This window comes from Pinus tabuliformis, chromosome 2_1, assembly GCF_031772625.1.
Source record: "Pinus tabuliformis cultivar Carrire ecotype Pingquan chromosome 2_1, CPIR1, whole genome shotgun sequence".
NCBI classification, from domain to species: Eukaryota; Viridiplantae; Streptophyta; class Pinopsida; order Pinales; family Pinaceae; genus Pinus; species Pinus tabuliformis.
The window spans coordinates 729,917,260-730,061,438 of record NC_142299.1 but is presented as its reverse complement, the minus strand read 5'-3'; the positions used below and the strand labels follow the sequence as shown (position 1 = coordinate 730,061,438).

Genomic DNA, 144,179 nt, shown 5'->3' with positions numbered 1-144,179 from the left:
CCCTGCCAATGTGCAAGACACTTTTGTAAGGAATATGATAATATCCAAAGAAGTCCTATCCTGCCTGCAATTCCTCCGCAGAAAGCGATATACAAAGTTAATCACAATTCTGAAGCAACCACGAACCAGCTTTGGCATTCACCTGGCTCTCTCCCACCGAATATACCACACCTAACTTTCTTGCTTCTTGCAAGAATTCAATGTCGTGTTGCGATTCCAACTCGGCAGCTTTGATGAATCGTTGACTCTCGAAAGAGGCTATAACATCAACTTCACCCTCTCCAGAACCAACTGATTTAGTTGTCAAATCAAGTCTTCAGCTCTCTCTTATTTCAATTTCATTAAGCATGGATCCATATAACTAGCCATTCATATAACCCATCATTTCTTTTGAAGGTACTCTTCTATTCATCACCTTCTCTCATCTTAATTCGGTGATATTCACTTTTCAAATTTATTTTAGATAAGAAATTTACACCACTCAAATAATCCATTAGATAATCTATACCGAGTAGAGGAAATCTATAACTTACCGTTATCTTATATATTTCTCTGGATTTTCTACGCATTCTCCAACCTCCATCCATCTTTGGACTTAATATTGCTCGTACAACACAAGGACTTAATATTTCTCGATCTTGTTGAGATTTTCTGTTTGAGCAAAATAGGAAAAATCTCAGCTGATGACAACAATAGGGATTCAGTTCCTAGATTAGCTCCAGGTTGTTGAGAGGGAGTTAATGCCTCCTATATTTGATGTGAGGGAGTTATGAGGCTGTTAGATTCTCTAGGCTATATAACAGGCAACCATTCGGATGTTTGCTAAGAGAGTGTGAGGATTTCATGATGTAATCTCCTAATTTGATTAATAAATTCCTGATGCCTATGTTTGGTGGACGTAGCCCAGATTGGTTGGGTGAACCACGTTAAAAATTGTCTCCTATGTGCTTGATTGTTCTGCTGTGTTAATTCTGTGTTTATTTAATTTTGCTGTGCACCTGAACCAACAATTGGTATCAGAGCATGTTGGAGGTGCTGGTGCAGAGACGATAGCCTGGATTGTTTGCTGGATCGTTTGCTGGCAGCACGTGTGGAGCTGTATATTGCTGGAGCGCGGACTTGTGTTGACCAGGGCGCTGCCTGGAGGTGATCTAATACCTGGTGCGCCGTGGAGCTGTTCAAACAAGCGTGGAGACACGCTGATACATATACACCTGCGTTAATATACTTCAACATGGCGAATTGTGTGGGTATGTATTCATAACAAATGTGTATATATATATTTTAAAAACAGCACGGATTTATTTGAAAAACAGCGTGGTCTTGTTTTTTTGGTGCTGCGTGGGTATATATATTTGAAAAGCAGCTTGTGAATATCCCTTGAAAAAACACGGCGTGGATTTTCAGTTTGTAGCAGCGTGGATATATCTGTTTTACCAGCCGGCATTGTTATATGTTAAAACTTTAATATATGCGCTGTATATATCAGTGTGGGTCATGGAACGTTTGTGGACGGTGCTGATACATATGTTTTTTTTTTTGAAACTGGTGCGTCTCTCCATTCAAAGACCTGCGTGGGTATGTGTTTAAACCAGCATGAATATATAACATAACACGGCGTAGTTTTCCATATATGCGTTGTGGTTTACATATATATGTTTAAAAAGTTAAAGTGGAAACGCATGTGATATATACCATGTTAAGGTAATGGAAAGTGTAAATGGTGGAGTAAGTTAAAGTGGGTGAACGCATGTTAAATGGTGGTTTAAATATTAATGGTGGGGTGTTAAAATATATTGGGGTATATATTTTGGGAACCAGGGTTTTTTCAATACCGTACTCCCACGACATTTCCAGGACATCTATCAAAATACTTGAAACAAAAGTTAATAAAACAAATATTTTTTTGTTTTTGCCGGAGGTCTTTATATACTGTAATAAGGCAGTTTTTTTGTTGTGTCAAAACAAAGGCATAGGCAGAAATTTTTTGTGTGAAGTGCAAACAGAAGATATTTTTTGAGGCATAGGCAGTTTGGTTTTTTAAATTGCTGGTTGGATATTTGGAGATTACTGTATTTTTTGCTGATATCAAATGGCGAAAACTCAAAGTGCCCGTTTTGAAATTGAGAAGTTTAATGGCAAGAATAATTTTGAGATCTCGAAGGTGAAGATGCACGATCTGCTGGTTCAACAAGGTGTGGCGAAAGCACTGTTGGGGAAAAACAAAAGACCTCCTTCCATGACGGAGGATGATTGGGATGAGATGGACGATAGAGCTCTGAGCTCAATTCGGTTATGTTTGGCGGACGATGTTCTGTTCAACATTGTGTCAGAGAAAACCGCCATAGGCCTGTGGACGAAGCTTGAGAAGCTCTATATGACGAAATCTTTGACAAATCGGATTCTCCTGAAACGACAGCTTTACGGTTTGCGGATGAAAGAAGGTACCTCAATTGCTGATCACTTGAATGTTTTTAATACCTTGTTGGTGCAATTAGACAGTCTAGATGTGAAATTTGATTCAGAGGATAAGGCGATAACTTTATTATGTTCATTGCCTGAATCCTGGGATCACTTTGTTACTTCCATAAGCTTTAGTACATCAGATATCCTTGAGTTTGACGATGTTGTTGGAGCCTTGTTGGCTGAGGAGACAAGGAAGAGGTCGAATGCAGACACCTCTACATCAGAGGTAATGATGGCTAGAGGTCGCTCACGAGAGAGACACTCCGGGGGAAAGCATAGCGACTCTCGCTCAAAGTCCAAAGGAAAGAAGCCAAAGGTGAAGTGCTGGCATTGTGGCAAGGCTGGACATCTGAAAAAGGATTGCTGGAAGCGAAAGCAGGCTGGTAAAGAAGGCTCTTCGACAGAAAAGAAGGAAGCCAACACCATAGATACAGGTTCAGTATCTGGTTCAGGTATGAGTGATGAAGTATTGTCAGTTAATATTTCAAAACATGATCAACATTGGTTGTTAGATTCCGGGGCATCTAACCACATGTGTATACATAAAGATTGGTTTAAAACATATAGATCAATTGATGATGGTGTTGTGTACATGGGTAATGATGTAACATGTAATATTGTGGGAATTGGGAGCATACAACTGCAAATGTTTGATGGGACAACAAAAATATTAACTGATGTGAGGCATGTACCAGATTTAAGGAAAAATTTGATTTCATTAGGAGCACTTGATTCAAATGGATATAAAACTGTAATTCAAGGTGGAGTTATGAAAATCTATAAAGGTATCTTACTAGTGATGAAAGCTAAGAAAGTAGGAAATCTATTTCAGTTAGAAGGTAGAACTGGGTCAGATCATGTGTCTGTGTCTGAACATGACAGTAGTTCCATTCACTTATGGCATCAAAGATTGGGGCATATGAGTGAAAGAGGATTGAAAATTTTGGCTGACCGAAAGTTACTTCCTAATCTAAGATCTGGAAAATTGGATTTCTGTAAACATTGTCTGTTTGGTAAACAAAGTAAACAAAAGTTTAAAACAAGCAAACATACTAGTAAAGGCATACTTGATTATATCCATTCAGATGTTTGGGGTCCAGCCCCTACAGCGTCATATGGTGGCTCGTCATATTTTGTGTTATTTATTGATGACTTTTCTCGGAAAGTGTGGGTCTACATGTTGAAACGGAAGTCTGATGTTTTTTCAGTTTTCAAGCAGTTTAGAGCATTGGTAGAAAACAACACTGGTAGAACTATAAAATGTTTAAGAACTGACAATGGTGGTGAGTTTTCCTCCAAGGAGTTTGACAGCTATTGCAAGGATGCAGGGATCGAAAGACATAAGACCACAGTTTATACTCCTCAGCAGAATGGAGTCGCTGAATGCATGAACAGGACTCTTCTAGAGAGAGCAAGGTGTATGCTGAGTAACGTCGGGTTGCAAAAGGAGTTGTGGACGGAAGCCGTGGCAACAGCTTGTTATGTGATAAACCGATCTCCATCAACGGCAATAGGCTGCAAGGTTCCGCAAGAGGTATGGACAGGACACCGTTGTGACTATTCTAAACTCAGAGTGTTTGGTTGTGATGCATATGCTCTAGTGCCTAAACATCAACGAACTAAATTAGATCCAAAGTCTAAAAGGTATATCTTTGTTGGGTATGGTGATGGAACAAAGGGATTTAGATTGTGGGATCCTACTACCCGCAAAATCATCATCAACAGAGATGTAAAGTTTAATGAATCCTCTCTTGTACAGTTAGATGTAGATAGAAGATTGAAACAGGATGATGTATCTGATTTCCAGCATATTCAGTTTGACAGCATTTCTAATGATAGTCATAATGACCATAGTTTAGATTCTAGTCATGAACAGGTTTCAGAATCAGATTATGAACAGGGTTCAGATGGAGGACATGAACAGGTCTCAGATGGCGATCATGAAGAAGTTCCTTCAGTTGAAAGACAGCCAATTGTGGAAGCACCAGAAACATTCTTAAGGAGGTCTACAAGGATCAAACGCCATCCGAGAAGGTATGATGATCATGTTACTTCAGTTGCTTTGATCGCTAATGATGATGAACCTTTGTGTTATCAGGAAGCTGTAGAAGGTTCAAATAGTGACAAATGGAAAGCAGCCATGAAGGAAGAAATGATGGCCTTAGGTAAGAATGGCACGTGGGATCTGGTTGAACTTCCCAAAGGCAGGAAAACTGTGGGATGCAAGTGAGTGTTCAAGCTGAAACGGGGTGTGAATGATACGGAAGACAGGTACAAAGCTCGGCTGGTTGCAAAAGGGTTTTCTCAGAAAGCTGGCATAGACTTTCATGAGATATTTTCACCAGTGGTTAAAATTGTTTCAATTAGAATTGTGTTAGCATTAGTGGCTTTGTTTGATTTAGAGTTGCAGCAGTTAGATGTTAAGACTGCATTTCTACATGGTGATTTAGATGAGGAAATATATATGGAACAACCGGAAGGGTTTGTTCAGCATCGCAATGAGAAATTTGTCTGCAGGCTCAAGAAGTCATTATATGGCCTGAAGCAGTCGCCTCGGCAGTGGTATAAGAAGTTTGATTCTTTCATGTTGAGTCAGAAATATGTAAGAAGTGAATATGATCATTGTGTTTATTTTAAGCAGTTAAATAATGGCATGTTCATTATCTTAGTATTGTATGTTGATGATATGCTTTTAGCAAGCAAAAGCATTGAAGAAATCAACAGGTTGAAGACTCAGATGGCAAGGACGTTTGATATGAAAGATCTAGGAGCGGCAAGACAGATTTTGGGCATGGAGATTTTCAGAGACAGGGGCAATGGTAAGCTGTGGCTATCACAACAGAAGTATGTTGAGAAAATACTTTTGAGGTTTGGTATGAACAATGTGAAGCCTGTGTCGATCCCTTTAGCTTCCCATTTTAAGCTTTCTTCGAGTTTATGTCCTAATACAGATGAAGAAAAGGATTATATGTCTCGAATTCCTTATGCCAATGTAGTAGGATGTTTGATGTATGCGATGGTGTGTACGCGACCAGATATTTCACATGCAGTTGGGGTTGTCAGCAGGTACATGGCAAATCCGGGTAAAGAACACTGGTCAGCAGTGAAATGGGTGCTTTGGTACTTGAGAGGCACAAGTAGTTATTGTATTTCTTACAATAAGAGTAGTGAATTTGTTTGCGGCTATGTTGATTCCGATTTTGCAGGAGATTTGGATAAGAGAAGATCAACTTCAGGGTACGTTTTTACTCTTGCAGGTGGAGCTATTAGCTGGATGTCAAAGCTACAGAACATTGTTGCTTTGTCTACTACTGAAGCAGAATACATTGCTGCTTCTCATGCTTGCAAAGAGGCGGTTTGGTTGAAAGGTTTGCTTGGTGAGTTTGGTAGGTTACAGGATAACATCAGGTTACTTTGTGACAGTCAAAGTGCAATACATTTGGCTAAGAATCCGGCCTATCATAGTAAATCAAAGCATATTCCAATCAAATATCATTTTGTAAGACAGGTTATCACTGAAAGGGGAGTTTCTCTTGAAAAGGTGCATACAAAGGAGAACTGTGCAGACATGTTCACGAAACCAGTTTTGTTGGAGAAGCTACGCTGGTGTTTGGCTTCTCTTGGCTTGCAGAAAAGATAAAATAATAATAACAGGGCATCAGGCGAATTGTTGTCAAGGTGGAGATTGTTGAGATTTTCTGTTTGAGCAAAATAGGAAAAATCTCAGCTGATGACAACAATAGGGATTCAGTTCCTAGATTAGCTCCAGGTTGTTGGGAGGGAGTTAATGCCTCCTATATTTGATGTGAGGGAGTTATGAGGCTGTTAGATTCTCTAGGCTATATAACAGGCAACCATTCGGATGTTTGCTAAGAGAGTGTGAGGATTTCATGATGTAATCTCCTAATTTGATTAATAAATTCCTGATGCCTATGTTTGGTGGACGTAGCCCAGATTGGTTGGGTGAACCACGTTAAAAATTGTCTCCTATGTGCTTGATTGTTCTGCTGTGTTAATTCTGTGTTTATTTAATTTTGCTGTGCACCTGAACCAACAGATCTAATCCTTTGTCCAATATCTTTTGGATTTGTTTCCTAATTTCCTTATTCTCTTTACATGCCATCTTGTATTGTACTTTATTTGGTAAACTTACGCTTGGGATCAAGTTTATGTGGTCACTGATGCTTCTTATTAGTGATGAGGAATTGGGTAGTGAATGACATCAACAAACTCATCTAAAAATGTAGCTAATTAATTCAAATTCGTATTTGTAAGAAAAACTCTAAGCTTACCAATCAAAGTGAATTTTATCTCTTCTTTATTCTTAACTTGTTGCGGTAGTTATTTCCCACTCATCATCAACACACTTCGGCCTACTCCATCCTCGAATCCCTTCTCTTCTAGGGGCAACAACACATTCCTATAGTTGTCTTTTTCAAAAGTATAAGTATTTTTCCTTCCATCATAAACAACTCCCATGTCATATTTCCATGGTATCCTCAACAAGACGTGATAGACATCCATAGGAATGATGTCACATAATACTTCATCTTTATAGATAGCAATCTGGAATTCGGATTCACTCTGTTCACTTTCCAAAATCCAATATCTTTTACGCAATTCAAATTTATTTTTATCGCTTACCAAATCTAATGTCCTTTCTACAAACGCTCGGTATGGAATATGATGCATCATCTTTTGCAATCCTAGCTTCTCCACCATCTTTGTAGAGACTAGATTGTCAGTGCTACCACTATCAATGACCATTTTACAACACTTTCCTTTTGTTTAGAATAGATTTCTCCTCTAAGTTGGTTTATGGGGTTTCTTCTTAGCTTTAACCAAGATTATATTTAGCATTAGTGACTAACCCATATCAAGAGTATCTAGTGTATGCATAATATTTTAAAAAATTCCTTTGCTAATGATCCGGATCTCCTTTCTCCGGATATACAACTCTATTTAGGAGTCCATATCAATTGGTGATGCATGTTATTTCCAAAAGCCAGATTGGTCCAAACGGGATCTCTTCAAGCTGGATCCCACACTAGACATTTAAGACTTTTTCATTTTGTTGAATCTAAGTGTGTTTGGCCCGAGGTGACAGTTCATTGCAACTTGATTACTTGATTTAACTGAGCCTACAATTAGGCATACGCACAAAAATCACAACCATGCTTAGGTATATTTAAACAACATTTGGCTCTAAAAGTAACGAACGCACCATATTTTTAAAGGGACAACCAATGTAAAAATTAATGAGAAAATACAAGGTAGGGATGAACAACGAATTCAATTCTCTTCGTGATGAAATTTACAGAACTCAATGGCATTCTCCAAGTTATCACCCTTTTCTCCTATCTCTTGCTCGCACCCACTCACGTGAGGGCTACAATTTACATATTCTATATACAATGGAGAAAAGAAATGTTTTGTAACACGGAGGGAGCTTTCTTTCCAGCAACACTTCCCATGTAACTACACATGGCCATCTATCTAGATGCCCCTAATTGATTAATTACAATTGTCCCGCAATGGAACACATAATCAAAACGACCCAAATATTCATAGAGGGTATTTACAATGACTTATTATTATTATTATAACATATTTTCTCGTGCATGACAGGGAAATTTGTCATCATACTCCTGCATTAAATTTTCTAAGCTTCATGCAACAATCATAATTTATATGAAACTATCTATTGGACAAAAACTCGAGAAGAACTATTCATAGAGGGTATTTACAATGACTTATTATTATTATTATAACATATTTTCTCGTGCATGACAGGGAAATTTGTCATGATACTCCTGCATTAAATTTTCTAAGCTTCATGCAACAATCATAATTTATATGAAACTATCTATTGGACAAAAACTCGAGAAGAACAATTTTGATAAGCTCAAGGAATTACACCATAAACCATTAATTTCATGTTCACCTTACTATTGAAGAAACTATACAGATACCTACATTAAATTTTATTTTTATTTTATGAACTTCATAATACTTATTAATTTTCTAAATATTTACTTTCATAAAGATTATTCGAAAAAATAGTATGTGATAATCCCTCATTGGTACTATAATGAGGATTTATAGCTCAATTGCAAAATAATTTGAAAGTAATGATGATTTATGCTTTACTTGGAATACCATAGGACAACTTAGTATGCCATTGTTCCTGTTTTTTCAACTGTAGTTAGAATGTTGTAGGATTTAAGTTTGTTTCTCTACACCCCTTACTTTATTCACTATTGGTGTTGATGAACTTGCACTTTTTTTTGGAAAAACAATATATATTAATAATTTCACTCTATACCATGTTTATATTATTTGCTTTTTTCTTTTCGTTTTATTTGTTGTTTTATAATTTCTTCTTAGGTTAGAGGTAACCTTATTTGTTGTTCTATAATTTCCTCTAAGATGGTCTACAGTAATAAGTCACTAAACTATTTTTTTACACTTTTTTATTAGTTATTAATTTTAGTAAGCTAGTTCTAACTTTATAGTAAAACAATATTGCATAGAATCATCTTGACAATGTTAACCTTACTCACAATCACAATATAGTCCATCTTAATAACAAAAAGGTTATTCTCTTAACTATTTTTTGGTACACCTTTTTATTAGTTATTAATTTTAGTAAGATAGTTCTAACTTTATATTAAAACAATATTGCATAGAATCATCTTGACAATGTTAACCTTACCACAATCACAACATAATTCCATCTTAATCACAAAAAAGTTATTTAATGCACTCTATATACTTTCCCAAGCGATGAAGAAAAGTAGATATCACAATGATGAACACACACACACACACACACACACACACATATATATATATATCAAATTGTAGTTCTAAATTACATTATTACTTAAAAAATATAGACCATATAACATATTAATAAATAATTCATATTCTCTTTCCCATTAAAAAGTATATTTTAAGGATTCAAACCATACACCTTTCACCTTTTATAGATATTTATTTTACAATACTTCTAGAAAAACCGCACATTACACACCACTCTACTTTTATCATAAAAGACCTAAAATTCACTTTTCTTTCGCACGACATATATATAATGAAGCCCTGTATCTCTATACAAAGACACTATAACATAATGTATTGTTGTCGCTGTGAAAAACACCCTCCAAAATTTTACTTACACTTGAATTTTGGAACCTACTATGGATCTTGTGATCGGTCGTTCCATGGTAATTTCTTGATCAGTCGAAGTCACTCACTCACAGATGCTTAATTCACAATGATTTCATGAGCGCATTCTTTTACGTAATATTGAGAAAACATAGTACAGTCTATCAAGATAGTGTTGGTGCAATTTTCAACCCATGTTGACAGTCATTGAGCATTGTCATTGCCAGTCCCCCACTTTGGCTGCGTTTGTACTTCTATTTTGGTGAGTTTTTCAAACTGTCACTTTTGTGCACTTTTTCTTTCATAAGAGTCATTTTCTTTCTTTTCACTATCACTTTCACTTTCTTTCACTTTTATTAGTGCCATTTTCATGTTATCTTTGCTCTGACATGTGCCACTTTCACAGTCATTTTCGTATAGCAATTTTCGTTTGAACTTTTCTCTTCATATAGTAAATGTCATCTTGTAACATGAGGAGTGTCGCATAACACACAAAAGCTAATTTATTTTGGTGGTTTCAAGTCATAATCTTTGCGTTAATGATTTTTACTTACCATGTAAACATGCATCGAACTCACTCCCAAAATTTCAAACATTGTCTCACAAGTGTCGTCACAATCATCACAAAGGGCATTGTTAGTGTCGCACTTGTCGTGAGTCATCGCAAATTTGTCACACTGAGGAAAGTATTTTGTTCATATTTCCTAGATGATCTATGCTTTTTGTGTCATCAAGTGTTCTAAGTGTGTGATCACATTTGAGTCTTATCGTCTTTCACATAAGCTTCATCGATCCCACACTTAGTAAAATTTAGAAAGCTCTCCAACCAAGCGATTTAACATCATCTACCCCTCCTGATCTATGCATTACGTAGTCTCATCCCTGTAGCTACAACCCTACCTCTTGACACTACTCAATAGTCAGTTCCTGCCTCCCAGGATTGCACACTACACAGTTTAAGTGCTCAAGCCTGGACCTTGGCCTCCAACAATATACAATTCATCCCTCCAGCCTGGCCTCAAGCATAGTTTCTGACCTCAGGACCAGCCCTTGAGCTCTTAAGATGCACAATTGCGCAATTACCCAACCTGGTATGCCTTCCAGAACTGCGTAGTAGGTAGAATCTATGTTCAACCCCTCATCCTGGTTCATTGAGCTACAAACTGCGCAATCTCCTTGATCAACCTAGCTTGAACTGCGCATTGTGTGGTCTCAAGGCTCAATCCTGATCCCTAACTTCCCGAGTTGTGAAATTGTATAGTAATTGAACCTCTTCCTCAGCCTGCCGCTCGGTTTCAACTCAGTCAGTGGCTTATCATGCATAATCTTAGACTAAGGGATTATCGAACTAATGTCATCTTGTCGTGAGTGGATTGTAGATAGAAGTAATCTATCATGATATCGAAATATGATGAATAAGTAGATGGAGAATGAGGACATGCTAGAAGACACCTAAGGAGTTGAGGAGATAAGATGATCATCAGGAAAGAAGAAGAAGAAACACTAGATTAGAATAGAAGATCAAATATCAAGACCGCATGAAGACTCCATTTGATTCACAACCCTTTAGAGGCTGGATATGAATAACAAAGCATATCTCTCATGAATATGAAGCATTAGAAATCTCTTATTGAAGACAAGGCAATAACAGAGAGTGGCTTAATAGTGCCATGTCATCATGAAATTCATGTAACCAATGTCATGTCATGTCATGTCATGATCCATCATGTGCCACATCATTTGTGAATTATGTACATTCTATATTGGAAAATGTAATGTGAAGTGGAAGTCCAAGAGTCATCTACGTAATGTGAAGAGTCATGTAGGAAGTCGAAATTCATGAGAAGTCAAACAATCATGAGGGTAGTCCAAGAGTCATAAGGGAGGTCAAGGATCACCCCATTTATTATATATACACCCCCATTGTTCATGCAAAGGAATTTTCATCCTGGATTCTCCCATAAGGCATCAAAGAGGAAAAGTTAGTACTTTTGGGGAGTAAGTCGTGGCTCGAATGCTCCACTATTGGAGCTAGTGATTCTCATTGTATTCATGTATCTTGAGACTTTTAATTGATACTTGAAGCCTGATAGATGACACGTTTTCATGCATGGATTATGAATATTTATAAGATTGTTATGTAAATATTTATGATTCATGTTTTCTTTCGCTTGTACTAAAGTAGTTGAACTATTTCAGTTATTTTAGTGCTTATCTAATTGAAAATGTGTTGTAATGATTGTAAAAATTTCCACATCTATGTGGACTATTATGCATGATTTTAGGTGATTATCTTTTCGCTTGTGTATGCCCCTACTAGGGTGGTCCTATTACCTTTCTCTTATAGGTTCACCTTTCCTCCGTCCCCAGTAGAAGAACCTTGATACACCTACAACCGAAAATTCACCAGGAAAACTTACTTCCTTTTCACAAAGGCATGTAAACACTTCTCTCTTGTTGATAGCTAAAGTGAAGGAAAATCTATAAGAATACATGGAAATTAGGCTGATACTTTGTATGGGGATCCTATTCCAAAAGGTGTGAGGTTTAATTAGGGCTTCACATCAGGGAGACCCCCTTGGCTGATGGATTTTTAGCACTGTCAACAAATGACACTAGGGGAGGGGAAGATTACAAGTTTTGTCTATTGAGTCTGTTTCAAACCTCTTATCTGAAATGGCACATCCTCAAAACACACTCCTAGGGTTTTTTTCGAACTTGCCCCTCTTAAAATTTTAATCCCTAATGAGCCTCTTTATCACTTGTCTCAATTGATATTTGATGGTAAGAATGGAATATCCATAATTGAGCACATTTCTAATTTTGTTAAATTTTGTGAATACTATGAAATCAATGATGAATATTTTTCTTGTGTGGATTTCTTCCTCACCCTTGAATTTCATTTCAATCAATGGTTTCATACCTTGCCATCGGCTTCCATCCATCCTTTTCATCATTTCCTCAAGGAGATTTAGCAAGCCTTCGATAAGTATGATTACCAAGATGTTCTTAAGAGAATCAATCAACTAAGAATGAAGCCTAATGAATCAGTTGCGGATTTCTCTAACAGATTCCTTCACCTTTTCTATGAATTTCTTGAAGAAGACATAGATTGGGATTTCTTTAAGAAAAAGTTTGAGCGTTTGGTTCACATCTCTTTGCACGTTGAATATGAACCTCTTGATGTTTCTACTTCCCCAACTCATATAAATCATGAAACACCTCTAATTTTAGAGGAGGAATCTACAATTCCTTTTTTTCCTTGTCCTCCTCCCTTTTCGTTTTCGATTTGGGTGCCTCCTTGTGATGATGCTAAAGTTGGGAAGTCTGAAAATCAAATTCCTAATCCATATATTCATCCTTCTCCTGCTTTTCATGATTAAGAACTAACAGAGGAAATCAAAGAATGGCTCATGGCGCTTAGGGTGAAGGACAATCCTTTCATTCCTCAAGATGACATTGGCACTCTTAACAACAATCTTGAATTTGGTTCCATTGAAAGTGTTACTTCTTCAAGGGACATATTGAATCCTCTATCATCTACATGTCATGACTCTGCGTATCATGATCTGTTCCACCAACTAGCTCTTCATGCTCTCCTCATCTTCGAGTTGCTAGTTCAAATTGCGATCATATATAAGACAGTCACATTACATTGGTGGAGGAGGAGGAAAATGAAGAGAATTTTGATCTCTCTTCCCTTTTTGAAAGTCCCCCATGTCAAGATGATGCACTTCCATTCTTGGAAGATTTTCAATATGCTAATCTTAGTAGATAATCAAATGCAATCAATTCCTCTAATCAATATGTAGCCATGGGAAATAATCATTCCGATGATGATGACTATGTTGATGTATAAAATCATGAATGCCGAGGTGCATCAGCTGATCTTTCGATTTCCCATGGATATTTCAATGGAAATCTACAATCCGATTCAGTTAAAGAAGATCTTCTTATTGAAACCTCCTCTTCATATTAGTCAATGGATTTTCATGCAACATATTAGACAATGGGGTTATCAGGCTAATGTCGTCTTGTCATGAGTGGATTGCAGATGCAAGTACTCTATCATACTATGGAAAGATGATGAAAAAGGAGATAGAGAAGGAGGACATTATAGAAGAAACGTAAGGAGATGAGGAGATAAGATGATCATCGGGCAAGAAGACGAATGAACACTAGATTACAATAGAAGATCAAATATCATGACTGCATGAAGACTCCATCTGATTCACAACCCTTTGGAGGGTGGATATGAAGAACAAAGCATATCTCTCATGAAGATGAAGCATTGGAAATCTCTTATTGAAGACAAAGTAGCAGTAGAGAGTGGCTTCACAGTGTCGTGTCATCATCCAATTCATGTCATCAATGTCATGTCACGACATGAGTCATCATGTGTCACATCATTTGTGAATGACATAAATTCTATAATGAAAAATGTAATGTAAAGTGGAAGTTGAAGAGTCATATATGTAATGTGAAGATTCATGTAGGAAGCCAAAAATTCATGAGAAGTCAAACAATCATGAATCTAGTTGAAGATTCATAAGGGAGGTGAAGGATCACCACGTTTGTTATATATACACCCTCACTATTCATGAAAAGGAATTTTCACCTTGGCTTCTCCCATAAGGCATGAGAGACACAACATTAGTACTTTTGTGGGGCAAGTCGTGGCTCCAATGCTCCACTGTTGGAGCTAGTGATACTCATTGTAATCACGTACCTTGGGACTTTTACTTAATACTTGAAGTCTGATAGCCAACACGTTTTCATACATTGTTAGGAAACCAGCTCACAAAAAGATAGAAAACATAGATCAATGCCTTAGAATTCAGCCTCTTGGAGGGGGCAACCTCCTTTACATTACACAAATGAACAATTCTTGGATGATACAAATGACAAAACTTCCTTTCTATATATAGGAGTCTAAGGGGTCATAATATAACCAAGCCGACCTAACAATAATAATAGAAAGGCACAAAAATAACAATAGTGGGATTCTATGGGGCACAATAATAACAATAAGGGATACAATGACAATAGTAATGGGGGAATCACTAGTATTATAGGGACCTAACATGCCCCTCTCCTTAAAAAAAGTGTTTTCCTCAATGCTTGAGTAATTCTGGATGCTTTTGTATAAAATTCTCATCCTCCCATGTGGAATCTTCAACGGGTAAGTTCTTCCACTTGATGAGATACTCTGAAATTGATCAATTTCGTAGCTATCGAGTTCTTGTTTCTTTGACTGCTTCAAGTTCCAGTATGATTTTTCCTTCCTCGTCAAGTTCTAGCAATATTGTTTGAACTGGAATCTTGTCACCTATAACCTTCTTTAAGCATGAAACATGGAAAACTAGGTGCACTCGGCAAGCTGTAGGAAGCTCCAATTTGTATGCCATAGTACCTATCTTTTGCAACACCTTGTACAGACCATAATACTTTGGTGATAATTTATTATCCTTCGTAGCTTACTTGAGGGATATTTGTTTATATGTTTGTAGCCATAGGAATACCCAATCACCTACATCAAAAATTATTTCGCTGCGATTTTGATCTACCTGCTGTTTCATTCTATTTTGCGCCAAGGTGAGGTTATCCTTTAAGAATTGGAGAACTTGTTGTTCATGCTCGATGTGATCTTCCACTGCCTGAACCTTAGAATTTTCTCTTAAATATGATGTGATGGATGGTGGATGATATCCATAAAGTGCCATAAATGGGGTCATTTTTGTTGCCGTATGGAAGGAAGTGTTATACCACCATTTAGCCAGAGGCAACCATTTGTCCCATTGTGTCTGTTTATCAGATACAAAGCAATGAAGATATCCTTCCAAACATTTGTTTACTATCTCAGTTTTCCCATCAGATTGAGGATGATAAGATGAGCTATGAGCTAACTGAGTACTAAGACAAGAAAATAATTTTGTCCAAAAATTTCCAGTGAAAATGGGATCTCTGTCGCCTACAATAATCTTTGGGTTTCCATGTAGCTTTTGAATTGTTTCCATAAATGTAGTAGAAACTGTACTCACTTTAAATGGATGAGATAATGCACAAAAATGTGCATACATGGTAAGTCTATCAACTACCACCATGATAACACTCTTTCCTTCAGACTTGGGTAAACCTATCATAAAATCCATTGAAACCTCCTCCCAACGTTGGCTTGGAATCGATAAAGGTTGTAATAGTCCTGGGGTCTTAATTGTTTCAACTTTATTTTGTTGGAAAACCAAACATTCTATAACAATCTTTTGAATATCCGATTTAAGGCCATCCCAAAACAAATCCTTCTTAACCCTGTGCTAGGTTTTTAGTAATCCTGAGTGCCCTCCTAAGGGAGAGGTGTGCAATTCCCTAAGAATATTTTGTTTGAGTTCGGAATTCTTACATAGGTATAACCAATCCTTGTACCATAACGAATCACTTTTCCAGCTAAATGTATTAGATGTATTGGGATCTTGTTGTATCTTTTGAATGAGTGTCCATACTTCCTCGTCACTTTTCCATTCATCCCTTGCTTCGTTTATCCAATCTGTTGGATAATAGAAACGGCACAAAGAAATGCTTCCACATCCTCATCCTTTCTTGAGAGTGCATCTACCACAACATTTTCCTTTCCTTTTTTGTAGATGATTTCAAAGTCATAGCCCAACATCTTTGTGACCCATTTTTGTTGCTCTTCTGAAGATAATCTTTGTTCTAAAAGGTATTTAAGACTATCATGATATGTTCTTACCTTGAAGTGTCTTACCATTAGGTAGGGTCGCCATTTCTTAAGTGCATGTAGTATTACAAGCATTTCCTTTTCATAAATAGCTTTGTGTAAATACTTTCCTTTGATTGGATGACTTTTGAAAGTAATGGGTCTTTCTTCTTGCATTAAAACATCACCCATTCCATTTCTTGAGGCATCACATTCCATGATAAAGGTTTTTGTGAAGTATGGTGTAGCTAAGACTAGTGCTTCGCACATTGCCTCTTTAATATGTTCAAAGGCCTTTGTTGCTTCTAGAATCCATGAGAATGCATCTTTCTTCAATAATGTTGTTATAGGTGCTGCTATTCGCCCATAATTCTTAACAAACTTGTGATGATACCCCGTCAACCTGAGAAATCCTCGTAGATGCTTTATGGATGTGGGGATTTTCCATTCCTTAATGGTTTTAATTTTGCTAGGGTCTACCTTAACACCTTCATGAGATACAATATGACCCATATATTCCACCTCTTATACTCCAAAGAAACATTTGGAGATTTTTGCATATAATTGTTTCTCCTCCAATAGTTTGAGCACCATGTCAACATGTTGGACATGATCCTTCCAAGACTTGTTGTAGATTAGTATATCATCAAAAAATACTAACACAAATTTTCTAAGGAAGGGTTTGAAAATGGAATTCACCAAACCTTGAAATGTAGAAGGTGCATTAGTAATGCCAAAAGGCATGACGAAAAATTCATAATGACCCTCATGAGTTCTAAATGTTGTTTTTGGAATGTCTTCAGTCTTCATTCTCATTTGATGATATCCTGAATGAAGATTCAAATTGGTGAAGTAAATTGATCCATGCAATTCATCCAATAATACATCAATGATAGGAATGGGAAATTTATCTTTAATAGTGAGCTTGTTGAGCTCCCTATAATCTGGACACATGCACCATGATCCATCCTTCTTGTGAACCAATACTATTAGACCAAGGAAAGAACTTTGACTAGGTTGAATTATACCAGCCTCTAGCATTTCTACAACCATACGTTGAATTTCACTCTTTTGGACATAGGGATATCTGTAGGGCCTAATGTTTGGAGCAACACTTCTTGGAATCAAATTGATAGTATGATCATGATCACGAATAGGTGGGAGGCCTTTGGGAGTCTCAAATACCTTGGAATGATTGTCCAAGACTTTTTGGAGATCTGGAGAAATGGATGATTTCGATGTGGGAACCTCTAGTGAACATAATTGTGCAATTATGCCTCGTTGTTCTTTCTTTAGAAGATTTGTCATTCCGTTAAAGCTGATTATCTTTCTCGGTTTCCCTATGATACCCCTTAATTCAACTTCCTTTCCTTCTGCAGATAATTTCATGAAAAGTTCTTGAAAATTAAAAGCTATTGTACCCACGGATTGTAGCCATTGGACTCCTAGTACAACATCAATACCACCCATTGGAATGGACAGCATTGGGCTATTCAATACATATTCTCCCATGGATAGCTTGATATTATGGCACTTTCCTAAGCAATTTATGGTTCCTCCACTTGCAGCCATCACTTGACACTTTGGTGCTGGATATAGGAAGCAATTCAATTATTTGGCTATCTTACAATGCATAAAATTATGGGTACTTCCCAAATCAATCAACACTATTATCTTTTTCTTCTTGATATGCCCTTCGATCTTGATAGTTTGAGGAGTGGTAATTCTAGCCAATGCATTACAAGATATGGTCATATTCACTTCTTCTTTTTCTAGGGTTTCTTCCTGGTGTATATCCTCTTATTTTGATGTTTCTTGTTCCTTTTCTTCCTCCTCTTCACAATCTATGTAAAATAATTTCTTCTCGACACACTTATAACCTTTAGTGTATTTTCTATCACAACTGTAACAAATCCCTTTTTCTCTTTTTTCTTCTAATTATTGTGGTGTAAACCTTGTAGGTTGTGGATGGCTAGGGGCAACAACATTTCCATCTTTATGATTATGAGTGGTAGGCTTCCTTGTTGCCATAATTTTGCTTTCCATTTTTCCTGCCAACCTGAATGCCTTCTCCAATGAATTTGGTTCCCAACGGCGAACCTCATGTTGGATGTTATCTTTTAAAGTCCCTATGAACACATCAATCCTATGCTCCTCTGGAATATCTTTTACCCTTATATTCATTTTTTGGAAGTCCTCAATGTGCTCCATCATTGAACCCTTTTGTTTGAGATTTATCAATAGGCTAAAAAAAGTGTTGCTTTTTGTATCCTCATAATGTGCCATCATTTCATCTGTAAAAATAGCCCAAGTGACATTTTGTTTACAAGAGAAAAGCCATCAATACCATACAAACTGATTTGGTTCCAAATATAAAGTTGCAATGCATACCTTTTGTGTGTTTTGCACATTATGGAGATCGAAAAATTGCTCCATCTGTAGTATCCATGTTCCGGGATCCTTGCCATCAAACTTTCTCATATCAATCTTTGGAACATAGTGGTTCTTCGATCCAACGTTAGAGTCTATGAAATCATGATTAACATTTATTTTGTTCTCATCATGAGTTTCCTTTACTACCCTTTCCCCATTAGTAACCATTTCTTGTAGAAACTTTGTCAAATATGTCTTCAAATCTGTCTTCAAATAGTCCATCTTAGCTTCCACGCCGTCCATCTTAGCTTCCATGCCATCCATCTTAGCTTCCACGTCATTCATATTAGCTTTTATGCCTTTCTTTAAACCATCCATATTAGCTTCCATGCATTTCTTTAAACCATCCATCTTAGATTTTATTCCTTTTTGTGCGAGTGACATTTGTTGCACTTGGTCTCGTAATTTTGATATATCATGTTGCATTTATTCCTCTCCTTCATGAGTCATGCTAGAGCTTTCAGGTTGCTTACTAGGTGTTTCCATTTTCTTTCTTTGGGGCATCAATTACCAATAATAATGCTTCACTATGCCCTTTGAATTTCTTCAAACTAATTTTTCAAACCAAGTTTATGCAAAACTTTAAAAAAAACTACACACCTTTTTTTTTTTTACTTTGTAGGAGCTTGATATTGAATCTGATGTATTTCTATAATTTTGGATCTCCAAGGTCTGAAATTTCTTCCTTCCGTAACCCTCTGAATAGTATTTCTAACTCCACAAGTCTAATGAAGATTGGATTCTCTAATGAAGAGTTATGCGAAATCTCCCACGATGACCTGAGTATAAACTTGTTCAGTAGAGCGAAATTGTACGATGTGCCGCAGGTCACTGTTTCAACCTTAGGTTCTTAAAATGGTACCCAAAAAACTACTGTCCGTCCTCTTTCTGCAACTTCTTAAGAAAATTCAATCCGATGATGAGAGAGAAAGCTATGACGATTTTCCCAAGGTGACCTGTTTGGAATGTAATTTGGGGGTCTACAAAAACCCTAACTTCCTCAGATTATATCTCCAAAAATATAGAGAGACAAGATCAGAAATTTGGATTTGAGGTTCAAACCGATTTCTTCTCAAATGGATTTTCTTTTTAGCTTCTGAAACTTCGTAGAGAAAGAGTTATAGTGAATAGTCCATGATGGCCTGTTTTAGATGAAATTATGGAGCTTGCAAAAACCCTAACTTCCTCAGATCATATTGCTGAAAATATAGCGAGACAAGATATGAAATTCAGACTCGAGCTTCCGAAAGGTGTCTTCTCAAATGGGTTTTCTTTTTCGCTTCTGAAACGTCGCCGAATAAAAGTTATAGTGAAAATTCCACGATGACATGTTTGGAGCAGCGAAACCCTAGAATCCAAAGCTCTGATACCAAATGTTAGGAAACTAGCTCACAAAAACATAGAAAAGATAGATCAATGCCTTAGAATTCAGCCTCTTCGAGGGGGCAACCTCCTTTACATTACACAAATGAACAATTCTTGGATGATACAAATGGAAAAACCTCCTTTCTATATATAGGAGTCTAAGGGGTCACAATATAACCAAGCCGACCTAACAATAATAATATAAAGGCACAAAAATAACAATAGTGGGATTCTATGGGGCACAATAATAACAACATGGGATATAATGACAATAGTAATGGGGGAATCGCTAGTACTATAGGGACCTAACATACATGGATTGTCAATATTTGTAATATTGTTCTATGCATATTTATGATTCATGTTTTCTTTCACCTGTACTAAAGTAGTTGAACTATTTTGGTTATTTTAGTGCTTATCTAATTAAAAATGTGTTGTAATTATTGTAACAATCACTGCATCTATGTGGACTATTCTGATTGATGTTAGGCAGTTATATTTTTGCTTATGTGCACCTCTACTAGGGTGGTAGTATTACCTTTCTCTTACAAGCTCACATTTCATCCCTCCATAGTAGAAGAACCTTGATACACCTGCAATTGAACATTCACCAAGCACACTTACTTTCTTTTAAAAAAGGCACATAAACACATCTCTCTCTTGCCAACAGCTAAAGCCAAGACACATCTATAAGAATACATGAAAATTGGGCTGATACTCTGAATGTGGATCCTATTCCAAACGATGTGAGGTCCAATTGGGGCTTCACATCGGGGAGACCCGCTTGGTTGATGGATTTCTAGCATCGTCAACATGCACATAAGAAAACCTGAAATGAAATCTCGTAATCCATGCCAATGTGAAAGACACTTTTATGAGGAATATCCAAAGAAGTCCTTTCTTGTTTGCAATTCCTCCATAGAAACTAATATACATAGTTCACCACAATTCTCTTAAGCAACCACGAATTAGTATTGGCATTCACCTGGATATCTACCACCAAATATACCACACCTAATTTTTAATGTCGTATTGTGAATCAACTCTGCGACCTCAATGAACCATTGGCTCTATGAACAAACCATAGCATCAACTTCACCCTCTCTAGACCCAACTAATTTAACTTTTAACTCACGTCTCAAGCCCTCTCTTATTTTAGTTTCATCAAGCCTAGACATGTACTCAGCTTGTAGAAATTCTCTCAAGGATTCTAGCAACTCACATTTGAACTCCACATTCCCAATTTGTACATCCATGTAACCATACATCACAACACATCAATAATTTTTTTATTATTTTGAATCAACCCATTGAAACCTAAAGCATTATTTAGCTAGGACTGTGTTCATGAGAAAATACTTTACACAAAAACTGCAACAATGAAATGGACAATATGGAGAATAGTTATAAAATTTGAAAATATGGATGGAATTCCATGTGTTGGTTATGAGAATAGAAGCCCAATCCCTGGAACTCTGGCCATGCCTAAGCATGAGAATAGGTTATCAATGTTTCTTTGGACACCTTATGCTCCATCTCATAATAATATCTCCTTACGTACACATAATTCCAAACGTACATTGTGAATAACAAAACTAGTATAAAAGTTAAGGCTAGGTATCCTAATTTAGTTGACTTATAAAGAGTTGTTGAGTAGTATATCCACTATGTTGATCCAATCGAAAGCACATACAATGCAACCAAATGTATTTGTTTTCTCTACCATAAGCATTTTAAGGTTTAGAAACGTTGAGGTGACTATCATATCACCAACCATAGTTATACCTACACGTAATTATTTACCATCAATATATAAATTAATGCAATCATATAAATTAAATCGTGCTTAAATCCATGAATCTCAAAACACTTATTTCATCATATATGTCGGTATAAAAATTATATGTTCATATCAAAATTAATTAATTATAAAATCTAGTTTTATTTGAAATTATTAATATTAATTTTAAAAAAATCAATTAATGAGTTTATATAAAAAAATATCTAACACAAAATTTCATCCTCATATTAATATGACTTACTAATATTATGGTTTATTATATCACATGTCCAAAAAATAACAATTTTTGTTAATATCACATATATTCATATGACGATAGAAGGAGAGAAAGCTCGAGAGCGATGGAAAATGTTTGCAATGTTAGGTTTATGAAGCCTGTGGGGTTCATTTTGATGATGTTGAGGACAAAGATCAAGGAGAGTTACACAGGGAGTGTTGGGGGCATTTATACCCGTCGATTAGTCATATTAAGTTTGATGACACTCCAATCTAGATAGCTATGGTTTGTGAATGGGGAACTTTGAATGTACTAGAGCCAAACTTTCTTTGAAGTTTCTTGTGCTAGATTCAGGCTTTCATGCTTCCTCTACAACAGATAGTCAAGTATGTAGGATTTATGACTTATATATCTTTCTAGATCCACATGTTAGACGTTGATCAAAGGAAGAATGATCTTATCGTTGTTTGGTCACTAGTGGTAGAGGGGTATCTTCAGTTGCGAAACTTCAATAGTCATTGTCGTCGCTCAAAGGAACCCTACCTCCTTTCGACAACTAATATGGTCCTTTCTCTAGGGTTGGAGGTATTAAAGATAGGTAATCCAATGCTATATTTTTATGTTGACAAATTTCGTAAGCCAAATATAGAAAACTATGTTCTGATTCAAATATTCAAGAAAATCCTATATCTTCATCCATATCTAGATTGGAAAGATCCTTATTCAGATATGATCATGAAGTTAATGTTTCAAAATTTTGTGGCAACCCTAGAAGGGAAATCAGTTATTATCTAGGTTTGATTGGGGGATCTGGATCGAGATATGAAGCAACCTGTCTAGGATATATTGGGAATCCCATCATAGCCACAAAGATTTATTTTTGCGGGGAGAGCCCTGCATGATGCCACACAATTGTGAGATTATGGAATCAAACAAGATTCAACCATTTCCATAAAACTAAGGTTGCAATGTGGTTGTCCTAGAACCAACAGCTCTGATGGACTAGCTTCATTTAAGGATGCAGTAAAAATTATGTTGAGACAAAAAATAAATCTAACTAAATTTGTCTGTGACATTTAACCTTCCTGAGATTAATGCTCTTTACGCAGATTTTCACTCTCGAGTAGTTATATGTAGATTTAACGGCTTTAGGCCCAATTCAAATGATCTACACCAGTGGATTTTCTCCACCCGGACTGCAAATTGTGACATTCACTTACGTTCCACGATTGTTTTTGTTGTAAAATTTGATAAGGATATGTAATTTTCCTTAAAAGAGGGTCCATGGTTTTCAGGTAGTGCGGGCCTTTTTATGACCCCATGGTTCTCGGGTTTTGATGCTAATACCACGGTGGTTTCTAAAGTGCCAATTTGGGTCAGATTACATAATCCCCCCCTCTATTTTTGGCATCACAAAGTATTAGAAGGAATCAAAAATACTTTGGAGAAGTTTATAAAACTAGATCTAGATAGAGCCACTAAAGGGATTTGTACTTTTGTCGAGATATGTGTAGAGGTATACTTTAGCAAAGGTTTACTCTACTGCATTATTTATCTTCATAACAACGTTTAGTGGATCCAACCTTTAGATCTTGAAAATACGACATTTACATGTTGTATTTGTCTTCAAACATGACATTTACAAAATATGTGTCCTCAGACAAAGAAAGACCTAAAAAGAAAAAATAAATAGGTCTAGTGGCCAAAGGGATGGTAGGTCTCAGAATAACGTCTCTCAGAAGTAGAGGAGGAAGAAAATACAAAAAGAGATACAAGTATTGTTGATTAGAATCCTCATGAAATATTAGTGGAAGGAGGAGTTGAGAAGACAGGAACTATGGTTCAAAGCTCGCACATTATTGACGCAATAGAAACAAAATTTTAAATGGAGTTGAATGAGAAGACTCCCTCTGAAAAGGAGATAGTTGGAATTAAAATAATTCATGCATCAATGAGTTTAGACTCAGATAAAGAATTCCATGTGAAAGTGGGAGAGAATCAACTAGCTATTGTATCTGCCACTCCCAAGCATGGTGGTTGGTGAAAAGTGGAGAAAAAGAAGGGAAGAAAAGGGTAGATAAGTGTTTTCACACTTAACTCCCAAATATATTTTTTTTATCTCTTGTTTCTGTTATTGTTTCTTAGTTTTTTAACTCTTGGGCACTAGTCATTGGGCTAGTATGATTGAATACTTTTTAGCATAACCAAAATGTAATTGTGTTATTTTGAATAAAATTGTGATTTTTCCTTGGCAAAAAAAACATATACTCACTTGACATTTTTTAATAAAATAATTTAATTAAAAGGAAAAAAAAAATGTTTTTAAAATAAATCACAACCTTTAATAAAATATTCTACAAGCCACCTAATAATTATTCATAAATAAATTAAAATTCTAAAACCTTATATATATATATATATATATATATATATATATATATATATATATATATATATATATATATATATATATATATATATATATATATATATATATATATATATATATATATATATATATATATATATATATATATATATATATATATATATATATATATATATATATATAGATGACAAATTAAATTATGATATTATTATATTATTTAATAACTTTCCCCAAGACGGCAATCCATAAGCATTACCCAACATAGTTGTGTCTTCGAAACCAATTGTAACAAGCACTCATGCCACCATTAGAAAGTAGTTGATATCTAAAATGTATACTTGGCCTACATATTTAGTTGAAGTGTGAACAATTCTAATACTTGGAAAACATCCTAGATTCATTGCTTGCTTCAAAATGGAGAAAGTGGTAGAGATCATGGATGTACTTGCAATAATAGATGTGACAACAAAAACAAAAAACATTGGCGAGTATGCAAGACCTAAAAAATATAAAAGAATATGTTTTTAAACATACATTAATAAAGGATATAGTAAAAACTGAATACAAAAATACTTGTATAAATAAAATTTCCTCAAATTGATTTGTGAAAAACCCTAGACACATATTTTGGAAACTTTCTAAAGTATGCAACTTTGCCTCCATATGCTTATAAGAGACTAGAATCGATAAGTTCTGTAAAGGAAATCTAAATCACAAACAAAGAACAAGCCTCGGTGGTGATCAAATTTGAATTCTTATCTTAATCTTTGTGGAATTCATCCAAATTGCATGTTCAGATGGAATACACTTCCATTTGACCAAGTACTCAGAATATTATTTCTTCTTGATCCTCTTGGAAACTATCCGATGAAAAATATTTTCCAATTGTAACTTCTAGGTTGTAGGCATTTTGTACTTCCACTAATTCTTCTCATGATTTTCTCCATCCTCTACTTCAGCTTATCTATAGGGATACAAGTTTGCAACATTAAATATATGTGAAATTCCAATATAAGGTGGAAATTCAATTTCATAAGCATTTGCTAAGATTTTTCTCAAAAATTTACAAGGTCCTATCTTCTTCATCTTCAATTTATTATACTCATTTTTCGAGAATCTTTCCTTTCTCAGCTAGCACCATATCCCAACCTTCAAAATGTAATTTACTTTTCTTAAGGTCTATTCTTTTCTCATACTTCTAGTTGTTGTCATAAAGTTGTCCTTTGACCTATTCATGTAATTCTTGCATTGTTGTAGCAAATTCCTCTACATCAACACTTCTCAACTCCTCCTTTCCAACATTCCTTAGTTTAATAATTCCTTTGGGGTGCATGCCATATATAATTTGAAATGGACTTTTTCATGTACTCCTATTACAAGAGCCATTGTAGGCAAATTCAGCCCGAGGAAGAACTTGGTCCTACTAATTCTTGTGTTCATTTACCAAACTCCTCAACATATTTCCTAAAAGTATGTTAACTACTTCAATCTAACCATTTGTTTGAAGGTGATAGGTTGAGATATATAAATTAAGTCCCAAGATTCCTCCATAAATTCCTCCAAAGGTTCCTAGTGAATTTGGTGTCATGGTCCGAGACTATACTCCTCAGTAACCCATGCAGTCTCAAAATTTATCTAAAAATTAAATTTTCAATGTGGGTGGCATCAATTGTTTTTTAACATGGTAAAATGTGTTCCATCTTTGATAACCCATCCACCATAATGAAAATTGACTCATTCTTTCTCTAATTTATGGATAAACCCAAAACAAAATACATACTAATGGCTTCCCAATATTTTTTTTGGTATGAGACGTGGCTAATATAGCCCATCATTTTGTTGTTTTCCCTTAGCGCATTGTAAAATTCTACAATTTTCCACAAATTAATTAATATCAGATTTCATTCCTAGCCACTAAAATAATTATTTTGGTTGGGCATATGTCTTATCATTACCAAAGTGATCAACAAATCCCCAACAATGTTTTTCTTCTAGCGAATTGTCCTTAATTGAACATTTAGGAATGCATAATTTGTTTCCCTTAAATAGAAATCCCTCATTAATCATATATTCGACCCAAGGAGTTTAGTCTCTCGGGATTGGGTTCTTACATGCTTCATAGGGTTCTTTAAACTCTAGGTCCTACTTGCACATTTATTGATATTTTCAAATCTCAAAATTCCCACTTAGAATTCCTATAGAACAAAACACCTCCTACTTAAAGCATCCACAACCTTGTGAGCATTTCCACTTATATGTTTAAGAACAAAGGTGAAACCTTTCATGTACTCAACCCATTTGGCATGCCTCTGCTTTAATTTCTCATCCCTAGTTATAAAATGCAAGGCATGATTGTCGATCTTTAACATAAATTCCCTAGGCATGAGATAATGCCTCCATTTTTTTAAGGCTTGCATCACTACATAAAATTATTTGTTATCTATATAATATTTTTTTTTTGTTTCATTCATCTTCTTGTTGAAATAGGAAACATTTTTATTCTCTTGATTGAGAGCAACAACAATGGCTATTCCACTTGCATCACATTGGATTTGGAAAGGTTTTTCAAAAGTAGGCAAAGCTAAAACTAGTTTCTTTACTATCTTCTTTTTCCATGGTTCAAATGCATTATCAGTTGTAGTAGTCCATTTAAATGGTTGCTATTATTTTTTAATGTTTTCAACTATAGGTGCACAAATTTGGCTGAAATTTTTAATAAACTTTCTATAAAAGCTAGACCACCCATGAAAACTTATTACCTCTTGAATATTTCTTGGGGTAGGCCATTATTTGATAGCTTTCACCTTTTCTAGGTCCATCTTCATTCCTTCTAAATATATTATAAAACCCAGGTAGGTTAGCTATGTTTTCATGCAGGAACATTTTTTTTAAATTTATCAAGAGCTTCTCTTGATGCAACCTCTTCAGCACCAACTTCAAAAACCTCAAACGTTCTTCCATGGATTGGATAAACATAATAATTTCATCCATATTACCATTACATAGTTTCCAATAAAATCTTTAAGGACTTAATTCATGAGCCTCATGAATGTAATGGGTGCATTGGTCAAGCCAAAAGGCATAACCATCCACTCATATAACCCATCATTTGTTTTGAAGGAAATATTCCATTCATCACCCTCTCTCCTCCTAATTTTGTGATATCCACTTTTCTAATCTATTTTAGAAAATAAATTGCACCACTCTAACAATCCATTAGATCATCCATACGAGGAAAAGGGAATTCATACCTTACCATTATATTATTCATTACTCTTGATTCTATACACACTCTCCAACCTCCATCCTTTTTTGGACTCAATATTGTTGGTACAACATAATGACTTAATCTTTCTCAAACTAATCCCTTGTCCCATAGCTCTTGGTATTTTTTACTAATTTCCTCATTTTCCTTGCATTTCATCCTATATGTCACTTTGTTTGGTAAAATTGAACTTGAGATCAGGTTTATGTGGCGATTGATGCTCCTTACAAGTGGTAAGGAATTGGGCAACTCATCCAAAATTACATCAACAAAATAATCTAATAATGCTCAAATTTTAGTAGGAAATTCACTCAGATTTGTATTTGCAGGAACAACTCTAAGGTTACCAATCAAAGGAAAAAAATTCCCTTCTTTCTTCATGACTTCTTGCAACATTTATTTCCCACTCATCATCAGCACACTTGGGCCTATTCCATCTTCTACTCCCTCCTCTTCTATGGGTAGCAACACATGTCTACGATTATCCTTTCTAAAAGTATAAGTATTTCTCCTTCCATCATGAACAACTCCCCCATCATATTTACACAATATCCCCAACAAGATGTGATAGAAATCCATGGGAATGATGTCACATAGTACTTCATCTTGTTGAATTTCCATGATCTTGGGTCTAGGTTAGAATCTTAGAATCTCTAGTGCTACCAAACCAACAATCTCAACAAGAACTGCTTTGCACATTGGAAAATATAAAGCAGTAAATCACATATGCACAAGTATACACAATTTTTAACAAAATTGTACTATAATGTACAACCCAATATTCATTATATTAACCAATCTGAATAATACAATAGTCTATGGAATACAAGATACAATGAAAATATTGTCAACAGTTGCACATGGAAGACATGAATTGGAAAACAACATAGGAGGAGCTCACAGGTGCGGATCACCAGGAGCTCCTACAAGCAAATGCACCCACTTAGGCTTCACATTAAACTCCAATAATAAATAGATACATTTTGTTAGGGATAGTAAAACAGATCCCTAAATAATAGGAACTGAATGTCTAAGAAAAAACTTAATCATAACTAAGTAACAATATTCACCTAATCTCCATTAATTCTAACACTCCCCCTTAATGGAGAAAGGGGTTATTGTTGGGTAGCGCAAGCCCCGCGGAACGAGTATGGGGTGCGAAGCCTAGAGTTTTGGGTAATATTAGGATAAAAGACTTCGCAGAAAGCGCGGAGCGCGAACTATAGGAGGTTGATTCAAAGGGTAGTCCGCCCGAAAATAATGTAAAGAAATAGTAATAGAGTTGGCCTGCAAAGGGATCGTGGGCCAAGGGAAAGTATAAATAGAGCGTGGCTCTATGAGGGAAAAGTAGTTCTTTTGGAAGATGGAATGTAATGGGTTCTTAAAGGAAATAGCCTAAAAGCGTCTGTAAGTTCGAGTCGAGGGAGGAGTCTCTGCAGTTGTGTGCGCAGAGGCCTGGAAAGTCCACAGCTGTGTGCGCGAACCCCTGTAGCTGAGTGCGCAGGATGGATCTGGATGTATTGTTGAGGATTGGTAATAAAGATAAGTTTCTTCTGAATTCTGTGTTAATTGCGACTTTACTCTTTTATGATAAATGAACTGTTATGATTTCTACATTTGCTATGGTTGAATACATGTGAACTGGGTTAATCTTGATGCGTGAAGTAACCAAAGTATTAAATGTTTGCTTAAAGACCGCTTTAACTAGATCAAACTAGTAATAAGTGATTCAATCTGTAATAAGCACGATAAGGGTATTCCGATCTGCACGTATCTGGCATAGTGCGAGGCTGCAGAACAGCATGCGAGCCCCAAACCATATCTAAGACATCCCTAGGGTGCGGAAACCTAGTTCCAGCACCCTCCCCTGCTACCTCGGGTGAGACCTCAGTCCATGCTTCGTGGGCTGTTGCTGAAAGGGCCGGTAGCTATGGGATTTGTTTGGCTAAATAATTCTTCTGAACCTGGGTCAAGCCCAAATAAGCCAACAAATGGTTCTGTTGCCGGGACCAGGATCTACCTAAGGGGTGTCTGGTGTGAAAGGTGGGGACGCTAGAGAAAAGAGCGATGAAAGATCATGACGATAGTAATGGCGAGTGCCATCCAGTTACCAGTATTCAAAGGAGCAGGCAGTGAAGATCCGAAAAAGTTTTGGTTTTTATTGAATTCAGTATGGAACACGCAGCAGATCATGGATGATAATATCAAGAAAGCCATCTTAGTCAGCACACTGCAGGACTGAGTGCTAACATGGTATATGAAGTATTTAGGCATCAACCCAACGGCGAGGATAGCGGACATCCACACGGAATTAAAAAAGGAGTTCAACCAGCCAAAATCAGAATCGCAGTCGGTAGTGGGATTCAAAGAGATCACAATGATGCCTGGTGAGACCCCATGGGATCTGGATCAAAGGTTAAAAATCACTATTTGTGAGGCCAACATGACCCTGACGGATGCACAGCACCGCGCTTGGTTCATCGCATCACTAACGCCATATCTGAAATCGGCTTTGTCACAGCAGAAGATCTCAACCCAAGCAGAAGCATTGGAGGCAGCAATGTGGCTGCACAAAACCCCGGTACAGGACCCAGGGTTGGGAGTTCAGCAAATCCAAGTGCAGGTCCAAAATTTGTGTTTGGAAATACATAAGTTAAAACAAGACCAGGCGCTGGAAGTTCGGGAAGAAGTTTGGTGCATCAAGTGTAGGGGCCAGGGACATGATAAAGACCATTGTCCAGTCGTGGTGAATCTTGTGGTCACGGGGGGACCAGCACCGTTGCGACCAGAGGCACAGGTAGGGCCGAGCGTGATCGCCCCGCTCTGGTGCGCAATCTGTCAAGTAGGAGGAAAACACAACACGGATAATTGCCACTTGTTGCCGAAATATAATCAGACCCCCCAGCAGCTCTTTTGCAACTTTTGTAGATCGGTGGGTCACGAGGAAAGGGATTGCCGGATGTTGGTAGATCAGGCATCTGCCTACCGAATGCAGACTGAGGGGCGAGGTCAAAACCCAAGTGCAATGTTTGCGTGCGGTGGATTCCAAGGATGAGGTCGAGGATGGGGCGGAATGGGACCAGGAAGGGGTCGAGGACAGCTAATTTGTTACAATTGTGGAGGACCAAGACATTACACATGGGATTGCACAAATCCAACTCGAATATCACGTCCCTATTGCGAGCAATTCAACCATGAACTGCTAGATTTCCCTATGCTGCTAGCACAGATTCATGAAAAAAGGACAACACCTCCTACGATGACACAGAATGTGTAGATGATAAGGGCCGAACCACGTGATGAAGAATCTAAAGTAAATATGGTACTAAGGGGCGATGCAACCTTAGAAGGGGATTAGTCTGAGCCATATAAAGGTCCCTCGATGTTGACAACTTTTCTAGAAACCTGCATGAAGTTACTTCACGATAATAGGGCAGTGAAAGGACTACAGGAGGTAATTAACAGATACGCAGGATGGGGAGAACCTCACATAGTCCGACGAATGGGGAGCCATACGTCGTGGACCGGACAAGAAATGCGATTAACAGTGCGGATTGGCAACTATGAGATGGATCAGGTCATTTTGGACCTCGGTTCGGATGCAAATGTCTTGCCTAAGCAGACGTGGGAGCGTATCAGCAAGCCCCCACTCCAATGGTCTCCAATCCAATTACGGATGGCAAATCAGTAGAAGATCTTGCCCATGGGTAGGCTGCAAGGAATCACCGTAGACCTGGATGGTGCGAGCACTAGAACGGACTTTGAAGTTATTGAGATAGTGGACAAAAAAATCCCATACCCCATGTTGTTGGGAATAGACTGGGCCATTGACATGAATGGGATTATTAATCTCAAGTAGAGGAAGATGATATTTGAGAAAAAGTCGCGCCGCGTAGTTGTTCCACTAGATCCAACCGAGGGACCCCGCTACACAGAACCTGTGCGTGACGATGAGCAGGACGAAGCATTGGATTGCATCTACCAAATTGCTGCACAAAGGCCAATAAAGGGTAAGGTAATGGAGGAACAAAGAATTTCATAGGGTTACGCGAAACCATACACTGATGATTCGGAGGAAGAAGACAAGCAATGGCGGAACAGAATGAACAGGGCAACTACTTTAAACTACAATATGCTGACAAAATCTGTGTACTACGTTAAAACTCAGGACTGTGAGCTGCCAGTGTATGACGGGCTCACAATAGCAAATGAATTCCTAGAAATGTTTGAGAGCACAGTACCAGAGTACCAGTGATTTGATGCGCTCAAATGGGCATTGCACATGACACCGGCGCGATGGTGGGGTACCCATGAAGGAACCTTCATAGATTGGCGAAACTGTATGCGCATGATGCAAATACAATTTGGGAAGCCAGCACTCCAACTAATGGAGAAATATGATGGACGAGAGAATCCACACATACACTTGAGCAAATGGACCAAAGCCTATGGCGAGGAGCCGCAACCAGAATGGGTGCACCTATTTTATCATACCTTGGATGTCATCCCAAGGAATTGGTATACTGAAATAGAGCTATGACATGGCACAGGGGAGTGGGATATCTTGCGCAAAAGGTTTCTGTCAACATTTCTTTTGAGGATCAATGGATGGATACAGTGGACGACGTATTAAATCTAGTAAAGACAGCAATTTTCAAGATGCCGCTAGAATTGGAAGAAGTCGTGAAACCAGATTGGTTGTAACAGCTGAGCCAGGCCTTGGAATGTTACAATGTAAAAGCAGAAGGTGACATGGATGATCTGTGCGACATCAATATACGAGAATCCGAAGGAAGTCGAGAAGTGCGCGGCCCCGAAATAGAAGATCCTGACGTCGCAGTGGAAAAGGTTGTCGAGCTGCTCCGAGAGTATCGAGACCTCTTCCCTACCAAGATTACGGAGCTAAAAGGGATTCGAGGTGAACTAGGAATGATGAAGATAACTTTGAAGCCTGACGCAAAGCCAGTAAAGCAGCGACCTTACCGATTGAATCCAAAATACAAAGAAAAAGTACGAGAAGAACTAGACAAGATGCTGGCAGCCAGGATCATTGAACCATTCGAGGAGTCCGATTAGGTAAGTCTGATGGTGGTATAGGAGAAGAAACAGAAGGGTGAGATCCGTGTGGACCTATGGAAAGTCAATGATGCTTGTGTTAATGATCCATTTCCCACACCTTTTACCGATGAAGTCTTAGAAAATGTGGGTGGGCAGGAAGCATATTCCTTTACAGATGGGTTCTCTGGATACCATCAGATCAAGATCGCACTGGAAGATCGAAGCAAGACAATGTTTGCTACGGAATGGGGTTGCTTTTAGTATACGGTGATGCCATTTGGGCTAAAGAATGCACCGGAAATATTTTCCCACATTGTGGTAGCTGCATTCAAGGAATTTATACATAAATTCTTGGAAGTCTATCTTGACGATTGGACCGTCTTTGGCCTGGTTAAGAAACATACTGAGAGCTTACAATTAATGCTGGATACCTACCGTCGACACCAAATTGCGCTCAATCTAAAGAAGTGTATGTTCCTTGTTCCTTTCGGGAACTTGCTGGGCCACGTAGTTTGTAGGCAAGGCCTGATGGTGGATCCGGCAAAGATTGTTGTCATACTAGGTCTGCAAGCACCGCGCAGTGTCAAACAGCTACGCGCTACACTGGGACACACGGGGTACTATCAGAAGTTCATAAAAGGTTACGCCCAGATCATGACTCCAATGGAACAATTGTTAAAAAAGGATGCCACATATTGTTGGAACGAGGAATGTAACAAAAGCCTAGAATTGCTGAAGGAAAAAATGGAATCTGCCCCTATCTTGATCTTTCAAAAATGGGACGTGGAGTTCCATGTGCATGTTGACACATCACGTATCGTGTTAGGAGCAGTACTTACTCAGGAAGGAGCGGAGGGAGTTGACCACCCGATTGCATTTGCAAGTCGAAGGTTGTCGAAAGCTGAGAAGAATTACTCTACTACTAAGCGAGAGGTATTGGCGATGGTGTACGCACTCCAAAAGTATTGTCACTATTTGCTTGGAGGACATTTTAAGATGTATACTGACCACTCTACGCTAAAATACCTAGTGAATAAGCCTGTGTTGGGGGGGCGCATCTGTTGATGGTTGTTGTTGTTTCAGGAATATGATTTTGAGGTTGTTGTAAAGCTGGGACGTCTGAATGCAGGTCCAGACCACTTATCCCAGATTGAGATGGGCGAGGAACCCACGAATCTAGAAGAAGGACTCCTGGACACCCAGTTGTATGCAGTGCGCATTGTGGATGGCCACTTTGAAGATATAATCTATTTTTTGACTACCAGCACTGTGCCACAGGGGTATTCTGTGCAACAAAAGAAGGAATTGGTGACACGAGCAACATATTTCACTGTGATTGCCAGCCATCTCTACAAGATGGGCCATGATGAGATATTACGCAGATATGTACCAGAGTTTGAACGAGAACAAATCCTTGTCGAAGCACATGGAGGGGTTGCTGGCAGACATTATGCGGGCCGCGCCACAGCCCAGAAGTTTCTTCGCACCGTATTATGGTGGCCCACCCTACATCAAGATTCAAAAGCATAATGTTGGGCCTGTGATGTATGCCAATGAATGAGCAAGCCATCACAAAGGGATGAAATGCCACTTCAGCCACAGGTAATGCTACAGCCATTTGAGAAATGGGCAATCGACTTCGTCAGGCCTATTGAACCACGAGGGAAGATGGGCGTGCGCTATATTATCACTGCGACCGAATACTTGACCCGATGGGCAGAAGAATAGCCAGTTAAGGATTGCACAGCCACAATAGCAGCAAAGTTCTTGTTCAAGAATGTGTTGACCAGGTTTGGGTGTCCTAAGATTCTCATGAGTGATCGAGGAACGCATTTTTTGAACAAAACCATCAGCACGCTCACTGAGGAATTCCAGATATATCACCAACAAAGCACGCCATACCATCCATAAGAAAATGGGACCATTAAGGCATTCAAAAAAAATTTGGAAACCGTGATGACTAAGATCTGCAATGCACGATGGAATGATTGGGACTTGCACATCCTTGCTATGCTATGGGCATACCGAACCACGTGTAAAAAGTTAACAGGCCAGACACCGTTTTGACTAGTCTATGGTAAAGACGCTATGATGCCTATGGAATACATCATGCCCAGTCTGCGGATTGCAGCAGCTATAGGAATGGCAGATCATGGGGCCTTGGAGGAAAGGCTCGCACAGCTCGACGAACTGGATGAAGAATGATTTCTGGCGGGATTTCATCAACAGGTACAAAAACAGCGCGAGAAAGCATGGCATGATCGCCATATCAAGGTGCGCACGTTCAAGAAGGATGATCTCGTATTGTTATATGACAGTAAGTTTGAGAAATTCCCAGGTAAACTCCGCATGCATTGGTTGGGACCTTATGTCGTTAAAGAAGTAACTGATGGGGGCGCAGTTCAGCTAGCTAAGCTCAACGGAGACCCCTTCCCGGGAAGAGTGAATGGCAGTCGCCTGAAGCTCTATATGGGCAGGCCGACCGCCTGACTAACCATTCCAAGGAGAGTCTCACCACTTTGACCAGTTGAAAGAGAGCGAGGGACGATAAAGCAGTCTGGGGGACAGATGCACGGGTATCAAGGTGCGTGTACAGTTGGCCAACAATCAGGGGCATGGTTCCGCAGACAAAGCCACGCGGGTGCGCCGCTCCAAGGAATGATGATCATTAATACCATTGTTCATGACAAGAGGGATGCATTATCGCAAAAGGGAGCGGGTGGTGAGCAATTAAGAGCAATAGTATGAGCCAAATATGAAATGATCAGCCACAGATTTCACACGGGAAGGTTACATGAGCTGGAACAAGTGGCAATCCAGGCATTTGAAGTTTGCATGGCTTATAAATCACCATGGGGAATCTGCTGGGCAGCCTACGCTTTGGAAATACAGAGGGAGCTGTTCATCATCTCTGCACCAGGCATGCACCTGAAGGTAGTAATCTGGCCGAGGGAGGAGCAGGACTCTCTAAGGAGTCTGGTATTGACAGCTGTGGGTATCCCGCAGGCTGCAACATCACTAGCCAGGGATGTAATGGAAACAAGGGAATAAGAAGCAGAATTGTTCTGGATGTCGTCGCCCCGCCTAGGGGCAGGATGGCGCACTACAATAGAACAACAGAAGGATGGATAGATGGTGACCATGGGTGGAGATGCAGTCAATAAGTCGCCTCTGATGGTTCTCGACGATTGGGATCCTGCGGACAGCAGCCAGGGTCTTGCAAAATTGCAACACAGGTTGCAGCGGACGGTGCGAAGAGAAGATACGATGGTCGGAAAGGGCTACAGTGGTACCAGGAGGTCTCGTATGCGGCTCCCCCGCTCGCACTAAAATCCTCGGAGGGGGTGTTCTGTGTTAACCGAGCAGAGCAGAATGAGCATCATCGGTTGCGAGATGTGGTAGAAACACTGAAGTAGGAGACGGATGAAGCATTGCAGGAGACAAAGCAGGAGCAACCAGATGACGAGCGCCACTCAACGGGAGGTGAACCGCGAAGCCAAGGCAGAGCGTCTAGCCACGCCAGCAAGTGACTCGGGACGAGTCACGATGATTGTGTTGGGGGACTGTTGGGTAGCACAAGCCCTACGGAACGAGTATCGGGTGCGAAGCCTAGAATTTTGGGTAATATTAGGATAAAAGACTCTGCGGAAAGCGTGGAGCGTGAACTATAGGAGGTTGAGTCAAAGGGTAGTCCGCCCGAAAATAATGTAAATAAATAGTAATAGAGTCGGCCCGCGGAGGGATCGCGGGCCAAGGGAAAGTATAAATAGAGCATGGCTCTATGAGGGAAAAGTAGTTCTTTTGGAAGATGGAATGTAATGGGTTCTTAAAGGAAATAGCCTGAAAGTGTCTGTAAGTCTGAGTCGAGGGAGTAGGATAGAAGGTAGAGGCTCTGCAGCTGTGTGCACAGAGGCCTAGAAAGTCCACAGTTGTGTGCGTGGACCCCTGTAGCTGAGTGTGTAGGGTGGATTTGGATGTATTGTTGAGGATTGGTAATAAAGATAAGTTTCTTCTAAATTCTGTGTTAATTGCGACTTTACTCTGTTATGATAAACGAACTTTTATGATTTCTGCATTTGCTATGGTTGAATACATGTGAACTGGGTTAATCTTGATGCAGGAAGTAACCAACTTAATAAATGTTTGCTTAAAGACCGCTTTAACTAGATAAAACTAGTAATAAGTGATTCAATCTGTAATAACCGCGATAAGGATATTCCAATCTACGCGGATCTGGCACAGCGCGAGGCTGCAGAACAGCGTGTGAGCCCCAATCCATATCCAAGACATCCCCAGGGTGCAGAAACCTAGTTCCAACATCCTCCCCTGATACCTCAGGTGAGACCTCAGTCCGCACTTCGCGGGCTGTTGTCGAAAGGGTAGGTAGCTGCAGGATTTGTTTGGCTAAATAATTCTTCCGAACCTGGGTTAGGCCCCAATAAGCCAATAGTTATTAAACACACCTAATTTATCCCTAAACAAATCAAACTTCAGTCTTCCCAGAGACTTAGTGAATATATCAACATATTATCACAAGAATTACAATACTCTACACAAATCTCTTTGGACTACACCTTCTCCCGGAGAAAATGAAATTGAGTGTCTATGTGCTTGGTGTTTTTATGAAACACAGGATTGTAAGCCAGTTTGATAGAACTCTGATTATCGCAATTGATAATCATAGCTTTTGTTTGTTCTTCTCCTGCATCTTGGAGAAGTCTACGCAACCAAACTACCTCACATGCTGCTACACACATAACGTGATATTCTACTTCTGTTGAGGATAAGGCAATAGTTTGCTACTTCTTACTCCACCAAGAGATGACCCCATAACCAATGCTGAAGGCGTAACCTATAATTGATCTTATATCATCTAAAGTTCCCGCCCATTCAGAGTCTGTATAACCTGTCAAACTAACATCAAATGAGTCAGAATACAAAATACCAAAGTCTGATGTTCCTTGCAGATACCTTAATACTCCTTTTGCTACAAGCCAATGGTTGTCATGAGGTTGAGTCATGAATTGACTCAAAACACTCACTGCATAAGCTAAATCTGGTCTTGTTGTAGTCAAATAAATAAGACTACCAACCAATTGTCTGTACAGTGTTGCATCTGCATATCTCGAACCATCATTCACCTGAAGTTTGCTATTCTGTTGTAAAGGCACAAATGCAGCCTTACACTCATCCATTTTGAACCTAGACAACAGACTCTTTGCATACTTACCCTGGGACAAGAAAGTTTGGCTTGAATCTCTCCAAACTTCTAGACCCAAACAATAATGCATTTCTCCAAGGTCCTTCATCTCAAATTTCTGTGATAATTGCTGCTTGATTTCTTCAATGAGATTGTCTGCACTTCCTGTCATGATCAGATCATCTACATATAAAGAAATCAACACTATCTGTCCCTCATCATTAAACACAATATACAAATTGGGATCATTTTTGCTCTATTTATAACCATGCATGAGGAAAAATGAGTCAATTTTTTCGTACCAGGATCTAGGAGCCTGCTTTAAACCATATAAATCTTTCTTTAATCTACATACTAAGTGCTCTTCTCCCTTCTTAACAAACCCCTTAGGCTGCACTAAATATACTTCTTCTTTTAAGTCACCATTTAAGAAAGCAGATTTAACATCTAATTGATGTATTTTCCAATGATGTTTAGTGGCTAAAGCAATAATCATTCTGATAGTATTTAATTTTGAAACAGGGGCAAATGTTTCCTCAAAATCAATAGCTTCTTTTTGGGAATACCCCTTTGCCACCAACCTTGCTTTATGCTTATCAATAGACCCATCTGCTTTAATTTTCAACTTAAATAACCATCTGCAACCTATGGTTGTTTATCATTAGGAAGTTTTACTAGATCCCAAGTATTGTCCGTAATGATTGATTCATATTCCTCCATTGCTTTCCTCCATTGAGAACTTTTACTAGCTTCATAAAAATTAGAAGGTTCTGCAATGTTTAACATACCAGTCATGAGCGCACAATCCCTATATCGAGCTGGTAACTGTTTTGGCCTGCTCGATCTCCTGAGCGGTGGGGGTTCAATTATTCTGCTGCTTTCTTCTCTTTGTGGACTGAACTCGATTCCTTCCACATTATCGTGTTTTTGTTGCTGTTCCCGCTACTATTCCTGCTTCTATTCCTGTTGCTAACTGATTCCTGTTTCACTATCCTCTTCTAGAAGTAAGGGTACATGCCATTCTTCATTGTTTTGAACAGGATTTCCATCATCAACCTGTTCATGGAATATCACATCTCTACTGACAAACACCTTGTGAGTAGAAGGGTCAAACAATTTATAAGCCTTATACTCACTGCAGTATCCAATGAAGGTACATTTAATGGCCTTAGAATCTAACTTCTTCCTATTCTCTTTGGGAACATGAGCAAAAGCTTTACAGCCAAATATTCTAAGGTGACTTACTACAGGCTTGAAGCCAAAAAATGCTTCAAAAGGAGTTTTATACTCAAGACTTTTAGTAGTACTCCTATTCTTTAAATACACTGCAGTATTAACAACTTCTGCCCAAAAACAATTGGTTATATTCTTACCTTTCAACATACTGCGAGCACACTCCAGCAGTGTTTTGTTTTTCCTCTCAGCTACTCCATTCTGCTGAGGAGTGTAAGGTGTTGTAAATTTCTTCTGTATCCCATGCTCGTTGCAGTATTTGATGAAAATCCCTTTCTTGAATTCATCACCTTGATCTGATTGAAGAATCCTGATGAATTTTCCTGTCTGCTTCTCAATCATGTTTTTGAATTGCTTGAGATATTCAAAAGCATGAATTTTCTATTTAAGAAAATATACCCATGTGAATCTTGTACAGTCATCAACAAAGATTAAAAAATAGTAGGCCCCACCTAACAATCTTGTCTGCATCGGGCCACATAAGTCAGTGTGTACAAGTTTGAGTATATCCCTCCGTTTTCTATCTTTAATGGTAGGAAATTCATCTCTATGCTACTTACCAAATGCACATGCCTCACAATTAATATGAAACCTTTTTAAAACAGGAAGACCATCTACCATACCTTTGTTTTGCAACAGAAGGAGGTCACTGAAATTGATATGCCCAAGTCGCTGATGCCAACAAGTTTTTAGTAGACTTATCTGATGACATCAAGGCTTGTTGTGGCGTACTCTTCACATCCAGTTTGTAGAGTCCTCCTATGCGAATACCTATAGAAATAGGCTTCATCTGGTCCAACAAGTCTTTAATAATACAATGAGATTTAAAGAATTATACCTTGAGATCCTGATCTATAATCATTGACACAGAAATCGGGTTCTTCTTAATACCAGGAATATACCACACATCATATATATTCCTGAACTTTCCATTGGGCAAAGTAACAAGGACATCTCCATGTCCCTTGATCTCGTACCCTCTATTATCTCCAAGGTATACTTTTACTCCAGTGTTGGATTCTCTAAAATTTCTGAACCGTTTCTTTTTACCTATCATATGTGAGGAAGCTCCAGAATCTATGAACCAAATATCTGATTCATCCTCCTCAGTGGCTAAAGCAGTCTCAGCCTCAGCCATAAACAATCTGACATCCTGATTCTGATCTGCATCTGCACTAGCCAAATGACCTGCATGTCTTCTCTGCTTGTACCTCTCCTCGTCTGCCTTTTTCTTATGGCAAAATTTAGCAATATAGCCTATCTTACCACAATAAAATCACTTAGAAGCACAGTCATGTTTATGCGAGGTCATACCTTGTGGTGTCCTTTTCCTTGATGCACTGCCTCTCCTGTGATCAACCACTACTTTCCATTTTGGCTTGAACTTTGTCATCAATGTAAGATCTGAATTTTGAGGTTTGAGAGACAACCTCCTTTCCTCTTCTTATAGAAAAATCGTAGTGAGCTCTTCAAAGCCTGGAGGCTATTCTCTTGCATTCAATCCGGTTATAAACATCTGATAATCATCCGTCATGCCGTTCATGGTAATTGTCACCAGCTCATCATTTGCCACAGTTTGACCGATATCAGATGGTTTATCATTAACTTCCTTTACCCGGGATATGAATGGAGAAACAGACTCATCCCCCTCCATCTTGATTGAGAGAATCTTCTTCCTGAGGTACAAGGTTCGACTAGTGTTCTTGATCTCGTACATATCTTTGAGAACTATCCAGATGTCATTCGCTGTCTTGCAATCCTGAATGTGAGGGATGATGCAATCTTTAACTGATAACTTAAGTAGCACCTTTGCCTTCATCTCCCTTTTCTCCGAGTCTTGAATTGTTGTATTCGTTCCACCAATTGCAGTAGTCGGCTTGACTTCATCACCGGTGGCAATGCTATAAGCATTTTGTCCCTCAAGCAGAGTCTGGAGCTTAAATTTCCAATTTGTGTAATTGGAACCATCAAGCTTATTACTCTCATTGAGATAAGCTTCGGCAATTTGATTATTCATTTTAGATGAATAAAATCTTCAACAACCCTCAAATGTTAAAAAAAAAATACCCTGATCACTGAGAATTTTCTTCGCAAAAAAAAAGTTGCCCTCAATAATACTAATTTCTCAAATTTCAATTCCAGATCTCCTTTTAGATCACATCGCAAGAAAAAAATGTTTGAGGGAATATTATTTCTTCACCACCATGGGGAGGAGGAAGAACAACAAACCTCTCACTCAACGTTGTCACAGTCACCGAGCTTCTCTCGGTCAATACACTTCCTCTGCGCAAACAGCAGAGCACCCACAGTCTCCACGTGCAACCACTGCTTTTCACGGCAACAGGCAATTCCATTCACCATGCTTACCAGATCCTTCACATAGCAGTGGTGAGATATTTAGTCTCCACGAAATTCTCTTCAGAGATCAACCAAAAGCCATCTCAGCTGGCTTCTTCACGTGGCAAAACTAGGGTGATCTCCCCCTTCTACAAGCAACCTCCTCAAAAGAAAAAACGCAGCAATTCACCATTTTCCACACACGCAGCCTTGAAAAAAATGCAGCAACTCAGATCGTCGCAGCTCTTACACCAGGCATCTGTGACTAGTCGCAGAGATACAGCTGATTCCTGCAACGATTATCGCAGAGGTACACCACAATCCCGCGACGAAGCGGAAAATAAAATCTGTGTGAAGGGATGAACAATGTCATTGCAATTACCCTTCAGCTTCTCCATGACTCATCACACTTACTCTTCAGTGACCCAACGATGATGTACTATCCCTCAACTCAGCTTATAGGCCTCTCTTTCCTGCAACTCTTATACCATGTCAACAGTTGCAGATGGAAGACATGAATTGGAAAACAACACAGGAGGAGCTCACAGGTGCGGATCACAAGAAGCTCCTACAAGCAAATGCACCCACTTAGGATTCACATTAAACTCCAATAATAAATTGATACATTTTGTTATGGATAGTAAAACAAATCCCTAAATAATAGGAACCGAATGTCTAAGGAAAAACTTAATCATAACTAAGTCACAATATTCACCTAATCTCCAGTAATTCTAACAAATATTCAATGCAGCTTCTATGTCGTATCTTTTATTATCATCCTTCGCTTCCATACTGCTCTCTAACTGCCCCTGAGTTCTTCAAAGGAAAATATATAGAGACTCCAAGAGGGTTGCCACCTAATGCTACTGCAAGTCACTTCTGCTGCATTTACACAAGTTGGTCCAATCTGCTCAAGTTGGTCCAATCTGCTCTCTAGGTTGGCCAATCATTGATTTCCAATATGCCAATCTATCAGCCACTTTTGTCCATCAAAGTGTTGAACTTTAGGCATCAAAATTCACCCAACCTTCAACTCTCTGCGTCACTTCAAGATTTCTTGTCTAGGGCTACTTTGGGTAGCCAACACGCTTCCCTCCACTAGACTAATGGCACACAACACTTCACTGTATAATATGCTCCTATGAAGGTTCTCGATAACCCAATGAAGCCTTCAACTTGGCTCCCACATGATGCAAATGAAACCGATCCAAAACTGGTCAAAGTTATGACCCAACACAAGGTAATGCTGCTCTAATTCTATTTTACTCTTATTGTTGTAACTATGTATAGTTAGGGAATCACAACATGTTGCACCAGCGTTTAACCAAGCACCTAAATAACACCCAATTACCATGACCTCTCCTTAGTTGAACCCTCTCCCTCCATGTAAGTGATTAAGGCATACATTGGCCCCAAATACTCCTACAAAATCCATTTTACTTGGTGTTAGCACCTTCGGCATAACACACAGTCTTCTTTTACCTTACAACCTACAAAAACCGAGTTCCCTTACCTTTTTATTGCCACAACAGATCTGTGTTTTGACCTCTCTTATCTCATTCCTTGAGCACAACTCCTTACCCCTCGTAACAACATCTTGGTCACCTTAAAATGGCCCTGAAACAGTCCTTTTTTTCCTCGTTCTTATTTCCTTCTTGTTGTGGCTACCACATAAATGTTTCTCTCCTCAACAAGATCCTTGTGTTGCAAAAATGGATGCTCTAAATGTCCTCCATCACCTTTTATATATACAAATTAGAAGGGCTCCTCAAATTTCCTCTATGGGCTTGTCCAACTATCAAGAGGCTTATCTAACTCAAGTCGACCTTAACTCATTTGGTGCGAACCCACTCCATAACTTCAAAAATTAGTAACTCCATTTCCACAAATTCGAATTGGGTGATCTTTATTTGTTTCAGATTCATCTTGATGAGAGATATCATCCTCATCCATCACATGTCAAAATGTGCTCATCGATTTGTCCCAAAACACGATGGGTGGAAAACCCCAATCTTGGGTACCAAACCCACAAGTGACTATTGTGGCTCTTTTCCCTTTAAACCCCAAACCCTAGGACTTGGATTACCTCCCAAGATACTAAAAAATCAACACTCCCTCTAGCGAGGGAGGTAGTTCCTAGACTAGGAAGTAACTCATCATCATCATCACTACTCGCAACACTTTCCCAACTCTTGGCGCTCACCACTACATCAATCCCTGTAACATGAACTACACCTCTCTCCGAAGTGTTGTTATCACTGGTTGCATCCTTCTTCTTCTTCTTCTCCTGAAATTTCATCCATTCCCTCCATTATTCATTCTTGAAAAATGTGGAAGCACCCTTGCTTCCCACTGATCACAGGCTCTTTTTGGGTTGCGAAGTCTCCCTCTAAATTTGCAAGCTCCCTCTATAAATCAACTTCGTTTGAGTCTATGGAACCTAAACTTCCTTCTTAGGAACATGTACCTTCTCCTCTAAATCCTTCACCTGCAACTACTTCTCTCGAACCAAGACCTTCTCCTTCCCCTGATCCATATGTTTTTCAATCAGCATGTATAGATCATGCTCTCTAAGTCAAGCACAATCCCATCGGCGCTAGATCATCTAGGTTTGAGTCTTGGCTTCCCATCTTCGAACAAGATCTCAAGCCCCTTCTTCTCGATCATCGAGACAGAAATCACCCTATACTTGAGTCCTGGTACAATTAGTACATCTCAGACCAGCATCACACATCTTTTCTCCATCCTGAATGACACAACTCGCGATCCTCAGATCTCTTTTTGACTCTTCTCGCCGACCACCATGTGCAACTTCGAGTCTCATTCAACTAGAGTCTAAAAATCCTGGTGTGACCCTGTCATATGTTTCATCGTACCATTGTCCACGTACCATCCATCCTCATCAATAGTACCCTACGAGAAATGAGAGATCATGGAAAATTCTTCTTCCTCCAATATCATGGTGAAAGAATCTATCTAAGCAGAAGTGGCAACACCGACGACCTTCTTTCCTGTCTTATTCTCATCATCTCCCTTCTTCTTCATCGAACATCTTGATGAAAAATGACCCATCTCACCACAATTGAAACACTTGACTTTACTCAAGTCCTTCTTCTGCTTACCCTTCATTCGTGCTGCAAGTGCAATGTCATCCTTTGAATACCTCTTCTTCGGTTGAAGATCCTCGTCTCGCAACGCTTCCTGAATGAAGTCATCCCATAGCCTATTCCAATCTGGAAACTTGTCTCTCGAAACAATCCCTTTAATGAAGGGTTTTCATTCTTCGGTGAATGCTTGCAAAGAAATCCTCACCATATCTGAATCTCAAATAGTCACACCGACAGCAACAAGCTCATGTTTGACCTGAGACAATCTTGTCATATATGAAGTCACTCCTTCACCCTGTATCATCTTGGTGGACTTCAACTTATTCTCCAATACCAGTACCTAGTTCTCATTCTTATTATGGAACAAATTTTGAAGTGCCATCCACTTCTCATGTGCATTGTTCTTCTTGGACAAACGAGGTATTAGGGAATCCTTCATACCATCAAGGATGATCAATCTCGCCCTTGTATCCAGATCCTTGTACACTTCCAACTCCTTCGAGTCATTTGACTTATTGATGGCTTTCTCGGTGAACTCCCAGATCTTTTTGACCTGCAATAACAACTTGATCCTTTCCTTCCATGGACTATAGTTGGACAATCCCTCCAACCTATCCTCATATCGGATACCAACCTATAACTTTGACATTTCCACCTACAATGTGACCAACTCCCTCTTAAGTTGTAGTTGTTGTGCACAACTCTGAGTCACTGAATTTCAAAGTAGCTCAGACATGCTCTGATACCATGTTGAATTTCCACGATCTTGGGTCTAGGTTAGAATCTTAGAATCTCTGACGCTACCAAACCAATAATATCACAAAGAACTACTTTTCACAGTGAAAAATATAAAGCAGTAAATCACATATGCACAAGTATACACATTTTTTAACAAAATTGTATAATAATGTACAACCCAATATTCGTTATATTAAACCAATTTGAATAATAAAACACTCTATGCAATACAAGATACAATGACAATCTTCACTGCAGCTTCTATGTCGTATCCTTTCATGTCAGTCCTTCACTTTCGTACTACTCTCTAGCTGCCCCTTAGTACTTCAAAGGACAACACATAGAGACTCCAAGAGGTATGGCACCTAACACTACTACAAGTCACTTATTCTACATGTACACAGGTTTATACATTCTACTCTCTGGGTTGGCCAATCCTTGAGCTCCAATCCGCTAGTCTAGTAGTCACTTTTGTCCATGAAAGTTTTGCACTTTAGGAACCAAACTTCACCCAACCTTAAACTCGCTTCGTCACTTCAAGATTTCTTTTCTAGTGCTTACTTTTGGTAACCAACACGCTGCCCTCCACTAGAGCAATGGTGCCCAAAACTTCAATATAGAATCTACTCCTATGAAGGCCCCCGATCACCAAATCAAGCCTTCAACATGGCTCCCATAAGATGCAAATGAAACTGATCCAAAGCTTGTCAAAGCTATGACCCAACATAAGGTAATGATGCTCCAAGTCTATTGTACTCTTGATGTTATAACTCTGACTGGTTAGGGCATCATAACATGTTGCACCAGCCTTTAACCAAGCACCTAAACAACACCCAATGATTGTGGCCTCTACTTAGGTGAACCCTCTGCCTCCATGCAAGTGATTAGGGCACAAATTAGCCCCAAACAGTCCTACACAATCCCTTTTCTATGGTGTTACAGCCTGCGGCCTAACACACAGTCTTCTCGTACCTTACGACCTACTTAAAATGAGTCCCCTTACCTTTTTATGGCCACAAAAGACCTTCATTTTTACCTCTCCTATCTCGGCCTCCAACACAAATCCTCCGCCCTCCTAACAGTAGCTCGGTCACCTTAAAATGGCCCTAAAACTATCCTTTGTTCCCTCGTTGTTCTTTCCTTATTACTGTGACTACCACAGAGATGTTTCTCTCCTCAATGTGCTCCTTGTGTTGCAAGAATGGATGCTCTAAATGTCCTCCATCACCTTATATATATATATATATATATATATATATATATATATATATATATATATATACACAATAGAAGGGCTCCTCAAAACATCCTCTATGGGCTTGTCTAGCTGTCATGAGGCTTATTCAACTCAAGCCAACCTTAACTCATTTGGTGCAAACCCACTCCACAACTTAAAAAATTCATTGCGTCGTATTCATCTTGACGAGATCTATCATCCTCATCCATCACGTGGTGAAATGTGCTCATATTTTTGGCCTAAAACACGATGGGTGCAAAACCCAAAGCTTCTGTTCTAAGCCTACAAGTGACTCTTGTGACGCTTTTCCCTCCAAACCTCGAACCCTAGGGCTTGGAGTACCTCCCAAGTTACTCAAAAATCAACACATATTTATAGCTACAAATCTGGAATTCGACTTTACTTTGTTCACTTACCAAAATCTGATGACCTTTTTGCATCCAGGACACTTAGTATGGAATAGCATACGACCACCTCTGTAATCCTATTTTCTCCACCATCTCTGTAAAAACCATAATGTTAGTGCTATGGATGACCATTTTATAATAGTTTCCTTTGGATTTGCACATTTTTCTAAGCATGCTTCTCCTATGAGCTACTTAATGGGGTTTCTTCTTAGATCTAACAAAGATTCTCTTTAGCATTATTGACTCACCGATCTTAGGAGTATCTTCTTCTACCTTTCTCTTTGGTATCTCATGTTTAGCTTGTACGATATGTCCTCCTCTTTGATTTTATTACTTGTTCTCAAGATAGTTCTATGACATATGTCATATTTTCCCACATATATAACATTTGATTTCTCTTTCTCTGCCTCTACCTCTTATGAAAAATATTATGCCCCTTAAATCTCCTCCTCTAGGAGATTGGCTACAAGAGATACCTGCTTCTTCCATTGGTGTCCAGACTGTTCCTATACTAGAATATCCTTTTCCTTTGGCTAAACGCCTTCCTCTACTCCTTTGGCTTTGTTTTTTGGCCAATTTTTCCTCCAGTATTAATGTTTCCTAATAGGAATCCTCCATTTTCTTTAGGGGAAAGAAGTAATTTTCGTATTGGATCTCATACGTCATATCATTTATGTATCTCACACTTTCTCAACATCTTCCTCTATGTTTCCTACTCTGATGTTCAATGTGTAAAATTATTCAGTGTACTCCTCCATTGTCATAGATTTATGCCTTAAGTTATACAACTTCTTGAATAATTTAAGTTGATAATCGTTAGGCATAAATTTGATCTTAAACTTGGCTACCATTTGATCCCAACTCTTGATCTTGGCCTTTCCCTTCTTTCTTTGACCTTTCTACAACTCATCCAACCATAATGTTGTCTGTCCACTTAGCCTGGTAACAACACATTTCACCTTTTGTTCATCCTCCACATATTGATAATTGAAATACTTATCTAATGAGTCGATACAATTGATCAACTCTTCCACATTTAGGTTTCCATCATACAGTGGCACCTCCATTTTTGTCTTGGACCCCACTTTGACCAGCTTTATCAGTTTCTCCTTCAGTTGTTCTCTTCTTGGAGATCCTTCCATCTCCTATTTTTAGTTCATATCCTTTCTCTTAATTACATTTCACACATCAAGATCTCTTCTTTGGTCTATTTCCATGGCTTCTATTCTCTCCTAGGTGTGTCTCAACTCTGGCCTCAAATTTGCATCTATTTTTTTTTCTTAGCTTCCTCTTTTGGGCAACATACTTGTAGAAACTACTTTATGAGTTTTTTTTCCCTCCAAAATTTTACCTTATGATTCTTAGGATTCTACAGAGCTTTCCCACCTTGATACCACTTTATCACAGTGAAATGCACTAAAGGGCCTTTGGTTGTTTTTTTTTTCATTTATTTATGTTTTTGTTTATTCTTATTTCACCCATCCAATCTAGGGTTGGAAGGATAGACAAAGTGGATTCAGATATTCTTTGAAGTACGGAAATTTATGTATATTCCTTACCTCATGCTAGGGGCCCCAATACAAAACTAGTTTGGCCATATCTGGAATGTCTCTCGATACAATCCTACCACAAATCTAGATTTTCCAAACCCATAGATATCTGAGTTAGTCCATGGTCCATATGATATTTTAACAAATTCCTCCACTAAAGGTCTAGATCTCCTTTCTCCATATATTTGGCTCTATCTAAGAGTCTAAATCATTTGGAGATGTGTTTTATTGTGATGAGCTGGATGGTTCAGGATCAAATCTCTTCAAGTTGGGTCCCATGTTGGACGTTTAAGACTTTTTCAATTTGTTGAATCCATGTGTGTTTGGCTAGAGGTGAGGGTTTGCTGCAACTAGATTACTTTATTTAATTGAGCCTTCAATTGGACTTGCAAAATTAAATAAACTTTCTCGACTACGAATAATAGGTTATAAGCACAAAAAATCACAACCCTGCTGAGTTGGATTTTAACAGCATTCGGCTTTAAATGAGGAACAAACATGCCTTCATTTTAAAGGGTCGACTAATGCAAACACTAATGAGAAAATGGCAACAATGAATTCAATTATATTTATGAAGAAATATATTGCTTGATTGTATTCCCAAAGTGATCACCCTTTTTTCAATCTCTTGCTCACGCCCACACACATGAGGGCTACAAGTCACATGGTTTTACATATAATGGAAAAAATAAATATCTGGTAACGACAGAGGGAGGTTACCTGCCAATAATGCCTCCCATGTAACTACACCTAGACTTCTTTCTAAAAGTCCCTAACTAATTAATTACAATTGTCCTTAAAAAAACACATAAATAAAAAAACCTAGATATTCATAAAAGATGTTACAATTAGTTTTATATTATTATTATTATGTTTCATATAAAAAAAAAATCCCTAAACTTTCTACACCAATCATATATTACATGCAAATATCTATCTATTACAAAAACTGAAAAGAAAATTTTCAGTAAACTTAAATAGTTAAAACATAAACCATTAATTACATATTCACCTTAATATTAAAGAAATCATACATATACCTACAATAACTTTTATTTTTATTTTATGGACTTCATAATACTTAGTAATTAATTTTGTAAACATTCACTTTTAAAAAGATTATTAGATTAGTAGTATAATGAGAATTTATAGCTCAATTGCACGCTAGTTTTGAAAGTAATTATGATTTATTTATAGCTCAGTTGCAAGCTAGTTTTGAAAGTAATTATGATATATGGTTTACTTGAAATAAGATAGGACAAATTGGCATGCCATGCTTTCCCTTTTCTTAATTGTACTTAGAATGTTTAGTAATTAAATTTGTTTTTCTACATTTTGTACTCTATTCACTCTGGGCATTGATGATTGGAAAGATAATATATATTAATGATTTTATTCTTCTATCATGTTTATATTATATATTGTTTTTTGTGTTATTACTATAGAATTTCTTCTTATGTGGGAGATGGTGTTAGCAGTTGTTTTATAATTTCTTCTTATTAGAGAGGGTTTAAATTAATAAATTAATTCTTTCTTGGTACGTTGTTTTATTAGTTATTTATTTTAGTAAGATAGTTTTAACTTTATGATAAAGTTATTTTGCATAAAATCATTTTAATAATGTTAACCTTACCAAGTGTCACAATATAAATCAAACATAATCACGTTAATGTACTCTCTAATAAAATATTCACAAAATAGTGATTACAATGAATAAAAGTCATATATATACCTATAAAATTGCAATTTTAAATTACATTACATTATTATATAGAGGAATAGCATATTAATGAATTATATATATATATATATATAAACTTGCAATTTTAAATTAAATTACATTATTATATAGAGGAATAACATACTAATGAATAACCAATAACGATTATTCTTTTTCCCATTAAAAAGTATATTTTACCGATTCAAACCATACACCTTTCACCTTTTATAAATATTTAGTATACAATACTTCTACTAAAAACTCACGAATCAAGACATCACTCCACTCGGATCAACAGAGACCTAAAATTCACTTCGCCTTCGCCCCACACATATATATAATGAAGACCTGTATCTCTATACAAAGCTACTATAACATAATGCACGTAAAAAAAATCGGAAATCAAATCTCGTAATCCATGCCAACGCGCAAAACACTTTTGTGAGGAATATGTTGAAATTATAATTCCAACTGCCGCGTTTATTTCAGAAAACAGCTTCTTTGTTTTTGTCTTTTTATTTTTTTGTTCTTTTTTTCCTTGCGATGCGATCTAATCGCAGATCACAAATCACATCCATGCCCACTGCCTCTGTCTGTGCACTTGAATTCTTCCGATGCGATGTTGTGATGCGATTCGATTGCCATATCACAGATCGCACCCATATGTGTCAAGTCTCTCCCTGTTTTGCGCCGAATGCGATTTTGCGATGCGATCAAATCGCAAATCGCAAATCGCATAATTCAATGGTTGAAGTACAGGCCTGCAACATGAAATTGACGTGGAGTAAAAGTTTCATTTTGGCCGTCAGTAAAACATTTAATGAAATTTACTATGGGTTGGTAAATGTAGGTAAGTTTTTAATTTTATTAGTTTTTTATCCACGGGAGTTGTTTTCTGGTTTTATGACACAAGTAGAACATATGTATTGTCATGTTTGTTGTTCATTTTTTTTATATTTAATGAAATGCAAGGGAAGCACATATAGCAGCGCGCAGGTGAAACACACACAGCAGTGTGAATGTAAGGGTTGTTCGTTGAGAAAACGAAAGGCAATGCGCAGCAGCGCTAATGTATTTTATTTTGGTTGAATATGAAATGTGAAACGCAGTAGCGTGTGAATGTAATGAAAATTTTACACACAGCAGTGTAACATTTTGCAAACAGAGACAGAGTATTTTTCTGGAGAGACAGAGTAATCTTTTTTTTGGAACTGGAACTGAAGTGTTCCTGGTGTAATCCCTCTGTTGAGAGGAAGATCTTTTATTTTGTAACAATAGTTTTTATTAATGAATACAAGTTCTCTTTTATGTGTGTGAAAAACTTTGTTCTTCTCCCAAACAATTTTAGCTTCCCTGTGTTAAGATCCTGTGTTTAAAAACAAAGTATTTTTCTCTGTTATTTTGTTTTGGAATTAAACAGAAAATTCCTAACATGGTATCAGAGCTTGTTCAGGGTCTTTGAAGGTGTCAAAGAAGCTAAAAGAAGGTTTTCTTGCTATAGCTGCTTCTCCAGCAGGGTGAAAACTCAGTCAAGAATTTTGAAGCATAGTTAAGAGTGCAAGAATAGCTGGAGCCAGCACTGGCATGGGTATCTTTAATACTCAGCTCCAACAATTTAATGGGAAAAACTATGACTATTGGGCAATAACCATAAAAGCTTTGTTTGCTTCTCAAGACTTATGGAAATTTGTTGAGGATGGCTTTGAAGAACTAGCAGATGAGAATGAGTTTAATAGATTAACTCAGGCAGAGAAAGATCTGTTGAAGAGCAATAAGAAGAAGGATACTAAAGCCCTCTACTTATTGTATCAAAACAGTTCATGAGAGTGTGTTTCTAAGGATAACAGCAGCCAAGACATCTAAAGAAGCATGGCAAACTCTAAAGATAGCCTATTAAGGCATGGAGAAAGTGAAGATAGCAAAACTACAGTTGCTGAGGAGAGATTTTGAGAATCTATGCATGGAGTCAGATAATATTGACTCATTCTTCACACATGTGATTGGTCTGGTCACACAGATAAGGTCTCATGGAGAGATTCTTGAAGAAAGGAGGATTGTGGAGAAACTATTGAGGATCCTACCCTCAAGGTTTGATGTGTTTGTCACCACCATAGAAGAGACAAAGGATCTCACAAACTTCTCAGTTGATGAACTACATGCATCACTGATAACACATGAGCAAAGATTGAGTAGAAATGAAAAGTCATCTCTAGAACATGCCTTTAAGACCTAGATGTCCTTTGGAAGAGGAAGAGGTCAAGGCAGATGAAACAAGAGAGGAAGAGGCAGAAGCCAAAACAGAGGTGGAAGAAACAGTCCAGCAACTGCTCAAGGAAGAGGCAGCAATCCAAATCAGAACCAAGGCCAAGGCAGCAGCCAACAAAGTGGACAACATCATGCTCAAGGACAAAGGTATGATAAATCCAATGTCCAATGTCACTTAGGAATAGAAGTAGAACAAAATGGAAATGGGATTTTTATCTCACAAGCAAAATATGTTAATGAAGTGTTGGAAAGATTTAATATGCAGGAGAGCAAGGCAGCAATGACTCCGACAGTGATGGAATTAAAACTTAGCAAAGAGGACAGCAGCAAGGATTTTGATCCTAGGTTGTACAAAAGCATAGTTGGCAGCCTCATGTATTTCACTGCAACTAGGCCAGATATAATGCATGCTGTTAGTTTAATTTCCAGATTCATGGAGAAGCCAAAAGAAGCACATTGGCAGGCAGCAAAAAGGATTCTGAGGTATGTTAATGGTATTAAAAGGTTTGGCATTTTATATACTACTTCAGAATGTTCAGATTTAATTGGATACACTGATAGTGATTGGGCTGGAAGTGTAGATAATTGGAAAAGTACATCCGGTTATGTTTTTCACATGGGTTCAGGAGCCATTTCATGGGCTTCTAAAGAACAACGTATTGTAGCATTGTCTACAGCAGAAGCAGAATATGTGGTAGCTATAGCAGCAGCATGTCAAACAGTTTGGATGAGAAGAATGTTAAGGAGTTTATGCCAAGAGTAAGCAAAAGGAACTGTGATTTTTTGTGACAATAGCTCAGCTATTGCATTATCCAAGAATGATATGTTTCATAAGAGAATGAAACACATTGACACAAAGTTTCACTACATCAGGGAATTGGTGAACAATGGAGAAATCGTTTTAAAACATTGCAGAACTCAGGAGCAGGTTGCTGATATTTTGACCAAACCATTGGGACAGAAAAGTTTTGAGTTTTTGAGGAAATGTCTGGGTATGACTGATAACCCAGCAGTTGAAATTAAAGGGGAGTGTTGAAATTATAATTCCAACTGTCGCGTTGTTTATTTCAGAAAACCGCCTGTTTTTTTTTTCCTTGTGATGCGATCTAATCGCAGATCGCAAATCGCATCCATGCCCACTGCCTCCGTCTGTTCACTTGAATTCTTCCGATGCGATGTTGCGATGCGATTCGATCGCCATATCGCAGATCACACCCATATGTGTCAAGCCTCCCCCTGTTTTGCGCCGAATGCGATTTCGCGATGCGATCAAATCGCAAATCGCATAATTCAATGGTTGAAGTACAGGCCTGCAACATGAAATTGACGTGGAGTAAAAGTTTCATTTTGACCGCCAGTAAAACATTTAATGAAATTTACTATGGGTTGGTAAATGTAGGTAAGTTTTTAATTTTATTAGTTTTTTATCCACGGGAGTAGTTTTTTGGTTTTATGACACAAGTAAAACATATGTATTGTTATGTTTGTTGTTCATTTTTTTATATGTAATGAAATGCAAGGGAAGCACATATAGCAGCGCGCAGGTGAAACACACACAGCAGTGTGAATGTAAGGGTTGTTCGTTGAGAAAACGAAAGGCAATGCGCAGTAGCGCTAATGTATTTTATTTTGGTTGAATATGAAATGTGAAACGCAACAACGTGTGAATGTAATGAAAATTTTACACACAGTAGTGTAACATTTTGCAAACAGAGACCGAATATTTTTCTGGAGAGACAGAGTAATCTTTTTTTGGAACTGGAACTGAAGTGTTCCTGGTGTAATCCTTCTGTTGAGAGGAAGATCTTTTATTTTGTAACAGTAGTTTTTATTAATGAATACAAGTTCTCTTTTATGTGTGTGAAAAACTCTGTTCTTCTGCCAAACAATTTTAGCTTCCCTCTGTTAAGATCTTGTGTTTAAAAACATAGTATTTTTCTCTGTTGTTTTGTTTTGGAATTAAACAGAAAATTCCCAACAGAATATCCAAATAAGTCCTTCCTTGTCAGCGATTCCTCCGCAGAAAGCAATATACAGTGTTAACCACAATTCTCTTAATCAGCCGAGAACCTGTCTTGGCATTCACCTAGCTATCTCCCACCAAATACACCACATCTGCCTTGCTTGCTTCTTGCAAGAATTCAATGGCCTGCTGTGACTCCAACTTGGCCGCTTCGACGAATCGTCGACTCTGGGAAGAGACCATAGCATCGACCTCACCCTCATCTTCATACCCAACTGATCTAGCTGTCAACTCAAATCTGTGGCTCTCTCTTATTTCAATTTCGTTAAGTCTGTACATGTACTTGGCTTGCACAAATTCTTTCAAGGATTCTAGCAACTCGCTTTCGAATTCCACATTCCCAATTCGCACATCCGTGTAACCATACATCGCAACACATCGATACATTTTGCATTCTTTTGAATCAACTCATCGGAATCGAAAGCGTTCTTCAGCCGGGACTGTGTTCACGGGAAAATACTTTACACAAACAAATACAACAATAGAATGTACAGCAGGGAGATTGGTTATAAAATGTGAAATTATGAGTGGAATTCCCTCTGCCAGTTCCGAGAGCAGAAGCCCAATCCTTGGAACTCTGGCCACGCTTAAGCTTGAGAATAGGCTGTCAATTTGTTCTTGGGACACCTTGTGTTCGGCCTCATAAGCTTATCTCCTTACGTGCACGTAATGCCAAACGTACATTGTGAATAACAAAACAGCTGCAAAAGTTAAGGATAGTTACCCTCCTTTAGGAAACTTATAAAGAGCTGCTGAGTAATAAATCCACTCTGTTGATCCAATCACAAGCACATACATTCAACCAAATATATAGGTGTTTGCCATACCATAAGCATTATAAGAGTTAGCAATGTTGAGGTGACGATCATATCACCCACCACAGCTATACGTGTATCAATCCATAAGAAGAATTAATTTATGAGTTATATATATATATATAATTAGGAATAGCATGGTATGATATATGTGATTTGTCTAACATTTCTGATAGGATCTCTAATAATTATCAGGATCATAGAACTGTGTAATATATGTGATCTGTCCAACATTTCGAATGGGATCTCCATCTATCATCAGGGGTCATTAAGGGTCTTAATGGTCCTTGATGATGGATGGAGATCCAATCTAAAAAATTAGACAAATCACATACATTACACAATGCTAATATAAAAAACTGTGAAAACCTCCAATCACTTATATATAAATAAATAATAATAATAATAATATTTTCAATTATAAAAATACTATTATAAAATATGAATTAATTATAAAAACACTATTCTAAAATAAACAGTTCCCCCACATATTTATACAATTTTATAACACAAAAAAATTAAAATATTATGCTTTAGACTAACTTTTCATAAGAAGGTTTAAGAATGCGTACCATAAGCATTAGCCAGTGTAGTTGTGTTTTTGAAACTAACTGTAACAAGCACGCATGCCACCATTAAAAAGTAGTTTATTTCGGGAATATATAGTTGGCCTGCATATTTAGTTGAAGTGTGAACAATTCTAATACTTGGAAAGCATCCCAGATGCATTGCTTGCTTCAAAATGGAGAAAGAGGCAGAGATCATGGCTTGACTTGCAATAATAGCGGCCACAACAGCAACAACAAACATTGGCCAGCATACAGGACCTAGATAATATAAAAGAATAAGTTTTTCAAACAGGGATATAATAAAAACCTATAAATAGCAATAATCTTATAAATAAAATTACCTGGAATTGATTTGTAAAATGCGTTGGACGCATCATTTGGAAACTTTCTAATGCATACAGCTTGCCCTCCATATGAACATAACAGACTCGGATAGACAAGTCCTGTAAAGGAAATCTAAATCACAAACAATGAAGAAGCATGAGTAGTGATCAAATTTGCAATCTATCGATCCTTCACATAACACGAACCTTATAAGTTATTGACTATTTGACATGGTATGAAAGATAAAAATGGAATATTTCCTATATATTGCTTGATTGAATAGCAAAGGTCAATTGACTATCAAATTCTGCTTGCTTTATATTATGATAATTGATTTTCTGAAACAAAAAGATAATTTATATGTGAAACTTTTAATTCTTGGATCAAAACTAATAATTAATTTTTTATTGAATAGCAATGGTCAATTGACTATCAAAGTCGACTTGCTTTATATTAAGAATAATTTAATTTTTGAAAAAAAAAACAATAATTAATTGTGAACCTTGATAATAATTAATTTGTGAGACTTTTTGAAAGAAAAGAGATCTTTTAGATCTTTTAGTTAAAGCAGTTCTCTAAATTCTCAATCCACTAAAAACTTGATTTACTCAAATCAAATTCCATTTAGCTTTCGGTCCGGTCTAGGTCTTCCTCCTCTAGTTATTCTCCAACATTCTATATACTCTGGATAAATGGCTTACGACTCTTCCTAAATACTCTTTTTTTCCTTCTATTCTATATACTCTGGATAAATGGCTTACGACTCTTCCTAAATACTCTTTTTTCTACCTTCTTTCCCCAAAGGTAGATGGTTTGAATATTGAGAAAAACTGAAGAAAGTTATGATAACATACGAAATGAAATGGTGAATCTTTAATATTTCAACAACCTTCATAATAAAAACTCTGCAATTATAGTTATATTATACGTAAAAGATTTGTTTGCACAAATAGATCGACCTACCTGGATGGAGCGAACAGAAAAGTGCCCTAGGTCTGCAAACATAGCTTCATTGCCTGCATCCCACATAGTTTATAAACAATAAGGCTGTGGTCTCTCGGTGATAAATGATAAGAGGATTTCAAACTGCAGGTTGCAATAGTTTAATTTAGCAGACAAGTAAAGAATTTGTACCCGTAATACGTAGAACGATTCCTCCCAGAGAAACCTATGCTCGTTTCTGATTTCTGTTGAAGTAGTCAATGATATATTTGGGATAGAAAGCTCGTAACACGCTTGTATCATGTATGGCTACGTTGTAGATGCCAATCACCAAAATGAACATAAACCAAATCAGAATAGCAGGGGCGAATACGCTGCCAACTCTGTCGGTTCAGAATCTCTGGACTGAGAAGAGAATAATTAAGATCGCGACAGATATCCCAATAACCATCGCTGGTAAAGTCAAATTCATATCAAAATAAGTACATATATATTATAGATATATATGTAAATAAGTACAAATATATTATATATATTATAGATTTTATCGTTAAGAGTATGTATTTATGTATGTTTTTTAGACTTAATAGTCAAATCTTTAATAGTCAAATCTTTAAGTAAAAATAGATTCTTTATTTCACAAATAAACCAATCTCATATACCAATTTGTTATCTGACTTACCTGACCTTAAAAATCAAAATAATAATAATATAATATATTTTGTATGATAAATTATTTTATGTAAATCTTAGGCAAACGGGTAGTATCTATTGAGTTAGGCCCTCAAATAGCATATTTGAACATAAATTCTTCTCACCTTGGCTTATCCACGGTTTGATAGATTGTATCCCTTCCACCGCTGATATAACTGTCGTATATACACAACAATAAGATTAATCTTAGAATATACTTAAAATATCATAGTATCTATTGAGTTAGGCCCTTTTGAACCTAAATTCTTCTCACCTTGGCTTATCCACGGTTTGATAGATTGTATCCCTTCCACTGCTGATATAACTGTCGTATATACACAACAAATAAGATTAATCTTAGAATATACTTAAAAGATCATAATTTAGCCATGTAGTGAACGTTATTATGTTATTAAATATATCATTTTAATTCGGTTTGTGAGATATGTATACACGCTTTTACCGATATATATTAGTTTTATATAAGTTTTATTATATAAGTTAAATAATATTTAATTGTTTATAATATTGATGTAAAGTAAGAACTAGAATTATAACAATAGAATTGGTATTAATTAAAAATTAGCACAATTATATTTATTAATGTGGTTGATATACATAGGCGTATATGAATATACAATCATATTTTCCAATGTGATTGATCTACAACCACATTTTCCGATATGATTTATCTATACGAATCAGTTATATCGACTACATTTTCCAATATGATTGATCTAGGCAGATCAGTTATATCAACCACATTAATAATTATTATGTGCAATTTTTAAAAACCAACTATATAAATAATAACAACCATATTCTTATATATTTATATATTTATGATTATTATATTAATATTATAATAATAATATTATATAATAATAATAATAATAATAATAATAATAATATATTATTATTATTATTATAATATAATAGAATTATTATTATATTAAACGAAGCCTTTCGGTAGAAATCACATGAGAGAATTTTTTGGCCTACGCATTTCGAACCAACAAGTGTGGTTCATCATCGTCGGCCAAAAAAATCTCTCATGTGATTTCTACCGAAAGACTTCGTTTAATTCATTATGGATCACAAAATCTTGAATATAGATATTATTATATTATTATTATAACAATATGATATTATTATTATAATAATAATATTAACTCATAATAATATTAGTAATATTAATTAACAATAACAATTTTTATAACAATAATTATTTTAGTGACACAGATAGAGATTCATCTTTGAATGATAATTGTTGGGGAGGACAGTCATGACTGTGGAACTTGAGCTAGGGTTGGAGTTGGCGCTAGGGTTTTGACTCAGGGTACCATGGTGGGACGCGTAGGGGGGAGTGCTGCTCCCTCTTACAGTCAGGTAGTTATAGAAGGAGGTAAGGAAGCAAGAAAGAAGCATGTCAAAAAACCTTTGGAGAAGGTATTAGAGGCAAGAAGCAAGGGAGCATTTGGAAGAAACGGACTTCAGGATCAGGAAGGGGATCAATAGGAAACAAGTAAAGAAAAGGAGAATGGAGGCAGCAGTGAAAAACCGACTTCCATAAGGACAATTGGGGTCTGCAAACCCAAGTCGAGCATTATTCCCCGGGTCATATTGAGTGATCCGGCGATACAAGTGCATAGGGATCATATGACAAAACATGCGATCATATGCAAGTTCATGGGGTTATGGCCGACGAAGAGGGCGTTACACGTCTGGATAAGGAGCCATTGGAAGCCAAAGGGGGAAATACATCTACATCTAGGTTCTAAGGGCTTCTTCACAGTGGTGTTCACAAGCCTAGAGGACAAAGATAGAGTGTTCGAAGGGGGCCATATTTCTATGCTGTGGCAGGACTCTACATGTGGCCATGGATGATCAACTTTGTCCCGGAACATGAAACATTCACATCAGCATTGGTTTGGATCGGACTTTACTCCCTTCCTCTGGATTATTGGCTACCAGAATCCTTGAAAACAATAGGTAACAAGCTGGGGCATTTTCTAAAGATCTCAGAGGAAACTCTGAAAGGAAAATATACCTCCTTCACACGAATATGTGTGGAAATGAACTTATCTGGAGCCCTTCCAGAAGTGATAATTTTAGAAGTGTATGATGAAGAACGGGTGCAGACTGTGGACTATGAGCACATTCCATTTAGGTGCCGCAAATGCCATGAACATGGGCATCTATTCATAGACTTCCCAACAATCATTATGGAAGGTAGTGGGAAAACTACTGTGGATAGAGATCACGAGGGTTTCACCAAGGTTGGGGGTAAAGGGAAAGGGGGTAAGCATCCACACAAGAAGATAAATGAGGACAGACATACAAGACACAACAGTTTCAAGATCCCAGAGGAAGAAGAGGGGAACAAGGATACAGTCCAGGACATGGAAAATATAACCAAGGAGCAGGATGAGGAAGTTGAAATGGAGGATATCACAGTAAAAAACCAACAAAAGGATGATCTACCAAGCTACATGGAGATCAGTAGGGACCATGAGATGACTCCAAGTGAAGCGGGAATGGAGGACCATGAACTACAGGAGATTTTAGATAGGGAAAATCTAGATCTAGAGAAATTTCTGGAACAAGGAAAGAACATAGGAGTGGACTCCCTGCCAAAAGAGGATTATGACAAAGTACAACAACTCTTTCTATGGAGGTCACAATCGAAGGGAGCTAGAGTCAAAAGAAATCATGAAATCCAGGAACCAAGTGGGGTCAAAATGATGGAGAATTCACAGGCACAATCTCCAAAGAGCTTAGGAAGGAAAAGAGGAAGAAAAAGACAGAATGAGCTGCTGAACGAATGTGGGAAACTATTGATTAACTCAGGTAAGATGAAAGATCTCACCAGTTATTCCTTTACAAACCTTTCTTAATGAAGCTCACAACCTGGAATATTAGAGGCATAGGAAATAGAAGGAAACAAAGAAATCTCAGTAACAGAATGAAAGAAGAAAAACCAGATATGGTTTTTATTCAGGAGACAAAATGTTTGATGGATAAGATAAGAGAAATTCATAATAAGTGGTTAATCAAGTATGAGTATCTAGAGGTTAAGGCAAATAACTCGGCAGGGGGGATTCTCACACTGTGGGATCCACAGAAATTTGGAATCCTAGATGCTGAAGCATCCAGGAACTATCTTTCCTTGGTATGTCAACCTGTAGGTGATAAGGAGATATACATGATCACAAATGTTTATGGACCTCAAAAGCAAGCAGACAAACTCAAGCTTCTCACCTCACTGGAGGATCTAAGAGCAAGACATCCCACTATGCCCTGGATCATTGCAGGAGATTTCAATATGATAAGATCTCTTTTAGAGAAAAAAGGAGGTACTAGACAACTAGGCAGAGACTCCATGGCCTTCCAGAACTTCATTATGAACATGGGACTAGTGGACACTGAAACAATAAATGGAACCTTCACATGGAACAACAAGAGGGGAGGAGCTTCTCAAGTTGCATCCAAACTTGATAGATTTATTATTTCAGAGGACCTCCTTCTCATAGGCCCTGCCATGACAGCTTCCATTCTGCCCTTTGGAGGATCAGATCACTGGCCGGTACAGCTGGAAGCCACCTTTATGGGCACACCGAGAAACAGACCTTTCAGGTTTGAAAATGCCTAGCTCTCACACCCTGAATTCACTAGTAACATTGATAAATGGTGGAGAGAGGAGTTGAACATTCAAGGCACTAAAATGTTCATGCTCCAACAAAAACTTAAACATATCAAATCCAGACTTAAATCTTGGAACAAAAAGGAATTTGGCGATATCTTCAAAGCCAAAAGAGAAACTGAGCAAAAACTTCAGGAGATCAATCAAATCAACATCACAGATGGCTTCACCGAAGAGCAGCAAAAACTAACTGACTCTTTGCAGGAAGAATGGGAAGATCGATGCTTACAAGAGGAAATTTTCTGGAGGCAGAAATCAAGGATACAATGGATTAGAGAGGGAGAAAGAAATAAAAAGTTCTTTCACAAATCCACTATGGCTCACAGGGCTCGCAATAGAATCACAAATATCAATGATTCTCAAGGGATTGAGCTTGTCTCTCACAATGATATGGAATCGGTCCTTGTTCAACACTTCTTCAATATTGCAAAGGAGCCATTGGAGGATAGATCCAGGTTCATTCACCATTTCACTCAGTTTATCCCTCAGCTGGTTACTAGAGATGACAACCACAATCTTAACAGGCCAGTGTTGGAAGAGGAGGTCAGTGAAGTAATTAATGAAATGCAAAATGGAAATGCACCAGGCCTGGATGGATTCAATGTAGACTTCTTCAAAGCCTGCTGGAAAACAGTCAAATAGGATATCCTTGAGGTTGTGGAAGACTCAAGAAAGTCCAAAATGGTTCTAAAGGCTCTTAATGCTTCCTTCATAGCTCTGATCCCAAAACAGGAAAATGCCATGACTCCGGATGGTTTTCGACCCATAGCCTTATGTAATGTGGTGTATAAAATTATTTCCAAAGTAATAGCCAATAGACTCAAGCCCCTTCTACCTTCTCTCATCTCGGAGGAGTAGACAGGCTATGTGGAAGGAAGACAAATCCTCAACAATATCATCCAAGCTCATGAGGTGGTACACTCTCTCAAAAGCAACAAACAAGTAGGTATGATCATTCAGTTGGACCTAGCGAAAGCCTATGACAAGCTAAGCTGGTCTTACATAAGAGCAATTCTAAAAGCATATGGCTTTGACCAAAATTGGATAAGATGGGTTATAGCACTAGTCACTACGACCAATTTTTCCATATTGCTTAATGGAGCTCCATCAAGAACCTTCATACCCTCCAGAGGACTTAGACAAGGAGATACGCTCTCACCATTACTCTTTATCCTCATGATGGAAGGGCTGGGTAGAGCGATCAAAAGGGAAAACGTGGAAGGACGAATCCAGGGCATCAAATTCACCTCGGATGGAGCGGCAAATAGTCATCAACAATTTGTGGATGATACAATGTTGTAGGGTGTACCCACAATCAGTGAAGCCAGAGCAATCAAAAACATCTTAAATGACTTTGCTATGGCAGCAAGCACTGAGGTAAGCCTTAACAAGTCCAAAGTCTTTTTCTTTAACACTAATATTGCTATTCAAAGAAACATTACCAGAATTCTTGGATTTCAAAGGGAGCAGCTACATTCCAAATATCTTGGCATTCCTCTTACTGACAAACCTGTAAGCAAGAAAGTGTGGGAGCCAATATTAAATAAACTTTAGGACAAGGTCAGAAAATGGACATGCAGGTCACTAAATTTGGCAAGGTGCCTTGTGCTCACACAGGCGGTCTTGCAGGCCATTCCCATTTTCATGTTTTTAGCTCTTCCTGCTCCTCAAGGCATTAAGCAACAAATAAGAAGCATACAAAGGGACTTTCTATGGGGCAGAGAGGAAGAGAAAAAGAAGCGAGCTTTAGTACCCTGGGAAAAGCTCTGCAAGCCTAAAAGCCATGGTGGCTTGGGGCTTCATGACCCTGAGACCCTCAGCAGAGTTTCGGGAGCCAAGCATTGGTGGAGATGGATCAAGGAGTCGAATGCCCCCTGGACCAAGCTTTGGAAACAAAAGTATGCCAAGTATTGGTAGGAGAAGGATCACATTAGAATGTCAGGGAAAATCAGGGGTTCACATTTTTGGAACCTTGCCTGGGAAAATAAAAGTATTGCTCAGCAACACTGTTTCTGGGAAATCCAAGCAGGGGACCTTGATCGATTTTGGGAGGACAACTAGTAACAGGAACCAAACCCTTATAGGCATGAATTAGCAGATCTCAAAAGTGGCACAGATAGCAAAGGTCTGTTTTTGGTAAAAGACTTCTGGGACCAAGGAAGGAATAATGGAAAATGGAGGAATTGGAAGGTTCTAAGATACAGTGATGAGAGTCCACTGAAGGCCAAGGCAGATGCTCTCACCCAGGATCTAGAGCATAGAAGGATTCTGGTTTCCTCCTCACCTGACTAATTAAGATGGGGAAAGAACACCGAAGGTAACTTTAACCTCAAAGAGGCCAAACAGGAAGTTACAAGATTTAACTTTGTGAATCCTGATCAAGTCTGGAAGAAACTATGGCAAAGCCCCCACTGGATGAAAATAAAGTTATTCATCTGGCTAGTGCATCAAAGGAAGATCTTAACTTGGGAGAATCTCCTAAAGAAAGGCTTCATTGGTCCTTCCAAATGTTACCTCTGTGGCTCACATGAGGAGATGATTGAACACCTTCTCAACCTTTGTCCTTTCACTTCCAAGGTGTGGGACTGGGTGGCCTCAATCTTTAGACAAACTGATAGGGATAGTCTCAGCATATCCAACACTTTAAAGAACTGGAGGAAGAATTTCTCAGGGAATGAGATTATTAATAAAGCCTGGATTCTGGTTCCAGGCTTTGTAATCTGGAACAAGAGTTGGATCTTCAAAAAGAAAACAAGCCAGCCCCAACACATAATTGATCAAATTCTAAGGCAGATCAAAGACACAGTAAGAACCTTGTTGAGGACTCTTCCTAAGGATCCTCCTCTACCCCAAGAGGAGAGTATTATACTTCACTTGGGTCTCTAGTCCATCAATGCTCTAGGAATAATAAAGGAAGTGAATAAATACAGGTGTTAACATTTGGAAACCCCCTCCTTATGGTTTCTTAAAGGCTAATATTGATGGAGCATCTAAGGGAAACCCAGGATTAGCGAGCTTTGGGGGTGCCATAAGATATGATTAGGGGAAAATAAAGAAAATATTCCATGGCCACTTGGGGAAGGCCACTAATAACATGGCTAAGCTCATGGCATTAGAGCAATGCTTGGAAATCCTGGTGGATTCAAATTCACACAATGTTATAATTGAAGCAGATTCGGAACTGATTATTAGAGCAACCAAGAAAATATGAAATGGAACCTCTCCAAATATAGTGTCGAAGCATTGGAAGCTTTTGCAGGTTTTTATTTGTATCTACTCCCACCTGTAAACCCTTAAAAATGTCAGATTTGTTCATGTGAAAAGGAAAGCTAACATGTTAGCGGATCGGTTGGCGAACGAAGGAGTCACCAATAGGGACAGGGATTCTAGGTATGCTTAGGATTCGTTACCTACAGGAAAATTGTGGGAGGAATGTCTCTGTCAGGCGACCCAAGATAGGAAACTATGGACTAACAAGATGGATTGAAGGGATTCAAGAGACAGGCGAGAGGATGGAGAACCCTAAATTTTCTGACCCCTTTTGGTTTGGCTGTTTTCCAAAGCTTGGAGTACTTTTGTTTGAATGCTGAAAAGACTGACTCGGATAGTACCATAGGTTTGGTCGTCCATTTTCATACTGCTTAGTTGGTGTTTGACAGAGAATCTAGGTGGTCTGGAATGGCTCAAGAACTGCCAGCTGGACTAGACTAACGGACATCAAGTGGCGAAAGAGTGTGTTTGCTTTTCTGCGAAACAACCGATTCAAAACCACAAGTGGTATATCGGGCGGGGTCTGAATGGTTTCTGGTTTTTTGAGGTTGGCCCCCGATTCCACTCTTCGTGCGACACATTGCGGTGAGAGGTGAGAGAAAATCGCCCTCATCGAGCGGTTAACTCTCGCGCTTCTCGTCCTCCCGATATTCACGAAGGTCATTGGATCTAAGTCGGGTGATCAACGGTGGCGATTTGTTTGTGTTAGTTGGTTGGGAGTTTCGGACCCGAAAAAGTTTAGAGTGCTATGCTTATAATTTTCGTCGAGTCCGTTTGAAAGTTTTAAGTGTGGTTTGTGGTGGGACTTCTTGTGGACCCTCGGTGGGTCATTTGTGGCCTTTTTGTGGCCCCCGATTCGGTGGACTCATCTTCCAAGGAGTTCAAGGTTCATTTGCTGCACGTCAGCACTACCAGATGGTCTTTTGCCCTAATTGTTTGGCGGTTTCTCCCTGGTTTTTCCTGTTTAGGCTTCTCATGGTTTTGGGTGAGTGGCTTGGTTTCTGCTTGCCCTGCTGACTGTTGAACTCTCACAGAGCGGGTGCGGCTTCATGTAAATTATGTATAATTGGCTAGCTTAATAGAAGGTCCTACTCTTACTTGATAAAAAAAACAATAATTATTTTAATAAATATTGTTGATATACATATAAGGCTTCATTTTTATTTCACATAAATCATTAATAATAATAATAATAATAATAACAATAATAATTTATTATTCAGCTTTTATAAAATGTAAATAAATAAATACTTATTTTATTAAAACAAAATTAATATTAGATATCGTTTTTTAGGATTCAACTGCGTTAAGTAAGTCATTAACATATGACCATTTCCATGAGAGGTAGTCATAACTGACTAATTTCTCATGATTTTTGAATTGTTCACTTAGCACTCATTGCATCGAGTGATGCTCACAAGGGTGAAGAAAATTAATATTATTTTTAGGAAAAATATAAATATTTTTATTTTATAAGTTATCATTAAAAAAATATTGATAATAAAAAATTACTAATAAAAATTAATAAATAATAGTTAAATAGTTAATTATTGTTAAACAATAATATTTTTTTTAATTAAATATTATTAAATAATAATAATATGAATATTAATTAATTAAATAATAATAATAATAATAATAATAATTAATTCATCTTTAAATAATAATAATAATAATTAATAATGATAATGTCCACCTGGGGTACCTCAAGTGGCGATGGTCGTGGAATGAAGTCTCACGGAACCAGAGATCTTGGTTTCGAATCTTGTGCTACCCCTTGTAGTAGGGTGAATAATGAACATGTAAACTTGAAAATTGGAGAGTCCTACCATGCTTACAAAAAAAAAATTAATAATGATAGTAATTAATTCATTGTCACAATGTGATGTTGGACCATGGTTGACCATGGTTGATTTTCATATTGAGACAATCTTTGTCATAAAGCGACATTTGAACATGGTTGACTATGACTCACTATGGTTGACCCAAAGGAATAACAAACCATTGGCATTAATACTAAAAACCCAACATTAACCATGGTTGACCATTTTTGATTCTATAAAACATGCTTGACCATGATCAACCATGGATGACCATGGTTGATAGTGATTGTCCATGATTTTTTTATAGAGACAATTTTTTTCACAATGCGACATCCCACCATTGTTGCTTATGGTTGACCATGATTGATATTATAAACAAAAGTTAATAATAATCCCAAGGGATTGATATTATGAACCCAAGGGATTCTACTAAAACCCCATGATTGACCATGGTTGACAATGGTTGACCATGATTGATATTATAAACCTAAGGGAATAATAAAGCCAAGGGATTGATATTATAAACCCAAAGGAATAATAAACCCAAGGGATTAATACAAAAAGCCTAAGGAATTATTAACCCAAGGGAATAATATTAAACCCAAGGGACTAATATTATAAACCCAATGTATAAAAAGCCTAAGATAAATATTAAAAATACTAAAATAAATATGGTTGGGCACGGTTGATTTTCATATTGGGACAATCCTTTTCAAACTGCAACATTGGACCATGGTTGACCATGGTTCATTATGGTTAACTGTTGTTGAATAATATTAAACCCTAGGAATATGAACCATTAGATCAATAAACCCAAGGGAATAATAAACCTAGGGGATAACAATTATAAACCCTAACATCAATATTATAAACCCTAAAATAAACATGGTTGACTACTGTTGATTATGGTAGATTTCCATATAGAGACAATTCTTGTCACAATGCAACATTGGACCATGGTCAACCATGGTTGACCATGATTTATTTTCATATCGAGACAATCTTTGTGGGACACAACATTAGACCACGGTTGACCATGCTTGATTTCCATATCCACCCTTGTTTGACCATGGTTGAACATGGTTGGTTATGATTGACCATAGTTGACAATGATTAATATTATAAACCCAATGTATTGATATTATAAACCCAAGGGATTAATTCTAAAACCCCAAGGGATTATGAACCCAAGGGAATAATATTAAACCCAGGGGACTAATATTATAAACCCAACATATATATACCCTAAGATAAATATTATAGAAACTAAAATAAACATGATTGAGCATTGTTGATTTTCATATTGAGACAATTTTTATCACAATTCCATGTTGGACCATGGTTGACCGGGGAATAATAATCCCAATTGATTGATATTATAAACCCAAAGGAACAATAAAACTAAGGGATTAATACTAAAACCCCATGGGATTATGAACCTAAGGGCATAATATTAAACCCAAGGGACTAATATTATAAACCCAAGGTATAAAAACCCTAAGATAAATATTAAAAATACTAAAATAAACATGGTTGAGCATGATTGATTTTCATATTGAGACAATCCTTGTCACAATGTGACATTGGACCATGGTTGACCATTGTTGAATAATATTAAACCCTAGGAATATGAACGCTTGCATCAATAAACCCAAGGGATTGATATTATAAACCCAAGGGAATAATAAACTGAAGGTATAAAAATTATAAACCCAAGGTATATAAACCCTAACATGAATATTATAAACACTAAAATAAACATGGTTGACAATGGTTGACCATTGTTGATTTCCATATAGAGACAATCGTTGTCACAATGCAACACTGGACATGGTTAACCATGGTTGACCATGATTGATTTTCATATCAAGACAATATTTGTCAAAACATAATGTTGCACCATGGTTGACCATGGTTTCACATGGTTGGCTATGATTGACCATGATTTACCATTATTAATATTATAAACCTAATGGATTGATATTATAAACCCAAGGCAATAAAAACCCAAGGGATTAATATTAAAACCCCAAGGGATTACGAAACCAAGGGAATAAGATTAAACCCAAGGGACTAATATTATAAACCCAACGTATATAAACCCTAAGATAAATTTTATAAATACTAAAGTAAACATGATTGACCATGGTTGATTTTCATATTAAGAAAATCCTTATCACAATGCCATGTTGGACCATGGTTAATTTTCATATCCATACAATTTTTGTCACAATGTGACATTGTACCATGGTTGATCATGGTTGATTTTCATATCGAGACAATTTTTGTCACAACGTGATGTTCAAGCATGTTTGACCATGATTGACAATGGTTGACCATGTTTGTTTCTATAAAACATGGTTGACCATCATCAACCATGGCTGACCATGGTTGACCATGATTGTCCATGATTGTCAATGATTTTTATATGGAGACAAATTTTGTCATAATGAAAGATTGGACCATGATTGACTACAGTTGACCATGGTTGGTTATGGTTCACCATGGTTGATCATGATTGTTATTATAAACCCAAGTTAATAATAAACCCAAGGGATTGATATTATGAACCCAAGGAAAACATAAACCCAAGGGATTAATACTAAAACCCCAAGGGATTATGAACACAAGGGACTAATGTTATAAACCCAACATTGGTAAACCCTAATATAAATATTATAAACTCTAAAATAAACATGGTTTATTTTCATGGTGAGACAATCCTTGTCACAATGAGACATTCAACCATGGTTGACCATGGTTGGCTATGATTGACAATGGTTTACCATAATTGATATTATAAACCTAAGGGAATAAAAAACCCAAGGGATTGATATTATAAACCCAAAGGAATGATAAACCCAAGCGATTAATACTAAAACCCGAAGGGATTATGAACCCAAGGGACTAATATTATAAACCCAAAATATATAAACCCTAAGATAAATATTATAAACACTAAAATAAACATGATTTACCATCATTGATTGTCATATTGAGACAATCCTTATCACAATTTCATGTTGGACCATGGTTGACCATGGTCGACATCATAATAAACCATGGTTGAATGGGGAATAATAAACCCAAGCGATTGATATTATAAACGTAAAGGAACAATAAACGCAAGGGATTAATACTAAAAATTGGGATTATGAACCTAAGGGAATACTATTAAACCCAAGGGACTAATATTATATACCCAAGGTATATAAACCCTAAGTAGAGACAATTTTTGTCATAATGCGAGATGAGACCATTATTGACTAGCGTTGACCATGGTTGCTTTTAATTAAATATTATTAAATAATAATAATATGAATATATTAATTAATTACATAATAATAATAATAATGATGATAATTAATTCATATTTAAATAATAATAATTAATAATGATAATAATTAATAATAATAATTAATTCTTTGTCACAATGTGACGTTGGACCATGGTTGACCGTGGTTGGCCATGGTTGATTTTCATATTGAGACAATCTTTGTCACAAAATGAAATTTGAGCATGGTTGACCATGGTTGACTATGATTCACTATGGTTGACCCAAAGGAATAACAAACCATTGGGATTAATACTAAAAACCCAAGATTGACCATGGTTGACCATGTTTGATTCTATAAAACATGCTTGACCATGATCAACCATGGGTGACCATGGTTGACAATGATTGTCCATGATTTTCATATGGAGACAATTGCTTTCACAATGCGACATGCCACCATGGTTGGTTATGGTTTACCATGATTGATATTATAAACCCAAGTTAATAATAATCCCAAGGGATTGATATTATGAACCCAATGGAAAAGTAAACCCAGTGGATTCTACTAAAACCTCATGATTGACCATGGTTGACAATGGTTGATCATGATTGATATTATAAACCTAAGGGAATAATAAACCCAAGGGATTGATATTATAAACCCAAAGGAATAATAAACCCAAGGGATTAATACAAAAATCTGTTAGGTCCATATACTACTAGTGTGACCCCTTATTGTTATTAGTACAACCCCCTTATTATATTGTTGTGCCCATGTAGTCCCCATATTGTTATTATTATGCCCCATAGAAGCCCACTATTGTTATTATTGTGCCCTTACATTATTATTGCTATGTCGGCTCTCATTATATTATGACTCCTTACACTCTTATATATAGAAAGGAGGTCTTGACATTTGTATCATCTAAGAATTGTTCATTTGTGTAATGTAAAGGAGGTTTCCCCCTCGAAGAGGCTTATTTCTAAGGCGTTGATCTATCTTTTCTATCTTTTTGTGAGCTGGTTTCATAACATTTGGTATTAGAGCTTTGGATTCTAGGCTTTCGCTGCTCCAAACAGGGTTTAAGAAGCGAAACAAAAAACCCAATTGAGACGAAATCACGCTGAACCTCAGGTCCGAATTTCAGATCTTGTCTCGCTATATTTTTGGTGATATGAGCTGAGGAAGTTAGGGTTTTGGCAAGCTCCAGAATTTCATCTAAAACAGGTCATCGTAGAATTTTAGTTATGCTGTTTTCACTACAAAGTTTCAGAAGCTAAAACGAAAACTGATTTGAGAATAAATCGGTCTGAACCTTGGGTCCAAATTTCAGATCTTGGCTCGCTATATTTTTGGATATGAGGAAGTTAGGGTTTTTGTGAACTCTCGAATTACATCTTAAACAGGTGACCTTGGGAAAATCGTCATAACTTTCTCTCTCAGCATCAAATTGAAATTTTGTAAGAAGTTACAGAAAGAGGACGGACGATATTTTGTTTGGGTATAATTGTCAGAACCTATGGTTGGAACAGTGACACGTGGCACATCGTACAAGTTCACTCTACTCAACTAGTCTATAATTAGGTCATCATGGGATATTGGGAATAAATATTTCTTTTTGAATCCAATTACTATCAGACTTGTGGAGTTAGAGAGAGAACTCAGAGGGCTATTACAGGCCAAAATTTCAAAACTTAAAGATCCAAAATTACAGAGTGACAGTCGCTTCAAGATCGAGCTCCTAAAATCAAGAAAAAGTGAGATGAGGAAGTTTGATGGCAAGGCTCTGGTAAATTGGATACTACAGATGAAGAAATATTTTGATCTACATGGTGTACCATTGTTACAAAAGGTACGTATTGCATCTAATTATTTAGAACCAAATCAATTTTTATGGTATAAAGGGCTTTGTTCTCGTAAACCACTTGTCACGTGGTCAATTTTCACGGAGGAAACGATAGCACATTATGATGATACCAAGGGAAACACCTTCTTTAGCCAATTGATAAATCTCAAACAAAAGGGTTCAATGGAAGAGCACATTGAGGACTTTCAAAAATTGAATATAAGGGTAAATGATATTCTAGAGAAGCAAAAGATAAATAGTTTTATCTATGCCATGGAAGCTGATATGAATGGTATGAAAGCATATTGGAAGAAAGGCATGGAAGATTTGAATAAATACATGGAAGGTTTGAAGGAAAGTGGGACAAAGCCGCTACAAGAAAGGCCTCCTAATGACGAAAAGGATCAAGAAACATCAAAAGAAGAGGATATACACCGCGAATGAACCCTAGAGAAAGCACAAATGAATCTGACCATATCTTGTACTGCAATGGCAGGAATTACCACTCCTCAAAATCTCAAGATATAAGGACACATCAAGAAGAAGAAGGTTCAAGTAGTGAAATATCAGGAAGAAAATTATGAAGAAACATCAAAAGAAAAGGATACTCACCAGAAACAACCCCAGAGAAAGAAGAAATGAATCCGACCATATCTTGTAATGCATTGGCCGGAATTACCACTCCTCAAACTATAAAGATAGAAGGACATATCAAGAAGAAAAAGGTAATAGTGTTGATTGATTCGGGTAGTACCCATAATTTTATTAATTGTAAGATAGCCAAGGAATTGAATTGCTTCCTATATCCAGCACCAGAGTGTCAAGTGACGGTTGTAAGTGGAGGAACCATAAATTGTTGTGGAAAGTGCCATAATATCAAGCTATCCATGGGAGAATATGTATTGAATAGCCCAATGCTTTATGTTCCAATGGGTGGTACTGATGTTGTACTAGGAGTCCAATGGCTACAATCCTTGGGTACAATAGCTTTTAATTTTCAAGAACTTTCCATGAAAATTTCTTCGGAAGGAAAGGAAGTTGAATTAAGGGGTATCACAAGGAAACTAGGAAAGATAATAAGCTCTAACAGAATGACAAATCTTCTAAAAAAAGAACAACGAGGTGTAATTGCACAATTATGTTCGCTAATGGTTCCAATGTCGAAATCATGTATTTCTTCAAATCTCCAAAAAGTCTTGGACAATCATTCCAAGGTATTAGAGACTCCCAAAGGTGTCCTACGTATTTGAGATCATGATCATGCTATTCATTTTATTTCAGGAAGTGTACCTCCAAACATCAGGCCTTATAGATATCCATACGCCCAAAGGAGTGAAATTGAACATATGGTTGCAGAAATGGTAAACGTTGGTATAATTATCCAACGAAACTTGTTAAACAAAGCAAGGGATGAATGGAAGAATGGCGAAGTAGGGTGGGAACTCATTAAAAAGTTGTCGAAGATCCCAGTTCCAACAATAGTTCCAGAACTTGACAAGGAAGAAAAATCATATTGGAACCTGAAGCATTCATAGAACCGAGAAGTCGACAGCTACAAAATCGATCAATTTCAGAGCATCTCATCAAGGGAAAGAACTTACTTGCTAAATATTCCACATGGAAGGATGATAATTTTATACAGAAGCATCAAGAACTACTCAAGCATTGAGGACAACACTTTTTGAAGGAGAGGGGCATGTTAGGTCCCTATACTACTAGTGTAATCCCTTATTGTTATTAGTACAACCCCCTTATTATATTTTTGTGCCCATGTAGTCCCCATATTGTTATTATTGTGCCTCATAGAAGCCCACTATTGTTATTATTGTGCCCTTACATTATTATTGTTATGTCGGCTCTGATTATATTATGACTCCTTAGACTCTTATATATAGAAAGGAGGTCGTGTCATTTGTATCATCTAAGAATTGTTCATTTGTGTAATGTAAAGGAGGTTGCCCCTCGAAGAGGCTTATTTATAAAGTGTTGATCTATCTTTTCTATATTTTTGTAAGCTGGTTTCATAACAAAATCCCAAGGGAATAATATTAAACCCAAGGGACTAATATTATAAAACCAATGTATAAAAGCCCTAAGATAAATATTAAAAATACTAAAATAAATATGGTTGAGCATGGTTGATTTACATATTGAGACAATCCTTGTGACAATGCTACATTGGACCATGGTTGACCATGGTTGATTATGGTTAACCATTGTTGAATAATATTAAACCCTAGGAATATGAACCATTAGATCAATAAACCCAAGGCATTTATATTATAAACACAAGGGAATAATAAACCTAAAGGATAACAATTATAAACCCAAAGGATAACAATTATAAACCAAAGGTATATAAACCTTAACATCAATATTATCAACCCTAAAATAAACATGGTTGACCATGGTTGACTATGGTTGAGTTCCATATAGAGACGATCCTTGTCACAATGCAACATTGGACCATGGTCAACCATGGTTGACCATGATTGATTTTCATATCGAGAAAATCTTTGTGGGATGTAACGTTAGAGCATGGTTGGCCATGCTTGATTTCCATATCCAACCTTCTTTGACCATGGTTAAACATGGTTGGTTATGATTGACCATGTTTGAAAATGATTAATATTATAAACCCAATGGATTGATATTATAAACCCAAGGGAATAATATTAAACCCAAGGGACTAATATTATAAACACAACATACATAAACCTGAAGATAAATATTATAGACACTACAATAAACATGATTGAGCATCGTTGATTCTTATATTGAGACAATCCTTATCTCAGTTCCATGTTGGACCATGGTTGACCATGGTTGACATCATAATAAACCATGGTTGACCAGGGAAAAATAAGCCCAAGTGATTGATATTATAAACCCAAAGGATTAATAAACCTAAGGGATTAATACTAAAACCCCATGGGATTATGAACCTAAGGGCATAATATTAAACCCAAGGGACTAATATTATAAACCCAAGGTATAAAAACCCTAACAGAAATATGAACAATACTAAAATAAACATGGTTGAGCATGATTTATTTTCATGTTGAGACAATCCTTGTGACAATGCGACATTGGACCATGGTTGAACATTGTTGAATAATATTAAACCCTAGGAATATGAATGCTTGCATCAATAAACCCAAGGGATTGATATTATAAACCTAAGGGAATAATAAACCGAAGGTATACAAATTATAAACCCTAACATGATTATTACAAACCCTGAAATAAACATGGTTGACCATTGTTGATTTCCATGTAGAGAAAATCACTATCACAATGCAACGTTGGACCATGGTTGACCATGGTTGATCATGATTGATTTTCATATCGAGACAATATTTGTTAGAACAAAACGTTGGAGGATGGTTGACCATGGTCGATTTCCAAATCCATATGTTTTGACCATAGTTGAACATGGTTGGCTATGATTGACCATGGTTTACCATGATTAATATTATAAAACTAATGGATTTGTATTATAAACCCAAGGGATTAATACTAAAACCTCAAGGGATTATGAACCCAAGGGAATAAGATTAAACCTAAGGGACTAATATTATAAACCCAATGTATATAAACCATAAGATAAATTTTATAAAAACTAAAGTAAACATGATTGACCATGGTTAATTTTCATATTGAGACAATCATTATCACAATGACATGTTGGACCATGGTTGACCGTGGTTAATTTTCATATCGAGACAATTTTTGTCACAATGCAACATTGGACCATTGTTGATCATGGTTGATTTTCATATCGAGACAACTTTCGTCACAACATGATGTTCAAGCAGGTTTGACCATGATTGACAATGGTTGACCAATTTTGTCTCTATAAAACATGTTTGACCATGATTGACCATGATTGTCCATGATTGTTAATGATTCTTATATGGAGACAATCTTTTTCATAATGTGAGATCGGACCATGATTGACTACAGTTGACCATGGTTGGTTATAGTTCACCATTGTTGACCATGATTGATATTATAAGCCCAAGTTAACAATAAACCCAAGGGATTGATATTAGGAACCCAAGGCATTAATACTAAAACCCCAAGGGATTATGAACCCAAGGGACTAATATTATAAACCTAACATTGGTAAACCCTAATATAAATATTATAAACACTAAAATAAACATTGTATATTTTCATGGTGAGACAATCCTTGTCAAATCGCGACATTCAACCATGTTTAACCATGGTTGGCTATGATTGACAATGGTTGACCATCATTGATATTGTAAACCTAAGGTATTAAAAAACCCAAAGGAATAATAAACCCAAAGGATTAATACTAAAACCCCAAGGGATTATGAACCCAAGGGACTAATATTATAAACCCACTGTATATAAACCCTAAGATAAATATTATAAACACTAAAATAAACATGATTGACCATCATTGATTATCATATTGAGACAATCTTTATCACAATTCCATGCTAGACCATGGTTAACCATGGTTGATCAGGGAATAATAAACCCAAGCGATTGATATTATAAACCCAAGGGATTAATATTAAAAACCCAACAGATTATGAACCTAAGGGAATAATATTAAACCCAAAGGACTAATATTATAAACCCAAGGTATATAAAACCTAAGTGGAGACAATTTAATTTGTCATAATGTGAGATCAGACCATTATTGACCACAGTTGATGATGGTTGCTTATGGTTGACCATGGTTAACCATGATTGATATTATAAAACAAAGTTAACAATAAACCCAAGGAATTGATATTATGAACCCAAGGGAAACATAAACCCAAGGGATTAATACTAAAAACCAAATGGAGTATGAACCGAAGGGAATAATATTATAAACCCAACATTAGTAAAATGAAATATAAATATTACAAAAACTAAAATAAACATGGTTTAATTTCATGGTGAGACAATCCTTGTCACAATGTGACATTCAACCATGGTTGGCTATGATTAATAATTGGTGACCATGATTGATATTATTAACCTAAGGGAATAATAAACCCAAGGGATTGATATTATAAACCCAAAGGAATAATAACCCCAAAGGATTAATACTAAAACCCCAAGGGATTATGAACCCAAGGGAATAATATTAAACCCAAGGGACTAATATTATAAACCCAATGTATATAAATCCTAAGATAAATATTATAAACACTAAAATAAGCATCATTGGCCATCGTTTATTTTCATATTGAGACAATCCTTATCACAATTCCATGTTGGACCATGGCTAACCATGGTTGACATCATAATAAACCATGGTTGACCAGGAAATAATAAGCCCAAATGATTGATATTATAAACCCAAAGGAACAATAAACCCAAGAGATTAATACCTAAACCCCAAGGGATTATGAACCTAAGGGAATAATATTAAACACAAGGGACTAAAATTATAAACCCAAGGTATATTATCTCCAAGTGGAGACAATTTTTGTCATAATGTGAGATGAGACCATGTTTGATGACAGTTGACCATGGTTGCTTATGGTTGACCATGGTTGACCATGATTGATATTATAAACCTGAGTTAATAATAAAGCCAAGGGATTGATATTATGAACCCAAGGGATTAATACTAAAACCCCAAGGGATTATGAACCCAAGGGAATAATATTATAAACCCAACATATATAAACCCTAGGAGAAATATTACAAACACTAAAATAAATATGATTGACCATTGTTGACTTTCATATTGAGACAATCCTTATCACAATTCCATGTTAGACCATGGTTAACTATGGTTGACACCATAACAAACCATCGTTGACTACGGAATAATAAACCCAAGTGATTGATATTATAAACCCAAATGAACAATAAACCCAAGGGATTAGTACTAAAACCCCAAGGGATTATAAACCTAAGCGAATAATATTAAAGCCAAGGGACTAATATTTTAAACCCAAGGTATAAAAACCCTAACATAAATATTAAAAATATAAAATAAACATGGTTGAATGAATAAGCCCTGAGAAGTAATATTTTAAACTCAAGAGATTAATAAACCAAAGGGATTATTAATATTATAAACCCACGAAATAATAAACCAAATTGTTTAACATTATAAGATATTATAAATCCGAGGATTAATATTATAAACCGTATGATTACAAACCTTAAGATTAAAAACCCTAAATCCAACATTATAAACCCTAAATACCAAACTAAATATTAGAAATGAAAATATTAAATCATAACTTATTCAATGTAGCAATATGACATTGAATAAATTTCAATGTAATGTATCATTGTGACAATGATTGTCATGTTGCTTGATGCTTGTCACACGACAACCTTGCTTGTCACACTGCGATGTTGTTTGTCCCATGGTTGAAGATGGTTGATCATGTTGGAAATTGATTAACCATACTTGACCATGACAAACCATAGCAAACCATGGTTGACCATATTCAACCAAGGTAGAGCTCGGAATGTTCTAGGTTTGCTTTGGTTGACCAAGGATGACTATGGTTGACCAAAGATGACCCCAGGATCGTGACCATGGTTGTCACTATGGTTGACCAAAGATGACCATGAATAACCATGTTTGACCAAAGTTTTCCATGGTTGAACATGATTTGACGTGGCTTAATATATTTGGGCATGGTCGACCATAATTTTCTATGATAGAATATGGTTGTCCATTTTTACAATGGTTGACCACGTTCAACCATACAGAGCTTGGTTTACCATGTTTGACCATTAGGGATGGGTAAAACAATATGTTTCCTGGGTTGAAAGGGATCAACATGGTTGACCAAAATTAACCATGGTTGACTATAGCTAACAAAGTTTGTACATCATTGAGCATGAGTGACAATGAGTGATAATGATATTAAAAATGTTAATGTTAATATCATTAATAATTCTTTAAATATCATAATTAATATTAATAATATAATTATTAGTATATAATTTTTATAATAAAAATTTTATTAACTACTTTATTATTTATTTATTAATATTAAATCTATTTATATCAAAGATGTTAATGTGTTTAATAATATTGATATTGTTAATTAAATATTATTAATATCTATATTATAATTTAAATGTTATTAATAATATTAATGTTATTAGGTTCATAACATTAAATGCGAGACCATTCATAACAATGGATATACGCTTTGGTAATCTAGATTTTTTGCTGCGCTGATCGTGCCTGAGTCTGAGAGTGAGATCGTCAAGCTGCCTCGGCCCTCGCAAGCCGCCTCCCTGCTCGACCTGTTCTCCCAACGGACTGAGCAGATCCGGGACATCGGATTGTATTCGACTTCCACTGCTAAGCGAGAACGCCAATCCCTGCGAGATCTAATTTTCTCAGAGGATTGAACAGATCCGGATCATCGGACTTGGAGGCCTCATTCACTGCGCGCGCGCCCAGGCCCTGACGGTGGATCCGACTGAGTCTGAGGGTGAGCTGTTTTATGGAGTTCTGGACAGGATCCGGTCTGGCTTCTCTTTAATCTCGAGATCATGGAGACTCTGGGCTTCCCCCAGGGTTCCCCATCTGCTCCTCCACCCCTTTCGCCTTCGGAGGCCTTCATGCAGCTTCTGGCAGGGCTCCCTAAGAAGAAATCCCCTGAACCTTCGAAATTTGTGAAAAAGCTGGATGATATCCCAGCGATCTCCCTTCCGCCTGAAACCCCGATGCAAGTTGCTCTGTCGCTGTCCGAACGAGCCCTCATCGGTCAGTTTACGAGACTCTGGTCGTCCCCCAAATCCACAGAGAGCTAGGTTTCCAGAAACTGGGCATCGCTGATCAGAGAAAGCATCACCTCTTATTTCCTGGGGAGAGGCTACTTCCTCTTCGAATTTACAGCAAAGGATGACAAAGATCTGATCTTCCGAAACGGCCCCTACTTTATGGGTCCTCGGGGCCTGTACCTTAACAAATGGACCCCGGACTTTGATCCAGCAGTCGATGTTCCTAATGTAGTCCCTGTGTGGGTTAGAATCCCGAACCTCCCGGTCCATTGCTAGAATTGGGACTCTCTGCGTCACATTGGAAATGCTCTGGGGAAATTTATTGACCAAGCGAACAACAAGGACCAATACGACTGCGCCCGGATCTGCGTAGAAGTAGATCTGGAGGTAGGGCTCCCTGAGGCCATTACGATAAATGTTGGAAGCTGGACTATGAGCAGTTTCCCTTCAAATGCCGGAAATGCCACGTGTATGGTCACTTCGTGAGAGGCTGCCCATCCAACGCCGAGGCCATGCAGGGAAAGGAGGACAGATGGAATAAAACCAAGCGCCACAAATCCAGGAAGACGGGAGGACCTGGCAGCAAAGGTCAGCCACCTGTTCAACATACTTCACCACCCTCAGGAAATAGGTTTGATCCTCTCAGCTCTCATCAAGAGAAAACTCAGGAGGCAGGGATCCAAAAGGAGTCCGACCCCACAGAGGAGATTGGGATACAAAACCCTGATTCTTCAAGCAAAGGCACTCCTTCAGCCTCCAACAAAGACACAAATGATGAAAATCCCAAAGGCAAGAATGATGAAGACAATGAAGAAGAGCAGATCACAGATGACTCAGAAGAGGAAGGAGAAATAGGTGAGTCCCAAGCCTCGGTAAGAAGATCCACGAGAGGCCGAAAAACGGACAGAGAAAAAAGAGAGGAGGAGACGTATAAGGAAAAACTACAAGGCAGCCAGCCCACTCTGGAAAAATTGCTAGCCTCAAAGCCTAGGATGCCGAAAAGCCAGCCTCAAGGCTCCAAGGGAGCCCATCAGAAACATAAATAATGAAGATCATCTCCTGGAATTGCAGAGGTATGGGGAGCAAGGTCAAGGAAGAAGCCATGCGAAGTCTGATAAGAACAGAGACCCCAGACATACTTCTTATCCAGGAGACTAAGCTGGAAGACTAAGTCTTCCTGCAAACAAGCAAGAAACTATGGTTCAAAAGTGAAGCAAGAGCAGTCTCCGCTAGGGGAGCCTCGGGAGGTATTGGTACTCTTTGGAATAATAACAAATTTGCAGTCATCAATGATGCCAGCAACACTCACTGGTTGCTGCTGAAAATACAGAATCTTAACACTAAAGAAACTCATTGCATTTTTAGTGTCTACTCTCTAGTCAATGCTGGGGAAAAAAAAGCATGCTGGGATTCGATAAGACTTCAAGCAGACCTCATGAATCTGGAGAATACTATCATTGTCGGAGATCTCAATCTTACCCTCAGCTCGTCTGAAAAAAGAGGTGGCAGTGCTGTTCGTGATCCGGCAAGAGAATGGGCTGAGGATCTCATGCAAGACTGGGATTTGCTTGACATCAAACCCTCCTCCGGTAAGTACTCTTGGTCTAATAAAAGAATAGGCCCAGGTCATATAGCTGCTAGATTAGATATATTTTTCATGCAAAGCTCTTATTTGTTGCTGGGATTAGAACCAAGAATGCACATTCTCCCCAACAGTATCTCGGACCATAAACCCATAAAGCTAGAATTACTAGCTCACCTCGACTTGGGTCCTATTCCCTTCAGATTCAACCCAATCTAGATCAAGGAACTAGATTTCATGCAGCTTGTTAAGGAATGCTGGAACCAGTCTATTAAAGGATCCCCCTTCTATATATGGGAAGAAAAGATCAGAAGGGTAAAAAGAGCTCTAAAACATTGGGCCAAAAGTCTACCCAAACCTGATATAGAAAGAAAAAATATCAAAGTCGCCCTTGTGAATCATCAATCTCATATGGAAGATACTCCAGTCACCAAAGATCTGCTTGATCAAGAAGCCCATCTCCAACAACAATATAATAAAGCCTGTCTTGCTGAAGAGGAATACTGGAGACTAAAATCTAGAAATCTCTGGCTCAAATCAGGGGACAAAAACACTGCTTTTTTCCATAAACAAGCGCAGAGAAGAAAATGCCATAACACCATTTCCGAGATCAAGGTGGGCAGCGAAACATTCAAGGAGTTTGCAGACATAAAGAAGGCAGCCCACGCCCACTTCCTAAAGCTGTACAGCGAAGAAAAGGTACAGCATCATGCTTCAGATCTTTTAGACATGATCCCAGCTACAATTTCTCCAGGTATAAATGAAATCTTGGAGGCCAAAATAACCAAAGATGAAGTCAAAAAAGCCTTATATGACATGGATCCGGACAAGGCCCCTAGGCCGAATAGATTCTCTGCCAAATTTCTCCAAACATGCTGGCCCATTATTGAAAAAGATCTGATTAAAATGATCCGAAAATCTCAGAACTCCCAAAAAATAGGCGGAAGCACAAATTCTGCCTTCTTAGCCCTCATTCCCAAGGAAAAAGGGGCCAGCAACTTCAGCAGATTCCGGCCGATCTCTCTATGTAACATTGGGTATAAGCTAATCACAAAAGTCATAGCAAATCGACTGAAGCACATTCTTCCTAAAATAATCCCGGAGAATCAAGGCGGCTTCATCCAAAGGAGGCAGATAGTGGACAACTTCACCCTTGTTCAGGAGGCAATCCACTCAAGTATCCAATGAAAAGAGCAAGGTATGGTAATTAAACTTGACCTAGCAAATGCATTTGATCGTGTAAATCATAGTTTTCTGTTAAAAGTTATGAACAGGTTTGGGTTTGGATCAAACTTCATTAACTGGATCCGGGCTTGCGTTTCGGAGCCATGGATCGCCCCACTTGTGAATGGAAGAGCCACGGACTTCTTTAAAGCTTCAAGAGGGCTCAGGCAGGGGTGCCCTCTCTCCCCTATGCTATTTGTCATTCAAGCCTCAGCTTTCAGTTTCCTGCTGGAAAAAAAAATGCAAGATCAAGATCTTATGGGACTGCGTATAGCAAAAGGAGTCAAGAACATTAATCACGCTTTGTTCGCGGACAACACCCTACTTCTGGGCGCTGCCTCCCTCTCCTCCACCTCCAAATTCAAAGCTGCCCTGGAAGAATTCAGCGTGGCCTCCGGCAGCATTGTTAACAAGAACAAGTCTCACATTTACAGTTGGAATACCCCACCCAGACTTCTCTCTGCTATCTCCAGTTGCCTTGGGTACGCAGCCTCCACTTCATGGACCTCCTTCAAATATCTGGGCCTCCCGATTGTACACAAAAGAATCTCAAGCAAAGAATGGCTACCCCAGCTTGAAAAATTCCAAGAAAAAATTCAGGCCTGGGGCTTCACCTAGCTCAACTATGTAGGCAAATCTGTCCTCATCAAATCAGTGCTCACTAGTCTTCCTATTTTTCAATTTGCAGGGATGCTTGCTCCAACAATCATTCTAAAAAAAATGGACGAGCATATCTGGAGATTCTTCTAGAAAGGTGTAAAGCAGAACGAAAGAAAAATTCCCCTCATCAGTTGGGAAGTTATTTCTAAGCCTCTGCGGGAGGGAGGACTTAATTTCAAAAATTTAGGCCACCTGAATGTAGCAATGGCTACAAAGGTCATCTGGAGAGTTGTTGCGCCCAATCTTGGTTGGGCCCAAACAGCTCTCAGAAAAAAATATTTCCGAGGCCCTCGCTCGAGTTGCTTAGATCAAGTAATCTGCCTTCCTAATTCGCCTTTCCTCAAACTTTATGATAAGGCCGCCCCCCTGATCAAAAACCACTATTATTGGATCCCGGGTAACGGCAAGAAAACAAAATTATGGACTGATAGAATCCTGTCCACAGACCCGATCAGCGACAGAGTGCATTTGGGCGAGCTACGGGAGTGGATGGAAAGGAATAAGCTTCATACGCTTTGGGACATCTCCCTTTGGAAAGGCAGCGAATGGTCAGGCTGGAAGACAGTGGATCTGCCAGATCGCCTGGTCGCTGACTGGGCCACGATGACTGGTCTTCTCCACGGCCTGGCGCCCTTGAACAGGAACTCTCAGGACGCAATCGATTGGGGAAACAAATCTAAAGGGTATACAGTCACAGAGGGCTACGCTAAGCACCGAGAGAGACCGCACGTCCCCATAAACCCAGCGCCATGGAAAGCGATCTGGCGATTCCAGGCTTGGCCCAAAATAGACACGTTTGCGTGGATGCTGTGTCATGGTAGAATCCTCACCTTTGATCGTTTGCAGAAGCTGGGATACAACGAACCCTCCATCTGCCTCCTGTGCAGCAACAGTGAAGAATCAGCTGCGCATCTTTTCCTGCATTGCAGCTATGCCAAGCAGTTATGGAGCACCCTGTTGTATGTATTGGATCCCTCCTTCCAGCTTCCGCATACAATGGCTGATCTCTACGCTAGCTGGGCATCCAATTATCCTGGCCCTCCTCCTCAAAATCAGTTAATCAAATCAGCCTGGGCCATTCTTCCAAAGGTCATTTGCTGGCAGCTGTGGCTAGAACGCAATAGAAGAACCTTCAGGAATGACAGACAGCACCATAAAATCATTGAAGTCAAGATCAAGTGCCAAATAAAGGAATGTCTGTCCCAAATAAACGATGATGCAAATCTCACCCATCACGACAACGTTTGGGGCTCCTTCCTGGGATTACAATTTCTCCCAGCAATCAGAAAGGCACCTCCTCTCAAAGAATGGCAAATTAGGAAGACGGAAGCTGACTTCCAAGACTGGCTCAAAACACAATCAAGCTACTTCCTTTTTTTCGATGGAGCAGCTAAGGGTAATCCGGGTAGAGCAGGTGCTGGAGGTGTCGTTCTAAATTCAATAGGAAAAAAAATCCATTCATTTGCTTGGGGGCTTGGACACATGACCAGTACTCAAGCTGAGGCCTTGGCCCTCCTGCAAGGCCTCAAGACCCTAAAGGAGCTAGACATAAGGGAAGCAACTGTTATAGGAGACTCTCAAATCATCATAAGTGCAATGATCTCTAACTCCCCTGCTGCAGACCTTAAACTAGCCAAAATGATCTTCAAAATCAAGGCCCTTGAAAGTGATTTGCAGAAGCTGAACTACTATCATGTTTTGAGAGCCCACAATAAAGAAGCGGACAGCGAAGCAAATAAAGCAGCCCTCCTCTCTGCCGGGGTCAAGCTGAAAGAAGGAAAAGAATCATGGGAAGCCATCCCTTAAGACGCGGTCCGTCATGTTTTACTGCCTGATCCTAAAAAAATTTGTCTGCATATCTAAGTGGGGGAAAATAGAGGATATAGAATCTACAGATCTTCATGCTATGGGGAAAATCTCAAGCCACAATAACATCCTCACTTCCATAAGTGAGACTTTTCAGGATCCAGACATCCTCATTGTACTCAGAAATTTGGCAATCAAGCCAGGAGGAATATAAATACAATATAACCATTTCTGTTAAAAAAAAAAACATTAAATGCTAACCATTTTAAAAATTTATTATGATTAATAATATTATTTTTGTAGACAAATAATATTAATAATATTATTTTAAATATTATTAATAATAATAATAATAGTAATTGTTGTTGTTGTTGTTGATATATATCAATATTAACGTTATATAATAATTTATATTAATATTAATAATATTTAAAGATGATTATGATTAACTATAGTTGACCTAGGCTTCTTATGGTTGAACATTATTAGCTATGCTTTGGTTTGATATATTTCGGCATGTTGATCAAATTTTTTTATGATAGAATATGTTTGTCCAATTTTACAATGTTTAACAAGGTTAAACTATAGAGAGTTTGGTGACGGTGTTCAACCATAAAGTGCTTGGTGACCATATTAGGCCATTCTAACCTTGGCTGATCCTAGTTGGACAATATAATCACGACTAATAATATCATTATTAATACATAATTTTTAGATCTAATTTTTTATTAATAATTATTACACAGTACATATTATTAATATTATTTATCAAAACTAATATTAATTATGCTTATATAAACAATGTTAATGTGTTTAATAATATTGATATTATTAATTAAATCATATTAATATTATTATTATATTTAAAATATTATTAATAATTTTAATATCATTATTTTAATAATATTAAATACTAATATTTTTTTAATAATTTAAAAAAATAATTAAAATTAATAATATTAATAATGTTATTTTCTAAACATTATGAATATTATTATATTAATTATATTATCAATAATATTATTTTTTATTAATAATATTATATTAACAATATCGTTAATAATATTATTTTTATTATTAATAATTATGATGATATTTATTAATATTAATGTTTTAACTTATTAATATTAATAATATTTAATGTTAAAATATTATTAATATTTAAATATTATATTATGAATTCCAAGAATTTATAATATTACTATTAACATTATTAATAAATATAATATTACTATCAATATTATTATTAAATTTCAATATTAATTATTAAAATTATTGCTAATATTAATATTAATCTTAATAATATTATTATTATCATCTCAATATTAATATTAATCTTAACATTAAATAATGTTCAGTAATACTAAAAATTTAAAACATAATTAAACTAAATTGTAAACCTTAAACCTAAAGCGTTAACTTGAAACTAAAACATCCATGCTAAAAAGTAAAACAAAACCTAAAATAAAAATAAAACCTAAAACGAAAACCTCAAAACTTAAAACTAATACCAAAACATTAAATCTTAAAAAATACTTTAAACTAAAAGCTTAAAACATAAAACTTTAGATCTCTCAATTTTCACATTACTTCAATCACCAATTAAAATATACCTAAAACAATTTTCAATATATAATTAATTAACTTAATTAAATAATAATTTATTATAATTAAAAAAATAAACAGAGCATTGTAATAATTACTAATATAATTAATTAACAATGTTGTTGATGTTAATAATCCATTATGATTAAAGATAAAGATGAGCAATAAAACATAATTTGTGCGGTTGCCCTAGCATGGACGCAATATACGGCAAAATGGAGACTCCAACGAATAGAGCTTATGTGAAAGAAACTAATACGTTAGCACCCTACAAAACACTCAAACCCTAAATTATGTTCATTGACATAACATCAAAAATATAAAATTACACTATCACTTATAATTACACCACTCAAAATAATATGAATGCAAACATGTAAACAAACAGTATACAGAGACCATAACTACTTGTTTACAAGTGCCGTGAATGACAATGATGATCAAGTTAAAATTAAAGGTGAAAATTTTGGGTAGACTTGGCTGAAATTGGACAAGCGATCCCACCCAAAAAATGAACAGACATCCCCTCGACAGACAGCAAACGATCCCAGCCAACAAAATGCCGGCTTAAACCATCAAATGCTTCCCTATACACAGCAATCTTTCTTCGATGGGTTTGACCCGTCCTGCTCAATACTACTGTCTTTGTTCATTGTTCATGATGGCTTTACTTTCTGTGTAAAAGGTTGAAGACTCTGGCCTAGTATGATAAACTTTTTTGGCCAGTAACTCGTTCTTCCAAATTGTGGAGGCGCTATTTACATATTGCACCATTGTGAAACACTTTCCTCGTGCAGTTCATGCCTACAGCTGGTACACGTGTATTCACACAACGACTATATTCTGAGACACAAACCATGGACACACAAACACACTAGCAGCAATATATGATTAACAATCATTATTTTTCATTTTCGTACTCCCATGAGGGAGTTAACCTTAAACTTGCTCTCATATCAAAAATACATTACAAGGTATATTTATCGGTTAATGAAATATTAATATATATATAAATATAAATATAAACATATACATATATATGTATAAATATATGTATACCATTGTTTCTGTGTGATTAAATCACCATCACCGTTATAATGTATTTATGGACAATGAAATTTATAGAGTTTTGGGGATCCATAATAAGATAAACAGACAGATTTGTAAGGAAATGAATTAATTACTTAAATATTGAGTTGTTCAGACCAATTTTAATTTCGGATTTTTTTTACTCCACTTGTTTCTGCAACCAGTAAAAATAGTTGATGATTTACTCCAGCATGAGTGCAGCTAATGTGATGACTCTCACATGCCACAAAAATCTCTGACTTAATAGCCAATTTTATGTATACCACAAAATCCGCAAACAAAAAACTAATATCTAACTCAATCAATTACTCTTAGATAGTAGTGTGGTCTTGAAATTAATTATTTATTGGAAGAATAATGGTTTTAAACCATTAGTGAGCGAACCCACCAACCCACGAATTCAATTAATAATGGATTTTCAACTTCAAATTAAATGAAGCCAAGCAGTAAGACTTTATATACCTTATCGCAACCTGGAATAAGGTACTGTAAAATTTCCATGGGCTTACTGATTCTCTCTATTTCTGACTTTTTCTTTTATTGCCTTGACTGCTTGTGTGCAATCATTATTCCATGGAATTGGATCCTTTTGAAGCCTTTTGTTTAATAATTTCCTTTCTTGTGCACAATGCTTCAGAAACTTAGAAATGTAATTCAAACTTCCCAAAAACCTTTGCAGTTGAGTTTTATCCTTGATTTCATCAGGGAAGTGATCAACAAAATTTAAACTTCTTTGGATTACAATATAGGATCCGTACTGTATATTGTAACCCAAAAAGTCTATCATTGGCCGGAATAGTTTCATCTTGGATTTTGATAATACTATACCCATTTCTTTGACCCTGCGAAGAAAGATTTTCAAATGTTTAACATGGTCAGCAATATTATCAGAATGAATCAATAAATCATCAATATGTTTTTTCAGGAATTCTTCCATTCCTTCAAAAGTTTCATCCATTATTCTCTGAAAAGCTGAAGGAGCATTGATCAAACCGAACGTCATGATATTCCACTCATAATGCCCCTCAGGTACAGAGAATGCAGTCTTCCATTTGTCTTCTTCCTTGATCCCTACTTGCCAAAAACCAGATTTGAGATCAAATTTAGAGAATATCTTGGATCTTGATATCTGGGCGAGTATGGAGGATGGTTTTGGCAAACGATATGCATCATAATCCAGAATATTATTCAGAGGTTTATAATTTACAACCAACCTTGGTTTTCCTCTGGCTATTTCAGCATGTGTATTAACATAAAATGCAAAACATGCTATGGGGCTCTTACTCTTCCTGATAAGCCCTTTCCTCAAAAGATCTTTAATTTCTTCTCTGCAGAGTTTCATCTGCTCTTCATTCATTGCCACTACTTTAGACCTTCTTAATTTTCCACTGAAGTCTTTCTTGAGAGGAAGTTCTACCTCTTGTTTCTTAATATGCCAAAAGGCATTTGGATCATCTGAACAACATTCTTTGAACTGGGAAGTGAGCTTTGCTATCTCAGAATCATATTTTCCGTTATCCAGATATTCTTCTGTTTTCAATACTTTCCTTTTCACTTCCATCTTTGCCAAAAGATTTTCCATTCTTTCAACTCTCTTAATCCTCATTGGAGAATTAGAATTGATAAATGGGAAAAAGACTTCCTTATTATCAAAATTAATAAAATATCCATATCTCTGGGTTTTTGTATCAAATTTTGCTCCATGCATGCTAAAATTCTGAAAAAATGGTGTCCCGAGGTACATTGCACAATCCAATCCTGGAACAATAGGACAAACTAGATGAACTCCAATTTTTTCTGTAAGCAGAACATCAATTTCTGCTTCATGCTTTGTGGGGATGTCACCACTTGCAGTGATTACCCTTGGACATGTTGTTGGTCTTCTATGATGCATGCCAACCACTGTATCACTTACAATATTTAGCCTCGAATCAGTATCCATAAGAACTTTCCAAAACTCATACTGGTGTCCAATCTTTACCTTCATTTTGACACAATACATGACATCTCTATTCATGCTATTGCATCCAAAATCTGTTCTTGCTACCTCTTCTTCTTCTTCTTCTTCTTCTTTGTTATACTATTGTTGAACTGGCCCTGTATGATAGGTCCAGTTTTCTGTCTTTCCTGAAATAGGATCTTGTGATGAAGAAGCAAAAGGAGCTTGTGCATTTAACATCTTTAGGCTTAACTCATTTTGCCTTTCAACACATAATTTTCTATTCTCTTTGATTGTTTTTCTTAATTCTTTTATTGCCTGATGCACTGCAGGTAAAGTCTGTGGCAAGTCTTCTCCAAAATCTTCATTCTTAAATTGTCTGGTTAAAGCTTCAACAGAGAAAAGAATAGCAGGAGGCACATACCCTTTATTTGGAGAATTCTTTGAAGTAGAGGGTGCTTTCTTCAAATGTTCTGTCAGCAAAGATCTGTACATTTCTTTCATTTGCGGATCTGTAGCAGCCATCATTTGTGCAAAAATATTCTTACTGATTTCATCATAATCAGTCTTCATCATCCTGACTACATTGCATGTACAAATCTCAGGATCATCACAATCACAGTATTTACATTCTGTACAATGGGGATCATTACAGAATTCTTCATCAGATGATTCATCTGAATCAACAAAATTAAATTCATTTTCAGATTCTGAATCAGAAGATACCAATTCATCACAGCTACTAGGAAGATCGAATGAATTTATCTTTCCTTTCTTATTTCTATACTGGACTTTCTTTTTAGAAGAGTCTTTCTTTTTATTTGGACAATTTGGAGTTGTGTGACCTTTTTTGTTACAGTTGTAACAAATTATTTCTCTATCCTTAGAAAACATCTTTGTATGCTTGTAAGGTTTTGCTTTGTAATGTTTTCTTTTTGGCTTATCTTGGGAGATCTGGGAATTCTTCTTGAAATGTCTTTTTCTCCTCTTATGCCCCTCAGAATTTCCAGCTTTACCAAGATGCCATTGTTTGCAAAGCTGTTGATATCCATGTGGCTTTTTAGGATTTGTGGCAGCTCTTGCAATCTTCATTTGTGAACATAATTCAACAATGATTGCTTTTACTGCTTGTCTGATTATGCCAAATTTATAGTCCCCAATATTTCCTGGTAATTTATTCACAATGGCTGAAGAGACCCATTGGGGAAGAGATGCAACAAAAATTTCCTTCCATTTTGGCTCAAGAATGAGATCTGGAGTCAAAGTATGCAATCTGTGAAGGAATTCATTAAAGTATTCATCAAAATGTTGCATATTATGCAATTTCATGGCCAACAAGGTAATGGTTGTAATATCATTGGTTATCTGGGGGAAACCAATGAAATTAACAGTAATAGCATAAAGAAGTTTTCCGATCATATTATTTACAAGCAAACTAGTGACAGGATCTATGTGAGTAGATCCATCTCCATTTTCAACAACTGCTTGTTCCCAACCTGCAAGGAGCTGGGGATCTTTTACTGTCTCAGCTTTTAGCCAAGAATCCAATGTTCCTTCAAATCCTCCGATTATTCTTCTTGTAGCATTGATAGGTCCTATGTCATCTGCAAGATAAGTCCTATAGCATACAAGCATGGAATGTAAAACAGACATGATTTCAGCCTCTGTGCAATTATCAATATTCCATGAGTAAGTAGCATTTGCAGACCAATCCTTATGGTATTCAGATTTCATAAGATCTCTTCTATCAGGGGCAGGATTCCAAGTAGTTTCCCATCTTGACCTGGATGATGTAGCATTGACTTGATTTTCATTATCAGGTTGATCCTGTTCTTGATCTGTCAAAGATAAGTTATTGATACAGGTTTCAAGCTCTTCAATCTGTGGTTCTGCTTCTATCTTGTGAAGAGTCATATCACCAAAGGATGTTTCTGTTTTGTGAAAACTTGTATCAAAACTTTCTTCTTCTTCTCTAGTATAGGAATCTTCAGTCATCAGATTAGAAGATTCTGGTTTGCTGGATTCACTAGTTTCTTTGGAATGTTTTATGACAGGATGTGGACTAAAGAAACTGGGATTTGCAAACAGAGAATATGGATGAGAAGAAGTAGGTGGTGGAAAAGTTATAGAGTTGGGTGTTCTAATAAGGCTTTCCACAGAAGGAGTAATAGAATATGGGACAGAAGTCTTAGGTTCTGAAAATATAGTTGCAGATTTATAGGTTTCAACCTTAGGCTTCTTCTTCAAGGATTCTATCCCTTGAGTGACTTCCCAGACTTGTTTCTTTACAATATCTAAGGAATTACTGATCTTTACAATTTCCTTTCCATGAGCATTGGTAGCATCATGGGTTTTTTTATCTATCTGCCCTGTTTGTAAAGATAATCTATCAAGACTCTTAGCAAGAGCCTTATCATTTTCTGCCAAAGTATTAACACTGTTATTCAAGCAGACTGTATTATAATCTTGTTTTCTCAAGATACTTTCAAGCATGATCTTCATTTCAGAATTGGCAGTTTCAATATTTTCAAACTTAGAACTGACAAATTTCTCCAGACTGGATAGAGCTAAATTTGTCCAATTTGTAGCAGCAACAGCATCTCTTGCTACTAAACTAGGATCATCAACATGGGATGGAAGTAATTTATACAACTTCCCATCTTGGCTTCTAATCACAAAATTTTTCCAAGGGGGAAACTCTGTGTCTGTTTCTAAAAGATTTCCATCAAGGAGTTCCCACTTGTGCTTATTTGGGGTCCCAGTCCGCATCATGTTTACTTGGAATTGAGAACAAATTTTTCTTAGTAGTTTTTCTCCTTCAATTTGAACAACAATCAGAGATCTGGGAATGTTTGGCTTATTTAGCATGCTCTGAATTTTTGGCTGAAAAACATGTGCTTTCAAAGGAGGAGGAATTACTACTGGGTTCTCTTTCAACTTTTCTTCTACAAATTTTTCTGGATCCTTGATTTTTTTCTGTTTAGCCTGGTTCCTGAATTGTTTCATCAAGGATTGTTCTATTATATTTGCAGAAGGATAATACCATTCATAGAATGATATCCATTGATTTTCTGCCTTCATCCATTCTTTCCAATTTTTAACATTCTGTCTGTTGAAAGCAGGACGATCATTCTTTGGAAGAAGCATTACTTCTTCAAAATACAAATGTTCTTTTTCATGTGTAAACATATCCCAATTGAACATTTTCTTTTTCCATTGATCATCAGGATCATATGGACTAATTCCTTTAAAAATCTTTAGAAAGGAAATTATCTCTGAATCAGAAGGAATTTCTACATGTCTTGGAATCTTATCAATGGGATTTCTTCTGTATTCAGGAATAGGTGAAGAATCAACATAACCTAAACCATAGGTAGAAGAACTGGATACAGTATGTACAAGTAGTTCTTCTTGTGGATTAAAAAATACAACCTTTTTGTAATTTTCTTCAGATGAGTCAGATGAAGGAGTGAATCTGATCATGTTTATCCTATGACGATCTGATGACTCCCCATGTGGAGTTGGTGGTTCTGAAGAAAATTGACAGAAGGTCTTGGAGCAGTGCAGATGGTCACAGACTGAGCTAAAAGGCTGAGATGAGCTTGGCTGTGAAAACATTCTTCTGATAGAATCATACACTGCTTGGTCTATTACAAACTGTGGGGGTGCAGGAGACTGCCCAGGATGTAATTGACTGATTGTAGTAGGAATTGCAGAGACAGAAGTAGAGGTTCCTTCATTCTGAAATGTGTTAACTCTGGGAAATCTTGTGGTAACCTTTCCATCTATCTCTGTTATTATTGATTGTGCAGCAGCAACAGGTTTCTTCGTGGGTTTTCCCCAATTGGTTACCCAATCATCAGGCGGACATAAGTCATTTCTGGAGACATAGACTGGTGCCACTGGATTACAAGATGAATCATACTGGATAAGAGTGACTCGGCCTTCATCTCTATCAGGGGTATGCAAAACAGCAGGGATTGTTGTATTATAAAATCTAACACAGGTAATATAAAAAATGGCCAAATTTTTTGATTTTGCTTTGAAATTTTGGTACCCGGCAGTCTGGATACCTAAGGTTAGACATTGCAGGACATTTGGGTCGTCGAGTGCAACAGAGAAATCTGGAAAAACATCATACTAAACAGGGCCTTCAGCAAGGCTTGTTTCAATGCCACCTATCATGGCCTGGGTGAATGTGGTTCATCGATTATCAAATAGGGCTGAGAACACATAAGCTTTTTGTCCTTTTCTATGTAATGCATTCAGTCCTATCCTCACCATCCCCAGATGGACATACTGGTAACCAGCTTTGAGAGTGGATTTGATATGTTTGGCTTCCAGGAGAGATATAGTTAACATAGCATTCAAAGTTAAATCTGCTTTGATGGATTTTTCTTTGATTTTGATCTGACTAAGGGCACGGAAATTAAAAGAGGATAAATTTCTGTATACATCATGCGGAGACACCGGTGGAAGTTTCCAATTAACAAAGGGATCTGTTTCTTCTTGTTCTATAATAGCAGAATTACCAGAAGTAGATTCGGATCTACATAGCCCTTCTAATGCAGATTTTGATTTTTCTTCATCTTTCATAGTTCTAAAGTGCTTAGATCCAAAAATAGAGTCAGAAGATTCAGCTGAAGAATGTCTAGGAGCATCCATTTTAGAATAGATAAATACCCGATCAAAAGTCTCGCAGAAAATGATGAGAAGAATTGTGGTCTTCTTCTGAAGGAGAAATTGCGGCAAATTCTCGTCCAACGTCTTCAACGCTCTCCAACGCCAACACCGGCAACAACGAGCTCGAACGCTATTCAGGGCTCAAGCGAATTTTTTTTTACTCAAACAATATCTCACAGCAAAATATCAACTCAAACAATACTGCCTCTGATACCATCTCTTACAGGACCTTTAACAAGTAAATGAACACAACAAGATTGCGGAATTTTGAACTGGGATTTTTATTATATGGATGCAGATATTACATAGGAGAAATCTCCTTACAGAGATTGACTGTCTACGCGTTTACCAGACTTTATACCTATAGGACCTTTAACAAGTAAGTGAACACAACAAGATTGTGGAATTTTGAACTGGGATTTTTATTATATGGATGCAGATATTACATAGGAGAAATCTCCTTACAGAGATTGACTGTCTACGCGTTTACCGGACTTTATACCGTTCCCAAGGAACAAGTGTCACCGGAGGCTACCTGGCAATAGACAGACTCTGCCTCAGAGATTACAGACAAACTCTCAGACTTTCCTATTGGTTCAGCCACTTTAGGTTCTCACCAGTGCCGAGCACACTGATGCGCAGGCTTCCAAACCAGACTCTAAGACTTATCAAACTCTTCGTGATGCAAGCAGATCAGACACAAATGTCCGCAGATGCAGAGCAGGAAAAGTTTTTGACTCTAAACTCTCTCGACCCGAATGAGTCTTACTTCGCAGCTAGCTCTTATTTATAAGCTGGAAGGGAACAAACATTCATGAGTGCGCTATGTACAGACTGATGACTCAAAAACACAAGTACTCAGACAGATCTGAGTAGATCGCCGAAAGCAAGATTCGGGCATAGGACAATATCGTCCTATGTTATCTCGTCCCTACTCTTTATCAGAGAGCCCGAGGCATGTGGGGACCGAATCTTAGTACCAACAGACTATTTACACAGAGGAAATTCATAAGTGAACCCTCGAAAGACTAAAATGACATAAATATGAGATTTGCAAATCTTAAAGGTTTGTACAAAGTGGAGATTCCAGAGCGAGGGAATCCACGAAAGCTCGTCCGGCACCATAGTCGGCCAGAAAGACGACACTCAATCCATAGTATAGTATTCTATCTGAGGATGTGTATAATGCTGATATCTGAATCTTTCGATCAGAGAATTATTAAAGTATTGCACTCTTATTTCTTTCTCTGATTCCCACATTTGTGAAATATTTTGGTTGGGTGGTTCCAAAAAGTTGATGGGTTGGAAAGGATTTGATGTGATATCAACCTGATGGTGGAAATCTTCATAATTAGTACTATGGGATATCATCCTTGCCTTGTACTGGTTTGTGACAAACCATGTGATATGACCACAGCGTCGGATTGCTTGTAGAAAAGATAGATCACTGATGTTGGCAACATTTTCAACATCTTTGTATACAATTCCATTCATATGGGAAAATGGTTCACTGAAATCAGGGATTTTAAGCATATGGAGTGTATACGGCTTGATGATTAGAGCTGAAAGGCCATATATCTGCCACCACTCAATGAACCATTCTGGTGTTGGATCTTCTTGTTCCAAGGCTTCTGCTGACATACCTTCAAATAAAAATGAGGACTGTATAGAATAAAATAAATTGGCTGAGCAATTTTGGAGATTCATAGCTGTATAGAAACATTCTTTTTGCCTGTCAGGGTCATAATTCTCTCTGTGAAGAGGGTTATCAAACCTTCTCAGTGTGATGTGGCAGCTCGTCATCCGATCATCATCCTCATCATCTCTCTCAAGAGTATAGTGTATGCTGTCAATGTATTCCAAATATTCCAGAGCATCCACTGCTTCTTGATTCATTTCATCTTGCATTGTTTCTGTCCATAGATAAGGAATATCTTCTCGATGTCTAATTTCTTTGATTGGGTACCAATCTACATCATGGATAAGTACTGGAGTTTCAAGCATATAACTTACCCATCCATTTGGTGTTTCTATTTCAACAGTACTTTCCCTTCTCCTGATATAATTGCAATGTAGACTTAAAATTGAATGCTCTGACAGAAATTCTCTACTCAGCATATCTGCAAAATTGTTCTTATCACCTTTAACAAATTCAACATCAAAATTGTACTGGATTAACTGCATGATCCACCTGACCATAGCAGCATCCTCAAAATCACATTTATGAATTGCAAATTTCAATGCCTGGCAGTCTGTCTTAACAGTAAATTTGGTGTAGATAACAAAATCTCTGAATTTTTCTATTCCTAAACAAACTGCTCTGAGTTCTTTCTTCAAACTTGACCAATTCAATTGATTTTTTGCCCATAATCCAGATGCATATTGGCAGATTTCAATCTCACTTTTGCTGCTGGGATTCTTCTGACATAAAACTGCTCCCCATGCTTCATAACTGGCATCTGTCATAATGATTTTCTCCCATTCTTCTCTGATAGGGGAGAGTGGCTGAATATTTCTGACTTTTTCTTTTATTGCCTTGACTGCTTGTGTGCAATCATTATTCCATGGAATTGGATCCTTTTAAAGCCTTTTGTTTAATAATTTCCTTTCTTGTGCACAATGCTTCAGAAACTTAGAAATGTAATTCAAACTTCCCAAAAACCTTTGCAGTTGAGTTTTATCCTTGATTTCATCAGAGAAGTGATCAACAAAATTTAAACTTCTTTGGATTACAGTATAGGATCCATACTGTATATTGTAACCCAAAAAGTCTATCAAAAAGTCTATCATACTATACCCATTTCTTTGACCCTGCGAAGAAAGATTTTCAAATGTTTAACATGGTCAGCAATATTATCAGAATGAATCAATAAATCATCAATATATTTTTTCAGGAATTCTTCCATTCCTTCAAAAGTTTCATCCATTATTCTCTGAAAAGCTGAAGGAGCATTGATCAAACCGAATGGCATGATATTCCACTCATAATGCCCCTCAGGTACAGAGAATGCAGTCTTCCATTTGTCTTCTTCCTTGATCCCTACTTGCCAAAAACCAGATTTGAGATCAAATTTAGAGAATATCTTGGATCTTGATATCTGGGCGAGTATGGAGGATGGTTTTGGCAAAGGATATGCATCATAATCCAGAATATTATTCAGAGGTTTATAATTTACAACCAACCTTGGTTTTCCTCTGGCTATTTCAGCATGTTTATTAACATAAAATGCAAAACATGCTATGGGGCTCTTACTCTTCCTGATAAGCCCTTTCTTCAAAAGATCTTTAATTTCTTCTCTGTAGAGTTTCATCTGCTCTTCATTCATTGCCACTGCTTTAGACCTTCTTAATTTTCCACTGAAGTCTTTCTTGGGAGGAAGTTCTACCTCTTGTTTCTTAATATGCCAAAAGGCATTTGGATCTTCTGAACAACATTCTTTGAACTCGGAAGTGAGCTTTGCTATCTCAGAAGCATATTTTCCGTTATCCAGATGTTCTTCTGTTTTCAATAATTCCCTTTTCACTTCCATCTTTGCCAAAAGATTTTCCATTCTTTCAACTCTCTTAATCCTCATTGGAGAATTAGAATTGATAAATGGGAAAAAGACTTCCTTATTATCAAAATTAATAAAATATCCATATCTCTGGGTTTTTGCATCAAATTTTGCTCCATGCATGCTAAAATTCTGAAAAAATGGTGTCCCGAGGTACATTGCACAATCCAATCCTGGAACAACAGGACAAACTAGATGAACTCCAATTTTTTCTGTAAGCAGAACATCAATTTCTGCTTCATGCTTTGTGGGGATGTCACCACTTGCAGTGATTACCCTTGGACATGTTGTTGGTCTTCTATGATGCATGCCAACCACTGTATCACTTACAATATTTAGCCTAGAACCAGTATCCATAAGAACTTTGCAAAACTCATACTGGTGTCCAATCTTTACCTTCATTTTGACATAATACATGACATCTCTATTCATGCTATTGCATCCAAAATCTGTTCTTGCTACCTCTTCTTCTTCTTCTGCTTCTTCTTCTTTGTTATACTGCTGTTGAACTGGCCCTGTATGATAGGTCCAGTTTTCTGTCTTTCCTGAAATAGGATCTTGTGATGAAGAAGCAAAAGGAGCTTGTGCATTTAACATCTTTAGGCTTAACTCATTGTGCCTTTCAACACATAATTTTCTATTCTCTTTGATTGTTTTTCTTAATTCTTTTATTGCCTGATGCACTGCAGGTAAAGTCTGTGGCAAGTATTCTCCAAAATCTTCATTCTTAAATTGTCTGGTTAAAGCTTCAACAGAGAAAAGAGTAGCAGGAGGCACATACCCTTTATTTGGAGAATTCTTTGAAGTAGAGGGTGCTTTCTTCAAATGTTCTGTCAGCAAAGATCTGTACATTTCTTTCATTTGCGGATCTGTAGCAGCCATCATTTGTGCAAAAATATTCTTACTGATTTCATCATAATCAGTCTTCATCATCCTGACTGCATTGCATGTACAAATATCAGGATCATCACAATCACAGTATTTACATTCTGTACAATGGGGATCATTACAGAATTCTTCATCAGATGATTCATCTGAATCAACAAAATTAAATTCATTTTCAGATTCTGAATCAGAAGATACCAATTCATCACAGCTACTAGGAAGATCGAATGAATTTATCTTTCCTTTCTTATTTCTATACTGGACTTTCTTTTTAGAAGAGTCTTTCTTTTTATTTGGACAATTTGGAGCTGTGTGACCTTTTTTGTTACAGTTGTAACAAATTATTTCTCTATCCTTAAAAAACATCTTTGTATGCTTGTAAGGTTTGGCTTTGTAATGTTTTCTTTTTGGCTTATCTTGGGAGATCTGGGAATTCTTCTTGAAATGTCTTTTTCTCCTCTTATGCCCCTCAGAATTTCCAGCTTTACCAAGATGCCATTGTTTGCAAAGCTGTTGATATCCATGTGGCTTTTTAGGATTTGTGGCAGCTCTTGCAATCTTCATTTGTGAACATAATTCAACAACGATTGCTTTTACTGCTTGTCTGATTATGCCAAATTTATAGTCCCCAATCTTTCCTGGTAATTTATTCACAATGGCTGAAGAGACCCATTGGGGAAGAGATGCAACAAAAATTTCCTTCCATTTTGGCTCAAGAATGAGATCTGGAGTCAAAGTATGCAATCTGTGAAGAAATTCATTAAAGTATTCATCAAAATGTTGCATATTATGCAATTTCATGGCCAACAAGGTAATGCTTGTAATATCATTGGTTATCTGGGGGAAACCAATGAAATTAACAGTAATAGAATAAAGAAGTTTTCCGATCATATTGTTTACAGGCAAACTAGTGACAGGATCTATGTGAGTAGATCCATCTCCATTTTCAACAACTGCTTGTTCCCAACCTGCAAGGAGATGGGGATTTTTTACTGTCTCAGCTTTTAGCCAAGAATCCAATGTTCCTTCAAATCCTCCGATTATTCTTCTTGTAGCATTGATAGGTCCTATGTCATCTGCAAGATAAGTCCTATAGCATACAAGCATGGAATGTAAGACAGACATGATTTCAGCCTCTGTGCAATTATCAATATTCCATGAGTAAGTAGCATTTGCAAACCAATCCTTATGGTATTCAGATTTCATAAGATCTCTTCTATCAGGGGCAGGATTCCAAGTAGTTTCCCATCTTGACCTGGATGATGTAGCATTGACTTGATTTTCATTATCAGGTTGATCCTGTTCTTGATCTGTCAAAGATAAGTTATTGATATAGGTTTCAAGCTCTTCAATCTATGGTTCTGCTTCTATCTTGTGAAGAGTCATATCACCAAAGGATGTTTCTGTTTTGTGAAAACTTGTATCAAAACTTTCTTCTTCTTCTCTAGTATAGGAATTTTCAGTCATCAGATTAGAAGATTTTTGTTTGCTGGATTCACTTGTTTCTTTGGAATGTTTTATGACAGGATGTGGACTAAAGAAACTGGGATTTGCAAACAGAGAATATGGATGAGAAGAAGTAGGTGGTGGGAAAGTTATAGAGTTGGGTGTTCTAATAAGGCTTTCCACAGAAGGAGTAATAGAATATGGGACAGAAGTCTTAGGTTCTGAAAATATAGTTGCAGATTTATAGGTTTCAACCTTAGGCTTCTTTTTCAAGGATTCTATCCCTTGAGTGACTTCCCAGACTTGTTTCTTTACAATATCTAAGGAATTACTGATCTTTACAATTTCCTTTCCATAAGCATTGGTAGCATCATGGGTTTTTTTATCTATCTGCCCTGTTTGTAAAGATAATCTGTCAAGACTCTTAGCAAGAGCCTTATCATTTTCTGCCAAAGTATTAACACTGTTATTCAAGCAAACTGTATTATAATCTTGTTTTCTCAAGATACTTTCAAGCATGATCTTCATTTCAGAATTGGCAGTTTCAATATTTTCAAACTTAGAACTGACAAATTTCTCCAGACTGGATAGAGCTAAATTTGTCCAATTTGTAGCAGCAACAGCATCTCTTGCTACTAAACTAGGATCATCAACATGGGATGGAAGTAATTTATACAACTTCCCATCTTGGCTTCTAATCACAAAATTTTTCCAAGGGGGAAACTCTGTGTCTGTTTCTAAAAGATTTCCATCAAGGAGTTCCCACTTGTGCTTATTTGGGGTCCCAGTCCGCATCATGTTTACTTGGAATTGAGAACAAATTTTTCTTAGTAGTTTTTCTCCTTCAATTTGAACAGCAATCAGAGATCTGGGAATGTTTGGCTTATTTAGCATGCTCTGAATTTTTGGCTGAAAAAACATGTGCTTTCAAAGGAGGAGGAATTACTACTGGATTCTCTTTCAACTTTTCTTCTACAAATTTTTCTGGATCCTTGATTTTTTTCTGTTTAGCCTGGTTCCTGAATTGTTTCATCAAGGATTGTTCTATTATATTTGCAGAAGGATAATACCATTCATAGAATGATATCCATTGATTTTCTGCCTTCATCCATTCTTTCCAATTTTCAACATTCTGTCTGTTGAAAGCAGGACGATCATTCTTTGGAAGAAGCATTACTTCTTCAAAGTACAAATGTTCTTTTTCATGTGTAAACATATCCCAATTGAACATTTTCTTTTTCCATTGATCATCAGGATCATATGGACTAATTCCTTTAAAAATCTTTAGAAAGGCAATTATCTCTGAATCAGAAGGAATTTCTACATGTCTTGGAATCTTATCAATGGGATTTCTTCTGTATTCAGGAATAGGTGAAGAATCAACATAACCTAAACCATAGGTAGAAGAACTGGATACAGTATGTACAAGTAGTTCTTCTTGTGGATTAAAAAATACAACCTTTTTGTAATTTTCTTCAGATGAGTCAGATGAAGGAGTGAATCTGATCATGTTTATCCTATGACAGTCTGATGACTCCCCATGTGGAGTTGGTGGTTCTGAAGAAAATTGATAGAAGGTCTTGGAGCAGTGCGGATGGTCACAGACTGAGCTAACAAGTAAATGAACACAACAAGACCTTTAACAAGTAAATGAACACAACAAGATTGCGGAATTTTGAACTGGGATTTTTATTATATGGATGCAGATATTACATAGGAGAAATCTCCTTACAGAGATTGACTGTCTACGCGTTTACCGGACTTTATACCGTTCCCAAGGAACAAGTGTCACCGAAGGCTACCTGGCAATAGACAGACTCTGCCTCAGAGATTACAGACGAACTCTCAGACTTTCCTATTGGTTCAGCCACTTTAGGTTCTCACCAGTGCCGAGCACACTGATGCGCAGGCTTCCAAACCAGACTCTAAGACTTATCAAACTCTTCGTGATGCAAGCAGATCAAACACAAATGTCCACAGATGCAGAGCAGGAAAAGTTTTTGACTCTAAACTCTCTCGACCCGAATGAGTCTTACTTCGCAGCTAGCTCTTATTTATAAGCTGGAAGGGAACAAACATTCATGAGTGCGCTATGTACAGACTGATGACTCAAAAAAATAAGTACTCAGACAGATCTGAGTAGATCGCCGAAAGCAAGATTCGGGCATAGGACAATATCGTCCTATGTTATCTCATCCCTACTCTTTATCAGAGAGCCCGAGGCATGTGGGGACTGAATCTTAGTACCAACAGACTATTTACACAGAGGAAATTCATAAGTGAACCCTCGAAAGACTAAAATGACATAAATATGAGATTTGCAAATCTTAAAGGTTTGTACAAAGTGGAGATTCCAGAGCGAGGGAATCCACGAAAGCTCGTCCGGCACCATAGTCGGCCAGAAAGACGACACTCAATCCATAGTATAGTATTCTATCTGAGGATGTGTATAATGCTGATATCTGAATCTTTCGATCAGAGAATTATTAAAGTATTGCACTCTTATTTCTTTCTCTGATTCCCACATTTGTGAAATATTTTGGTTGGGTGGTTCCAAAAAGTTGATGGGTTGGAAAGGATTTGATGTGATATCAACCTGATGGTGGAAATCTTCATAATTAGTACTATGGGATATCATCCTTGCCTTGTACTGGTTTGTGACAAACCATCTGATATGACCACAGCGTCGGATTGCTTGTAGAAAAGATAGATCACTGATGTCGGCAACATTTTCAACATCTTTGTATACAATTCCATTCATATGGGAAAATGGTTCACTGAAACCAGGGATTTTAAGCATATGGAGTGTATACGGCTTGATGATTAGAGCTGAAAGGCCATATATCTGCCACCACTCAATGAACCATTCTGGTGTAGGATCTTCTTGTTCCAAGGCTTCTGCTGACATACCTTCAAATAAAAATGAGGACTGTATAGAATAAAATAAATTGGCTGAGCAATTTTGGAGATTCATAGCTGTATAGAAACATTCTTTTTGCCTGTCAGGGTCATAATTCTCTCTGTGAAGAGGGTTATCAAACCTTCTCAGTGTGATGTGGCAGCTCGTCATCCGATCATCATCCTCATCATCTCTCTCAAGAGTATAGTGTATGCTGTCAATGTATTCCAAATATTCCAGAGCATCCACTGCTTCTTGATTCATTTCATCTTGCATTGTTTCTGTCCATAGATAAGGAATATCTTCTCGATGTCTAATTTCTTTGATTGGGTACCAATCTACATCATGGATAAGTACTGGAGTTTCAAGCATATAACTTACCCATCCATTTGGTGTTTCTATTTCAACAGTACTTTCCCTTCTCCTGATATAATTGCAATGTAGACTTAAAATTGAATGCTCTGACAGAAATTCTCTACTCAGCATATCTGCAAAATTGTTCTTATCACCTTTAACAAATTCAACATCAAAATTGTAGTGGCTTAACTGCATGATCCACCTGACCATAGCAGCATCCTCAAAATCACATTTATGAATTGCAAATTTCAATGCCTGGCAGTCTGTCTTAACAGTAAATTTCGTGTAGATAACAAAATCTCTGAATTTTTCTATTCCTAAACAAACTGCTCTGAGTTCTTTCTTCAAACTTGACCAATTCAATTGATTTTTTGCCCATAATCCAGATGCATATTGGCAAATTTCAATCTCACTTTTGCTGCTGGGATTCTTCTGACATAAAACTGCTCCCCATCCTTCATAACTGGCATCTGTCATAATGATTTTCTCCCATTCTTCTCTGATAGGGGAGAGTGGCTGAATATTTCTGACTTTTTCTTTTATTGCCTTGACTGCTTGTGTGCAATCATTATTCCATGGAATTGGATCCTTTTGAAGCCTTTTGTTTAATAATTTCCTTTCTTGTGCACAATGCTTCAGAAACTTAGAAATGTAATTCAAACTTCCCAAAAACCTTTGCAGTTGAGTTTTATCCTTGATTTCATCAGGGAAGTGATCAACAAAATTTAAACTTCTTTGGATTACAGTATAGGATCCGTACTGTATATTGTAACCCAAAAAGTCTATCATTGGCCGGAATAGTTTCATCTTGGATTCTGATAATACTATACCCATTTCTTTGACCCTGCGAAGAAAGATTTTCAAATGTTTAACATGGTCAGCAATATTATCAGAATGAATCAATAAATCATCAATATATTTTTTCAGGAATTCTTCCATTCCTTCAAAAGTTTCATCCATTATTCTCTTAAAAGTTGAAGGAGCATTGATCAAACCGAATGGCATGATATTCCACTCATAATGCCCCTCAGATACAGAGAATGCAGTCTTCCATTTGTCTTCTTCCTTGATCCCTACTTGCTAAAAACCAGATTTGAGATCAAATTTAGAGAATATCTTGGATCTTGATATCTGGGCGAGTATGGAGGATGGTTTTGGCAAAGGATATGCATCATAATCCAGAATATTATTCAGAGGTTTATAATTTACAACCAACCTTGGTTTTCCTCTGGCTATTTCAGCATGTTTATTAACATAAAATGCAAAACATGCTATGGGGCTCTTACTCTTCCTGATAAGCCCTTTCTTCAAAAGATCTTTAATTTCTTCTCTGCAGAGTTTCATCTGCTCTTCATTCATTGCCACTGCTTTAGACCTTCTTAATTTTCCACTGAAGTCTTTCTTGAGAGGAAGTTCTACCTCTTGTTTCTTAATATGCCAAAAGGCATTTGGATCATCTGAACAACATTCTTTGAACTGGGAAGTGAGCTTTGCTATCTCAGAAGCATACTTTCCGTTATCCAGATGTTCTTCTGTTTTCAATACTTCCCTTTTCACTTCCATCTTTGCCAAAAGATTTTCCATTCTTTCAACTCTCTTAATCCTCATTGGAGAATTAGAATTGATAAATGGGAAAAAGACTTCCTTATTATCAAAATTAATAAAATATCCATATCTCTGGGTTTTTGCATCAAATTTTGCTCCATGCATGCTAAAATTCTGAAAAAATGGTGTCCCGAGGTACATTGCACAATCCAATCCTGGAACAACAGGACAAACTAGATGAACTCCAATTTTTTCTGTAAGCAGAACATCAATTTCTGCTTCATGCTTTGTGGGGATGTCACCACTTGCAGTGATTACCCTTGGACATGTTGTTGGTCTTCTATGATGCATGCCAACCACTGTATCACTTACAATATTTAGCCTGGAACCAGTATCCATAAGAACTTTCCAAAACTCATACTGGTGTCCAATCTTTACCTTCATTTTGACACAATACATGACATCTCTATTCATGCTATTGCATCCAAAATCTGTTCTTGCTACCTCTTCTTCTTCTTCTTCTTCTTCTTTGTTATACTGCTGTTGAACTGGCCCTGTATGATAGGTCCAGTTTTCTGTCTTTCCTGAAATAGGATCTTGTGATGAAGAAGCAAAAGGAGCTTGTGCATTTAACATCTTTAGGCTTAACTCATTGTGCCTTTCAACACATAATTTTCTATTCTCTTTGATTGTTTTTCTTAATTCTTTTATTGCCTGATGCACTGCAGGTAAAGTCTGTGGCAAGTCTTCTCCAAAATCTTCATTCTTAAATTGTCTGGTTAAAGCTTCAACAGAGAAAAGAGTAGCAGGAGGCACATACCCTTTATTTGGAGAATTCTTTGAAGTAGAGGGTGCTTTCTTCAAATGTTCTGTCAGCAAAGATCTATACATTTCTTTCATTTGCGGATCTGTAGCAGCCATCATTTGTGCAAAAATATTCTTACTGATTTCATCATAATCAGTCTTCATCATCCTGACTGCATTGCATGTACAAATATCAGGATCATCACAATCACAGTATTTACATTCTGTACAATGGGGATCATTACAGAATTCTTCATCAGATGATTCATCTGAATCAACAAAATTAAATTCATTTTCAGATTCTGAATCAGAAGATACCAATTCATCACAGCTACTAGGAAGATCGAATGAATTTATCTTTCCTTTCTTATTTCTATACTGGACTTTCTTTTTAGAAGAGTCTTTCTTTTTATTTGGACAATTTGGAGCTGTGTGACCTTTTTTGTTACAGTTGTAACAAATTATTTCTCTATCCTTAGAAAACATCTTTGTATGCTTGTAAGGTTTTGCTTTGTAATGTTTTCTTTTTGGCTTATCTTGGGAGATCTGGGAATTCTTCTTGAAATGTCTTTTTCTCCTCTTATGCCCCTCAGAATTTCCAGCTTTACCAAGATGCCATTGTTTGCAAAGCTGTTGATATCCATGTGGCTTTTTAGGATTTGTGGCAGCTCTTGCAATCTTCATTTGTGAACATAATTCAACAATGATTGCTTTTACTGCTTGTCTGATTATGCCAAATTTATAGTCCCCAATCTTTCCTGGTAATTTATTGACAATGGCTGAAGAGACCCATTGGGGAAGAGATGCAACAAAAATTTCCTTCCATTTTGGCTCAAGAATGAGATCTGGAGTCAAAGTATGCAATCTGTGAAGGAATTCATTAAAGTATTCATCAAAGTGTTGCATATTATGCAATTTCATGGCCAACAAAGTAATGGTTGTAATATCATTGGTTATCTGGGGGAAACCAATGAAATTAACAGTAATAGCATAAAGAAGTTTTCCGATCATATTGTTTACAGGCAAACTAGTGACAGGATCTATGTGAGTAGATCCATCTCCATTTTCAACAACTGCTTGTTCCCAACCTGCAAGGAGATGGGGATCTTTTACTGTCTCAGCTTTTAGCCAAGAATCCAATGTTCCTTCAAATCCTCCGATTATTCTTCTTGTAGCATTGATAGGTCCTATGTCATCTGCAAGATAAGTCCTATAGCATACAAGCATGGAATGTAAAATAGACAAGATTTCAGCCTCTGTGCAATTATCAATATTCCATGAGTAAGTAGCATTTGCAGACCAATCCTTATGGTATTCAGATTTCATAAGATCTCTTCTATCAGGAGCAGGATTCCAAGTAGTTTCCCATCTTGACCTGGATGATGTAGCATTGACTTGATTTTCATTATCAGGTTGATCCTGTTCTTGATCTGTCAAAGATAAGTTATTGATACAGGTTTCAAGCTCTTCAATCTGTGGTTCTGCTTCTATCTTGTGAAGAGTCATATCACCAAAGGATGTTTCTGTTTTGTGAAAACTTGTATCAAAACTTTCTTCTTCTTCTCTAGTATAGGAATCTTCAGTCATCAGATTAGAAGATTCTGGTTTGCTGGATTCACTAGTTTCTTTGGAATGTTTTATGACAGGATGTGGACTAAAGAAACTGGGATTTGCAAACAGAGAATATGGATGAGAAGAAGTAGGTGGTGGGAAAGTTATAGAGTTGGGTGTTCTAATAAGGCTTTCCACAGAAGGAGTAATAGAATATGGGACAAAAGTCTTAGGTTCTGAAAATATAGTTGCAGATTTATAGGTTTCAACCTTAGGCTTCTTCTTCAAGGATTCTATCCCTTGAGTGACTTCCCAGACTTGTTTCTTTACAATATCTAAGGAATTACTGATCTTTACAATTTCCTTTCCATGAGCATTGGTAGCATCATGGGTTTTTTTATCTATCTGCCCTATTTGTAAAGATAATCTGTCAAGACTCTTAGCAAGAGCCTTATCATTTTCTGCCAAAGTATTAACACTGTTATTCAAGCAGACTGTATTATAATCTTGTTTTCTCAAGATACTTTCAAGCATGATCTTCATTTCAGAATTGGCAGTTTCAATATTTTCAAACTTAGAACTGACAAATTTCTCCAGACTGGATAGAGCTAAATTTGTCGAATTTGTAGCAGCAACAGCATCTCTTGCTACTAAACTAGGATCATCAACATGGGATGGAAGTAATTTATACAACTTCCCATCTTGGCTTCTAATCACAAAATTTTTCCAAGGGGGAAACTCTGTGTCTGTTTCTAAAAGATTTCCATCAAGGAGTTCCCACTTGTGCTTATTTGGGGTCCCAGTCCGCATCATGTTTACTTGGAATTGAGAACAAATTTTTCTTAGTAGTTTTTCTCCTTCAATTTGAACAGCAATCAGAGATCTGGGAATGTTTGGCTTATTTAGCATGCTCTGAATTTTTGGCTGAAAAACATGTGCTTTCAAAGGAGGAGGAATTACTACTGGATTCTCTTTCAACTTTTCTTCTACAAATTTTTCTGGATCCTTGATTTTTTTCTGTTTAGCCTGGTTCCTGAATTGTTTCATCAAGGATTGTTCTATTATATTTGCAGAAGGATAATACCATTCATAGAATGATATCCATTGATTTTCTGCCTTCATCCATTCTTTCCAATTTTCAACATTCTGTCTGTTGAAGGCAGGACGATCATTCTTTGGAAGAAGCATTACTTCTTCAAAATACAAATGTTCTTTTTCATGTGTAAACATATCCCAATTGAACATTTTCTTTTTCCATTGATCATCAGGATCATATGGACTAATTCCTTTAAAAATCTTTAGAAAGGCAATTATCTCTGAATCAGAAGGAATTTCTACATGCCTTGGAATTTTATCAATGGGATTTCTTCTGTATTCAGGAATAGGTGAAGAATCAACATATCCTAAACCATAGGTAGAAGAACTAGAAACAGTATGTACAAGTAGTTCTTCTTGTGGATTAAAAAATACAACCTTTTTGTAATTTTCTTCAGAAGAGTCAGATGGAGGAGTAAATCTGATCATGTTTATCCTATGACGGTCTGATGACTCCCCATGTGGAGTTGGTGGTTCTGAAGAAAATTGACAGAAAGTCTTGGAGCAGTGCGGATGGTCACAGACTGAACTAAAAGGCTGAGATGAGCTTGGCTGTGAAAACATTCTTCTGATAGAATCATACACTGCTTGGTCTATTACAAACTGTGGAGGTGCAGGAGACTGACCAGGATGTAACTGACTGATTGTAGTAGGAATTGCAGAGACAGAAGTAGAGGGTCCTTCATTCTGAAATGTGTTAACTCTGGGAAATCTTGTGGTAACCTTTCCATCTATCTCTGTTATTATTGATTGTGCAGCAGCAACAGGTTTCTTCGTGGGTTTTCCCCAATTGGTTACCCAATCATCAGGCGGACATAAGTCATTTCTGGAGACATAGACTGGTGCCACTGGATTACAAGATGAATCATACTGGATAAGAGTGACTCGGCCTTCATCTTTATCAGGGGTATGCAAAACAGCAGGGATTGTTGTATTATAAAATCTAACACAGGTAATATAAAAAATGGCCAAATTTTTTGATTTTGCTTTGAAATTTTGGTACCCGGCAGTCTGGATACCTAAGGTTAGGCATTGCAGGACATTTGGGTCGTCGAGTGCAACAGAGAAATCTGGAAAAACATCATACTGAACAGGGCCTTCAGCAAGGCTTGTTTCAATGCCACCTATCATGGCCTGGGTGAATGTGGTCCATCGATTATCAAATAGGGCTGAGAACACATAAGCTTTTTGTCCTTTTCTATGTAATGCATTCAGTCCTATCCTCACCATCCCCAGATGGACATACTGGTAACCAGCTTTGAGAGCGGATTTGATATGTTTGGCTTCCAGGAGAGATATAGTTAACATAGCATTCAAAGTTAAATCTGCTTTGATGGATTTTTCTTTGATTTTGATCTGACTAAGGGCACGGAAATTAAAAGAGGATAAATTTCTGTATACATCATGCGGAGACACTGGTGGAAGTTTCCAATTAACAGAGGGATCTGTTTCTTCTTGTTCTAGAATAGCAGAATTACCAGAAGTAGATTCAGATCTACATAGCCCTTCTAATGCAGATTTTGATTTTTCTTCATCTTTCATAGTTCTAAAGTGCTTAGATCCAAAAATAGAGTCAGAAGATTCAGCTGAAGAATGTCTAGGAGCATCCATTTTAGAATAGATAAATACCCGATCAAGAGTCTTGCAGAAAATGATGAGAAGAATTGCGGTCTTCTTCTGAAGGAGAAATTGCGGCAAATTCTCGTCCAACGTCTTCAACGCTCTCCAACGCCAACACCGGCAACAACGAGCTCGAACGCTATTCAGGACTCAAGCGAATTTTTTTTTACTCAAACAATATCTCACAACAAAATATCAACTCAAACAATACTGCCTCTGATACCATCTCTTACAGGACCTTTAACAAGTAAATGAACACAACAAGATTGCGGAATTTTGAACTGGGATTTTTATTATATGGATGCAGATATTACATAGGAGAAATCTCCTTACAGAGATTGACTGTCTACGCGTTTACCTCTTCTGGCCTGCATTTCATAATGTGTTAGTGGGGACAATATATTACATTCTCGATATTGAATTAAATAATTTGTGGCAATGTATTTACACTTTTAGTGAAGCTATGCTGGTATGAGTAACCTAACCTCTTCTTGCTCCGAGATGAAGGTAATCTTCCTGAGACACTCTGAGATGAATGTAACCTTCGTGAGACTCGCGTTAGGTGCCTCCACGAAAATATTGGGCACGAATTCTGTAGGGTTGCCCCTTGACAAATGGAACATAGGGTTTTAGTTTTCTTTATGATCTTTGCAACCGTTAGCACATAATAGAGATTTGTTGACCCTCCTGGATTTCTATCAAACCACATATCAAGTAAAGTTAGGATTAAATCATAAAAAATGATAACCAATGGGATTAGGTAAAATAAACCATATGTATTTTTATTGAATAAAATGCTTCAACCTTCATAAAATATATTAAGAAGTCTAAGTTACCATTAATTCAAATCATCTTGAAATATCCTTTTTGAGTTGAATCTTGCACATATGTCTCTATGAAACTCTCACTGACATGTTGATTGATTTGTCTCTTTTTATCTTGAGGAATTGAAACAGACTTTTGATCTCTGGAAAGAGACCCTGCCACACAAAGAGAATATGAACCTGAGACCATTACACAACCACATTTATGACAAAGGTGCACAAGTAGAATATTAACACGTAGTCGCATAACCTGGTAACATTTATGAAAAAGATGGGGCACGAAAACGTGTCTTCCAAGTTTCAACATTCATACGTTTTAGAATGTAAACATATATCAGTTTCAAGGCTTGTTTGGCACTAATTTTTTAATGTCATTTTTTCTAATCCCACATATTTTGAGATAAATAAAAGGCACAATCATTTTTTAATGATGATTTGGTAAAAAATTAATTTAAGTAAGATTTAGACACTTGATTTAGATATACAAAGAGGTTATTACTTTCAATTTCATTCCTTTGATAGAATAAATAAATTTAATTATAATTTTTTTTTTAATTAAACTATAATCTCTTTTCAAGATACTTTTATTTAACTCAACCTCAAACTCTCAAATCTTACAGCCTCTTTACAATATAAAAAAGTTTTTCCAAACTCTAAAATGTGACGGCCTATCCAATTCTAAAATATGACGTTTTCCATATAAATTTATAATACTTAAATATTATCATAAAAATATATGTACACTTAAATATTATCAAAATAAATAGACACTCTTATTAATATTATAAATTTATGTACACTTAAATATTACCAAAATAAATAAAGACACTCTTATTAAGATAATCATTATCACTTCAGTACGTCTATCAAACTCTAAATTCTCATAGCCTTTTGCAACATAAAGAAAAATTTGATAATAAAGACACTCTTATTAAGATCAATTATAATCATTATCACTTCAATACATCTATCAAACTCTAAAATCTCATAGCCCTTTTGCAACCTAAAGAAGACATCAATTATTAAGTATAAGCAGATAAATATAAGCACACCTGTTAACATAATTATTATCACTTCAACACAAGGTATGCTCAGATATTTTTAACTTAACTGTGTGTATTTAGAAAATCAGGTAGCGAATTTAACCACCTTGAAATATTTTCAACTTCTCTACATTTTGCATTTAGATCTCGAAACATCAAATTCAATTGTTGACCTACTGCTAGTGCATCTTACCTACAGAACTCCGAATACATTGGGTAAATAAATCAAAATTAACATGATGAAAACTCAACATTTCTCAACTTCAAATTGTGGGCTAATCGTATATATCTTACTTAATGGGACACGATGAGGATCATGCCTGACATGAAAGGAGTCAATATAGCATCTCCAATGACCATGGAGGTTCCAGTAAGCGTAAGCGACAACCAAACAACCTTAGCCGTACTGCTTTGTTCCAGAGCTTCCTTTATCCTCAAAGCTCTTTTCAATTTTCTGTTTCCTGTGGCAAGCTTATATGTTGAGAGCTCCATGTCCTCTGCCTGATGATTGGGGATAAGGCTCACCTTGGCATGGCGGCATATCACGGAATACAGTGCAATTGTACCGCCTGCAATTGATATTTGCACAAGGTTATACAACATATTTGCACAATATATTTTTGATCAGATTTATTTTAAATCTAATCTTGGGATTTAATTTTTTTAATTGCTAATTTTTTTTAAGTAGATAGTATTTAAATGTTTTTTATAGTTATTTTTTTTTTTAATTTATTTTAATTAATATGATTAAAATTTCAATTTTGATAATAGACTCACTGACTTACACATCATACTCTGCTGTAAAATGAGCCTCTAGACTCAATTACATTGTCTTAATTAGATGTTTAACCCTAATATGTACATAACTATAGAATTAGACATTTTAAACACCAAAAATTCCAAAACTTATTTGGCATTTACATTTCAGGATTGGACAGTTTGATTTTTAATCACTTTTTATGAAGCCTTTTGTTTTTTTTTAACTTGGAAGGACTACATCTTCATCATGTCCAATATGTCACCCTGTGCGGGGAATTGAATTGGTGACTTCACATCAAGGAGTGTCTTAACAGAACATGAGATCACTGTCTATTCAAGGATCTTTGGACTTTCTAAAACCATTATAAAATAGATGACACAAAATAAAAAAATTTAAAATAGATGACACAAAATAAAAAAATTTACTACAAAATTTATGAAGAAAATTATAGCAAAATTTATCCCAAAAAAAAACAAAAAACCTAATTCATTTTTAAGATAAAAAATAATAATAAACCACACTAGATCCAAAAAAAAATAGTTTCTCATTAATAAAACTTGAATTCTAGAAAAATAATTTATCTTAAATTTTTAAACTAATCTATAATTTTTTTCCAATAAAAATAAAATATTAAATAACACGGATTAGTTTCTTCCCTATGAGTCTCAGTAAACATCAATCATCGTCTTCATCCCTACAAGTCTCAGTAAACATCAATCATCATCATTTAAAAACGCATACTGTCTCCATTGTCATTGGCCCAAAGTACAGTGAGAACATATTTGCAGAGTGGCAACAGCGTGAGAACATATATGATGAGGGAGAAAGCGCCAATGATATCATCCGGATGATGGATGACTCCATCTGAAAAGGTGCTGGAATATACATAAAGAGAAGTCCCCATAAGCTACACCGATACTTTGATATGCCAATTGTAGAGTGGCGGTTATCGTTAGTACCTGCAAAATAACAACATTACAAATAGTGAATAAAGGTAAACTCTTTGCATTTAAATTAGTTCCGGAAATCGGAGCTCTCACTGCTAACTGAAACTCATGCAAAGTGCTAAGTTTAAGAAGTGCAAAGCTCAATTCTTCTCAGGTTAGGTATAGCTAGCCATCTGTATTAATCGGACAAAAAATAATGAGATCCCAAGAAAAAATAATCTCACTTTCAAAATATTTCCAAAATGGATAATCCTAAGTCGTAAAAGCCTTAAAGTTGGGAAGATGAGATTTTATAATCTAGGTCGTCTCAGGATTTTATAAGATTTTATTTTATTTTTTTAAATGAGTAAGAAAATTTATTATAATTTAGTTGTGAAATTAGATAATTATTTTTAATTATTATTTGTTATTGCAAGCTGAGTCATCACTATTATTTAAGAAAAATTACATTATTCGAAATGACTTATTAATATTTTGTAAAAGGCAGATTTTCACTCCTGCTAAAATGTCTTTGGGTTTTGGGCTGCTCACATATTTCCTTACTTCCTAGAAAAATTAACTCTTAACTAAATAAACACAATTTTAAAATAAATAAACACAACTTTAAAATATATAAATTTAGGAAAAAAAAATTATCATTGCAAAAATAAGTTGTAAAAGTTAATAGATTAACTTACAACAAAAACAATTAAAGAAAAAAATCGAATTCTCTTCTAATGTATAATATTATAATATGATAACTTTATTCTACTGTTGTTGCAGATACAAAACATCACTCAGTGAACAAAAAACAGTCGCAGTGAAAACAATTTATTAACATGTTGCAGAAAAAAAAGCGTGAAGAGTATTTGTGCAAACCTGGCCGCCATGATTCATCTTGGAAACTCTGCTTGACTCCACATCGAATGAATCAACCCGCTCCTTTTTCAAAATGCTTGGACCTTCATTTTCTACTCCAACAGTCGTCATGCCCGCTTCCTCGGATACCATCTTTACTTGGAAATATCAAGCAGAATCAAGAAGTTAGAAACATTTAAACGACTAAATGGGAGAAGTAGCCGCACCTACTATATTTATAGCTTTAGATGATACTGTATTCAATTATTGGTGAAATATCAACGAATTCACCATACTGCTGTGAGTACAGAGAATTCCAGCGCCCTATTGGATTGCCTGAAAATATCCGATTCCTAGAGTGAAAAGAAATACAGACAGTTGCAGCACATTCAACTGTATAATGTAATATTTCATATTAGCTAATTGTTTTCAGTGAAATTTTATGGAAGTTTTTATGAGTAATTTGATAAAAGTTTATTGAAATCACAAGATTTTTTTTATAGGTATTCCGTGCACAATCAAAATGTTTTAAGTTTTTGAGGGTGTTAAATCTATATATACAGTAAAAAAAAAATTTAATAATACAAATTAAGATCTCACCTCATTTTCTGCCAACTAAAAAATCCAAAAAATCATACTACAAACAACTCCATATACTACACATACCTACATCAAATCAAACACTCATATTAGTTTCCACCTAACCACATCGAACGGCTGATATTAACAGTTCTTTTGTTTTCTTGCAATCAACCCGCCCACACCTCTTTTTGCTTTTCAGTTTTGGTACTCTGAAATATAACTCACGGCTGGAATTATCACCCCCATATGGAATCATGAAAATTTATGTCTTTTGAAGTTTATCCATTTTTACCCGTAAGGCGTTTCCATTTGAAATGGACTCCCCTGTGATCCGCGCTCTCTTGGTTATTCACCATTAGATTTAGTGTTAGATGATTAAAAACTTTACTACCGTTGATCTCATAACTGACTCCTGTGATCCGCGCTGTCTTGGTGGGGTATACGAAGGGGATGAGTTTCATAGCAGGCGTGCTTCTGCTGTACATGTCCGAGGAGAATGCATTTTGGGTGACGGTACATGTCCGAGGAGAATGCATTTTGGGTGATGGTTGTGTTGCTTAAAGGCGGAGCGAATACTCCATTGTTGTACATGTCTAAGGGTGGGGTATACGAAGGGGATGAGTTTCATAGCAGGCGTGCTTCTGCTATACATGTCCGAGGAGAATGCATTGCGCAGAGGTCTCTCCACAATGTGTTGAAGGCATATGCGGTGTATGACAGCGAGGTGGGGTATACGCAGGGGATGAGTTTCATAGCAGGCGTGCTTCTGCTGTACATGTCTGAGGAAAATGTGTTTTGGGTGATGGAGGAGAATCTGTTTTGGGTGATCATGAGCTTTGCGTTGGTGGGTAATGGTCAATTACAAGTACAGGAAAATTTGAAATAATCGGCTGGTTACATGCATACAACTATGTTTCAGAAGGCCATAGGAATCCTTACGTCAAAACATTGAACAGGTATATTTGGATGCATTCTTGATAAGCATAATTAAAAGGCTTCTTGAAAACGGTTAAAAGTGCTAATAGCATGATCTCAAGATTTTGCTGATCTGTAAAGTTTTGGAGAAAATACTTGTACTGGCTGAACAAATTTTCACTCACGAAACCTGCCATTTCTATTATTTTTCAATCAAGAAACCTGTCATTTCAATTATTTTGCAAAAGGGTTAAAACTGCTGGTGACATAATTTAAATTTTTTCAGAAATTACTTGTACACAATTTATTCAGGAAAGATCCTGTCACTTCATTAAGCATGGACGCCATTAGTAGGATTTCTGGAAGCTTATGAGAGTCCTATATGGAGATCCGTTTCTGTCTTGTCAACATCAAATTAATGATTGTAGAGTATTCGGAAAAAAATTGATTATACTATGAACCTTGTAAGTTGTTATTTCCTACAGTTTCACTAGAGATTGTTGGTATCACACTCCTTGTTCTGTACCTCGATCTGAGGTACGTACATATAGATGCAGCAATTTGCAGAGCAAGAATTCTCCTATCTTTTCAATTTCTTATATAATCGAAACGTACTTAACATTGCAGGCACCTCTCCACTTGCGGCAATTAAATATTGAAGCTCCATTTTCTGAGTTTCCAAAGTCATTAAGGTCGCTGAAGCACCTAGAAAAGATTGTACTGAATTGTCCGCGATTGTTGACATACGCAGATGTAGCAATGCTATCAGAAGAATTTTGTTATTTGAGCTCCTTGAGATGTCTAACCCTCATAGGGTGCCCGAAATTGCAGCTTCTTCCAATTTCATTTGGGAATCTAAGAAAGCTCGAATACTTCCATCTGTCCAAGTGCAGTAGTTTGGAAATGCTTCCAGATTCTTTTAGTAATCTAACAAATCTTCAACACATCAATCTGACACACTGTGGAAGTTTGAAAATGCTCCCAAATTCCTTTAGGAATCTGGTAAATCTCCAACACGCCAATATTTCTAAGTGCAGCAATTTGGAGATGATTCCACATTCCTTTGGGAATCTAACAACTCTCCAACATATCAATCTCACACTGTGCGGAAGTTTGAAGATGCTTCCAGATTTGTTTCAAAATTTGAGAAATCTCCAAACCATGAATTTGACACTGTGCAAAAGTTTGAAGATGCTTCCAAGTTCCTTCGAAAATTTAAAAAATATTCAATACATCAATCTTTCTAGGTGTAAATGTCTGGAAATGCTTCCAGGCTTTCAGGGAAATCTATTGCAACTTAGACATCTACATTTGGGTGATCGTTTGAATTTGACTCTTTCCACACTTGGAGATATCACCACTCTTGAATGTTTAGATCTATCAGGTTGCCTCCAAATGGAGTTATTGCCTTCCCAGGTTGGAAGTCAATCGTCTTTGAAAAAGTTAAATTTGTTCCGTACAAACATCAAAGATTTACCTTAGTACTATTGTGTGCATGAGCAATTTGGAACTTCTGATGTTAGGTAGCCCTTTTTGTTGGGAGCGTTGCCATCTTTGTTCGAACTGACTAAGTGTTTATTGCAAACATTGCAATTTTTCAACAAAATGTCAAGAATGTTACTGTAGTAAAGGTGTTTTCACATCCACTACTTTCGAAGCAGGAGGTGGGTGCTGATTTTCTTCTCCTTCTGCTGTGATGGCTCTATCTGCTTCTTCATCAGAAGATATTTTGATCTGGGTAGCATCGTCTTGGCTTTTGCGCCACAGAAAAGGGTAGAGACCAATGAATATAAGAATCACACCCATTAAACTGTTCTAGTGTAGGAAAATCAAGCATTTCAATTAATTAATTTTGTAAATTTGTAGGCAAAATGAGAGAAGAAATAATAAATTTAATGTAAATTGTTAGGGTAGTTCTGGTAAACTTGATTTAGTCGAGTTATAAGTAGTTTTCTGGCTCCAACCTGTGGTTTGGCCCATGATATTCCTGTGGAATATAACCTATTTAAAAGCCAAAAGCCTCCATGTTAATTTCTTTCACTTATGGAGTCTTTCTGTTTTTAAACAGGCTATATTCCACATGAATACCATAGACAAAATTATGGGTTCTCATGAACCCCAAAATAGTTGATGACTTTACCTAATCAAATTTACTTGAACCACTCTAATAGAAATTGAAGACTTAAGAATATACTATATTCCATATGAATACCATGGACAAAACCATAGATTCTCATTAGCCCAAAAACAACTAATAACTTTATCTAATCAAGTTTAATTTTACCTGAACCACTCTAACACAAATTGAATATTGGAGTATATAAAAAACCACCGAATTGAATATTTGAGAATATAACAAACCACCCACCTTCCCAAACGCAACGTGTCTCCCAGAACTATAGATGATAAAATTGCTGAGCACACGGTAGACACTGGGTTGAATACTGTAATGAATACTGGCCCTCGTTTCCACAAACACCATAACTGTAATGGAAATGCCATTGCATTGAATATGATTCCCTGCCAAATTGAATTAATCTTCCACAAATCAGCTTAACCACCTAACAAAAATTTAAGTTATTCATGGCTGGGAAAATTGAGGAAGAACATCATTCATGTATGTAGACTTACTGTAGTGAACACAGTCAAAATATTAGCCCTATCCAGTATCCATGATGTTGGAATGATGCCCCTGTCAAGAATGGCTATTATGAGAGCAGTTTGGATGGAGCCTAGAATGACAGTAATTGATGTAAGGGATAGTGTGGCTGGAAACTTCTTCATTGTCTCAACATGCACATGAAATTATAATCATATATTTGATTGGGTGGGGAGCTTTGAAACTTCTAAATACAGAAAAGGGTTATAATTGGGTATCAATTTAATATGCAAGGTGGTAGGGAGACCTGCAATATCATGGTAGTGGATAACATTATCACTGCTGAGATAAGGTAAATACACCCTCTAATCTGGTTGCCTGAATCTCCCTCGTGTAGAATGGTTTCCACTAGGTGTACTGTATTAGTGTTGGAAACTGATGTTGATTGTCCCCACAGAGGCCAGAGTTGGGCTAGAGTAGGACCTTGAAGGAAACTCATAGCCATTGCACAAATTTACTTGAACCACTCTAATAGAAATTGAAGACTTAAGAATATACTATATTCCATATGAATACCATGGACAAAACCATAGATTCTCATTAGCCCAAAAACAACTAATAACTTTATCTAATCAAGTTTAATTTTACCTGAACCACTCTAACACAAATTGAATATTGGAGTATATAAAAAACCACCGAATTGAATATTTGAGAATATAACAAACCACCCACCTTCCCAAACGCAACGTGTCTCCCAGAACTATAGATGATAAAATTGCTGAGCACACGGTAGACACTGGGTTGAATACTGTAATGAATACTGGCCCTTGTTTCCACAAACACCATAACTGTAATGGAAATGCCATTGCATTGAATATGATTCCCTACCAAATTGAATTAATCTTCCACAAATCAGCTTAACCACCTAACAAAAATTTAAGTTATTCATGGCTGGGAAAATTGAGGAAGAACATCATTCATGTATGTAGACTTACTGTAGTGAACACAGTCAAAATATTAGCCCTATCCAGTATCCATGATGTTGGAATGATGCCCCTATCAAGAATGGCTATTAGGAGAGCAGTTTGGATGGAGCCTAGAATGGCAGTAATTGATGTAAGGGATAGTGTGGTTGGAAACTTCTTCATTGTCTCAACATGCACATGAAATTATAATCATATATTTGATTGGGTGGGGAGCTTTGAAACTTCTAAATACAGAAAAGGGCTATAATTGGGTATCAATTTAATATGCAAGGTGGTAGGGAGACCTACAATATCATGGTAGTGGATAACATTATCACTGCTGAGATAAGGTAAATACACCCTCTAATCTGGTTGCCTGAATCTCCCTTGTGTAGAATGGTTTCCACTAGGTGTACTGTATTAGTATTGGAAACTGATGTTGATTGTCCCCACAGAGGCCAGAGTTGGGCTAGAGTAGGACCTTGAAGGAAACTCATAGCCATTGCTCCACCCACACAAATTACAGTTCCCAGAATTTTGGCTCTGTTGCGAATACACATAACGTCTACTTTCTCCATCCTACATATTTGACACTCACATTAGATTTTGGTCACAATAAATCTAAATGATATAATTAACTCCAAATGAATGCATCATATAGGTGAGCAATTATAAGCTCAAAATAATTTTTTGACCATTAGTAACCTAAATCAAAATAAATTGTTCAGAGTTTCATTTCATTAACCTAAATGAAAGAATCTCCTCCAAATTTCAACTATGTGAACAGTTATAATCTCCTTCTAGTTTAAACAGTTATAAGATAAACAATAGAAGATCTTTTAGCTTTTTAATAACTTCAACTACATGTAACTTCAATCATTAACATTCACTACCAAAATACAAACAATTTATATTTCATTAATCACACATTCAAATGATTAACCACACATTCAAAGTGAGTGTTCAGTTCTTGATTAACCACACATTCATGTAAATGATTCATATTTTATTAACCACACATTCAAATCACATTCATGCATCCACACATTCAAATGACTAACAACACATTCAAAGTGAGTGTTGAGTACCTGATTAACCACACATTCATGCAAACAATTCATATCTGATTAACCACACATTCAAAGCACATTCATGCAAACTATTCATATTTGATTAACCACACATTCAAAGAACATTCATGCTAATTAGCCACACATTCAAAGCACATTCATGCAAATGATTCATCACTCAATGCAGATTTAAGGTTTATAGCCACTCACTTATGGATCAAAAGCATGATGAATTAGTAAACTCTTAGCTGTTGGATGTAAAAAACAAGATTCAAGTCTATTCTACATGTTAATGGGTATTTCTATCAATCCAATACGTATATGAAGTTTATAAACACCACTAATGGATCAAAATCAGTTACACATGCCAAGGGGAATCAAGTGCCATATATTTCAACTCAAAATCTCTGATCAACAAACTTTGTATTTCAGAGCTTTTCAACTGCAACTAGGAAAAGCTGCTATAGTAGAAAATATTTCCCCTCTTTATATTTGGTGACTCACTACAGCATAAAGAGCAAACTCCATTGTTGTTGCAAGGCTTCAAATCTGGGGAAAAGAGTTAGACAAATGAGCAAATGATTTGGACAACAGATCTATGGATCCCATGCTTTCATCCATAATGATTTAATTTTTGCATCACTGAATTTGTAATGAAAGAAACTCAAGCCCATTTGATCTGCAAGTCATTCATTGTGCTCTCAAACGATTTGCAGTCGTGAGAGAAGAGGAAGAGGAAACAACAGAGTGGTTCAATGATTTAGGGGATCCTAACACTGATCTGATGGATTGGGCGAGGGAAGAGGCAATGGCTGCCTTCACCTTCCCTCTTTTGGGGATGTTCCTCCTTGAACGAGTAACAGTAGTTGTAGGCATCTTGGTATTTATTTTTTGGACTGAATTCAATGGATTAAGCGATTAAGGAAGATAACAGGCAGTGAATACTTGAAATATTGAATGAACAGAGTACAGAAGCAAGGGAGAGAGGGTTTAGAGAAATGATATGATAACGAGTATTTAAGCCTTTTTTAGACTTTACCCTACTCTGCTAACTAGCACACCCTTCACATGCTAGGCTGTATTACAAATAAGTCAGAGTGCAGAGGATAAATTGAGGAAGTAGTCTGCAATCCCTTGGCGACTGTTTTTAGCTCTGATTATTCCGTTCATGAAATAAACTAGCATAGATTTAGATTTATTAACACTGAGAATATTATTCAATGACATTGAATATTGACCTCATTTTATTTAATAATCATGGACATCTTTCCCAGGCTTGTTATAGAGCAGCTACCTTTTTTGTGTACAATGTTAAAGAAAATGCAGATTACTTTGCAAAAACACTCAAATTGCATGAATTTTAATTCACAAAAGACCAAACCTTTTTTATGTACAATGTTAAAGAAAATGCAGATTACTTTGCAAAAACACTCAAATTGCATGAATTTTAATTCACAAAAGACCAAAACCTCTGTTATTTTAGTAGTAAGTTCAATCCAAGTAAAACCCATATTTATTACCAATCCAACCTGGGTTATAATTAGCACAAACTCATCTGAGGGTTTAGGGAATCTGAAGTTGATGTCACACTTGGGTTTGAATGGGCTTGTAATAATGTCTATATATTCAATGCACCTTTATATACAATCTAGATTCCATACATCATTACATAGGCACATTCCTATAAAAGATTTCATATCTCATTTCCCCTCCAAACTTTAGACTGCGCCTTGTTTCTCTCCCTTGTAACTTCATTTCCATTCATTCCAATTTCATTTTAACACAACTCACATGCAAAATATTACAAATAAATTTCCACACTTAATTTACATATTACAAATCCTAACAAAATATACATTTTGCAGGTTCATTACTGCTTCTTCAGGTCTTCGATGCCTCCAACAAATTTCGATGCAACTTCAAATATGGAATGACAACCACAATGTTCTTCAGAATATTATATTTCTTCTCTAACCTCTTTCGTTACAATTTACTACTTGTATTTTCCAACTGAAACTTGAAAAATAATGTTTCAAGATGAAATACCATTCTGATAGTTTATGTCTTTACAACCAATTCATTATCAATGGGTTTTAACATATTTAAAAAAAAAAATCAATTTATTTTAATGAATATAATACATGTTTTAAATATATCTTGATATTAATTAAAATTTTCGTTTAAATAATGATTTCTTAAATAACCCTATCCAAATCAATATGGATACCCAGTTGTTGTTCACCTGGATTCATTTGTTTACCTTCACCTTCAACTAGGCAATCTTTATCCAGATACAAAGGTGTTTAAAGAACTTCAATGGCTATTTATGACTATTTTTGTTCCATTTTATAGCCACTTTAACCCCCGAATAGGGTTTTAGGCATGGCTTCCTCAATTGAAACTCATTATCATCAACCTGTTCACCTGGATTCATTTGTTTACCTTCACCTTCAACTAGGAAATCTTTATCTAGATACAAAGGTGTTTAAGCAACTTCAATGGCTATTTATGACGATTTTTATTCCATTTTATAGCCACTTTAACCCCCGAATAGGGTTTTAAGCATGGCTTCCTCAATTGAAACTCATTATCATCGACCCTTTCTTTCAAAAATTCCCATTCACATTTCAATATTCCTCCACACTATATGCCTTATGGCGTTTCCTTTGCAACATTAGGTGCAAATGCTAGTTATTAGAATCGTAACCGCCGCGGGGTTCGTTTAGCCATCCGGTTCTTTCATATCCTAGCCCATGGTGTCAAGAATGCCCCCTCTCAATTCGCAAAGCCAGATTTATATAATTTGATTTGCAATTTTACTGATGTTGGGATAGTTGGAATTAGGAATTCAATAATCTTTAATTCGGTGGAATTATGATTTTCCATTTATAATTAAAATATTATTATATTTTAATTATTTAAATTATAAAATAAAAATAAATGTTTTATTTTAAAATTTTATATAAAATGAAAAAACAAAATAAATCTGAAATATATATATAATTTCATAAAATCTTTTTTATTTTCAGGTCAATAACAGGATATTTGTTTTTTCGTTGGGTTTGTTAAGGATTTTATTGTTTTTTTGTTGGGTTTGTTTTATTTTTATTTTTATTTTTTTAATGAGACATGTATGTGATAAACATGGCAATGTTGTATTAAAAGAAATAAAACCCACTGGTCAGCTCTACTAAAGAGAGTCTGAACCAAGAGAGTTTGGCTCTGCAGAACGCTCTACATTGCTCATGTACATTACACAATATATAGTAATCACAGATTTAGGGAAGTTAGAACCATAACCTAAAAATTAGAAACTAATTCCTATCCTGAGGTCTTGTGAACCAACTCACTATTCTAAGATATTCTCCATTATCTCTAACACTCCCCCTTAATGGAGAAGGGGTTCACAAATATGCCTAACATCTCCATAAACATTTCAAACATGATTTTTCCAACAAGCTTAGTGAAAATGTCTGCAACATTATCACATGTATTACAATATACCAAATGGATTTCTTTGGATTGCACCTTCTCCTTGACGAAACGGAATTGTGTATCAATATGTTTAGTGTTTTTGTGGAACACCAGATTATTAGCAAGTTTGATTGAACTCTGATTATCGCATCTGATTGTTGTTGCATATATCTGTTCTTCTCCGACATCCTGGAGGAGTCTCTGCAACCAAACTGCCTCACACGTTGCTGCACACATGGCTTGATACTCTGCTTCCGCTGAGGACAAGGAGATGGTGTTCTGCTTCTTGCTGCTCCATGGGATCACCCCAGATCCAATGCTGAATGCATAACCTGTTATGGATTTGTGATCATCTACATTTCCAGCCCAAACTGAATCTGCAAATCCTGTCAATCTAACATCAGAAGAGTCAGTGTAAATAATATCATAATCTACAGTACCATGTAGATACCTCAATACACTTTTCGTTGCTTTCTAATGGCTTTCAAGTGGCTTCGACATATATTGGCTTAGCACACTGACTTCATAAGCCAAATCTGGTCTAGTGGTGGTTAGGTAGATTAGACTCCCAACCAGTTGTCTGTAAAGTGTCGCATCTGCCTCCTTTGAGCCATCTTCACTCTGCAGTTTGATGTTCTGTTGTAATGGTACTGCTGCAGGCTTACACTGATCCATCCTAAATCTCTCTAATAGGCCTTTGACATACTTTCCTTGGGACAAAAATGTTTTTCCTGAATCTCTCCAGATTTCAAGACCCAAACAGTATCTTAATTCACCAAGGTGTTTCATTTCGAATACCTGTGACATTTGTTGCTTGATTTCTTTGATCAGATATGTAGCATCACCTGTAATGATCAAATCGTCTACATACAAAGAAATCATCACTATGCGCCCTTGTTCATCTTGCATGGTGTAAAGATTAGGGTCATTTTTGCTTTTGTTGTAGCCAAATTGTAGAAAAAATGAATCAATCTTTTCATACCAAGACCTGGGTGCTTGCTTTAGTCCATAAAGTGCTTTCTTTAACCTACAGACTAAATGTTCTTTCCCTTTCTAGACAAACCCTTCAGGTTGCTCTAAATAAACCTCTTCTTTCAATTCTCCATTTAAAAATGCAGATTTTACATCTACTTGATGAATCATCCAATGTTTCTTAGTAGCTAAAGCAATCAACATTCTGATGGTATTAATTTTAGCTACAGGGGAAAATGTTTCTTCATAGTCAATGCTTTCTTTTGTGAATACCCCTTTGCTACCAATCTAGCTTTTAATTTATCTATAGTTCCATCTGCATTAATCTTTGGTTTATACAGCCATTTACAACCTATGGTTTGTTTCCCTCTAGGAAGTTCAACCAGTTCCCAAGTGTTGTTTCTGATTATAGATTCATATTCCTGTTCCATAGCTGTTTTCCATTCGCTACATTCATTTTCTTCCTTATAACTAGAAGGTTCAACAATATTCATCATACTAGTTATAAAAGAATTTTCCCTATATCTTGCAGGCAATTGAGCTTTCCTACATGATCTCCTAAGTGGTGGGGTAGCCTCAAACCTTGTCTAATCATCATTCTCTTTTTCTTACCGTTGCTGCTACTGCTGCTGTTGCTGTTGTATCTGCTACTGTTGCTGCTACTGTATCTGCTACTGTTGTTGCTCATCTTCTGCCTTTGTCTGGTGCTCATCCTAATTGTTTTCTGTTTCTTCGCTTTCTTCTTCCACCAATTATGGAATATCCCGTTCCTCATTGTGCTTATCAGATTCTTCACGATCCTGTTCATGGAATATAACATCTCTACTAACAAAAAATTTGTGAGTAGAGGGATTAAATAATCTATAAGCTTTATATTGTGAACAATACCCTATAAAAGTACATCTGATGGCTTTTGAATCTAGTTTTCTTCTGTCTTCCTTTGGAATATGGGCAAATGCTTTAGACCCAAATACTCTTAAATGTTTTACTGCAGGCTTAAATCCATATAGTTCTTCATAAGCAGTTTTAAACTCAAGACTCTTTGTAGGACTCCTAATTTTTAAGTAAACTGTTGTATTCAATGCTTCAGCCCAAAATCCATTTGAAAGATTCTTACCTTTCGACATGCTCCTAGCACATTCCACCAGTGTTCTGTTCTTTCTTTCAGTTACTCCATTTTGCTGTGGAGTATGGGGTATTGTGAACTACTGCAATATTCCATGGTCTTTACAATACCTAATAAGCTCATCTTTCATGTATTCTCCCCCTTGATCGGACCAGAGAATTTTTATCTATTTCCCTGTTTGCCTTTCAATCATGTTTTTGAACTACTTAAAGTATTCAAATGTGTGACTCTTCTTACTCAAGAAATATACCCAAGAAAATTTTGTGCAGTCATCAAAAAACAGTAAAAAATATAGTGCACCTCCTAATTATTTTGTTTGCATGGGTCCACACAGGTCAGTATGCACTAATTCAAGTATATCCCTTTGTTTCTTTTCTACTCGAACAGAGAATTCTTCTCTATGCATTTTTCCTAATGTACACGTATCACAATCATTATGTACTTGCTTTAGCATAGGAAGATCTCTTACCATTTCCTTCTTCTGTAGTAACAGCAAATCATTGTAGTTGATATGACCAAATCTTTGATGCCACAGCTCTTCTGTAGTCAATCTTGTTGTTGTTAAAGATCAAACTGGTGTTGGTCTTACATCCAATTTGTATAGACCTCTTGTTCGAATTCCTGTAGCAATTGTCTTCATGCCGTCTAGCAGATCTTTAATATAGCAGTTAGATTTAAAAAATTCAACTTTAAGATCTTGATCTGTAATCATGGATATAGAAATCAAGTTCTTTGTTATCGCGGGCACATACATAACATTATAAATTTGTCTTATATTACCATTAGATAAAATTACATAAATTTTCCCACATCCTTTGATCTGATGACTTCTATCATCACCTAGGTAGATTTGTGCTCTATCGTTGATTTCTTTAAAATCTTCAAACCATTGCTTGTTCCCTGTCATATGTGTTGATGCTCCCGAATCTACATACCAGATGTCTGCATCAACATTCTCATCATGATCTGCCATGAACAATCTGAAATTTCGCTCATGATTATCATTCGCAAGATGACCTGCATGTCTTTTCTTCTTTTGTTGTTCTTCATGATATTTCTTCTTCCTGCACTCTCTAGCTATATGACCCAATTTTCCACAATAAAAACACTTAATTATAGAGTTGTTTCTATTCGGATTCATACCTTGGGTCAAATTTGGTCTTTTCTGTGAGCTTCCTCCGTTTTGCTGTTGCGGATTTCCTTTTCCTTTGTAGAAGTTATTTTTTGCCATCAATGCAAGATCGACACTCTGGGGCTTTAGAGTCGATCTTCTTTCTTCTTCTTGCATCAGTATTCCTGTCAGTTCTTCAAACTTTGGGATTTTCTCTCTCACATTTATCCCAGTGATGAACATTTGGTAGTCATCGGTCACACCATTCATGGTAATTGTTACAAGATCTGTATCGTCAACTGTATGACCAATGTCTGCCAATTTGTTCTTCAGATCTTTGATCCTTGCTATGAAGGCAACAACTGTTTCATTCTCCTCCATCTTCAGGGATAAGATCTTGCTCTTCAGAAACAGAAGACGATTTGTATTCCTGATCTCATACAGATCCTTCAAAATTCCCCAAATTTCGCTTGTTGATTTACATTCTCTGATATGTGGTATGATGCAGTCTTTCACTGACATCTTCAACAACATCCTTGCTTTACCCTCATGCTTCTCCCAATCTGGGACTGTTGCGGATCCAACTGTTGGCTTCTATTCATCCCCATTTGCAATCGTCCAAGCACTCTGCACTTCTAGCAGAGTCTGCATCTTGAATTTCCAATTCGCATAATTGGAGCCATCGAGCTTGTTATGCTCATTCAAGCATGCTTCAAACATATTATTATTCATCTTGGCGATTTAGACAAAAAAAATTCGACAGGTAAAAGAAGATGTTAGATTTACCCCAGATCTGTGACAAAGACAGATCACTAATCTTCAATGGTGTTTGATCTCACAGCACACCCGCAGATCACCATGCCTTCCTTCACAGCCTCCAGATAACCTTCTGTTGTCAGCCTCTATAGCCTTCTCCAGGATGCAGCCTTCTCTCGGCCTCCATGGATCCTTTTTGTTGTTTACACGATCGTCGCAGAAGTACACCACTTATCTGAGACGTCGTCGCAGATGTACACCACTTATCTGAGACATCACCGCAGCTATACAACTAATATCTGAGACAGTGTAGGTAAGTTTGATTGCGCAATCGTCTATTTATTCTCCTGAAACCTGCGACGATTTCGGTTTAATCGCACCCTCCTTTTAGCGTACAGGTTCCTCATCCCTAACGCTCTGATACCATGATAAAAATGGCAGTGTTGTATTAAAAGAAATAAAACCCACTGGTCAGCTCTACGAAAGAGAGTCTGAACTAGGAGAGTCTGGCTCTACAGAATGCTCTACATTACTCATGTACATTACACAATATATCGTAATCACAGATTTAGGGAAGTTAGAACCATAACTTAAAAAATAGAAACTAATTCCTATCATGAGGTCTTGTGAACCAACTCACTATTCTAGGATATTCTCCATTATCTCTAATAGTATGTGTATGAAAGAGAGGGGAGACAGAACAATCAAGTATTTTTATTTTTATTTTTAGTGTATTAGAATAGATTATATTACTTTAAAATTTTCAATGTGATTCAACATGCATGAAAAAGGAGGGATTATGTTTTTTTATATAGAAAGGTCTCTAGAGTCAATAATTTATGGTCTTACATGTATGGATACAACTCACAAAATATATTTTCTGAAGAAAACAATGTCACATGTAAAGGCAATTTTACTATGCAATTCTATTTCTTTGCTTATAAGATCTAAGTTACTTGTAAGAAACTTTGGTTTCTATGTGTGTAGATTATTTATAAAATCATTGCGGAGAGAGGTGCATTCTCTAGCTGAGTGTCCTTTAAAAATATCAGGAGTTGACATGTGTCTTTTAAAATGCAAATAATAATTGTTAAATTAGAAAACCATGTCACTTATAATAAAAACTACAAATGAATATACATATTTGGTAAACATCAATAAACTATTAATATTACAATGCAGTATGAAGGAGATTTGTAATTCCTTTCATAATCAACATTGAATTGACATTTAAAATTTTAAAAAAGGTTAGCAATGAAAAATATCTTACTTGGCAAGCCGGTGTCATGTAAAGTTATAGTTATATGAGTGTGAAGTAGATGTTCTCACTCTTTTTTTTTAAATGTGAGCAATGAAAAATATCTTCCTTGGCAAGTGAGTGTCTCGTAAAGTTATAGTCATATGAGTGTGAAGTAGATGTTCTTACTTTTTTTTTTGTAGATATACTAGGGGAGCCACATAAATTAAATGGCTTGTAAAAAAACGTTTATGTTATTATTATTATTAAGTCTACAAAGAATTAATATATATACATTAAAAAAATAAGTAACAATATTCCTAACCATGAAAATTCACCACCCTTTTACCATAGAGATTATTAGTCTCTCAATAGGGTTTGTTACAATACCATTCCTTACTAATATCACATGCCCAAAAAATCATAACTCATGTTGTTCTAAATTTAACAATTTAATTAAAATGAAGAAAAGGGTGTAACTATTTTTGAGATAAATCTCAACCTTTGGTTTATGACTACTATTAAGAATATTCTAGAATATCACATGCCAAAAAAATCATTGCTCATGTTGCTCTAAATTCAACAATTTAATTAAAATGAAAAAAGGAGTGTAACTGCTTTTAAGATAAATCTCAACCTTTGATTTATGACTACTATTAAGAATATTCTAGAATATTTGTGGAGGTTAAATACCTTCCATCCACCTCATAATTATTGATAATTAAATTAAAACTATGGACGCCTTATTAAAAAATAGACAGACATATAGCCATATTGATAGTACTAGCCTAACGAAGATCATATATGTTATAAACTATAAACTTTTAAACTAGCCTTGACATAGATTCATGGATCAAATCCCTTTAGGTGCGAATATTTTTTCAACTTAGGCCCTGTAAAAGAGGTTTCCAATCCAAGATATTTGATCCCTGTAGGCACTTGACAGATCTGGGGTCAAGATGGATCTACGTTGGCGATAGTCTAAATTCAACCTCAATGCACAAGTTATCAAATTTCTCATTATATCTTAAGAATAAGGTGTTTTTATAACTTTAACTATTATCTACTATTTTTTTGTGGGTATTCCCATCTTTCTAACTTTTTTCTTTTGTAAAATTATTAAATGATTATATCATTAGAATACAAATTAACAACATGCTCGAGATATTGAGTGATTTTGGCCCGCCATAAGGGAAACCAAACCAGAGATAGAATAGTGTGTGTTCCATAATCCAAAAATCAATAGAGGAAAACCATACCCAACATGCAGAGTGTCATAAGTCTAGTAATTCTAAACCACTGATGTTGAAGCCAACAATGAAAGGCATAAACATAAAGGTAAACGTGTATAACTACTAGATTAGGCTAGATATAGGATGACCAAAATTGAAAGCATATGTCCCTTAAATGGGAGAATGATTTTTTTGTTAGAGGTAGCAAAAAAAATAGAGTAGTTAACATCATAATCATAATAATAAAATGAAAGACCTATGAATAAGGAAGATAGGGACACATCCAAATTAATGGGTTGGTCCCCTCCCATAATGCGAGGTGATCCTCAAGACCTTGGATGTAACCCCATCTCTAAAGGTGCCAAATAGCCCTCCACATCCATCATGAGCATCTTCAATTCCTCTAACCTATGCAGTGTCGGGTGCCTCACGTCTATTAACAAGAACCTTCCCAAGAAGAATTTTTAGGTGCTAATAGAGGTAAATTGTTTATAGGTAATGAATGTGGCGCCCTCTAGTATTGCCAATGTTTGAAATACATGTTTCCATGTCATCTAGAATTTATTAATCCAAAATATTTTGATGCTCTTGTCGCACCTCGTCCATAGCTTCTTGAATTTCAGAACACATTTCAATTGGGGTATGGTTTTGTTAGTTTCATGCCAAATATTTAGCGCGAAATTGGGCCCGACAACCACCAACCAAGACATGACCACTCCTTCCTTAATGACAGTAGACTCACTATCTAGTCGTGCCAACAAGAGGAAGGAGAAAGATGTCTGGGCTCAAGAGATTCAGAATGGAGGGACAGATGAAGTGAAGGCCCTAGAATAAAAGTGAAACTATCTCACAATCATAAGTTGGAGTGAGAGGAAGCCAAAGAAAATCCCTCCATGTCCGATAAAATCAAAAAAGGCAGGAGAAAAGTGAGGGGGAGGAAACCATGCATAGACACGGTAGAAGGAGACAAGACAGTGGAATTCATTGTGGGGGAGGAGGAACATTAAGAATGAGAGGGGCTATAACAAGATATAACAAATCACATCACACCAGGGGAAATCCCTTCCCACAAAATTGTTGGAACGTCCAACACGAGTGGTAGTACAAACAACCATAGTGTTGTGATGATGACACCTTGTTTGACAAATATCACTAACGTTACGCTGAACTAGTAGCATGCAAAGGTGGAGAATAATTTAGCCCACACTAAGATCTAGTTCCCTACTCAGATTAGCAACCAAAACCTCTATAATGAGAGAATTTCCTTAACTTTAAAACTAATTATTTTTCTTTTATGATTTATATCAGAGTCTATTTATGCAAATGTAGACAATACATACTCAAACAAATTCCATTAAATGTCCCCAACAAAATAAACTCAATCCAAAGACTAGGAATACATTACTTTTACCTATACACTTTGATTTAATGATGCTCATATAACACTTCACGTAAAAGAAAATAAATATTTTATGAATATTACTTTTACTATACACTTCGATTTAATGATGCTCATATAACACTTCACGTAAAAGAAACTAAATATTTTTATTTATCGTCTTTAAAGAAATAAAGAACAGTACGATTCTTACAACAAAATACGTACAACAAAATACAGTTGAGCCTGTAAGATTCTTACGACAAAATACAATTGAGATATAATTTTATTCGGTAAAATACAATTAAAATATGATGTTAGGCTAGGATAACCATTGGCTACTTCAAATCTTATAAACCTATAATCCTTACTATACGAATACTTCATGAATCAGTTACTCCAAAAAATTTCATCATATGACGCATATTTAATCTACTGCTTCAAAGTGTTTTATGCCAAATGGGCCATGTGAAGAGATAATGGCATATGCTTATTTTATTAAGAATACCCACTACACTAAGGTAATTGATTCAACCATAAAGTGTTGACCCAAAATGCATGAACAATAACATTAAGCATTGGTCCTATTACAGTATAGATCTTGTCACCATAACTCGCTCGGTCCACCAACTTCCAACGCATCGGATGGCAACTAGCTATAATTTGACGACCATTCAATCCATGAATAGGGACGATTCTTTCTGTGCCCAGCTCATCTGGTCCCTCGTGACGATCGCCCAATGCTCATCACATAATAGATATGTGGCCCCAGCTACTGCCAACATCCCACGACATCCATGATTCTTACCTGTCCATTATCCAAGATTAGCAGCGCGACCCTACCCAGTTGTTTTACTCGAACAACCCACAACGTCCACTGCACTTTCGGTGCACCCGTTACAGTACTGGCCTTAACATTTACCATTGTGTCACAGAGCCACTTTGTCGATACCCCAGCGGTCCTCTCAGCGATGGCTATGTCCAAGAGGTCCTGATATCTGCATTAACACGAAACCCTTCAGAAATCAATCACGGAGAGAAATAAAATATCTAGTACCACCGAAATTGGGTTGCCAACTAGGGTTAGATTGGATCCCACCGAAGCTAGACTGAGGATCTTACCCTAAACCCTCACTTGAAAAATCGCCTGAGCTGTCAAAATACCAATGAAGAAGACCCAAATTCGATGCTTACTCTATGTCCTCCTCCGTCCTTTTAAAGCTCCATTGGTGGAAGGAAATCATCGACAATTACCTTGGTTGAGAGTTACTTGGAGTCAAAACCATGTGCTCTACACCACTTATTCTTTCTTTTGTTTATTTATTATTATTATTATTCAACTCGGTCTGACTAGGTCAACAAGTTGGGGATACTATAGTTCCCCTTGCCCAAAATTACTTGCCCTCAAGCAATTTTAATGTTGGATGCTACAATATGTGCTTTCCTTCCTAGGTAGCTGGGAAAATATTTCCATTGCACCAGATATTCTCAGATAATCTTGCTCTGGAGCCTCTTTCCTCGAACTTCCAACACTTCTTCTGGAACTAGTTGAAGATGTCCCTCCTCATCTAATGGTGGTAAATCAAGTGACAATTTGATGTTTTCTCCTACTACCTTCTTCAGAGAAGAAACATGAAATATGTTATGAATGATGCTCTCTACTCGAAGCTCCAATTCATATGCTACCTCTCCTATCTTTCAGATAACTTGATAGGGTTTGTACAACCATGTCTTTAACTTTTCTTTTCCTTTATTATTTAAGGTAGACTATCTGTACGATTGTAGCTAGAGGTAAACTACATGTCCCACTTCGAAACTTATTTCTAGCTTTTGTCGATCTGGATATAACTTCTGTTGATTTTAAGTTGTCTGTAGGTTATCCTTGAGTGCTCGGAGAATATCCTGACATCCTTAGATCCAATCCTTGGCTAATGGGGCTCTGCTATCTCCAAATGTTGTGTCTGCAAAAGACAATGCCTCATATCCATATAAGGTTCGGAAGGGTGACATCCCTATGGAAATATGATAAGTAATGTTATAGCAATATTCTCCTAAATACAACCACTTGGCCCATGCTCTTTGTTTCCATCTGACATAGTTCTGTAAGTAACCTTCCACCCATTTATTTACTGCTTCTGTTTGTCCATCTGTCTGCGGGTGGTAACTTGTACTAGGAGTGAGTTTTGTGCCTACAAACCTGAATAACTCTTGCCAGAATGCTCCCATGAACCTGTTATTGTGATCAATGACAATGGTTTTGGGAAAACCATGTAGAAAAAATAATCCTTGGAAGAATATTTATGTTATCTCAGATGTCGAGCTTCTGGAGGAAATCGAAAATTTGTGTGCATATTTGGTCAGACGATCTACCACACGAAGATACAATCTTTGCCTTCGGATGAGGGTAGCCCTATAATGAAATCCATGGAGACACTTTCTCATTTTTTTTCCAAAATGGGCAATGAATGTAACAAACATGTTGGGTGTGTGTGTTCAACCTTGCTAACATGTACCACATTCCTAGACGTATTTTATAATGTCCTTCTTGAGTCCCTTCCATGTGAACCTTTCCCTCATGCTCCTCTAAGATTTCAAAAATCTCAGATGTCCTACTAGAGGGGAGTTGTGGGCTCCTTGTATGATCTTCATCTACAGCTCAGACTTTGGGCTAGATAGATTCGGTCCTTATAATAGATAATTTCATTGGCAACTCTATATTGGTTGTCTGATGACTTTCCATCAAGAATCTTATAGGCGGACTGGTTCTTCAAGTATTCCACCAAAATATGGGACTTTTAGTCTTCCAAAATATCTATGAGGGAGAAGGTAGCTAGTCTCTTGGACAAGGCATCTACAAATGCATTGTTTTTTCCTTTGATGTATTTGATCTCGAAGTCATAGTCCTAGATCTTGCTAGCCCATTTTTTCTACCTCTCGTTCAATTCCTTCTAATCAAGGAAGTATGTGAGACTATTATGATCAGTTTTGACCTTGAACCTATTGCCCCTTAGATATGGTCGAAACTTTTCCAGTGCATGCATAATTGCGAGCATTTCTTTATCATAAATGGAATAAGAAAACTAATAATCTTGGAACTCAAAATATTTTTATTTATTGTCTTTATAGAAATAAATAATAGTAAGATTCATGCGACAAAATACAATTGAGCTTATAAGATTCTTATGAAAAAATACAATTGAGATATAATTTTAATCGGAAAAATACAATTAAAATATGATGTAAAGCTAGGATAACCATTAGCTACTTCAAATCTTATAAACGCATGAGCCTTATTATACGAATACTTCATGAATCAATTTACTCCAAAATGTTTCATCACATTTGGCATTAAGAAGAGTTTTTCAGTAGAAATCACAAAGGAGAAAATTTTGCCAACGCATTTTGAACTAGCTAGTGTGGTTCATCATCAGGACCAGATGAAGATGTAGATCATAGCACATGCTTAAATAGAGGTTGATGTAGAGACCAAAAGATCATATAACCACCAGTTTATGAAAATTAATATTTTAATAATGATTATTAAGATCAAATACTATTCCTCTAACGACTAATTTAAGAATAATAATATTATATTTTATAATAGTAATTAAGAAAGATCGAAAAATGTAAACATTAATTAGAAACAAACAATCCATGTCAACATAATACAGGGAACAAAGTCAAAAAATAAAAATAAATAAATAAATAGGATTCAAGGCTTGATTAATGAGTTAAGATCCAATAACAAAATTATAATTAAAGGAGACAAAAATTAAAACAAAGAAATCAAAATGGAGGGTGAAATTATTATTATTGTTATTATTAATTTTTATTTTATTTTATTTTTTTGCAATGGCTAGTTTATGAAAAATAATATTTTAATAATGATTATTAAGATCAAATAATATTCCTATAACGGCTAGTTTAAGAATAACAATATCATAATTTATAATAATTATTAAATATATATATATATATATATATATATATATAAAGAAAGAACGAAAAGCGTAAACATTAATAAGAAATAAATAATCCAAGTCAACCAAAGATAGGGAACAGAGTATATATATATATATATATATATATAAAGAGGAGTCAAGATCATATAACAAAAATAATAATTAAATGAGACTAAAATTAAAACAAAGCAATCAAAAGGGAGGGGAATGTTTTTTCAAAGGTGAGAAAACGGATCAAAAGAATATTAACATTAAATTAAAATACCTATATAGAAACAAAAAATTCATAAATAACAACATCAAACCTTAAAAAAGAAAATAATCCGCAAACATAAACAAACTAGGAGGATAGGATAGGGACCCAACTTCTGCTCATATTCCAACCATCATCTCTATTTAAATTATTGGGCTTTTTTCGATTTCTGAGGCCTCCTTGAATTTACAATTATGGAAATGACTAATCTTGGCAATGAAATGGGCTTCGTCAATGCAAATATGATGCCTATATTTTTTTCCCAAAGCATAGGAGTGGGACCTGCCATGTTTGATGTCAGTTGCATGCTCATGAATAATTTGATTAACTGAGTGAACAGTCTCACAAATGTAGGGAGTCCCACAAGAGCAAGGGATAACATAAACACCTTTCATATTTTCGGGGTCCACAGGGTCTTTCACAGATCTCAGGGAGCTTCAAATGGTATTTATAGGCCCAAGGTTTGAAGAAACCTTATGGTTCTTTAGGATCCTCGCAATATTGTCCATAGTTCCTTGGATAAAAGGGAGATGAACCTGAGAAAAATTATCCTTGATTTCTTTCTTAGCCTTAGGACCTTTTTTAGCTTTGAGGAAACCAAGGATCATTTTTCAGGGGTTCATCTCCTTTTTATCCAAGGAACTATAGGCAATATTGCGAGGATCCTAAAGAAGCATAAGGTTCGTTCAAACTTTAGGCCTCTAAATACCATCTGAAGCTCCCTAAGATCCGTTAAAGACACTGTGGACCCCAAAAATATGAAATGTTTTTATGTTGTCCCTTGCTCTTGTGGGACTCCCTACATTGGTGAGGTTGGATGCTCGGTTAATCAGAGGATTCGTGAGCATGCAGCTAACATCAAGTATGGCAGGACTCACTCCTCTACTTTGGCAGAACATGCAAAAAACTCTAGGCTCCACATCTGCATTGAGGAAGCCCATGTCATTTCCAAGTTAGTCATTTCCATCATCGTAAATTCAGGGAGGTCTTGGAAATCGAGAAAAGGTCCAATACTTTAAATAGAGATGATAGTTGAAATATTAGCAGAAGTTGGGTCCGTTTCCTCTCCTCCTAGTTTGTATCTGTTTGCAAATTATTTTGTTTTTTAAGGTTTGATGTTGCTATTTATGAATTTTTTGTTTCTATATAGGTATTTGCATTTAATGTTAATATTCTTTGGCCATTTTCTGACCTTTAAAAAAAAATTCCCTCCCTTTCGATTGCTTTCTTTTAATTTTAGTCTCATTTAATTATTATTTTTGTTATATGATCTTGACTCATTAATCAGGTGTTGACTCCTCTTTATATATATATATATATATATATATTAATAATTAATATAAATTATAATATTATTATTCTTAAACCAGCTGTTATAGGAATATTATTTGATCTTAATAATCATTATTAAAATATTAATTTTCATAAACTAGCCATTGTATATGAATAATTGTAACTTCATGACCATTCAATACATGGATAGGGATGATTCTTTTTTCACTTGGCTCGCAAGGTCTCTCGTAACGATCACCCAATGCTCATCACATGATAGATATGTGGCCACAGCTACTGCCAATATCCCACGACATCCATGATTTTTATCAGTCCACTATCCAATATTGGTAGTGCGACCCTACCTAGATGTTTTACCTAAACAACCCACAACGTCGATTGTTCTCCCACTACACTCATTACAGTACATGGCATAACATTCACCACTGTGCCACAAAGCCACTTTGTCGATACCCTTGCATTCCTCTCAGTAATGGATATGTACAAGAGGTCCTAAGATATGTATTAACACGAAACGCTTCACAAATCAATCACGAAGAGAAATAGAACAAACAAGAGTGATATCCAATACCACCGAAATTGGGTTTCCAACTAGAGTGAGATCATATTCCACCAAAGCTAGACTGAGGATCTAGCCTAAAACAATCACTTGAAAACTCGCCAAGCTCTCCAAATACCAATGAAGAAAATCCAAATTTCATGCTTGCTCCCGTTCCTCCTTCGTCCTTTTAAATATCAATTGATTGAAGGAAACCATGGGAAATTACCTTGGTTGAGAGTTACATGGGGGCAAAACCATGTGCTCTACATCGCTTATTCCTTCATTTATTTATTTATTATTATTATTATTATTTAACTCATTACAACTTTGTCAAATGGTTGGGGATATTACAATAACTTTAAATTTAGTCAAATAATTATATATTTTTTATTGGGCCATATGATTTTTATTATATGATGATTGTATATATGGTTAAGGCTCTCTTCAATATTGAGGTTATTTGTTCAAAACTTGTGAATAATTTCACATACAATAATTAATCTATATATATATATATATATATATATATATATAGCTTTTATATATAAATATAATTAAAATATAATTACTTATATTTGATTTTGAAATTTATAATTATAATTTAATTTGAATCCAATAAGCGTAATTATTTACTAAGATATATTATTTACACACAACAAAATATTTTTCACACACACACACACATATATACAGGTGGAATTAGATCCATCTAATTCTAAACTAGGAGATTATGGTTGAGAGAATATCTCAATAATCTTCGACCACCCAAACCAAATCCAAGCTAATTCTAATATAATCATACTACATTAATGGAATCATAACATAGGAAAAACCCATGATACCCACAGTATGCATATAAAAATGCATAATCTCATTCGTCCCAGGAATTTCAATGACCTACTTGGTCAAACCTTCACAAGCTAAGGTTTAAGGCCCCTTCATTTACTCTCATGCGGAGACATTTCATTAGACTTTCTATAGTCTAGCCCTTCATTAATCCTTCTAACGGGACTTTATAACTCAACCCTTCATCCTTTATGGTCACTTCGATTAATTCTATAACCGTGCATGTTAACCAAACCCCACTATATGTGCCAGGTCATCCTTTATCGTAATCATGGAGTTGTGCCTTCAGAACTCCCATCTTGCGATATGCGATTGCCCTTCCCCACCATTTATTTCATTCATCAGATCAACGACTCTCGCAATATCGCATCACATCATCATGTGACTACGTCGCCTCTTGCATGCAATATCCGATAAGACAACCGGACTTCAAATAAAATGAAACCGCACCTATAACCTTCTCAAGTTCACCTTTTCCAATTTCTTTTTTGCTTCAATATCCACCATCGATCTTACCCCTGATCTGACGGCTGATGTCTTCCCCCGATCAATAAACTAACCCGATGCTTTATAACCGTTGATCAAGATCCGCTTAATCCGACGGTCCACATTGATATCGGGTGGATCACTTATGCAACATTTAATGCCTTTACAGAATCGATGAGAATTATAAGCCTTCGATCAATAGAAGTTAGCATCCACCCTTGCAGTTAACGTTCGATCTCTTTATGGCCCGATATCCATTGGATGATGAAGGGCATCAAATCCTACGATCTGCAGGCCTTCAACTAGCATGCAAGTTATCAACTAACTTAACCCTGTAGTTGACTATGACGTGAGCATTGACTTTTACGATCAACAGCTAAGATCAATTATAGGACTTCAACCACGATCAAGGGGATTTGTTCTCTCCTACCCCCGTAGCTATTTACTTTGGTTTCGGCTTCCTTTAGGGTCCTGGTCCTTTGTTTTTTTTCCACAACTCTTCCTTAACTTAACTCCACTCGCGTCTTTGTCCTCCTCCACCTTCACTAAACACTAAAGGCTTCTTCACGTACTATCGATGTGTACAAATCCATAACACAAGATCTATGGTCCTCTCCTCAAACCTCTTGTTGACTAACAATTCTACCCAACACTTCTTTTGTTGGAATTGTTATCTCTAAGACAACTCTACCCACACTCACAATTGTGGTGTCGCACCCAACCGCAGTTGGAAGTTGTTATGTTACTCTTCTCTGTATTTCACCTCTGATTCTGCCTGAACTCCACCTACATATATATACGATGCAGAATCTCTAATTCACATACAGATTACAATTAACTTACTCCATACACACACATAACTCAGAATTGAGTTGTTTGTATTAATAAACATGTATTTACACAGGAACTCTTTCCTTGGCCTGATCTTCTGTATCAGTGGCCTTTGTTCCTCTCTTGCCCATAGGCTTACAGTCTGACTGACTGACTCCTCTAACTACTCTCTAACTACTCCTCTAACTACTTACTCTTTATGCCTTTTAGGCTTACATTTATACAAAAGGTTCTATTGAACTAATTCTAGTTCAGATCCTTAATCTGCTGAACTAAATCCTAAATATCCTCTAAGTCCACTTTTGACTCCTACTTATCCCTAAGAATCCTCTCTAGCTCCTCAAATCATGAAACCACTTTCTAGTCCAAGACTTACAATTGATTTCTAACTCTCTCATCATCATTAATCACCCATGTTCTCTTACATTCAAGAGCATTTAAAAATATCCTCACAATATCTAATTAATTCCTATTCTAATCACTTAAAACATTAATAATTACATATATAGGAATCCAAATTCATTGAAAATACAGGACCCCTTATGTCTACTAAAATACAATGAAATTGCTGAGTTGTATGCTCCTGCATCAGACTCCCAGGTTAAAATAATCATGTGTCAGGCCAGAAGTAACTCTAGTTTGGCAGAAAACTCAGAAAAACTGATTCGATTTATTACATTAGGTAGCTATTGTTATATACAAGAATGTGACTGCTCAGTTCATCTTCTGATGACTGTTCACATTCCAGGTTCACCCAACCGCAGAGGATTAGGTGTCAACATTCCCCCCCTTAATCTGAAGGGATGTTGGTGAGTCCAAGCTTCATTCTGAATCTTTCAAGCTTTTCTCTTCCAAGCGCTTTGGTGAAGATGTCTGCAATTTGCTCAATTGTGGAACAATGACAGAGATGGATTTTTTTGGCCTCAACATGATGTCGGATCAGATGATATTTAGTATTGATGTGCTTTGTACGATCATGGAACTTTGAATTCTTGGCCAACTTTATTGCAGAGGTGTTGTCAATCATGAGTGGAGTTGATTGTACTTGTTTTTCCTGCAAATCTTCAAGAATTTTCCTGAGCCACACAATTTCTTTCGTTGCTTCAGCTACTGCCACGTATTATGCTTCTGTTTTGGAATCTGCTAGAACTGATTGTTTGCGTGATCTCCAAGAGACAGCTCCTGATCCAAGACTCATAGCATATCCTGAAGTAGATACCCTAGTTTCTTTGTCTCCATCGAAGTCTGAATCAGAGTATCCAGTCAAGTTGAAGTCGTCCACCTGTGTATACTTGATTCCAAGGTCTTGAGTTCCCTTCAAGTACCTTAGAACTCTTTTTGCAGCAGACCAATGTCCCTCACAAGGCTTTTGCATAAACCTGGAGAGGATTCCAACAACAAATGAAATGTCTGGTCTGGTAGTAGTGAGGTAGATGAGACTTCCTATAAGCTGTCTATACTTTGTTGCATCCTCAAATTCCTTTCCTTCAATATATGTGAGCTTTAAGTTTTGTTCCATTGGAGTAGAAAGAGGATTGGACTCTATCATGCCAAATCTATTTAACAAATCTCCAATGTATTTCTTATAAGAAAGAAATATGGATTTTGGATGTTGGGTTACTTCAATGCCAAGATAGTAATGAACATAGCCCAAATCAGTCATTTCAAAACTTTTCCCCAATTCCTTCTTTATGGATGCAATGTAGCTTTCATTGTTCCCTGTCATTAAAAGATCATCTACATATACCACAAGATATACAACTGTTTTGCCAACTTTCTTGACAAATAAAGTTGCATCATCAAGATCAAAATGATTGAAGTTGAGTTTTAGAAGATGCTCAGTTAGTTTTTCATACCAGGCTCGCGGTGCTTGTTTGAGGCCATACAAGGACTTCACAAGTTTGCATACTTTTTGTTCATGTCCTTTCACAACAAATCCTTCAGGCTGGGACATAAAAACATTCTCTTTTAGATCTCCATTCAAGAATGCATTTTTTACATCCATTTGATGGACTTTCCAACCGTTCTGAGCTGCTAGTGCAAAGAGTGTCCGGATGGTGGCCCATTTTGCTGTGGGGGCAAAAGTTTCCTCATAATCGACCCCTTCCTTCTGTGCAAAACCTTTTGCCACAAGCCTAGCTTTGTGCTTGTCAAGTGAGCCATTAGCTTTGTATTTGTTCTTGTAGACCCACTTGCAGCCAATTGGTTTGGTTCCAAATGGAGGATCAACCAGCTTCCAAGTGCCATTCTTTATGAGGGCATCATACTCCTTTTTCATCGCTTCTTTCCATTCATCATGAGAAGTAGCTTCTTTGAAGGAAGTTGGTTCAAAATCTATAGACAAGTTCAATTCACAATCATAAGTAACATCCATATCAACAGGTGAATTAGAGTCATCTACATCACCTCCATCTTGTCGGTTTGAATTTCTGGTTCCTATTTTTCCAATTTCATCAGGATGAACACTTTCAAGTGTCTTTGTCAGCCACTTTGGGGGACCTTTCTGAGATGGTACAGGCTGCTCTATTGATTGAGTTGGGACTGAATCAAGATTGAGTCTCCCAATTCTATCAATTACATCACTTAAAGCATCATCCGTTGTTGGAGTTTCATGCAAAGGAGATTGTTCTTCAGAAGAAGAAGATTCCACATGTTGTTCTAGTATAGGAATCACCCCTTCAAGATGTGGAATCTGATTATCAAATTCTTGAAATGATTTCGTTTTTGCGAATCTATCCAAGCGATCAAGTTGCCGCTCAACAACATTGTCAGATTTGGATGATTCAAGAAAAATGACATCTCTAGATACAACAAACTTTTTATTTACTTCATCATAGAGGTGGTATGCTTTAGAGGTGTTTGAATACCCCAGGAAGATACACTTACGACTTCTAGCACCAAGTTTGTTTCTATGTACCTTTGATATCAAAGCATAACAGGTGGAACCAAAGATCCTGAGATGTTTTACCGAAGGAACATGTCCATACCACAATTCATAAGGAGTCTTGTTTCTTATAACATTAGATGGACATCTATTCTTTATATATGTAGCACATAGAACAGCATCAGCCCAAAACATTATCTTTACATTTTTGAAGAAAAGCATGGATCGTACCATATTCAATATTGTTCTATTCATTCTTTCAGCTACACCATTCTGTTGGGGATTATAAGGCATAGTTGTTTGATGTTTGATCCCATGTTGGCGAAGATAGTTTTCAAATTCATTTGATGTATATTCTTTTCCATTATCAGTGCAAATAGACCCAATATGAGATTGTGCATCATTTTCAATCCATTTATGAAAATTCTTGAATGTTTGAAAAGCATCAGATTTGTTCTTCAATAAATAAACCCAACACATTCTAGTGTAATCATCAATAAATGTCATGATATATTTATTTCCATTTGCAGAAGGGATAGGCATTGGACCACATAAATTTGAATGAATGAGTTCAAGCTTCCTATGTGCTCTTGAACGTGAATCATGAAAATACTGTTTGCTATGCTTTCCTAGAATGCAAGCATCACATTGCTTATGTTTCCTAGGAATTGTAGGCAAACCAGCAACACCATTTTTCTTCAATAAGCGGAGACTGTCATAGTTTAAATGTACAAATCTAGCATGCCATAATAAACTTGATGGAAGTGTACCTTCTTCATGATGAGAAATATATGAGAAATGTTGTGCATGAGCAGAGGTTCCTTGCAGTTTGAGAAGCCTTTCTTCTTCTATTCCCCTCATGACAAGTGAGTGGTCAGATGCTTTTCTTACCTCAAGCTTGCCATCAAACATATGAATGGAGTGACCTTGTTGGCGGATGTGGACCAAGGACAACAAGTTTCTCTTGAGCTGTGGGAGATATAGAACATGATCCAGAAGAAAGTCTGGAAGACCATGCAGTTTAAGCCTGATTGTGCCAAGCCCTGATGGCTTGATTTTTGATTGATCTGCAAAGTATACTGCTCCATCAACATTGTCAGTGAAATCTTCAAAAAAATCTTTTCTATGAGTCATATGACAGGTTGCTCCTGAATCAAGCAACCAATCATTTTTCGAAGAAGCAAGTGAAGCATTAAACAAATCTTCATTTACTCC

General features: G+C 36.6%; 1 protein-coding gene and 2 pseudogenes across 1 annotated transcript; 1 reads left to right on the top strand and 2 right to left on the bottom strand.

Moving 5' to 3' along the window:
- The first annotated feature begins 32,573 nt into the window (after positions 1-32,573).
- Positions 32,574-34,607, top strand: LOC149202673 (uncharacterized). Its single transcript, XM_089401664.1, has 4 exons — positions 32,574-32,786; positions 33,141-33,812; positions 33,990-34,367; positions 34,476-34,607. The coding sequence occupies exons 1-4, from the start codon at positions 32,574-32,576 to the stop codon at positions 34,605-34,607; spliced, it is 1,395 nt and encodes a 464-aa protein (XP_089257790.1).
- Positions 34,608-37,678: 3,071 nt separating this feature from the next.
- Positions 37,679-38,074, bottom strand: LOC149202672 (secreted RxLR effector protein 161 pseudogene; annotated as a pseudogene).
- Positions 38,075-55,104: 17,030 nt separating this feature from the next.
- Positions 55,105-114,604, bottom strand: LOC149202671 (potassium transporter 5-like; annotated as a pseudogene).
- Between the last annotated feature and the right edge of the window lie 29,575 nt (positions 114,605-144,179).

What these genes read in the sequence shown, in the direction of transcription:
- LOC149202673 (XM_089401664.1), top strand. Translation starts at nt 32,574, where the DNA reads ATGGATGATCTGTGCGACATCAATATACGAGAATCCGAAGGAAGTCGA. An exon ending in TGAAGCCTGACGCAAAGCCA is followed by an intron (nt 32,787 to 33,140) that starts GTAAAGCAGCGA and finishes GGTTGCTTTTAG; the next exon opens with TATACGGTGATGCCATTTGG. An exon ending in CCCAGAAGTTTCTTCGCACC is followed by an intron (nt 34,368 to 34,475) that starts GTATTATGGTGG and finishes ATGCCACTTCAG; the next exon opens with CCACAGGTAATGCTACAGCC.